Source organism: Protopterus annectens, chromosome 9.part0 (assembly GCF_019279795.1).
Source record: "Protopterus annectens isolate FY-2018-M chromosome 9.part0, PAN1.0, whole genome shotgun sequence".
NCBI lineage: Eukaryota > Metazoa > Chordata > Ceratodontiformes > Protopteridae > Protopterus > Protopterus annectens.
Window position 1 is genome coordinate 949,424,575 of NC_056743.1, and position 144,179 is coordinate 949,568,753.

Consider the following 144,179-nt stretch of genomic DNA (forward strand, 5'->3'; position numbering starts at 1 on the left):
TGGTTGTTTCCTATTTCCTCTCTGTTTCCTGAGGGGAGCAATGTGCACACCGGCTTAAACACGCTCACAGTAACTTAAACGCGTGTACACATCCCTACACGGTGTTACACGCGCACACATCCTTACACGGTGTTAGCTAGGCTGATTCATGCTAAAACGCTGCGCACACCGCCTTACACACGCACGCCAGCAAACCGTTGTAAACAGTTTGCAACACGCTCCCACATGTTGAACCTGCCTTACAGCGCAGCAGCATGCACGTATTTCAAGAAACTTAGAGTGTAGGGATAGCGTATGCCCTCAATTTCTTGACATTCCCAGTGTTCTGTTGGGACACACCTCCCTCCCTGATGTCTGTCTGTCATCTCTTACCTTACATTGCCCTCCAATCTGGTACATTTCTTTCTATCCTTCCCCCCCATGATGTCACCTACCTCTTACTCTGTTCCTCCCCCTTCTCTAACTCTTACACGACTCAGAAAGTGCTCATTACTTATGTGGCAGTGTGATTCAGTATTGTAAGCCTCATTTACATAGGATTGCCTAGTAATGCTTAGTTACATATCTTACACGGAGCTTCCCCCCCTTGTCAACCACTAAACGGAGGCCATATTGTTTTTGCTCTGCAAGTCCCTCCATTGACATTTCATGTAATACATAAATCTCACAATTGTGGGCTTATAAGCTTCGGTTTTCAGTTTTAGGTAGCGCACCCCGTTTGCGCGGGTGTGCGCTACAGTTAAACACATAAATCCCGTGGAAAAAAAAAAAGTTATATAACTTTTTTTTGCAACACTTTTTCATGCCAATGGCCACATATTTGGCCATTGGCATGCTTAATGTAACAAATGCACCCTTTATTTGGAGCTGACATAGCTCCGTTTTAATTGCAGAAATGTACTCAGTTGTCAGCTGAGTACATTTCTGCAACACGTCCGTACACGGACTGGTTTGAGCCGTGGATCGCTCACATACCTCATTTGCATATCTTGGAGCTGCAAATGAGGTATTGAGCATTTCCACGCCCACTCCGTGTAAGAGACGTGTTAGCTGTCTCTTACACGGAGATTTGGGCTGTTGCTGAATCAGGAGGCTTACACGGAGGCTTACACTACTCTTGAACTCCGTGTAAGCCTTCCTGAATCTGGCCCATTGTTTTCATTTAGATTGCAGTGAATGCATAACAACAAGCATTGTTTACATTTAGTTCATAAAAAATCAGAACCTTTTTGGTGCCTTCTTACTTTCAGATGAGGTTTTATAGGAATCCTATAATTGAGACCACTGCCTTCCTTTGCCTGTACTTTAATAATCCATTCAAATTAATTAATCTCAGTTTTAAAACTTATGTCTCCTTACCTCTTGGTGATTTTTGTTTTATTTACTACCATGAACTTAAAGCATTGTGATTCATTAATGTCTCTAACATGCTTACTAAAGCATTAGTTGGTGCTCCAATCCTAATATAAACATTTTCACATATTCTACTGCGCAGGTCTCTTTGTCTGTTTTTCCGACATAAAATTTATTGCATATTTGTCAGCATGATGCTAAAGTGTGTTTCACATCTTATGAACCAAAGCTCAAGATTTTAGTTTAAACAGCAGTAGCATGGCTCATGTTGCACAGATGTGCTTAGTCCTGTTGCACCACTATAGCAATATGGACTGATAGTATAACAGTGAGACAGTTAGTATAATGCATGAATTAGGCTGATAGATGTCTTATATACCTTGTGGGATTACACCTGTCCTTACTGTGATGAAGGCTGACAACTACATTTTTCCTTGCCTTAATCTGCTCTCAGTGTCACTTTAAATGTGTCAGTTAAACTTAGGAATTCAAGACTTCTTATGTGTTGAGCTGAGATAATCCTCCTGTCTGTGCACTTTTATTTAATACTGTCAAGGGTTCAAATCTAGTTGTATGTCATACATGTATTTTATGTTTTCACATATTATTAGTATGTACATAAGTGTGTGCTGTATATGCTGTCAAACATTATCCTCATTTTTGTCCTCATAATGTTTCCAATCTCCTAGAGCTTCTTCATCCCTATTGTTTATTGCATTTAATTACAAAGCAATACATCTGAAGTGTACAGAGTTTCAAAGGATGTATGAATGTTTGCTGTTGTCATCTCTAACCTTGAGAATTCTTTGAGAATTACTGACACCTCTAATACTTTGCCATCAGCTCTGCAAATGAGCTTGCCAGTGGTGAGTCTCAAGGAGAGAATTAAAAAAAAAAAACAACAAAGAATTATGTGAGTGGATTGTACAATTCTCTAGGTGTTAAAGGTAAGTTGTAAGCAAGGTATCCAGATTTCAGAGTGATATTGACTCAATTCAGTCTTTTAAGGTATATCTCCATTTCAAAACTTAGACTTACAACTTTGGTACAATGGTGTGTACACTTTTAACATATAAACCATCAATGTTATAAAGCAATGCAGAGTCATATTTTGGAAATGTCTGTGTGTATTGTCAATGCACATTGTCCAAGCATGAGCCATTACAACTGACAATGACAGAATAAATGGTTACTATTTGCATAAAATCATCCCAGGATGAGCAATCATGAATGCTTGCTCAACAATCAACTATTTTACAGCTGTGCTTGTCATTGAAATACCATACTGTAAAACAGGTGCATGTCACTCGCAGTAATGGAGTGTGGATGAATGGCAGTATAGAGATGTTATCAGAGTATTATGTAATTTTATAGGACAAGCACACTAATGTTAGATTAGCCTGTCCAGGCATATGCATTTCCACAAAACCTGCAATGCACACTAGTTGCCATTCAAAATACTGATATGTTAATACTTACAAATGTTCATTTTCACACCTTCAATATCAGACATCTCATGTGGTGCTTGAAATTCATACAGTAGATTGTATACTTAGGCAGGTGGTTTGAATCTGACAGTGGTGAACTTGTGCATGTGCATGTGTGTGTGTGTGTGTGTGTGTGTGTGTGTGTGTGTGTGTGTGTGTGTGTGTGTGTGTGAGTGTGTGAGCACATGCGCGCATGCACGCACACATGCCTGCATGTGTCTGTCAGATAGGAATTGCTGAGTGATGCCAAGCTCCCGACAAAAGCTGAGAGCAATAAATGAGGAAGAGAGACTGAGAAGAACGCATATTGTTACTTTTTCTGTACATCATTGTGTTGTGTTACTCTTCCGTTTGTCATTATAATTATTCAGGCAAGATCTGTATAAGACAGTGTTCACAGTAGGGAGAAAATAGATTAATACAGCAGCAGGATAGTGGTGTGTTTAGAAAAGGTGTAGCCAATGCTTACACACAAAGGGGTTATACAAAATATTCAGTAACACTGACTTCCACCTGGATTTAAACATTGACAGTATTCAAAAAAATCTACAGACCTGAGCATTATTTAATCATACCACAAACAAAATTCTTCACAAAGTTCACATCTGACAACAAAGTGAAGCAAAGGAGAATCTATGTATTGGTCTTCAAAATATGCAACAGCAAAACGTGATGATACAGTAGGGGAAGAGACAGAGAGATTGAGACAAGGATAGAGACAGTCAATGAATGTTTTATTTCTCTGGGCCATTTTTGAAACCTCTTTGTTATGTGTTACTGTTATGTTTTTTTCTGATAAGTAATCTGTCATGCAATGTACAATCAACTTTTTCCCATAGGGTGCAAGATGGAGTTGAAAAGTCAAAACATGAATAAGATATAAACAAGACAATGGTGGGGTAATATGATATGTAGACACACATAATATTGATATAAATAAAACATTAAATATGAAGTTCACATATTTCTGGATGCAAACCATTGACATTATGCCAAAAAGCATTTTACAGACATGTCAGCTATGTCAGAACATGACACAAGAAAGGTTACCTCACAACATTAATTTTACTGGTTTGAATGGACAGTCACAAAACATTGAAACAAGGGAGAATGCAGGCCTAAGGCTTTATCACAGTAATGATAATTTTCACATTCAGCAACATATTAAATAATCAAATGCAGAAAAAAGATGTGTTATATTAAGGTGTCATATGTCATGATTTTTATATTTGTCATGAAGCCAGGAATTTTTGGACAGCATGCTTCCTAACAATATTTGCAATTGGGACATCCTATATGGTGCATGTTCAATTCTGCAGCCTGATCAAGAGATGATAATAACTGTCTCCTCATATTGCTATTAGCCTGTCTGTACACAGCACAGTAAGTCTAAGCACAATAGTGCGATGGACATCAGAGTAATGTGGTTAAATACAAAAACTCACATGATTTTGCCATAAGATGTGTACTCCCATTTTGCCTAAGTTACAGGTGCTGCTCAGTGCCAGGCATCATGCATATGCTGAGGAGGCAGACTGTTAACACAGATGGAGGTAGCGGTATAAAGAAATGGGGGGGGGGCAGAGAGCAAGGAGATCATGACAGAAGCTGGAGAATGGTGGCTTAGTACAATATGCAGGCAACAGCTAGTCAGGCAACAGTCAATAAGAGTCCAGTATTGTTCTAGATTAACTCATTCACTCTACTGGACCCCAGGAAGTTTGCACTGTAACTTCCAAAGGGCAGAGCCTAAGCCTTTTGACAGAATCAAATCATGTCCTTTCATTTCAAACAAATATTCATTTCTCTAGAAACATAGGGGTTATGAAAGAAGTATAAATGGAAAACACTTCAGCACAAATTATTTTTATAGCAGTAGTATTGTTTAGGTTCTAGGTCTTAAGCTGAATTTTATAAGTCACAGTAAACACCGTAACTATTCCCTTTGTAATAATTTGTAAACAACTTATAATATCTCAGCAAACATTCAAGTTACACACATACTGTCAACAGCATTTTATTCATCTAGCTGAGAGCTTTCATATGAGGCTAAGTAGTTCTGTCTGTGTTACTTGGTTGTTGAGATATTTGGAAAAAAATTAAAATTATATCTGCATAGATTAATATAATATAAACAACAGTTATTATCTCTTTACCTGCACAAGACAGAGGTTAACTATCAATGCATTTGAGTTTTCCATTGTGTAAGCTTTAAGAGTAAATATTTAAAAACCTTGCACATAGCATGATTTTGGAATTATTGATACAAATATGAACAAGCAATATTTGATGCTTAGAGGCATTATTAGGAGTTAACTGCAGATGCACCTGGAGGTATCACTTGGATGTAATGAGTTAAAACCCTTGAAATGATGCAACAATCATTCTGTAGATATTAGTATCATATCAGCACACCACAAAGGAACTCCTGCTTCACAAAGTTAAAAATCACACATTTGAAGGGACAATAGGCATTAGGCTTCATCACAGTAATACCAATAGTAAAATCCCATAATATGAACATTACATCCATGAGACTAATTAATACGCAACAAAGAAGTGATGAGACAGAGGGGGTGAGGAGAGCGAAAGATGGAGAGAAACACAGAGGGTTTTGTTTATGGAACCTTTTGATCCAACTTCAAGATGTGTTACTCTAAGATTTTTCCTCATTATTAATCTGCCATGGTCTGCACTATAAAGTATTTGCAATAGGGAGCAAGAAGGGTAGGAAACCAGAAACAGGATTGACATAATATGCCTCCTAGTTTGGGATGGAATATTTTTGTAAAATCCTGTTTTGTGTGACTCTTCAAATGCTATAATATACTTTTCCTAGTCTTGCTAGGTTAATGAAATGTTACAACTGTAAAGAAATGCAAAAGTTTGTAATTAAACACAAGATAGGAATATAAAATGACATGAAATAATATTTTGACATATGTCTGGAAATGAACCGTTGACATTATACAAAAGCATCACTACAGACATTAATCTTCTCAACTCATCATATAGGAACTCATAGTTCATTATACCCAGCAGCTTAATAACTATTACAGTAACTATTTCAATGTAGCACCCTTACTCTGTATTCCTATGGCGCAGTGTGTTTAAGTACATTTGTATGAAGACAACTGGACTAGTGTGGGTTATGGCAAAAACTCAACAGTTTTTGCAATAGGATGTGAAACAGCGTTCGGCATCACTCAGCACTGGTTCAACATGCCAAGCTCCATGCAAATGCTGAGGAAAAAATGAAGTCTTTTAGATGGGTACTTTCTGGCCATCAGTGCTATGTGTGATTCTATTTTTGATCAGAGCAAAAATGTGAAAAAGGGGTTGGTAGGACATGCATAAGGTAGAACACAGTGGAAAGAATATAGGAATTTACGGGATGGTTTTGGGAAAGTACCATAGCTATCTACTTCTTCACAACATAAATGTAGAATTTTTCACAGAATTTCATGATGTTGGAGAGTCACCTCACCAGGGATGGGTGACAAAAGCAGAATAATGTTATATAGCCAACTGGACTAAATCAAGGGTCTCAAGATGACACAGAGGTAAAGTGGAGAACTACGTATAGGTTGAAACTTTTTTGTGAGACAGGTGCCCTTTTTTATTGTTATAAAGAGGGATGTTGGGGAAGGAGCTGATAAATGAGAGGGTCAGGAAGGTAGGATAAGATAGCTAGCAGGTGCAGACATACAGGACATAACACACAGGGGAAGTGAAGGTCACAAAAGGTTGGAGGATACAATGATTGGGGATAAATAGGGTAAATCTGAGGCACATCCATGTAGAACTTGAAGACAGTGAGAATCTAGTCCTAATCCTTGTAACTGTCATCACTGTCACCTGTGTCATTTTCATCTGTCAGGGTGGGACATGGCATTGATTGTGCAATGCAATGCAGGACCCAATACCAATACCATCAGTTCCCCTCTAGGAAAAAAAAACAATCAATAGATTTATCCCCAATTCCCAATAGTAACACCCACTCTAGTTTACTACCCAAGACTCTCTCAAACTGTCTTATTCCTATCTTCTGATAATTATCACATTACATCTCTACAATCAACCCAGTTACCCTCCTAACATTTTCTAATTCTAATTTACAGCAAAGATAAAATCCAAGCTAAATAAGATGGTCCTAACTTAGATTATTCTACTATCCCTTCTGACACTACTAGCCTTCATCACCAATTATCAAACCCAACCCTTCAAATACATAGGACCTCAACCAATCCTCACAAAGAATATCAACATTTACCCATCCCGTCTTTCTCCAGAGCACTCAATCTCTGCAAACCCCATCTGATTTATTTATTTAGAAATATCTTAAAACTAAGCATCCACATTTACAATTAAATACCAAACCAAGCCCAAAATGTAAATGGCAGCACGCATCCCTCTGTAAAATATCAGTTCAAAAAAATTAGCAGAGATACTCACCCTAACCTAGGTCTCACTGTTCATAAAAATGTCACTTTCAACCACAAAAATAAATCTAATACATCTGAACAAAAAACAGAGCTCACCTTAACAAATATGAACCAAAGAAATAAGTATAATAAAATCTATGACATACATGCCTATCTTGCCACATACACTCCTGATGCAGTCATAGCTACTGAAACCTGGTTAAAAAAAGAAATAAAGGATAATGAGACCACCCCCCCCCGGGATATAATATACTCAGGTATGACAGACAAAACAAGCATGCAGGTGGCGCAGCAATCGTCTATACAAATTCCCTAACCGTCACCTGACTCCTACAGGAAATGCCCAAAAACAGTCCTAAAAATCAACAATAGGAAAACACAGTTTACATACCACCAGGGAGTAACATTAATACTGCTGAAAACATTATGTATTGGATATCCCGACAAATTAACCATGAAACTATAATACTTGGGGACTTTAATATAGACTGGCAACTCATAAATTCCACAATCCCCACTGAATCCATAAATGTGTACAAGATCAAACCGTTAATAACCTTACCCACTAGAATTAATAAAACTTCAGGGAGACACTCAACATTAGACTGGGTCCTTACAAACAAACCAGACAAACTGACAAAAGTAGCCTGTCTCTCAGATAGCATAAGTGACCACATACCAACATATGCCATTAGAACTCAAAATAACCTAAATAAACATATTCTCTATAAACAAATATAAAACACAGAAGATTTCAGCAAAGATATTTTCAGTGAAACACTAAAACAATATAATTGGAATGTACTTAAAACAATGCCACTAGATACTACTGTAGAGCATTTTAATGGCATGTTATTATAGATCTTAAATAATCTAGCACTAGTATGTAATAAAAAAGTAATGTCCAACTGCACAACATGGCTAACAAAAGAAACAAAAAATATCATGGCAAAAGGGATAAAGCCTGGAAAAAGTAATATAAAAATAGAAATCAAAATGCCTTCTAGCAATTTAGATATCTTAGAAACCTCGCTAAACTGCATGCCAAACAGGACAAGCAAAAATACTATACCAACCTACATGACAAACATGAAAATAAAGCAAAACATTTTTGGTTATCGCTAAATGAACTACTCCATCCTGGGAAGACCACTGCTCCTTCTCCAAAAACAGACTATACAACAGACTCTATCCCCACATAGTTTAATTCCTACTTTATACAATCAATATTATCTCTCTTAGACACTAATACATCTGCCCACTTTACTCTACCCCTGTCCAATCAAAACCACTCACAGCTCTTCAATTTTAGTCCAGTACCCACTCATAATGAATTTACTCCCTAAAGTGAAAACTACCTCCATAACTGTAGAACAACTACCATCAGACTACCTAAAAATGATTGCAAAAGTCACAGTCATCCCTGTGCCCATACTAATTAATAGTTCAGTAGTAGAAAGATATGCCCCATCACTGTGGAAAAAATCCTGCATCATACCACTGCAAAGGTGGCACATCTGCAGAGTTTAATAACCACAGACTAATAGTGATTCTCTCCCCCCTCTCCAAAATATTAGAGAAATGCCTCCATATACAGCTGATGCAATACCTAACCTTAAATAACCTGCTCTGAGATAGACAATATGGCTTTAGGCACCAGCACAGCACCACTACTGCTGTACTGCATTTTACCAATATAATAAACCACCATAGAAACAATGGTCTGCTTGTCTCCACCATGTTCTTAGACTTGTCAAAGGCATTTTATACTGACTCACACTAGCAACTGCTCATTCAGCTCTGTTCAATAGCACTTTTACAGTACTCCTTGTTATGGTTACTTAGTTACCCATCTGGAAGGCAGTAAGCAGTTAAATGGTGCCAAACCTACTCATCCTTTCAACCAGTTGTCCCTTAGGACTCTATCCCGGCTCCTCTCCTACTTAATATATTTATTAATAACCAGTATATTTATTAATAACCTCCACACCTCTATTCACCATGCTAGTTTAGTTAGGTACGCAGATGAATCAGTATTAATATAAATGCCAAGACATTGCCCAAACATCTTTCTCATCTGTAAAAGCCTGACTCAAAGAATCAAACCTTCTACTCACCCCCAAGAAAACTAGGTTAATGCTTTTTACCTTAACAAGTTGCCAAAATCAAATGCAATCTTTCACCATAAAGTCAGAATAATACCGTCATTAAAACTGTAACTCACAGTAAAACTCAAAGCATTATAATAGATGACAGTCTCAAATACGACCAGCATATACTGTACACCATTACATCTACACACCAGAAACTAGCTTCCCTTTATAGAATTGATGGATTACTTATAAATACTGCAGGAAAAACTCTAGCCACCACCTTCTTACTGCCACATTTTTTATACACTGCTCCTATCCTAACAAATCTGAATACTACTCAAAGAAAGAAACTCATCTCCTGCTACAATAAAATAGCTAAATTTGCCACCAATCAGCCTCATATGAGTCATCATTGCCTTAGCTTAAAGCAAATAAATTGACTTGGACTGCATAACTACCTGACATATTCACAACTAACTACAGCACACAAACTCACTTGTCATCCAGAAAAATGCCTTGCATTAAAAATATATATATTACTGCCCTGCTGTCCAGCAAAGGACCTCCCCTCTAGTAACAAATTCTTATTACTTACAAATAAGTCAAATAATGTTGCAGGAGACTCACTCGACTCCCAATACATTGCTAAAATCTGGAATAGTATCCCCACACAAATAAAATTCTCAGACAAACTCAGTTTTAAATCACTGCGTAAACAGCATCTTAACCAGTCCTGGTCCTGCACATGCTCATCATAAGGTTAAGACTTTGTTTGCACTGTATGATACTCTCCAAATACTCTCCTTAAACAGAATACTTTCAGCCACTCACTGAAATGACAAAACAATTTTATACATAAGTGAAGGCTATACAATCCACTAAGTTGCACGTGAGCTTTCTCTTTGGCAATTTTTCCTCTGTAAAGTCTTAGACTGTATAAATGTATCTACTGTATGTGTATAAATGTAAATAGAAATGTAACTCCTCTGTGTTTCATGCTGGAGGACACAATCACCACTTCCGCTAACAGTGCTACCAGAAGGTACCAATGCACCAGCAGCCAGGGCACAGCTACCTGATGCAGATAAAGGACATAAGGCAGGAGTTGTAGAGGCAGCACTGCCAGGTTGTGACCCAGACGTGATGGGTGTCTCAGTTGCCTGTGATGATGCCACCGCAGCCACCTGTGGAGAAATGGTGGCTCAAACAGCAGTGGTCGGTCTAGCTCCCCATACTGATGGTCATTTTGGTATCAGCAGAAATGTATCCCAAACAATAAAAATAAAAAAAGAGGGAGAAAGGGTTGGGGGAGACAAAACAGAGATAATAAGATCAATGACATGTCACAACATTGTGTTATTTCAATACAGAAACAAATATGACACTTACATATGTTCACCTTTTACACATCCAGATATGATGGGAAGGCATTACTGTGTCATGAAATAAATCAATCACAATGCTATGATATGACAAATAGAAACATGAATTTGATTATATTGTATTGGATATATGCTTTCAAAGTTTATAATTGTATTTGCAGTGACTGAATTGTTAATGTCATGCAGTATTGCAGTTAATACTGTATAAATTCTATCCTGTAATAAAATCTAATGCCTGTTTCCGGGTATTGTACCCAGCTGCATATTCATTGCATAAAGCAAACTCCACAAGCTATTGGAACTTGCATGTATGCATGATATAAAAGTTTAGGTATGCCTGTTCAAGATGATACAGTGTGATGGACTGGAAATTCATTCTTATCTGGCTTGCATGCAGACCTGATGCCTAGTTACCTCGTAACATTCTGAGGCAAGCTAGTCTCTCCTGGTCTACGTCACAATTTTCTGCTATGTCTTCTGCAGTTGTGCAGTACAGAAAAGGAAAAATAAAGATATGAAAGTATAATTAATATATTTTTTGGTTGGTTAATCAATGCTATATCATAGACTTTTGATGGGATACTATACTTACACAACTGAAGGGGGCTTGCAGTCCAAAATTCATCCTTCCATAAGCACAGTAGGTCCTGTTTGCATCTTTTCATATCAGTGTAATTGTGGCAAGATTGTTCTCCAGTGCATGGAAAGGCAGTTGCACTGGAGACAGCATTGGCAAAGCTATTCCAAGCCTCAGCCTTATACTGAGACCGGGTATAATTCTCCTGCATAAGCCTATGTTGTAGTGTTTGAGAAGGATTTCCATAAAAATCCTGGACTCCTCAAAACCACACATTTGTGCTCCAAATGAAACACCATCCTCAGCTTTGCCAAGCATGTCTACAGAACTCAAGCTAGAAATATGCATTCAGCTGGTGCTGAATTCAGATCTCATGTGTAACAGCCTATGTGCAAAGATGTACAGCTTCCCCAGCTGTATTTGTGTAACTGAAAGCACAAAGATGGCTTGGCAGACACATTGGCAGGGATTACATCAAAAAGCATGGAAGGTCTGAAACATGGCACTGAGATTTGGCCATGTGTGATGCTCAACCTACTGACACATGTTGCAATGTTAAACATTGAAATGCTTTATGGGGTTTGCTATAATCATCATTGGATGTAGGAAAAATGGTATGACCTATGACATATTGGGCCAATGGGACTTACATACTAGTAAAATTGAATAGTACTACCTGGGAATTGAACCCATGAGAGAAAAAAAGGATGCAACAGTAATCTTTGCTTATTAACTGTCAGTGCCACAGAAAATCTTATTTTTTTAAACTGGTAATTACAGATATATTAATTTCAGAATGAGTGGAGATTGACTAAAGTTATGAATGTATGTGTATGAATTTCACTAATAATGGAATCATTGAACTGTATTTCTATGTAAAAGGCAGTATTTGTGGTTGTCAGTACATTTCAGATGCATGGAGTTGCATGACCTGAATAATACATGCTTGGGTATGTTACATACATAGTTAACAACACATACTGTTCTAAAAACCTATTCGTGATATGTGGTGAGTCATAATAATAACAACAAAACTATTGAACATATCATAATTATGTGTGTGCATTTAAAAATAAATACCATCATTGCCATGTTTAACATAATTTACATACCTTATATTGGACTTATGTAAGAAGCAGTAAGGATACCTTTGCTTATCAAAAGTTTGTGACAGATGTCATTCTGACCTCATAAGTTATAGCACCAGTAAATTGTATTTAAACCCTGCATGACCTGTCTTTTTTCTCTTTTCTCTTTTACTTATACCTTGTGTCACAGAGATATGTAGCTTACAGGTGCATTTCCTTCACCCAGTACTGTCCAGAGGGTTGATTGCAGTGCATGACACACTCATTTCAGCTACAGAATACAGCCCAGCTTAAATTCATTTTTTTTCCTTTGGCCATGAACCATGTTAAATGCAAATGGAAAATATAGCAATTGTAAGGAAAATGATCACAATAAAAGGATACATCTAGCAATGACCAGTGCAAGTAATGCATTACATTGACACAGCCATCCATTTCTCATCTTCTTACCTACCAGAACTTTAATTTATTTCACACATTATCAGGACTTTAGGTAATGCCAACAAGTAATGGGAAAGGGGACAAACAGCAGTTGCCATTAGATCATTTTGAACAGAGCAGATAGAGTTAATAGTAACATGATTTCAAATGAGATGTCCATCTGTCTGTCTGTCTATCAGTATTACTTCTTGGGAGACATGTTGATGTAAACCACCATATCTAATACAGAGTTCCACATGTAATGTTACTGTATATGTGTTATCACAACTGAAAAAAAAGTATATTTCATCCCATGAATATCACATGTGGTTAGTATTAATAAGAATAGTTGAGTTTCCAACAACAGCACATTCACATATCAAAATGTGTGTCAATATTTATTCTGTCCCCTCAGTAAAATGATTTGTAAATTGGATTTGAACCCTGCATCACCTGTCCTCCTTCTCTAAACTCAGAGTAATATCCATTGTGTTAATGGTCACATACTGGCACCAGGCTCATTTGCATTACAGAAGGCAGCTCAAATAATTTTTTTCATTTTTGCCCTAAGCTGTAAGCCATGTTTTGTGCACTGCCAAGTGGTGTGCAAATTAAACATGCAAAAAAATGATATTTCAAATTAACAAAATGAAATGATATATCTAACAAGGAACAGAGAACTTAAATGTATTAACATGACACATTTTCCACATCTGTTTGCCACATCACAAGTAGCATTTGTAAACAAAAATCCAGAAGAACAGTGCAAACAAAACATTAGTAAATGATCCACAAAAAGCACTGTGTAGAGGAGAAGCCAAGCACTGGACAGCTGAAGTAAAATTCCAAATTTATTAAATGAACCAAACACAAAAATGTGAAACGTTTGTCTGATGAAGTCTGATGTATTGACGAAAAACACGTTGTATTGGGCTAGCGTTTCATGTTTTTGTGTTTGGTTCATGTAATTTTACTTCAGCTGTCCAGTGCTTGGCTTCTCCTCTACACAGTGCTTTTTGTGGATTGTTTACAAGTAGCATTTGTGTTACACGTCATCAGGATTTCATGTAATAGCAATTGTTCAGAAAGAGGACACACAGATAATTACAGCAGGTAATTTCTGACACGTTATATACAAGCAGTAATAAAATAACAGTATAAAATAAAATGCATTACTGCATTGATTAATAATTGTGACTTTTATTTGTTTATATTTGTTTACCATGGTGGTGCACTGATCTCAATGGTCCATCTATAGGCACAACTCAAATGAACAGGTTCACACAAGAAATGAGCAGAAAAGATTTACCGATAGAAGGATATGCTAAAATGAAATACATACACGCACACACACACAAACACACACACACATATATATATATATATATATATATATATATATATATATATATATATATATATATATATATATATATACATATATAGATAGAGATATACACATTTAAAGATGCAACAATATGCTACATCATTTAGTTCAAGAGGCAGTGAACAATGTCAAAATGTGGATGGAAAAAATTTAATTATGCTTAGCAGACCTTTATAAGTAATATGTAGCTGTCATAACTGAGATGGCTTATGCTACAGGGATAGCAGCATATCATTATATAGAGAGGTATGACGACATTAGAAGAAGCAAGAGATAGAATAGTTGCAGGAAAGGGTACCATGTGGAGAAGACTGAGAAAAGGTGAGAAAGAGACATGCAGAAGGAAGAGGAGTAGAATGGAGAAGAAGTGTGAGAGAACTACAAATAGATGACAGAAGTAGAATGGATGAGAAGCAAGTAATTAAGGGGATGATAAGATGAGATAAGGAAAGATGAAATAGGGAGAAAGAGGTGTGTGAGTGAGCTGTAGGGTTCATGTAATGTGACCTGTGTGAGTACAGATACACTTTGGTGTTGGTGGTATTCCTTGAGCTGTTGACCACACCACAAAAGGAGGGGGTGTATCCATATTCATAAAGGATACCCACACCTCCAGGTTGGTGGCAACGCATGAAGCTTCGGAAACCATCCAGGTGCAACTAACCATAGGCAAAACTGCTCTACAAATTGTAGCATGCTACAGGCCACCCTCTCAAACTCAGGAACCCCACACAGCCTTCCTGAAGACACTGGAGGGTATAAATGTATTTCCAAACACCATCATATTGGGTGACTTCAACTACCCAAATATAGACTGGGAACATTACTCAAGTCCTAACTTTCTAGCCCAATGGTTCCTGGAGTTCATAAATTCAAATGCCATGGAATAGCTAGTCACTGTTCCCATGAGAGGAGAAAATATACTAGATCTCATTATCACAAACATGGGGACAAAATGCTCCACACCGGAAGTATATCCCTCATTGGTGAGATCTGATCATAAACTAATCTCACTGGAAATCCACATCCCGTCCCCACCCCAAACAAAAAAGACCACAGTGAAGAACTTCTCTAAAGCAAACTTCACACTACTCAAGACTGGTGTGGTATCCATCAAGGCCCATGAGCCAGTGGAAACCACAACCCAAGCTGCGGAAGCCCTTACAAATGCCTTCTATGAACACCTCCAGGACTGCATGGATCAGGCAATCCCAAATAAAACCAAGACTCTTTCCACAAAGGGCAAATGTCCAGTCTGGTGGACCCCAGCCATTAACAAACTTTACAATAAGAGGAGAAAGCTATTACATGATAGAACAAAATCCATAAAAGGGAAGTCACCCCTGATCATTATTAGTAAAAAATTACGAGCACTCATAAAATCAACTAAGGCCAATTTTGAGCGAAAAATTGCCATGGATTCAAAGGACAATCATAAGGCCTTTTTCAGCTATGTTAGGAACCTGGGTGGAAACTCCCAGATATGCTCAGAATTAGTCCAAAATTATACAAAAATCACTGAACCCACAGACATTGCCAACATACTGGCAGAAAGGTTCAGTGCAAACTTCACCCCCCTCTCCCCTCCTAAAGGAGAGATAACTATCCCAGCGGAGTGTAGCCTCCCAGACATCTCAAATGCACAGGTGAAAGCTGCTCTCTAAAGCTAAAAACACAGCATCAATGGGACTGGATGGTGTCCCCGGCTGTGTGCTATACAAGCTAAATGAGGAATTAAACCCGCACATAAGGCAGCTGTTTAATCTCAGCCTTACCACAGGATACGTGCCCAAGGAGTGGCGTATGGCAACTGTGGTCCCACTCCACAAAGGCGGTGCCTCTACGGACCCTGGTAATTACTGCCCCATAAGCTTAACAAGTCTAGTCTGCAAAGCTATGGAGAGGATCATAATGGAGCTCATAAACAAAGATATAGGGGACTTGCAAACATTGGACCCGACCCAGTTTGGCTTTGTCAAGGGCAGATCATGCCTTTTGAACTTGGTCAACTTCTTCAAAACAGTCACCAAGGCCATTGATGAGGGAAAGGCAGTCCATACAGCCTACCTTGACCTTGCAAAGGCTTTCGACACAATACCCCACTCGGGTATTGTAGAAAAACTTACCAGCTTAAATGTAAACCCATATGTCACAAGATGGGTTGCAAACTGGCTTAAGGACAGAACCCACAGGGTTAGAGTTGCTGGTGCTATGTCAGACTCCAAGCCGGTCACAAGTGGTGTCCCACAGGGCTCGGTCCTTGGCGCCCTATTGTTCGGCAGCTACTTCTCAGAAGTACAGGCCAACATGGGAGGACTTTGGCTGACAAAGTTTGCAGATGACTGCAAACTGGGCCATAGTGGAAAGTGCATCGGACACGGATATCCTTCAGAAGGGACTCACGGAAACAGATAGCTGGTGCCAGAGACATGGCCTGAAGTTAAACGCCAAAAATGTATAGTCATACCCTTCGGGAAAACAAGGTAACCCCAAGCTACCATATAGGCGGCAATCCACTAACCACAGAAGAGGTTATCAGGGACCTGGGGACCCAGGTTGACAGTGGCCTTTCTTTTGACACTCACATTGCTAAAGTGGTTAGAAAGACCTTCTACATTGCCCACCTGATCATGAAGGGATTCACATCCAGATCTAGTGAGGTCATTGTTCCCCTGTACTCTTCACTTATCAGACCAATGATCGAGTACAATGCCCCATTCGGGATGTATCTCACCCGACATCTGCAGCAATTGGAGAGACCCCAAAAGTTCCTCACCAAAAGGATAAAGGGACTCCAAAATCTGTCATATGCTGCCAGATTGAAGAAACTCCAGCTCTATTCAGTCGCATACCGTCTGCTCAGAGGTGACATGTGCCTGACATACAAGGCCATGTCCAACCCGGAATTAATGGACATGCTCCACCTCAAAAAATCCAAATCCACCAAAACCACTAGAGCAAGCGACTTAAACCTTAGCACAGATATAAATAGGATGTGCTGGAGGGATAAATAGGATGTGCTGGAGGGATAGATTTATCACTCAGAGACTCCATATGCTGTGGAATAAAATCCCGGTCCATGTGAGGCAGAGCACCTCGCTGGCTCTGTTCAAGAGAAATCTTGACCTGTGGATGGGAGATCGTAGGTTTACCCCGGGAATCATCTCTGTGTCACTGCTGGACAGAGGCACAACAAACTAATGGGCACAGTATTTTTTCATATAAGGGGTGGTGTAAGCCACAAAACTTTGGGCTAGGCTTATAAATGCCTTAGGGCAGATAGCCTAGTATAAACCTATGAACCTATGAACCTAAAGTCTGAGTACTTTTGGATGCCTTGGATTGGGAGAGGAATGGAGTCACACCGTTTAGATGTCAATGCAATAAAGTTTACTTTTTGGAGTTAGTAGGGTAGGTTGTCACTGAGAGATGCCACTGACATTATTTTAGGGGGTTGCTGAAAAGTTGATGACTGAGAGAGTATAATGCCTCAGGAGAAAGGGCTTTGTGAATTGATGATCTTAGTAAGAGATTGGCACTCAAATGTACTGTACATTTCATTTTGACAAGCGTTAGGCAGTTGTGTTCATTACTGGATGAGTTAGTAATGAACTGTTAGATTTTATTGAAGATGGTTTATAAGGTGGTGGCACTTTTCTTTGATGCTACATCTATAATGGATAGTCCATATTCCATTGAGAAAGGGTACACCTTTGCCTATGGCAGCTTTGGCTGGCTTGGACAGATTTGTAACACCAATTCACATGGACTACAAGTAATATTTTAGCTGGTATTACACAGACTTTAGCCTGTTCATTTCCTATACAACATTGTGTGTCAGTTTTTATTCTGAACCCACTATGAAAAAACACCAGTAAAGTGGATTCAACCCCTGCATTATGAGTCTTCTTCCTATAAGCTCACTTCACTTACACCTTGCACCACGGAGGTAGTTAGGTGAGAAGTGAAATGTCTTCACTCCACACTGCCCTTAGTGCTGATGGTAGCACACTGGCACCAGTCTCAATTGCCCTAATGATGCTCATTCCAAATTAAATTTGCAAGGTTTTGCCTTAGACGTTCACTGCTAGTGACTGCTGACAGTCAAACGTTTACAATGCCAATCAGTGTGCAAAGGATGAAGAAGAAGAACAGAGAATTAAAAAGGAAACCTTATGAAACAAGTATTTAAGTGTGTATTTCTGATGACTTTTTAACCTTGTTGTCTTGTAACATGAACATATGCTACTTCAACATCATTATTTTCACACAAACAACACCTTCTCTGGATTTGAACAATCAAACCAGGCCATTGCAACATGCATTTGAGATGACTTTTAGAATTTGCCACAGACACAAACATAAGCTAATATTTCCTCCCACAGTATTAACACATATTTGCAACACTGTGGCTGATTTCTTCCCTTTATTTTTTTAGCATCTTTCCCTTTTATTTGATTTTCTAATAATAATGCACTCTCATTTTCATTACTTTTGACATCTGTTTCAGTGACTAATTTCTTAGAATTGCAAGCAAAGTTTTGCTCAGAGGCAGAATAGTGTGGTCACAACCACTTCATAAAAATGTTATGAATATCTCCTTTTTGGTAAGTCTCTTCTTCCTGACACACCCTCACTAAGTGCACATCAAAGAGGAAAGGGAGTGAAACATTGATTGTTCTACCAGTCAGAATAATCAATAACACTTGTAAGTCCTTAGCAAGTAACACTTCTCAGTACTTGTCCTTGCAGTGCTAGGGCAGGTGCACTCAATAATGTGGGTTCTTACTTGATGTTTACCTGCCCTGTACTTAGTGCAGATTGTGGAATCATGAATGCTAATGAGTTCACATATGACTTGCATATTAACAGTGCTTAGAGCACTGAATCTGCACTATAAAAATCTAATCATGCTGGTAAAGAACTTGCATCATAGTAAGAGAGAGTGTTTGGATCCAGAGTGCTTGTTACTCCTATTTAACTTGCAAAACTTTTTTCTACATTAGCAACTGAATTTCTGCAAGGGTCTGTTCTGTTTTTTCTAATTGTTTTATTTTTATCTTACTGATGGATTACATTTCACAATACCCATTTGTTTACTGTCTACATTGTTTGTCCATTTCTGTTGACATAGCCATGTATATCAGTTATTTCTTTGCATTAAAAATTTTTGGAAAGTAAATGTTACCTGCCATTATGGACACTTTTTTCTGGGAATATGAACAGTTATTGCAAAATAGTGTTGTATCCCTTATTAGCAATGTCAGGGACGTCACATTTCTAGCCCATCAGATGTATTAAGATTGTGATATACATATCTGCTTGCCATCAAAATAAGTGGATCTCCAAAGACATGTCTGCTCATTTTTAATTGAAAAGTTTATATTCTTTTTGTTAATACTGGAATGTATTACAGAGTACACAACTGTTGTCATCTTTAAAGATGTACTATAGTTTGTCATGACTTCTTTGGGGGGGGTGGGGTGTCTGTATTAATTTGTATGCACACATAGGAATGGTCATTTTTTAAATTATTTTGTGCATGATGGTTGAATATATTCATTCTTATGTTATTTACTAACAATAATTTGCTGCTTAATTTTCATTGATTTTTTAATGTTTCATTTGATACAAGGCTATGGTGTCAATGACATCTGGACTCCATAAACTGCCATATACTGATGTGGAGAATTAAGTTATCATCCAGACACTATGGCGATACAGCTCATTCCTCATAGACAGAGGTAGACGTGACGGGTCCTCCCATGACCATATGTGGCAGCAAGTGGTCAATGATGTCAATATGGCAGAGGATATAGCTCTACTTATCAAAAAATCAGACATTGGAACAGTGATATGATAATGAATGCAAAACATAGAGCAGCTGCAATTGCCCATGACTGGAGTTTCTGTCCATTGTCAGAGATCCAGACAGCAGAGAAGAGGGTTCATACAGAATTGTTGATGTTGGAGCTGAAGTGAAGAACAAGTGTGTCTTCTGCTGGCCTTACAGATATGCAATATAATTTTACATTTTGTATATATATATATATATATATATATATATATATATATATATGGACACACATATATATGTGTTTTGGTAAGGTACATGTGTGGCTGATCATAATTAGAAACTATAAGGTTTCTTTCTGCAGACTGATGAGTTGCTACAATGTGGATTTTCTTATTTTTTCAAATCTTTGTTTTTACTTTTTGTTGGTACATTAAACAAATTGTAAAATACAACACACAGTAACAGATGATGATAATACATTGAAAGTAAACCATTTACAAAGTTAGATGAAGCAACTGTTCATTCTAGTAATAGACAAGTATCTTTAAATTTCGTTTTCTCAGTATGAAGAGCAACATAGATGAACAAGAGAATGAGATGAACAGACATATTTGAAATATGACAATATTAACATTGTTACAATGTGGATTTTCAACCTCTTAGAGCAAAAAAAATTGGGCAAAGCCTAAAATGATGGGAGACAAATAGGTACAGATGTTAAATATTGCTCTTATAAACTTAGAAAGTTTATAATAGGTTTTGCATTACCATGAATTTTCTGAAGGATGTAGAGTTTTAAACTCAAATGTTTGTCATTATTTAATTACTAAAATCCTCAGCTATTTGCCGGAAAAGTACAGATTTTAGGAGGAACACACCAAAAACAGGAGGCAAAAACCTGGACATTCTGCGAAAATCTGTGCAGTTGAGATGTATGGTTGTAGTGCATAATGTTGTAAGCTGTGGAACTAGGTTTGATTCCTTCAGCACTTGTTTGTTTACTTTATGACATTGAGCAAGTCACTTCATCAGGAACTGTGTATCCAGTGGACCTAACTGGGTAACAAATAGGATTATTATAATGTATGTTTAATGACTGGCTGTGTGTGTGTGTGTGTGTGTGTGTGTGTGTGTGTGTGTGTGTGTGTGTGTGTGTGTGTGTGTGTGTGCTTTAGTGAGGAGTGAATTTGTGTGCATGTGTGCATGTGTGCACATTATTGTACAGGCAAGCAAGACTGTGCAGAAAAATGAATATCTGAAAAGGTTATAGGGGTTAGTGTATATGTGCAGGTGTTCGTGGGTTAGAGTTAAAATAAGGGTTAGGCAAGGAGATAACTTTACTGTTTTGTATGTTTGGTGTGTGCATTCTGTGTCCTTTTGTCTTGTGTAGTGATATTGACAGGGAAAGGGCTTTTAGTAAATTGATATTTAGGGGCAGGTTTAGGTTAGGGTTTGAATTAGCACACATGAGTAAGGGGTGTGCCGCTTGTCTTATTTCCCATTACAGATTAACAGGCAGGGTAGTTCATTTATATGCTTTATTACACAGAAATACATCAGGATGGATAGAAACAGTACAAAATATAAATGAACTGATTAACTGACAGACTACACAGACACACACATACTTACATCTCAGCAGCTAACTACAAAATGGCAGTTAAGCTCACACATGCTCAGTATTTATACACTTGTGCAAGCCCCTAGAAAGCTTCTTAAAGGCATACATACATATTGATCTACATCCTCGCTCTTTAATGAATTGCCACAGTATAATGACATTTGAAAAGAGAAACATGCAATTGTACAGACAATAAGAAATAAACACAGCATTCATGTCTAAGTGTGCTGTGTTATCTGGAACATAGTCTGGAAATGCAAGCTGATCTAGTGATATAGCAATTAGAACTGGGATTAGCAACAAGGACAGTCACAGGTAAACAATTTGCTTCAGGAGTTTCAGGATTCTTCTCAGGAACAGGGATATTTTCTAGAATGTCCTCTGGAACTGGAATGCTGGATAACTCACTCTGAGATATAGAGTCATTCTCGCAGATATAATACTGCAATACAGGATTGGACACCAGGATCAAATGTTTTCAATTCCACCTAAATTTTGCTCCTTGTGATTTCACAATGTATGATCTCGGCTCTGGAGATACACTTTTCACGTCACCAATCCAATCAAAACCTTTGGACGTCTGCATGCTCACTATGTCCCTTTCTCGTAATGGATTTTGCAGTTTGCTGGTCTTATCATAAAAGGACTTCTGGGATAGGCACTACTTCAACAAATTGGCTTTTACTGATCTGTTGTTCTTGACACTTGGAACCAATACCCTACCCCCCTATTTCTGATACCTCCCCCTCTATCAGTACTTTCTTTCCTATACTGACCATTTCTCCCTCTATATGCTTCCCTTCTACTCCTTCTCCCTCTTTTTCCTCTCCTCCCCTGTCTATCATAATTAACTTCTAACCCTCTGTCCCACTGCATAAGCACCTATCACTCCCCTGTCTATCATAATTAACTTCTGCCCCTCTGTCCCATTGTATAAGCACCTATCCCTCCCCTGTCTATCATAATTAACTTCTACCCCTCTGTCCCACTGTATAAGCACCTATCACACCCCTGTCTATCATAATTAACTTCTACCCCTCTATCATAATTAACTTCTACCCCTATGTCCCACTGTATAAGCACCTGTCCCCTTGCTATTGCTTTTGTACTAATACTTTATATAATCCCAACAGGAATTATGAACACATTATTCCTTGATGACATTGGACCTGAATGTTTCTCTGTATGATTTATTGTAAATGTTATTGTAAATGTTATCTTATAACTGTCTGTTTTCTTTGTGAGTATGAATTCTCAACTGTTGTATATAAAATAACCCAGCAGGAATTATGAACACATTATTCCTTGATGACATTGGACCTGTGAGTTTCCCTGTTTGATTCATTCTAAATGTTGTCTTATAACTGTTGGCTAGTTGCAAGTATAAATTCTGAACTGTTATATGTAAAATTTATAAATTCACTGTGGAGCTTTTCTCCCAGGTTTCCACTGAAAACAAGCCAAATGCTCAGCTGGACTAACCTGGTCAACAAATGTAAAATAAATAATAAAATAAATAAATAAATAATGAACTACTAATTGATAGTGTGGTGCTAGTTTGTCTCAACAGAAGTCTCTGTGCATGTGAACCAAGATGCTTATCAAGAGGAACATCACACTTTGAACTGCATGTTCTACCAAACCGTTTGAGTGCAGGTACTCAAGGCTACTTGTAACATGAGTAACGTCCTACTCTTCAGCAAATCTTTGGAACTGCTGGCTTGTAAACTCTGTACCATTGTCAGAAATAACATTGTGTGGACTACCATGGACTGCAAAATGATGCTTCATCTTAGTAATGATAGTATTGGAAGCTAGATTAGGAAGTAGGTCAATCTCAAACCAATTGGAATAAGAGTCACTAACACCAAGTAATTCTGATTATTCCATTCGGAAATGTCTGTAGCTACTGTCGACCAAGGTAGATCAGGAATCTGGTTTCGCTAAAGTGGTTCTTTCTGTTGATGTGGCTTTGTACTATCACATACAGAACAAGATGAAACTACTCTCTAAATATCCTATGTGTCTGTTAAATCTGGTCGACTTATTTGAGACAGTCACCAAAGCCATGGACAAGGGGAAGATGGTGCACACCACCCACCTTGACCTGGCCAAAGACTTTGACACTATTCCCCACTTGGACATACTCTTAACTAGGAAGTAATCCATATGTTATCAGATGGGTAGCAAACTGGCTCACTGATAGAACCCACCTAATCAAAATGAGGAAGCCACCTCAAGCAGTAGACCCATAACTAGTGGCATACTCCAGGGATTAGTCTTGGGGCATCTGTTGTTCAGGATATACTTCTCTGAGGTGCAGACCAAAACCAGTGGGCTTATGGGCTATGGCTGACCAGGTTTTCAGATCACTGCAAGCTGGGTGTGGTCATAAATTCCCCAAGTGATGTGGACGTCCTCCAAGAGGGTCTCACCCAAACAAATGACTGGTGCCAGAAACATGGCCTCAAGCTGAATGCCAAAAAGCATCATCATCATCCCCTTTGGGGAGAGTGATGTCCCCACATATTATCACATTAATGACAATGTCCTAAGCACACAATCAGTCATGAGGGATTTGGGCACTTAAGTTGATACCAACCTGACTTTTGACCACCATGTTGCTTCCATTGTACGGAAAGCTTTCTACATGGCCCACCTCATAAGTAATGGTATTTCATCCAGGGACAAGTAGGTCATAATATCCCTGTATTATTCCCTTATAAGGCCAATTATTGAGCACAATGCCCACTTCGGTCTGTACCTCTCAAAGCACATGCAGCAGACAGAGAGAACACAGAGGTTCCTCACCAAGAGAATCCAGGGCCTCAAACATCTACTCTACGCAGATAGGCTAAAAGCCTTGTCCCTCTACTCAGTTTCATATAGACTTTTCAGTGGTGACCTCTGTCTGGCATACAAAGCAATCTCAGACTCCACCTTGATGTGACTACTGCATATCCGCAAGTCAAGCTACTCTCGAGTAACCCACACAGTCAATCTCAACTTGGTCTGTGACATCAGTAGGACTTGCTGGCAGGACAAATTTATGCCCCAGAGACTCCCCCATCTATGGAATTGACTCCCTCTCCACATCAAGCAGAGTACCTCATTATCTGTTTTTAAGCACAACTGGAAAACTGGATGGGAAACAGAAAATATACTCCTGGAATTCCACCTGTATACCTGCTGGACAGGGCTTTGGGTGCTGACTTGTCTAACCATGGGCTAAACTCCTGGCTAGGATTATAAGAACCTCAGGACCAATAGCCTAGTAACTTCCTATGATTCTATGATCCTGTGACATAGAAGGCCAAAATATTAGACGTCTCACCATTCTTTTGGTAGAATCAGTTACTGGGTGGCCATGAGGAAAAATAGTAATATACTTTTGTTGTAAGGATTTTGGAATAATCACTTTTGGACCTTTCATGATGATATCATTGGCAAACAAAATCTCACCTCTGTATGGAAAATATGGCTGCAGGTCTACTGGTAAGCAGTTTTGCTTTGAAGGCCATCCTCAACTGATAAAGTGGTTGAGCCTCTGAAGAACTGGATCTGAGGGTATATGACTCCTAAGCTCATTAAGATGTGTGGAAGAAAAATGTATCACTTCCATGACTTCAAAATCACGTTTCTCATTTACATGCTGTTCAATGGTATTTCTGGGAGATCTGGAGGGTCTACTTCATGTTATTGTAAGCTGACAATATCGAATATGATAATAAATGCACGACAATGTCAAAAGTTCAAAGCGTCGCACAGGTAAACGGAAATCTCTGTAAGGGGGAGATTTTCGTTTACCTCAATGTAGTGCAGTCTCGGAGTTGGTATATTTAAGTAGGGGGGGTGTGGGAGGTGCAGGGGGGCTTGCCCTCTGCCAACGCTAGTTAGTTTTTTTTTTTATTGATTTTTTTTATGTTATTCAATATTTTACTACTTCAATCAATAAAGTTCGACCTTTATTGATTCAATGTAGTAAGATTTTGATAACATGATATATACGCGATCAGAATAATGTATCAGCAAGATAAAGAAGTTTGCCTTTTGTGTAGACAAGATTGAGATTATACTTTTGCAATTTGAACATCATGCATTGCAATCTGGCAGGAGCTGTATGCACTGGCTTTCTCAAAATAGCGACTAGAGCTTGGTGATTTGTTACAGTCTGGATTGGTCTACCATAAATATAATCATGTAACTATCAACATGCAAATACAATTGCCAATATCTCTTTCTCTATATGCACATGCTGCATTTCAGTTTGGGTTAGAGTTCTGGATGCATAGGCTACTGGTCTACTCTCTTGAAGAATAATTGCACCAATACCAAACTTCGAAGCTTCATAAGAAAGAGTAAATGGTTTGTGAATAACAGTAGCTGAGAGTTGGTGGATTTGCAATTCTCTGCTTCAGGACATCAAATGCTCTTTGGTGTTGTTCTAACCATGACCAAGATACATCTTTATGTGTCAGCTCTCTGGACAGTGCTGAAAGTTGGCTCAAGTCTGGAATGTACTTGTCTGGATAGTTAACCATGCCAAGAAAATGTAGGGCTTGAACATTGTTTGGGGCTGGCATCTCAAAAATTGCAGTTTGCTTGGATGGATCTGGTTGTAAGCCTGAACTGGTAAATAAATGACCAACATAAGTAATTTCTCATAGCTTGAATTTGCACTTCTGAGGATTCAATTTAAGATTCACTTCACATGCACTTTCTAGAACCTTCTTGAGGTATCTGTCATGCTCATCTTCACCATTATCTCCTACTAGTATATCATCTATAACACACGGATACCCAGAAAAAAAATTGCTCCATTGCATGCTGGAAGACTTCACTAGCAGAATTTATGCCAAATGGCATTCTCAAAAATTTGTACCTGCCAAATGGAGTACTGAAGGTGGTTAGCAATGAAGATTTTCAGTCAAGCAAAATTTTCCAAAATTAACTCTTTGCATCTAAGACAGAAAAAACAGTGGCATTTGGCATAAGAGCAGCAACTTCTTCAACTGTACGCATTAGATGATGAGGTCTTTTCAGTGCTTTATTCAAATCTCATGGATCAATACAAATTCTGATATCATCTGAGCTTTTCTTATGAGCAAGTACCATGTAGGATACCATTCAGTTGGCTCTTCAACTGGACAAACTGCACCTTGCTGCACCATTTTATCTAGCTGGGCTTTGACTCTGTTCTGTATAGCTACTGGAATTTTCCTGGCTGGTCTGACAACTGGACTGAATTCAGGGTCTAACATCATGGAGTTTTTCTAGTTTGTCTTCAAAAAGATCAACATAGGTAGAACAAATAGACTGGTGATCTTTTAAGCTAACATGGTGCACTTCCTTGTTAAATGAAGTGGCCCCATTTTTCAAACTGCATCTATGGCCTAATAATGACTGTACATGCCTTCTGACTATGTAAAATTGCAAGTCCTACCTGTTCCCAGCAGAGTAACATGAAAGCACTACTGAACCTTCAGCTTGAATTTCTTCACCACCATAAGCAGCATGCTTCACGTACTTTACCAAATCAAACTTCTCACCAGCACATACTCTAGCAAATGTTTCTGCTGACATAACATTGCACTTTGAACCTGTGTGAACTTTGAGCTGTATGGGTCTTCCATTTATCTGAATAGTACAAAATACCTCATTCTTTGCTCATAAATCTATTGCATTGACTGGCTCAGTAAGCACTGACACACCATCACCACTGTTATATTAGGGACTTCCATTTTAAAGTAGTTATTAGACATTAGACAGGCTAAAGGGTAAAATAGAAATTGTGTTTCATTTTATGCATAAAAGACAATTAGGCAGAAAGAAAGGATAACCTTGCTGGTCAATGGATTATTAGAAAGGAAAGATAAGCATAAAGTGTGCAGACAGAATGTTCTTTTCTCAAGGGATGTATCTGCCAGCTACAGAATGTTCCTTAATGGAAAGTTAAATTAAGATCAAACCTGGAAACCAAGGGAACCAAGCCTAAGAGGGCGTGTAAAGAATCACAGGGTTTTGGTATTATTAAAATATACTTCAAATAAAGTTAGAGAAGTCAGTAAAGGTTAGTTAGTTCATTTGACCTGTTTTTACAGAGAAGATTAGAGACACCTGAGCCTGATTATAGAAGACAGGTCAAATAAAGACTATATTAGTTTACATTGTTCAGGACAAACAGAATAGTACATGCAGTAACTTTGAATACTAATTGCTTATCAGTACTGTTAATGAAGACAGTATTCAGATATTGTAAACATTTAATAAAGCCTTATTTAATGAACTACAGTGTTTGGAGAATTCATTCTGAAAAGTGCACAAGACTTGGCCCATAAAGGAGAGACCGGCACCTGTTCAGCACACGTTTGGGAAATTAACAGATGAAGACCTTTGTTCTCAGTCTCATTACAGTGTTTTCAGCTAATTATGGTACAGTACAGTCTTATCAATTCTTACAAACATAAAAAGTAGGGTCACAGCTTTCTAATTGATCAGTTTGTCTCTTTGAATTTTCTCTTTTAATAATAGAATGCTCCTTATTTGATTACAAAACCTTTTTGAAATTATTCCACTTGGTACATTTGTGGCATTGCTGACCCAAAAGCTAAGCACTTTTCTCTTTTGGGCTCATAATTTGCACCACAATTACAACAGTTGACTATGAAACTGGGTAGAGGCACATTCTTTGAGATTGCTGACTCACCCTTGTGCTTCACTGATACTGTGTGTACTCTGAAATTTGCTAGACATTTACGGGCATTCCCAGTGACTGTTGCAGAGCTTACAGTTGCTGCCATGTTCTTGGGCCTGTTTCGTTTAACCACATGCTGCATGCTTCCACCATGAGCACTAGAAGATACTGAAAGCATGCATTTCTCATTTGTAAGCATATGTGTATGCTTTTCTGTGAGCTCATATATCTGACAAATTTCAATGGCCTTATTCAAAGTTAAAATCACTGTCAAGAAGTAAAATCGTTCTCGCAGCATCTTTCTTAATGACACACACTAGTCTATCTTTTATCAACTCATCCCTTAAATCACCAAATCTGCATGTTTTAGCTTTGATTCTCAAGTCAGTTATATATGCTGCAAAAGGTTCCCTAGGCTTTTGATCTCTTGTGTAAAATAAGTGCCTTTCCATTGTAATATTCCTTTGTGGGTTACACATTTCGCTCAATTAACATTTTAAGCACTCTGAGTCTTCCCTTGACTCAGCTGGTGCCACTATATGATGGTTTTCCCCCTCTCCTGCAAATACAGGAGGTGCATTCACAAATGAATGATCTCTTTCTATGGCTTCTGAACTAGCTAAATTAAGCATAATACATGCCTTTGTATGGTCATCTTTAACAGAAAATGCAGCTTATATGAAAATATTGTACTCTTGCTCAAACACTCTTCAATTCTCTGCAATATTATATCAAAGACATGTGGACCAGGTTTTTGAAATCCATCTGCCATGCCAACAAAGTATGCTTTAACACACTGAAAAATGACCCTTGTAATTATATACAAACATGCACACACAGCCAGTATTTGTAATAACATTCAAATGCACAATAAATTCTTCAAAATATTCTACTTTGTGAAATATGCTTTGAAATGACTGTATTTTCCAAAATAACTGTACTGTAATACTGCAAAAACATGAAAACTCTCTGTATACTTTGGATATTTTGAATAGCTTTAATTAATTCAAAAAAATACATGCTGTAAGCTACTTCAAAAAATGTGGTTGTCTTCCTTATTTTATTCATTGTATGCAATTTGGACTTTATTTCAAACATTTTCCTTAGTTATTCAAATATTTTTTTTCAATATGTCATAGTTTCAGATATTTTGATTACTTAAACATTTATTTAAAGCATTCTGAATGCTTTGTTTTATATTTTGCGAATAAGAAATCTTTTAAGTAAGCTTTGATACCTGAAATATGTTTCTGACCTGTTTTTGCGAATTAAACATGCAGTGGAGATGATCCACTCCTCTATATTCCTCCACCTTTAACTGAGTGCCTTCATGGTCTAGAATCTGGATTTCTGTATCCCATTCTGACACCATGTCTTGCATCTTGTTTCCCATTAAAGATGAACAGGCAAGGTACTTCATTTATATGCTTTATTACACAGAAACACATCAGGATGGATAGCAGCAGTACAAAATATAAATGAACTGATTAACTGTCAGACTACACAGACAAACATGTTTACATTTCAACAGTAACTACAAAATGGCAGTCAGGCTAGCATGTGCTCAGTATTTATACACTTCTGCAAGGCCCTAGAAAACTTCTTAAAGGTATACATACATATTGATCTGCAGTGGTGCAAGAAGGTGAAGATAACCTTACCCTACCACTAACCCTAACCCCACACAAGTTACTAAACCTCCCTCACCTGACAGTACCAGTACAAAGACAACATTTAATCTTGGTTTTGTGTGATTCTCTCTTCTGAGCTTTTAGTCTTTCATGATAGTATATTGATAGATAGATAGATAGATAGATAGATAGATAGATAGATAGATAGACAGATAGATAGATATATATATACATATAGATATTGATATATGTGTGGGTGTATGTGTGTGTAAGATTGAAAGCTCCAAAGACAGAATCACAAATAATAAAAAATCACTACACACACACTCACATATATACCAGATTCATCAACCCTGCAGCACAAAGGCTAACCTGCTGCTTTCCTGCTTTCCCATTGATCAAGCACTAAAATGAGGTTGCTGCTGGAAGGGCTGCTGGAAGGGTGACTTGATGAATCGCAACTGCACTTGGACGTTTGATCATCTGTACTGGATATAGCTGTAGTGCTCCTAATATAGTATGTGGAACAAGGTGTAACTTGACATACCTTAGTTCAGAAAAAAAGAGAGCTAAAGGAATTCTAAGTAAATAATGTATAAGCCATATTTGCATATGAATATCGACTGATGGATTCCAACTCCAATGTTCTGCACCTGGACCATATAATTATTTTGGAAAAAAGTGTTCCATTTTCTTCAGCTTTACTTTTTCACCATGTGTAGCCAATAACACTACTGTCTAAATAAATCTTCTTTTTTCACTTCATGTGCTTTCAACAATTTTGCTGAATGCAGATCATTTGGGTTTGCAAGCATTGGTCGTTTTGAGAAAACAGAATACATTAGGATGGCTCACACAAACTTTGCTTTTCCTGACATATTTTTACTCTATATAGAAGAAAATGAGTGAGAGAGAGAGAGAGAGAGAGAGAGAGAGAGAGAGAGAGAGGAAGTTAATATTTTATATTCATATATTTATTTAATGTGTTTATTTATTCAATTTGGTAACTAGGGTAGAACATTGTTACTGTTAGACCAATTTAAGTCTCACCCCAGGGAGTAGCGAGATAGTTAGATAGCTAGATAGACAGATAGATTGATAGACAGACAGCTATGTGACATATGTACCCATTTTGATTCTTACTACTGCAGTAAGAAATTTTTTAGGTATGGAGCTGCAGAAAAATAAAGTTCTGTATTGCAGAGAGTTAATAAGGTGGTGATATATTTATAGATATGTAAGGAACTGATCAAAGCCAGGATAGTAAAGAAAAACAAAATTGATTTAGGTGGATATTATGTGATTCACCCAAGAATTCTTAAAAAAATTAAGGGAGAATTGGTAATGACTTTTAGGTTCGAATTCATAAAGGTTATAGTGAGGTTTATACCTCATGTAAATCTTGCCATATCCGTTCAGAATTCAGAGACAACCCTAACACAGTGCTCTACCACTTTGACATGTAGCACTGCAATAAGCTGACTCTGAGGCCATGCAACATGCAAATGAGGTAGCCTGGGGGATAGGTGTATGTTACTTAGCCATGGGCTCTTACCCACAGAACCACCTCCAGGAATGTATCTATGTATTCCTAGAACTGGTATGCTGTGTAGATTACCAGTGCATATTAGCATGGTCACTCCTGCTATTTCATGGTAGTTAACATGGCCAAATGGCTGTGTTCAGCCATCACAGAAGAGGTAAGTACTGGTGATTTTAGTGGAAGGTAGGCCTAGTAAGTGTGTGAGTGAGAGTATATGAAGGGCTTCATGTATGAACATGTGTGTGTTTGTGTGTATGCGTGTGGATGAATGGATGAGCGTGTGTGTGTGTGTGTGTGTGTGTGTGTGTGTGTGTGTGTGTGTGTGTGTGTGTGTGTGTGTGTGTGTGTGTGTGTGTGTGTGTGTGTGTGTGTGTGTGTGTGTGTGTGTGTGTGTGTGTGTGTGTGTGTGTGTGTGTGTGTGTGTGTGTGTGTGTGTGTGTGTGTGTGTGTGTGTGTGTGTGTGTGTGTGTGTGTGTGTGTGTGTGTGTGTGTTGTTTGTGTGTGTGTGTGTGTGTGTGTGTGTGTGTGTGTGTGTGTTTCTGTGTTTGAATGTATACTTGTGTGTGTGTGTGTGTGTGTGTGTGTGTGTGTGTGTGTGTGTGTGTGTGTGTGTTTGAATGAGTACTTGTGTGTGTGTGGGAGAGTGACTGAGGAACAGGGTGTCTATGCCAACACAATGTGCCCACCACAATTGAGATAGGAAGTGCTGATCTGCACTTTGCAATAGTCAGTTGTTGTTCATAGATAAGCAAAGTAGCTGGTAATGAGGTATTTCCTCATTGCGGCTCACATGTATATAATTTGCAAAACTGAGTTAACAGATCCTTTTTACCACAGCTCTTAATGACATGCAGTAGGGATTTCATGAATCTTGGCTAGGTTTTTAAATGTGATAAGTAAGAGAAAAAAGAAAAGAGGTGAGAAGTAGCTGTCAGTATGGAAGGTCAAGAGTCAGCTACTTGAAAATAATTTTGACAATGATTCTTGGAATTTCACATTGCTTCCCAGCACTTCCTGAGCCTCAGCTTCCCAAGTATCCACCTTCTTATCCTAAATGCATTATGTTGAACTAACCAATTACTGTTGTCAATAGGAAATCACTGCAGTTGCAATTTCTAAATGTAGGCTGGCAGTGGTCCCTTTGTTTTGGGAGATTTCCTCTTTTTAAGCTTTATGCAACCAAGGAATTGGTATATTAGAAGTTCAATAGTGTAGAGACCTTGACATGATGGAACAAAAACACTAGCTTTTGAATTTATTTACTAGTTTGGATACTCAAGCAGTTGAAATTATTAAGATGAGTCTTCATTGAGTTAAACCTCTGATATTAGTTTATATAATGGGTTCATATCAGAAGAACGAAAACCCTAAACCGCGAATGCTCACATGAGCAAAAATGCCAGGAATCGAAAGTGGGATTGCGGGGTTGTGTTACCGTGAGGAGAAGGATATTTGCCCTTTCCTCACTGTAGTGCAACCTCGGAGTTAGACTATATTGTTAGCGGGGGGTGTGGGGGGCACAGCCCCCCACAATAGCAACTTTGATCACCGGCATTTTCGCTCATGTGGGGGTTCGCAGTTCAGGGTTTTCGTTCTTCTAATATGAACCCGTTACAGCTCAGCTAGGCAAAGCTCATTTGTGTGACACTAGTGAGCTACTGTAATTGACTGATAAAGCATTTGTGCAGATACTGGTTTGGGCAGTTCTTGTTGACTGATAAAGTTAAGTATTTAGGCAGAGAGTTTGTGTGTGACTATGTGTGTGTTTTAGGGTTAGGGTAAGGGTTAGGTAAAGGGATATTTAGTGTGTGTGTGTGTGTGTCTGTGTGTGTGTGTGTGTGTGTGTGTGTGTGTGTGTGTGTGTGTGTGTGTGTGTGTGTGTGTGTGTGTGTGTGTGTGTGTGTGTGTGTGTGTGTGTGTGTGTGTGTGGTGAGTCTCTGAGCTGTCTACTGTAGTGCTAGGGTTATGAGAAGGGCTTTTTTAAGGTAAGCTGCATGTTAGGGTTACGGGCAGGATTAGGGTAAACGCATATTGCTAAGGTGGATCAGTCATAAACCCTGTCCCAACCCATATCACTAATGTGCAGCTTACCTTAAAAAAGCCCTTCTCACAATACTATTATTATTCAGACAAATTAAAGCTGAATGTGTGGTAGGGTTTTGAGTAGTACATTCAATTAGGAAATTAATTTCTGTGTTCAGTGTACTGTGTGCCATTCTTTGCTGTTGTCACTGTAATGGATGGTTAGTATATTTTGGTCAATGTTTTGTGTGCCAGTCATAAAACAGTTCAATTTTTCATCATATAATCATACACAGGTGTATTTACCATGATAAAAATATCTGAACAATGACATCAGTAATGTTGAGAATGCAAATATCGATAGTGTATTATGCATGCATGGGGAAATCCTGAATCCAAACAAAACGTAAAAAAAAAGACAAAAACATTGTTTTTGCATGGGGACTTCCCATGCCCACTGCTAATTATATATGCTAACTCTGAGTTTGAACAATCCCTGGGGAAGGGGCATGAGGAGACATAATCCACAATTCTAGAGACTGTCAGTCTTGCACACCTGTAAGTCATCCGTGTTGTCAACAAAAGTGTGTTGACCAAACAGATATCAACACTGGTGAGTTTTGACCAAAGTAACTGCTCCTATATAACTATATCTCTATATCTCTGTTTCTATCTGTAGCTCTATATATGTAGAGCTATAGATATAGATATATATATAGATATAGATATAAATATATATATATATATATATAGATATAGATATATATATAGATATAGATATAAATAGATGAGGTTATATAATGTTTGGTTGTTGTTTTATCTGGTTAACAAATAAAGCAGCAACCAAAACATGTCAATCAATCATAGAACACACCAACACACAGTACTTTGAGAAAAAAAAATCCTTTTCTGCTGCACTGTTCCAAACCCAAGTACATTCAGCTCCAATTTGTATGAAAAGTGATAGTATTATGGGAAGTTTTTTTTTTTTTTTTTTTTTTTTTGTAGTTTAAGATACAGGTTAGCATTCACCCTCCTGCTTCACCTTAGTAATACATTCTAACCCTAACCCTGCCCTTGCCCCTAATCCTAACCTGCATATTAAATTAAAAAAAAAAAAACTTCCCATTGAACTAAAACTACATAAGACAGCTCAGACACTCACACACACACACACCCACACACACACACACACACACACACACACACACACACACACACACACACACACACACACACACACACATACACTAAATTTTTCTGCTAACCTAACAGTTACTCTATCCCTAACCAATACATGCTCCCAAACACGCAGACACACACACACACACACACACACACACACACACACACACACACACACACACACACACACACACACACTTACTACCCATCTACCCATCCCACTTATCAGTTCTGACAAAACACACATCCAACAAAATGTTTGATAAATAAATCAGATGTTCAAACAAAAAACACTGCACTTCCACTAGTTGACCATCTATATATAAGTTTTTATTAGGTTTTCCAACATTAAAGGAAACATAAACAACAGAAAAATGTTAAAAAACAAAGACATGAAACAACCAGTTCACATCTCTTCCACAATGTGTACACAAATGTGAAATATAAATTGACAAAATTAAATGATACTCCAAAACTATATACATAATTTCATATGAAGATTGTTAACTGTGTGTTAACTCCATATAACTCTATCTGATGTCCAATATACCTTATAGCATCTTTATTTTGTTCAGACTCCAATAGAAACATGTCACTGATTTCAAACATTTAGATTTTGACTGCATCACATTTAGTTTATAATAATGTTGAACCATTCTAATCGATTTCAAATACTCTACATGCAAGTTTCCCATTTTAGCCATGTAGACCTTTCTCCAGTCCCTTGCTGTCACTGTTTTTGGCACAATTGCCAACAACAGTTTGGTACTCCTTTTCCCATCCTGCTGCACTTGTCTCTACCTCTAGTCTCAGTGCTTTCCATGACCAAGTGTTTTACTACATATCTCTATCCAACTTTCAGTTTCTCATCTGTATCATTCCTGTGCACTTCTGCATTCTAAAAACACATGTAGCATATCTGCATTCCTAGATCCACATTTCTATCACTTCATTTTTGTAAGCGTAAGACCTGCATTTGCTGGTTTCACACATATGGCCATTTCCTAAGGTGATGGGCATTTTCCAATATGAGATTCCATTTATATCATGTCATTTTCTTATTACTGGCTTATTTAACTTTCTACACCCTCTCTAATCTTTCTCTTCTTTTACTCTCTGGTATTGCTTGATATCCTTATAAATTAAACTACATTTTCCCCTTTTAATACTACACAATTGTTCTAGTGAGCCTCTCTTCCTGCTTGGTGTTAGAACATCCCATATAAGTCCTCATTAAGTTAAAATGGCTGATTTCCACTCTGAAAGCACCTTTGTAATTCTTGGTAAAGAAGGACTATCTTTTTTTGTCTATTGTCATATGTATCAGAGGTGCATAACTCCCTTGTCTGTTCCCAACAAAATATTACTACTTATTCCAATTTTGCCTCTTCTTGGTTGCAAGTTCGACCTCTCACTGGTCTCAAACTCTTTCATATCTAGGTGTTTTCAAAGTCATGTCTCAAACTTAAGATCTATCTCCCAATTTTTTTTGACTGTCTGCCATAGAGTTTCATTATAGAGGGTCATAGCTTCCCACCCCCAAGTTCTGTGTCTTTAGCCTCTTCATGCAGTTTGTTCTATTATGCCAAATTGAATACTATGATCTGGGAGGGAACCTGCATCCACTACCATCTCCTTCTGAAGATAATGTTAACAGCTCTTGCCTTGTAACACTGTATTGGTGTGCCTCATCAACATACTCTTTGAGTAAAGTCTGTGCCTTAACTACAACATGGTGGTTGAGCATAATTAGTATATGCCTTTTGTGGTGTATAATAAGATACAATGGAGAATTATTAATTGCATTTATTTTGCCTGCAATGGTAAATGTTCAGATAACTTCTTTTTGAAAAAGTTTACTTATCTTTTTATACAAATTTTCCAAGTTTCTTATACCTGTCCCTTCATAGGTATACCCCACCTCCAGCCTGTAGTAGGTAGGGAATTTCCTCTTCTTTATGCCATTGATTGCATCCCCTCCTGTTCCACTCACTCTGATCAATATATTTATGTTACCATTCAATTCCAACTCATTTGCATATTTTCTAAAATCTGATGTATATGTATATATATATATATATATATATATATATATATATATATATATATATATATACACACACACACATATATATATATATATATATATATATATATATATATATATATATATATATATATATATATATATATATATATATATATACCACCAGCTCCCAGCTCATCTATCACTGTCAGAAAAAGCCCTGGTGACAGATGGCATTCATGTCTGGTTCACCAAAAGATCTTTCTTTGTGTGGAGATTGCCTTATTTATTAATACAAAAAAGGTGGGAGTGTAGTGGTCTGTCTACCTCTACTAGCCAGTGTGTGCTACCCATAAAGACCAGCAGCCCAGCAGCTATGGGTCAATAAGCTACCAGCTGGATTGCATCCAGCTGCACAGTGTGGGTACCTGAGAGAGCTCTGTTTAGCAAAAGCTGGATGTAAAACCAATCAACCTGTCAAACATGAACTAAGGGTTGCTGTACTCAGTATGATTTCACTGACAGGATGCAGCTTGAAAATGGATGACATGATGGCAAGGAAGATGTTGGACATTTTGTGTATCAAAGAGAGAAGATGCAAGGGCAATGCAATAAAGCCATTTGACTTGGGATCCTGACTCTGCTACTTAGGAGGGGGACAGGCTAAAAATGATATGGGGATTTTGGTGAGGAAGAAGCTTCAGAAGACAGTGAGGGATGTTATCAAAATTAGTGATGCAGTCATGGTAATTACTCTCCATAGTATCTCCATTGTAAGGCTAGGACAGTATTCCTAATCTCAGCCTATGCCCCACAGTAGAGTTGTGATAGTAAGGAAAAGACTGTATTCAGGCAGCAGTTGCAGGACCTACTATATAAAGCAGGACAACTTCAGTTGGTGTTCTTAATGGGGGGAGCTGAATGCTCATATCAGGGCAGGCATAATAGAATATTATGGTTGCCTGGGCCCACATAGAAGTGGCAACAACAATGAAGAAGGAGAGGCTATTCTAGACTTCTATCTGGCAAATGACTTGATGGTGGTGAACACATGGTTCAGCAAGAAGGACAGTCACAAAATCATGTGCAAGCATGGCCAGGAGTTGTGTGTGTGTGTGTGTGTGTGTGTGTGTGTGTGTGTGTGTGTGTGTGTGTGTGTGTGTGTGTGTGTGTGTGTGTGTGTGTGTTTGAGAGAGAAATACCAAAGAAGCTGAAAAATTGGTTGTACATAACAGCAGTGTTACCAGTACTACTGTATGGTACAGAAACCTGGACAGTGAAGGCAGATCCATTTTGAAAGCAAAAGATGATGGAGATAAAGTGCCTGTGACAGGTAGGGTACACTCCGTGAGACAGGCAAAAAAATAAATAAAATGAGGAAAACAGTGCAGAGCCATTTTAGCTCCTACTGCAGAGAAGGTCTAAGGGAACAGATCATAGTAGTTTAGGCACATGTGCAAGAAAACAGAAAACAATCTGATGAAGAAGATTTGGTAGAAAGAAGAAGAAGGCAAGAGGAAACAAGTGTGTATAACAAAGAGATGGCTGTACTTTATGAGAGGCCTGTGACAGTCAGGCATGATGATCCAGAAAATTAGGAGGGTGACATTGAACTGAAAGCGATGGTGACAGTTGGCCTGACATCCTGATACCATGTAAAAAATGGGAATATGGGGGCTCATGATAATGAGTGTCGAAGGTGTGAATGCCATATAACATTCTCATCCATTCAGCAAGCACATCTCCAAATTTTTCTATTTAATGGCTTTTAATACATCTGTTCATGTTCCTCCAATTATTAATACTCTGCCAACCTTTTATTAAATCATTTTATTTTGTTCTGGAAGTTTTGGGTAGAATCTCATACAATCTCTTTGTTAAGATCTTTCCCAGAATTTTTTTATTTAAATTTAGAATTTAAATTAGTCTGTAGTTCTACACTTAATCAGATCCATTTTTGTCCCTCTTGCCTTTCAGTATTATAATAATTGTAGCATGCTTAATTCTCCCCGGAACTTTTGCATCCTTCATATCTACTCTTAATAGTTAAGTAATGTTGGTGTTACTTCTTTCCCTCATTTGTAAAATTCAGGGGAAAGTCATCTGAGCCTGGTGCTTTTTCTCTTTTTATATTTTGTATAGCTGTCTGGATCTCCTGTAATGGCATGGGCCGATTTAATTCCCACATTTCTCTGTTACCTTCTAACTATTGATCTACTTTATTCTGAAGCTATACTCCTACCTGTTTTACTTCATATTTTGATATATTTCTTAAGAATATTACATTTTTCCCCTATTTCAAAGGGTAAACCTAACACCTGCCCTGTCTTATCCTTTATACTATCCACCAATTGTTCTTTGTGATCTTCTTTATATGCTCATGTGATTTGTTTCATATAGTTCTCCCCTTACAGCCACAAGTAGTCACTAATGGTTAGGCCTTCAGCTTCTACTTGTGAAATTCTTAAATGGTCCAATTCTCCCTTTTGGATGTTTGTTAAGTGCATTATTGCTTGCTCTTACAATTAGGTCCTGCAATTTAAATTCCTGATCTATATTCCTGTTCCTTCACTATGTTGGTCAGTATTCACATATTTCTACTTTCCATCATCATTAAGCAAGCCCTCAGTGATATTTTCATCCCCCCACTGCATGAAATGCAGACCATTCTTTCCACTGACATTATCAGATATTACTGAATGTATTCAATTCCATAATTTTTCCAGTTGCTGTTTTGTACTCCAGTTATATTGAATGCATCTCCATGACCCTGATGAATCCTATTGTTGGCACATTGCCATTGACAAAATTGCCAGGACATAGTCTGAAATATATGTGTCTTGACATGCCCACCTTTGTCACTCTACCCTGATATTTCCTACTAATAAAAAAGTAGCCTAACTTGCAATCTTCTCCCCCTTCTTGTTCCTCCATACGGAAATCAGATCAAATTCAATCATTTTATCCCCTTCAACTGTTCTTGAAATCCAACACTGTATTCCTTTCTACTTTGTGTCCTTATTAAGTTCAGGTCTAAACATATCATTGCAGTTCCTCATTACACATATGCCCCCTACTCCTCTGTCTAGTTCCAGTTTAAAAAAAAGTTTTTAAAGAATAATGGATCATCCATATAAGGGGTGTTTAGTCACCTGTTGCAGTTTTACTAGTTTGAACTATACCTCTCCATATAATCCACCTCTCCACTGTGCTTATTATGCATGATTCAGATTTGGCATCCCTCCCTTTCATTTTCAGGCTTTGTGATCTGTCACAATACATGGACATTCCTGTTGCTATGCTTTATGTCCTTCTTTAATGTTCAATTTAGTGTCATGTAGAAGTGATTCTTGGGATTTAATTTCTGAAAAATCTGTTTGAGTTTTATAGGATAAGAAGATCTTTCTACAATCTGACATACAAAATGTGTATACTGCCTCTCTGTTGTGTTAAGTTATGCTTATGTCTTTTGACAGGCCTGCATCTTCGACCCTCTCCTCTTACTAGATTTTGATGATCTGACCCCCCCCCCCCAAGCTGGAATATACCTCCTTTGGCCATTAAGTATACCTGTGAACAGTATGGGTCAATTCACTTGACATGTTTTTCAATGGGAGCAAAAAGAGAATATTAAGAGACTTGCTTAATTTCCTCCTTCCCAGCAGCTAGTCAATATACCCATAGTTGTTCCTTCTTTGGGAAAACAATTTTTGACAGTTATGCCAGTCCACGCACTTTGCATAATCTGTACATATTTTTGTTATACATCTGTCTCTACCATTCTGTGGAACAAGTATCACAGAACATTTTAAATCATTTTACTGTGAAAAACATTTAGTATCTCACATGTTTAACTTATACATACACAAAACAGACTAACTTACATCTATCCACTGCTGTTTTGTTCATTAGATAAAGGATAATCCATTGGAGTGCATTAACAGTCAACAAACTAGTCTCCATGTTTGCACTGAGTTTTGAACATCACTCTTCTTCTGCCTCTGAGGTGTGTTGTCTTAGCTGGAAAGAGGAGATGCAGCACTGTGATCAAACTTTTGGAGCCTTCCCTGGGAGTGCCAGAAATATTCATCTTGCATCTCTGAACCTAATTGCCTTTCTTTCCCATACTGATGTTTTATGCTGCTTCACACTGAATCATTTCCCCACTTGCTCTGTACTGGAATTGCTCACTACAGTCACCATTTTATTGCTAGGAGAGGTGCCTGTCATATTCAGAGATATTTAAATTCCTGATTGCTTTATATTATTTTAATACACACATTACTTGTGACTTCTCTGGACTAATATTTCCTCGGTATGTAACTTGTGTGTCATTGGCATCTGCCATACTTGGAAATATGTGAAGCTTCTCTTGGCGACATCTCATTATGTTATCCAAAATGCTGTCCTCTTGTCTGGCATTTTTGCTCATTGACCTTGTACATGAAATACCTTCTATTCTTTTAGATGTGTTTGCCTCTCACTCCATTTTCTTGCATATTATAATGTCCCCAACCCTTCTATGAAGTTTTGCCTCCTTTTTTTTCCTTTATAAAACTGCCCTGTATCAGCAATGCCTGTGTATCAGCTTTTCTTGTACCAAGCATACATGTCAACTGTACAGATTTTTGCAGAATGTCCAGATTTTTGCCTTATATTATTTGGTCCATTTTTCATAAAATTGTGGTTCTCTGGCAAATTAGAGGCAACTCACTAAAGACTGAAGTTGAAAATAATGACAGACATTCGAGTTTCACACTTCATACACTCCAGAAAATGCATGCTAATGTAACCTGTTATTCTAACATCTTTTTAAGTTTGTAAGAGAAATATTTAAAAATTGCCCCTATTTTCGGGCCTTTGCCCCACTTTTATTTATGGCTTTGTCCAGATTTGTTGCTATAAGAGGTTGAGAGGTATGGTCCCAAGCTGTTGCCATTAGTGTGGTTGGGTAAACCATTAACTCAGAGAAACCTAGTTCAGTTAATTTTCTCTTTAGATATTTTATTTCTTTGAAATATTATTTCAACTTTAGGGGAAAGTGAGTGTGTTGTTCCTGCTATGCTAAATAATCAATTTTATTGTAGGAAAAGAGCTGAGAGCCATAAGCATATGCCTGGAATGTTCCAACTTCATTTTTCTCCTTCCAAACCTGTGAATCAATTTCTGTTCTATAAATCAAGTTTTGTGGGAGTCTCTGGCATGTTTGGCCATGTTGTTAGTAAAACCTGTAACTATCTGACCATATTTCCTAGGGAACTTGTCAGCCCTTTAGCATTTATGCTCTTTGAGACTCCAGTAGTTTGCACAGAACATCTATAACTTCAGTTTTTTCAGTCATCTTCTTTCACCTGCACCACATGCATTTTCCTGTCTAGCTCCTGTCATGTATCTGACTGTTAATGTATCTTCTTTTTCCTGTTTTTCTTTTCTTACAACAGCAGCAGCAATCTAACTTAAGTGTGTCCTGTGTATGCAGCACAGCAGAATACTATGTCTCGGTGCCATGGGCGTACACAGAACACAGCAGGTCTCAGTGCCATGGGCATACACAGAACACAGCAGGTCTCAGTGCCATGGGCATACACAGAACACAGCAGGTTTCAGTGCCATGGGCATATACAGAACACAGCAGGTCTCAGTGCCATGGGCATACAAAGAACACAGCAGGTCTCAGTGCCATGGACATACACAGATCACAGCAGGTCTCAGTGCCATGGGCAAACACAGAACACAGCAAGTCATGGTGCCATGGGCATACACACAACACAGCAGGTCTTGGTGCCATGGCATACACAGAGCACAGCAGGTCTCAGTGCCATAGGCATACACAGAACACAGCAGGTCTCAATGCCATGGACATACACAGAACACAGCAGGTCTCAGTGCCATGGGCATACACAGAACACAGCAGGTCTCAATGCCAATGGCATACACAGAACACAGCAAGTCTCAGTGCCATGGCATACACAGAACACAGCAGGTCTCAGTGCCATGGGCATACACAGGACACAGCAGGTCACAGTGCCATGGGCATACACAGAACACAGCAGGTCTCGGTGCCATGGGCATACACAGATCACAGCAGGTCTCAGTGCCATGGGCATACACAGAACACAGCAGGTCTCAGTGCCATGGGTATACACAGAACGCAGCAGGTCTCAGTGCCATGGGCATACACAGAACACAGCAGGTCTCAGTGCCATAGGCATCCACAGAACACAGCAGGTCTCAGTGCCATGGGCATGCACAGAACACAGCAGGTCTTGGTGCCATGGGCATACAGAACACAGCAGGTCTTGGTGCCATGGGCATAAACATAATACAGCATATCTCAGTGCCATGGGCATACACAGAACACAGCAGGTCTTGGTGCCATGGGCATACACAGATCACAGCAGGTCTTGGTGCCATGAGCATACACAGAACACAGCAGGTCTCGGTGCAATGGACATACACAGAACACATCAGATCTCAGTGCCATGGGCATAAACATAACACAGCTTATCTCAGTGCCATGGTCATATACAGAACACAGCAGGTCTTGGTGCCATGGGCATACACAGAACACAGCAGGTCTCGGTGCTATGGGCATACACAGAACACAGCAGGTCTCGGTGTCATGGGCATGCACAGAACACAACAGGTCTCAGTGACATGGGCATAAACATAACACAGCATATCTCAGTGTCATGGGCATACACAGAACACATCAGATCTCAGTGCCATGGGCATAAACATAACACAGCTTATCTCAGTGCCATGGTCATATACAGAACACAGCAGGTTTCAGTGCCATGGGCATATACAGAACACAGCAGGTCTCAGTGCCATGGGCATACACAGAACACAGCAGGTCTCAGTGCCATGGACATACACAGATCACAGCAGGTCTCAGTGCCATGGGCAAACACAGAACACAGCAAGTCATGGTGCCATGGGCATACACAGAATACAGCAGGTCTTGGTGCCATGGGCATACACAGAGCACAGCAGGTCTCAGTGCCATAGGCATACACAGAACACAGCAGGTCTTGATGCCATGGACATACACAGAACACAGCAGGTCTCAATGCCATGGGCATACACAGATCACAGCAAGTCTCGGTGCCATGGGCATACACAGAACACAGCAGGTCTCGGTGCCATGGGCATACACAGAACACAACAGGTGTTAGTGCCATTGGCATACACAAAACACAGGTGTTTTTGAGGTGAAAAGAGTGTTGGATAGAGTGGTGTTTATGAAGCTGGAAATTGATGGTGTAATGATGAATGTTGTTAGTGCATATGCTCCACAAGTTGGGTGTGCGATGGACGAGAAATAAAAATTTTGGAGTGAGTTGGATGAAGTGATGATGACTGTACCCATGGGTGAGAGAGTGGTGATTGGAGCAATTTTCAATGGGCATGTTGGTGAAGGGAACAGAGGGGATGAGGAAGTGATGGGTAGGTATGGTGTTAAACAAAAGAATGCAGAAGGTCAGATGATAGTGGATTTTGCGAAAAGGATGTACATGGCTGTGGTGAATACGCATTTTAACAAGAGGGAGGACCATAGGGTGACATGCAATGTGGAGGAAGATGCACACAGGTGGATTATATCTAATGTATGAGAGCCAGTTTGAAGGAGATTGGAAACTGTAAAGTGGTGACAGGGGAAAGTGTAGTTAGGCAGCATAGGATGGTGGTTTGTAAGAGGATGCTGGTGATCAAGAAGAGGAGGAGGAGTGTGAGGGCAGCACCAAGAATCAAATGGAGGAAACTGAAAAAAGGTAATTGTGAGGTGGAGCTCAGGGAAGAGTTAAGACAGGCACTGGGTTGCAGTGAAGAGTTACCAAATAGCTGGGTAACTACAGCAGAGCTAGTAAGGGAGACAGCCAGAAAGGTGCTTGGTATGACACCTGAACAGAGGAAGGGCGACAAGGAGACATGTTGGTGGAATGAGGAAGTACAGGACAGTATACAGAGAAAGAGGTTGGCAAAGAAGAAGTGGGATTGTCAGAGAGATGAAGAAAGCAGACAGGAGTATAAGGAGATGAGGTGCATGGCAAAGAGAGAGGTGGCGAAGGCTAAGGATAAGGCATATCAAGAGTTGTATGAAAGGCTGGACACCAAGGATGGAGAAAAATACCTGTATCAATTGGCTAGACAGAGGGACCGAGCTAGTAAAGATGTGCAGCAGGTAAAGGTGATAAAGGATAATGAGGGGAACATACCTACAAAAGAGGAGAGCGTGTTGAGCAGATGGAAAGAGTACTTTAAGGGGTTGATGAATGAAGAGAATGAGAGGGAGAGAAGGTTGGATGATGTGGGGATAGTGAATCATGAAGTACAATGGATTAGCAAGGAGGAAGTAAGGATAGCTATGAAGAGGATGAAGAATGGAAAGGCTGTTATTCCACATGACATACCTGTGGAAGCATGGAGGTGTTTAGGTGAAATGGCAGTTAAGTTTTTAATCAGATTGTTTAATTAAATTTTGGAAAGTGAGAGGATGCCTGAGGAATGGAGAAAAAGTGTTTTGGTACCGATTTTTAAGAATAAGGGTGATGTGCAGAGCTGTAGTAACTACAGAGGGATTAAACTGATCAGTCACAGCATGAAGTTATGGGAAAGAGTAGTGGAAGCTAGGTTAAGAAGGGACATGATGATTAGTGATCAGCAGTATGGTTTCATGCCAGGAAAGAGAATTAGAGATGCAATGTTTGCTCTGAGAGTGTTGATGGAGAAGTACAGAGAAGGTCAGAAGGAGTTGCAATGTGGTTTTGTAGACTTAGAGAAAGCATATGACAAGGTGCCTAGAGAGAAGTTGTGGTATTGTATGAGGAAGTCAGGAGTGTCAGAGAAGTATGTAAGAGTGATATAGGATATGTACGAGGGTAGTTTGACAGTGGTGAGTTCTGCAGTGGGAGTGATGGATGCGTTTAAGGTGGAGGTGGGATTACATCAAGGATCAGCTCTGATCCCTTTCTTATTTGCAATGGTGATGGACAGGTTGACAGATGAGATCAAACAGGAGTCCCCGTGGACTATGATGTTTGCAGATGACATTGTGATCTGTAGTGAGAGTAGGGAACAGGTGGAGGAGACCCTGGAGAGATGGAGATATACTCTAGAGAGAAAAGGAATGAATGTCAGCAGGACTAAGACAGAATATATGTGTGAATGAGAGGGAGGATAGAGGAATGGTGAGGATGCAAGGAGTAGAGGTGGCGAAGGTGGATTAGTTTAAATACCTGGGATAAATAGTTCAGAGTAATGGTGAGTGTGGAAGAGAGGTGAAGAAAAGAGTACAGGCAGGATGGAGTGGGTGGAGAAGAGGGTCAGGAGCGATTTGTGATAGATGAGTACCAGTAAGAGTGAAAAGGAAGGTCTACAAGAGGGTAGTGAGACCATCTATGTTATATGGGTTGGAGACAGTGGCATTGTCAAAAAGGCAGGAGTTAGAGCTGGATATGGCAGAGTTAAAGATGTAAGATTTGCACTGGGTATGACAAGTGTGGACAAGATTAGGAATAAGTATATTAGAGGATCAGCCCAGGTTGGAAGGTTTGGAGACAAAGCCAGAAAGGCAAGATTACATTGGTTTGGACATGTGCTGAGGAGGGATGGTTATATTAGAAAAAGGATGCTAAGGATGAAGCTACCAGGTAACAGGAAAAGAGGAAGGCCTAATGTAAGGTTTATGGATGTGGTGAGAGAGGACATGCAGGTGGTTGGTGTGACAGAGCAAGATGCAGAGGACAGAAAGAAATGGAAACAGATGATCCGGTGTGGCGACTCCTAAAGGGAACAGCCGAAAGAAGATGATGATGAGTATAGCCATTTGTGTAACACTTGAGGCAGCATAACCAGTTGTACAACGTGATGCAGTATAACCATTTGTGTAAAATGAGATGCAATTTAACCTCTTGTATAACATGTGAACCAACATAACCATTTATATAACAAAAGGCAGTATATGACCATTGGTATAGCACATGAGCCAGTATAAACATTTGTAAAACAAGTGAGTGCATATAACTATTTGTATAGCATGTGACACAGTGTATCCACTTGCATAGCATGTAATGTCTGTGGAATGCTTAGGTTAAGAATATCACACCTTTACTTTATGTTTAGTCCTTGAATACTTCAGGAAGGAAGTAGTGGAACAGGGTTTGGTATTCAAGAGTGACAGAGTAGGTTTTTAATCTCTTTAGTGTGTGTTCTTTTATTTTTGTAGTTTTTAATAACTAACATCCAAGCGACTGACAGCCAGACCAGTAGCAGGTACAGAGTTTCCCAGAGGAACAGGTAAATCTGTATAGATTCGGGTTAAACAAGGTCAGTAAAAGTAGAATTAATTGTGGAAGATGAACAAACCATTTAGCTGCTGGTGAGGATTCACGCTTGGGCAGGTTGCTTGAGAGTGTTTTGCGGTGTGGATTAGTGGAGTTGGACTTGGCTTTGAATATGGTGGTTTAGTTGATTTTGGCAACTAATCCTGGTTCTCCCACCCTCACACCTCCGGCTTTAAAGGTCACTTACTTGTTTCAAATGTCAGACTATATAACAAAAAAAACTTAGTGCACTGCCATTCTTCATCCTCTTCCTCCACTTAATAAGAGACAGAGGAAATGCCCTTATTTAAATAATTTATGAATAGCTAAAGCAGTGGTAGAGATGTAGCAAGCCTAGCAGTAGAAAGTATTGATATACCTTCAGGGATGTCTCTAGGATTTTCTAGTTTTCACGTAGAGTCTTCTGATCACAGTGTGTGCAGTAGAGCAGTCATTGGTGGTTTATGGCAAGCCTTATATCCTCATGTGCCAGTCCTTGTGATTAGTGAGTCCTGTGGATATGCATGGAAATGTGAGAAGACATCAGCATACGCATACCTTGGGTGGATAATATATATGTATATATATATATATATATATATATATATATATATATATATATATATATATATATATATATATACCTTGTGGCGGGGGTGATAGGTGTTTTTGTTCATAGTTGCCTTCATCAGGCTGGTTAGGTCCTTTTATTAATGGGCATGCTTAATGTTGGTATTATCTACATGTTTTGGAAGTACAGATAATTTTGTTTTAAACTTACTTTTTTATGACTGGCTAGGTTTGCTGCAACCTGAGAAACAGCAAATTCTGGCCAACAAGAATTAATTCACTGCCTAAAGGGAGAAGAGAAGGTCAGGTTAGGGAAAGATAGAAAGGGGGCAATGAGTATACCTTTCAACTGTTCCTGGTTTATAGGTTCATAGATTCATAGGTTCAATTCTTCTTGAAGAGATTCAGTGACTCTGGGTTATGAACCTGTCTCTCCAGCAAGTTCTATTTATTTCTGTGCTGAGGTTCATGCAACTGAGTAGAGCTGGAGTTTTTTAACCGAGAGCAGCATATGGCATCTGGTTGACCCCCTGATTTCTTGTTGGTGACTTACTTGGGGTCTTTTTCTTGTGTGCAGGTGTGTAAGGTACATCCCAAAGGGCATTGTAATCTAGATGTGAAACCCTTCATGATGAGGTGGGCTATGTAGAGGTCTTTTCTACCACTTTGGGTACTTAATGGGTTTCCGCCCTGTGTGGTATTTGTGGCACATTGTTTTTGCCAAAGGGTATGACTGTGAGACTTTTGAAGGATGTTTGTGTCAGCTGGAGAGTTGATTATAGGCGCCCCATTAGTCATCTGAGTGGTCCCAGGACAGAACCCTGTGGGATGCCACTTGACCGGGTTTCGAGTCTGACATGGCTCCCAGCAACTCTCACTCTGTGGGTTCTGTCTTTGAGCCATGCCCGTGGGGTATTGTGTCAAATGCCTTTGCAAGGTCAGATAGGTGTGTGTGACTACCTCTTCATCTATGGCTGCTTTGGTGACTGTTTTCAAGTCAACCAGGTTCAAAAAAAGGCAGGATCTGCCCTTGAAAGCTGAACTGGGTAGGGATCTCTAGTCTGTAGGTCCCAATGTTCTTGTTTTTGAGGATGATGATGATCCTCTCCTCAGCTCCTTGCACTAGACTAGTCAGGCTTATGCACTGAACCTGTCTGCCAGGATATTGGCGATGTCTGGTTGGTTGTGTGTTTTTTTTGTTTAGAAATCAACTCAGAAGTTTGGAGTTGCATTGCATTTCAGTTTCTTAACTGTGAAGCTGGCCTTGGAGGATTTTTATGAGGGATCGAATTGTTTTGCTAGTACTGATTGGATTTTGCTGTATCATGTAGTAGCTCTGTTCTGAATTCACTATCTAGCTAGCTGTTGGATAAAGTAGTGTATTGTTATACTCTGGCAAGAACATTTCTGTATTCTTCCATAAAAAGGTCAGTAGATTTTCCATCCAGTGGCAATGGGTAGTAGCCTGGTCTGTTTAGGTTGGGGAAACACACTGGAGATTTCTGTGTGTAGTTTTATTGGCTGATGGGCTTATTAATCAGCTTATCTTGTTTAGTGACTTTATGAATTCTATACAATTGAGTGGATCTTCACTCCCTGGAAGCTTTCCTCACCATAGAGAAAGCTGATGTCTGTACAGTTATTGAAATATGGCTCAAAGCCATGGAAAGTACTCTGGCAGTGCATAACTATAATGCCTTTCATGCATTCCAACCACCCACTCAACATGAAAGGGCTAAAGGTGGACATGTATCTATCTACATATGGATAAGCACACCACAAGGCTGGTGAAACAATATAATATGCTAGAGCTACTCCATGTCCAGCTATTGGAAAAATATATTACTATATTCTTTCTAGCTATAAATCCCCCACTATGAACCATGAAATCCATACATCATACCAGAATTTACTAGACTCATTCACATCCAGCCCAGTACCATGCTCATTGGTTATTTTTAACTAACCCGCTATTAGTTGGGAGGTATAAACAACCACTAACTTGCAGACCCAAAGATTTCTTGACTTTGTAAATTCAAATGGCCTGGAGCAGCTAGTATGCACTCTCACTAGGGGAGCAAATATCCTAGATCTGGTAATCACAAATTTGGGAGAGTGCTGCACTCCTGTTGTGTTATGTCCTCACTAGCTCACTAGTAAGATCAGATTGCAAAGTGGTCTCCCTTGAAATAAAAGTAAAACTAGTCCCCTCATCTAACCCCAAAAACTTTAAGAACTTCTGTAATGTAAGTTACCCATTATTGAGGGATGGCATAGCTAGTTCCCAAGCTCCCATAAATTCAAAAAATACAGAAACCTGTGCAGAGGCATACACAAAAGCCCTATATGACCATATAAACAACTGCATAAAAAATCAATACCAGACTGAAATAAACCCAGGTCAAACCACAGAAAACAAGCCACTCTGGTGGACCCATAGTATTACTAGGTTGTACAACAAAAGAAAAAAATCCTGTTGAGAAGGAAGAGGGAAGGTTCACAACAGAGAAATAACTCTCTCATAGTGTAAATAAGCAAATCAGGGTACTAGTTATGAAAGCAGACTTTGAGGGAAAAATAGTCTCCAAAGTTAAGGATCACCATAAGGAATTTTTCAGTTATGTGTGAAATTTTAAGGACAGCACCCAACAATGTGGAAAATGAGTTGTACATGGCATTACCTATACTCAGCTGGAAGATATAGAAAATCTGCTGGTTGACAAATTCAGCTCAAATTCCACCTCACCATCACTCTCAGTTCTCCCACCAAAAAATACCCTCCACCAGTCCACTAATTATTACCAAAAATCAGGTTGCCATTGTGCTCTCTAAAGCTAAAAGCATGCCTTCAGTGAGGACTGCAATATACCAGGTTGCCTCTTAAACAGCTTAAGTTAATTTTTTTAAGATTTATTTACTGGAACAGAGCCCATTTGCAGCAGAGGCCCAGGAAGAAACACTCCAGACACGTGTTTAGAATATGGGAGGAAACCAGAGCACCTAGAGGAAAAACATGCAAATGCAGGGAGGATATGCAAACTCCACACAGAAGGCAACCCAGCCGACAATCAAACCTGAGAACCTTTTGTGATGAGGTGATAACACTAACCATTGCACCACTGTGTTGCCCATACAGGTCCCAGGAAATCAGAACTTATCAGATCCATTAGGATCTCTATTTAACCACAGCATCAGGACAGCAACAGTCATTCCTGTGCATAAAGAGGGACCATCTACTGACTCGGGAAATTACAGACCCATAGGTTTGACTAGTCTTTTATGTAAGGCCATGGAAAGAGTAATCATGGACCTGATAAATAATGACTTAGAAGATGTCTTAACACTGGACCCAATCCAATTTGGCTTTGTCAAGGGCAGGTCATGCCTACTGAATCTGGTAGATTTCTTTCAGAAAGTCACTAAGATCATGGATGAGGGTAAAACAGTACACATCAACTACTTTCACCTAGTCAAGGCATTTGACACAAATCCTCACTTGGGTATTATAAATACATTCCCAGAACTGGGCATAAATCCCTATTTCACCAGATGGATAGCCAACTGGCTCATAGACAGGACACATGGTGAAAGTGGGTGAATCCAGAGCCAGCAAGAAGCCAGTTACTAGTGTGCGCCTCAGGACTGAGTACTAGGACCATTCCTGCTCAGAATATATTTCTCTGAATTCAAGGCAAATGTAGAAGGCATCTGGATGACAACATTTGCTGATGACTGCAAGATGGTGGCACTCACTGAATCCCAAAATGATGTAGATTTTCTTCAGGTTGGTCTAGATCAGAGAAATGATTGGTACCAGAACTGTGGCCTGAAACTAAATACAAAAAAATGCATCATCATGCCCTTTGGGAAGTCAAATATCCTTGCAAATTGCAACATCAATAGCACGCCCTTTAGAATGGACTCAGAGGTAAAATATCTAGGTACACAGATAAATAGTAGGCTGCAATTTGGCAGTCAGCTGTCCAGAGTGATGAGGAAATTGTTTTATTTGGCACAACTTATAAGTAAAGCTATACATCCAGATCCAAGGAAATTGTAGTCACTCTGTACTCAGCCCTCATTAGACAAATAGTATGAATCTATGAATCTATTAGGTTGATTTTTTAGGGTGGGAGGTTGGCGTAATGGTTAAGGTGCTTACCTTAGAAATGCAAGGTGCAGGGTTTGATTTTGACATGGGGTAATTGGCTAGGCATAAAATGGCCCATAAGGGCAGTTAGCCTAGTACTAGCCTATGAACCTATGAACCTATAAATTGAGTACAGTGCAGCATTTGGCATGTACTTGACTAGGCACTTACAGACACTAGAGTGACCTCAGAGGTTCCTCACAAAGAATGTACTAGGTGTAAACAACATGAACTATGTGGATAGACTAAAAGCCATATCATTTCACTCTGTCTCTTACTGGCTATTAAGGGGTGACCTATTCCCAACTTACAAGGCACTCACAAATCCAGCCCTGATGGAGCTGCTACATGTCCACAAGTCAAACAGCATGAGGGTCACCCAATTTAGGGATCTAAACTTAGTGATTCAAACAAAACATGCTGGGGAGACAGATGTGTCTTAGAGATTGCCCCTTCTTTGGAACATGCTTCCTTTTCACATTAAGAAGATCCCTTCCCTGGCCCTCTTCAAATGTAGTTTGGATCAATGGATAGGGAATCGCAAAATCACATTGGGGTAATATCCATGTCCCTTATGAACAGGGGCAATCTGTAAAATTCTTAATGCACAGGCACAACTCTATGCCATCCTCTTGCCCCTAGTGGCCATATATTGGTTAAAATTGGGTTATATTAGCTAGGCTTGTAAGGGCCCTTAAGCCATTAGCCTATAAACCTATAAATCAAAGTTTTACAGCTAGCCAATAATACCAGATGCTTCTTACTGTTCTGAAAATGCATTTGATGCCCAACCTTTTGTTCAATTAACTGTTTTCAGTGAATTAAAGTTATTAAAAATGTATATATATATATATATATATATATATATATATATATATATATATATATATATATATATATTTCTTATTTTATGCATTTGTCCCCCAGTATTTTGTTTGTCCAGAATTCTTGAGCAAAGGCATCGGGAGATAAGTGTATGATTGCATTTGTCAATCTCTCATCACAGGAATCAAGGGAAGAGTCAAACTATTTGGGGAATTAGAATGCAAATCAGTAGCGGAGTTCTCCATAATGCCCTTAGAAATATATTAGTAGCATAACTTAGCAGGCCTTACATTAGCTGGCAATTTGGAGGAAGAAGTAAGGATAGGTGGATGGTCTTACATTTGTCATTATTTAATGTCTTCAGTTACTTAAGCATCTTAGCAGGTTACACATGGTGGTGAGTTGGACACAGAACATCCTATTATTAATGGAAATTTCTAAAGTACACAGACAGGACCATCCTGTGGTTTATTGTTGGCGTGCAGAACAATGTAAGAAGCAACTGCAGGGAAAGTTGAGAGGTGTAGGAGTCATTAATGAGAGCTAGGTAAGCATTAACAGGACAATATCAATATATGGGTGCCTATGCAGCAATAGTAATCAGCAGATGTATTTATAGTGGGGAAACTTTGTGTTTATGTGCAATGTTGACCTACATACCAGATTAGATATACGTACAATGATAATAGAAAGAGAGGGAGCTGCAGGAATGGAATGTTGGTGATGGAGAGGGGCAGAAAAAAGAGGTGAGAGTGGGGGGGGGTTGGGACCACAGATAGGAATATTGCCTAGGAGTGATAATGGTAGTTAATTATTTTATTGTTTAAATTTTCAGGATGTCTACTCTGTCAGAATTTGAGAGAAAGTGGGAAGCAATTTCCTCACAAGCAGCGGCCCTCTTTCAAGAGGTAGTGGTCCAGCAGCCACCAGCGAATCAGGGGAACCTCCAGCTAGGATAAAGGGGAATCTGAAACAAGCAATAGAAGAGTATCACTTGATTGGCCCCTGAGGCAGCAGAGAAAGGATAGCAGGAGGCAGGAGGATGTGGAAGCACCTGTGCAACCTGCACCATAAAACACAGCAGGTCATGATTTTGTATCTCAAATCCAAGGGTATAATGACGTTGATCAGTAAGCTAATGATTTCTTGGCAGTTTGCCAGGGACTTGGCAAGGAAAGTAGGCTTAAGCTTGTAGTAGCTCTTGAGTGAAGGTAACTGGTTATAAGAATATGGGTGAGAGGGCAAAAGTGACTAAGGTTAAGGGAATTTTTTCAGGTAAGGGCAAGATTTCCCCAGGTACCATTTGAGCAGTTAGGATCAGCAGTCAAAAGTGACTTATGGGTGAATAGGGTGGATGTGAGTCAGCAAGATCTTCTCTTCCTAGAACATAGGTAGGGTATATTCATCTGTACACATTCAGGGAATAGTGAAAGTGGAAATTTGGAGATGGGAGTTTAATAATGTTTTTGAGCTTTTTGAAGTAGATAGAGTCTAGAAGACTGCTAAAGCTAAGTCCCTAGGCTCAAAGGATTTGAAGGCAGCCATGCCTGCATCTGGTAGAAAGTGACCTAGAAGGTTCAGGTTGAAGCCGTGGGACAATTTGGAATTGAGAGTGATGTATTTATGGTAGTGATACTGGAAACAAGGCTGCTCAATAACGGCTTATTTTTTAACAATAACTGAGGTCCATCAGTTAAGAGGAGGCAATGCTTAGTTGCGATATTACCAGCATTTTACAAACCTAAAGGCATTTGATAATTAATTAATAAAGGGTATAGGCAGGGATTCTCTATAAACACATCAGTTCAGGGGTGCAGGCATGTTTGTGATAAAATTAGATCAGTGAAGACTTACAAGGACAGTGTTCAGACACTGTAGATGAAGAATTGTGGGCATGTAGGGATTTAGTTTCATTGGGTTTTTCTCCTTTTCAGGAATATAGGATGTCACTGCTAGGGTTAGTTCTCCTTTTGGGGGTTATGACAGTTAATAATCACATAAACAATAAGAGGTGAAAGTGGCATGCATTGTTAGATGATGTGCTAAACGTAATCTGGACTTTCCCAGGCACATGTTTGATTATGATGGATATTCAATCAGATTCTCAATTACTACACATTAGGAAAGATGATGTGAATGTGTTTCAAGGATCATTTCTGTTTTGACAAGGCCATGCCTATGGACAGGTTGAGGGCATATGCAATCTTTTAACAGTTTAGTGTGGCCTTATAAAGTATTTGGAAGCAGGGGGTTTCAGGCCAACGGGCAGTCCATAATTTGGGTGAGTTTTTGTTGGTAGGAGATGGTAAATCAAGGTTATGTACAGAGATATATATATAGACCTGTTGGAAGAATGGTGAGTGCATTTAGCTAGTGAGAAACAACAAGGTATGGACAAAGTGTTAGTTACTAGATTTATCTGTAGACATGTCTTGGGGCCTGTTTGACTCCCTAAAGACAAATAAGACAAATTTCTGAGAAGCAAAATTGTTAACATTTTGAGTAAGTCAAGAGTGAGGATAGGAGAAGTGATGGATTTGCTTGAATTATTAAAGTTTACATGTAAAGTAGTTGGTGCAAGTCAAACATTTAATAGCTTATTGGCAAATCTTTTAAAAGGATGTAAAAATAAGCATGACAAGGTAAGGTGTTCAAAAGAATTAAGGAATATATGTTGAATTGGATTCAGTTTTTAGGATACTTTAATGGTGTTTCCACATGACAGGAGTACTGGGTCTCATCATACAGTTTACAGTTTTGTACATATGCAGTGGTAGTTTAGGCATGGGTGCTTACCATAAAGGTAAATATTTTTGTATTTTTCTGCTGCTTGTCTGATTCATGAGCAGATGTAAACAGAAAAAAAGCGATGCTCACATGATAGTGTACCATCTTATATTCAGTAAGTGGCTCTATATGGCATGTATAGCCCTGCAAACATGGTAAACATCGTGGCATGCAAATTACAGCATAAGCACCTGAACTGTATGTTAATCAACCAATCCAGGAAGGAGCAACTGTTCAACAAACTATAAAGTGATCATTTAGACTCAGTGCAGGTTTTGCCTGTGAATTCTAAAACCTATTGGAATAGAGCCATGGAAACTAGTCTACATAGAAAGAATTAGGGGCTGCTATTGCTCTTATTTATGTGTAGGTGCAACAGGCTCACTTCTATGCTGCTGCTGCTGCTGCTAATAGCCCTTGGCCAAGAAGGAGTAGGGTGTTTAGACCCGGTTTAACTATTCACAATCTGCATGAGGTGGAAACTGTAGAGTGCTACAGGGTGGATAGAGACACACTACAGGAGCTCTGCAACCCTTGTCATCCTCACCTGAGAGCAAGGGCAAACCAAGGGGAACCAATACCAATGAAGACTAAAGTATATGTTGCACTTAGACTATTAGATACAGGAACCTTCCAGTAACCAACGGGGACATGTCGGGGGTGTCACAGGCATCAACATCCAGTATTCTACATGAGTTACTGAATGCTATGATACAACATGCCAGTGACTACATATATTTTCCCTGTAAGCCTGAGGACAGAGCCCCAGCTATGGAGGAGTTCTACCCTGTAGCACACTATCCTGAAGTCTTGGGTGCCATAGACTGCACACACATTCACATTAAAGCACCATTCAGGGAACAGCGAAGGGTGTACATAAACAGAGAGGATTTCCACTCCATTAACTGACAGCTCATGAGTAATGTTAAGGAAATCATCCTGAATGTGTGTGCTGACAACCCAAGCAGTTACCACAACTCACATATCTGACACAATCTCAACTATATCAGATGTTTTCTAGGGGTGATATACCACAGGGTCATTTAGTAGGGGATGCAGGTTATGCACTGGAATGTGGCTGATGATGCCTATCAGAAAGGCACACACTCAACTGAAGAATGCTATAATGAGGCACATGCTCAACAAGAAATATCATACAGTATGTATTTGGGCTGCCAAAGTCACAGTTCTGGTCCCTAGATACATCTTGGAGAACCATGCAGTAGAATCCTAGTACACGTGCTGAAATGTTCACCGTCTGTCTCATGTTCCACAATATTATCCTGAGAAAACAGCTTCATCAGGAACACCAAGGGGAAGGGCCATACATCCAATCACCACTACCAAGGTCACCACAGCCACATGCAGGTAAGGAGTCAGATGAGGAGCCAGCAGCCACTGTGCGTGTAGGTAGATGTAGGCGTGCACAATATGCCCTCCCACTAGCCAAGATGAAATGGATAGCACACATGCTCACCATATAAGGGGCTAAAACCTTCATCCTATGCACATACATGTGGCAACATTGATGCCAGGCAATGCTCACAACCTTTACTTACCCATTCTAATGGTTGTATACTGCTAGCATCAGACAGGGTTAGCCCCAAATTAAAACTCTTGCAACTGCTGGACGTCCAAGTATTAAACCCGGAATACAAAAATAAATGTCTAAGAAAACAAATGAATGGCATATCCTTGCATATTGTAAATTGCTAATCTAAATATGTATGAGGTGGGTGATTTTTACAGCAATGACATCAATATGTGAAAACACTGACTTATGTCAATACATGTGTCCTCTATCAACTAAGAGGACTCATATAAATGTTCACACATTCATACTGCTGAAATGTAGAGATTTTCACAGAATGTCCACAGCTGTGCCTCATAGTTTTGTACTGGCAAATCATTAAAGATTGAAGTTAGAAAATAATGACTCATATTTCAGTTTCAGACTTCATATCCCTCAGAAAATTCATATGTCAATGCAAAACCTGTTATTCTATCAACTTGCTAAGTTTGTAAGACCAAAATATTTCAAAATGCTTCCTACTGTCGGGTCTTTGTCCCTCTTTTATTTATGTCTTGGTCCAGCTTTGAGGTTGAGAGGGATGTACACATTACAAAAAAAATGTAATAAAGCAGTACAATTTGTAAAACAGCATCACAAATACAGATATACTAAACACTAAGTCAGCTACATACTCTGAGCATCAGACAAAAGGCTTATGAATCCCTGAATCCAAAAGATAAAAAACGATGTGATACAGTTATCATCATTTCCATAGGGTGTTGTATGTGTCTGTGTGTGTGTGTGTGGGGGGGGGGGCAAGAAGCTTAGGCTGACACAAAAGGTAGTGAGTGCATGCGAGTAAGAAAGAAGGACAGACAGGCAGACATTTGGATAAAGTATCAAATGGCCACTGAGACAGAATAAGGTAAAAGAGAAAAAAAAGAAGAAAACATATCTACTGGATCCACTGGAGAAAGTAGTTTTATTCCAAAATGCAAGTTAAAACTTTTGCGATTTGGCTTCTTCAGGCGCATAAAATCAAATAAACTCAGAAAACAGCTAAAACATTTAAATACATTTACATACATAATTATACCTTTTATATAGGATCATAGGAAGTTACTAGGCTAATGGCCCGGGGGCCCTTACAAGCCTAATAAAATTTACCCTTGTTACCATGATCAGCACCTATTGCCCCTGTCCAAGAGGGACACAGGTAGAACCTCCAGGGTGAATATATGGCTACCCATTCAGTCTTCCAGACTGCATTTGAAGAGGGCCAGTGAGGTGCTCTGTTTGATGTTAAGTGGCAGTCTATTCCAAAGGTGTGCTAACCTCTGGGATGGAAATCTGTCTCTCCAGCTGGTTCTATTGATTTCACATACTAGGTTTAACACCTTAGAGTGAGTAACTTGTGTGCCATTTGACTTGTGGATGTGCAGCATTTCCAATAAAGCAGGGTCAGAGATCACCTTATATGCAAGGCAGAGATCGTCTCTGAGTAGTCTGTATGAAACAGAATAAAGTGACAGTGATTTCAGCTGATCCACATAGGACAGCTGCTGAAGATCATGAATTTTTCATTTGAATAACCTTTGTGGTCTCCCAACTGCTGCAGGTGCTTTGGAAGGTACATACCAAAAGGGGAGTTAAACTCAATTACTGGCCTAATGAGTGAAAAGGACAGGGAGATGATAATTTTTTCTTTTCTCAAGGCAATGTCCTTACTTATGAGATGACCCATATAGAATGTCTTTCTCACCACTGAGGAAACATTGTGTTCAAAGGCAAGATTGATGTCAACCTGAGTGCCCATATTTCTCATCACTGAGTGCATATTTAGGGTATTGCCATTGATGTGGTAATTTGCAGGAACATCACTCTTACCAAAAGGGATGATAATACATTTTTTGCATTGACTTTGAGGGCATGACTTTGGCACCAGTCATTTGTTTGTATAAGACCTTCTTGAAGGATGTTGACATAATTTGGAGATTCTATGAATGCACCCAGATTGCAGTCGTCACCAAACTTTGTCAGCCACAGCCCCTTGGTTTTAGCTTGTACTTCACTGAAATAGAATTCAAACAGTAGAGGTCCCATGACTGATCCCATTGGAACACCACTGGTTACAGGTCTGTTGTTGGAGGTGGCTTGCCCTATTTTGACTGTATGGGTTCTATCAGTGAGACAGTTTGCAACCCACCTTACAATATATGCGTTGATATCTAGCTGGGAGAGTTTGTCAATGATGCCTGAGTGAGGAATAGTGTCAAATGCCTTGGCTATGTATAGGTAGGCTGCATGCACAGATTTCCCCTCATCCAGGTCCATGGTGACTGTCTTGAAGAAGTCCACCAGGTTTATCAGGCATGTTTTCCCCTTGACAAATCCAAACTGGGTAGCATCTAGTGTTTAGAGAGTATGTATATCTTGGTTGATAAGGTCCATGATTATTCTCTCCATGGCCTTGCAGATAAGACTAGCCAGGCTAATAGGTCTATAGTTCCCAGGGTCAGTATAAACACCACCTTTGTACAAGTGGATAACGGTGGCTGTTTTCCATTCAGCTGGGATGAAGCCGGTGCTTAGACTTTGATTGAAAAGTGCATCCAATGGTGATGCTAAATCTGGTTTAAGCCCATATATGATGGAACCTGGGATGTTGTCAGGTCCCATTGATGTGTGTTTTTGGTCTTAGGGAGGGAGTTTACAACCTGCTCTTTAGAGATACAAGGTAGGTGACAGGTAGTAGGGATGTCATGAGGTATGTCAGGTGGTAAGAGTTCAACACTTCCACTGTCAGGATCACCTGTGATAATCAGCAACAAATGAAATTAATACTAACACTAAAATTTAATATCATGATAATAAACTAACACTGATGCCACTATCACAGATTGTAAGGCAATACAGATACACTCATGACACACACCTCACACATATGTATAAATGCATATTTCTGACAAATGGTCATAAATAATCAAATAAAAATGCATACCTTACCAGGCGCAGATGACTCCACACTTGGTAGGGAGGATGGTCCTGGAAAAACGTAAGCAAAAGGTTAGGACATGATCATCACAATTCCATTAACACAGACAGGCCATTTTTTTTGGCTGTATATGTCCATTAACAATACATTTAACTAAAACTTGGCTGACACGTCAACACCTAGCCCATGTGTAATTAACCAGAATGTGTTGTTAACTGTATCAATTTAAAAATAAGTCCCCTCCCAAAAAAGTTTAATTGAACCAATTTAACTTTTGCTTTCAGTATTTTACTATACAAGAAATTATTAAAAAATGACATACGTATGCTTGCCTGGAAGTTCATCCTGGGACATACTTGTCCTCACTTTAACAGCAGCAGCAACATCAATCATATGCTGTTGTGCACTTTATACTGATTTGTCTGGATCCCTGACAATGGACAGGAACTCTCCATTTGGTCTCAGTGGTGGCACTGTAGCAGTCCCCCAGTAGCCAGCTGTCCATGGACCACTGCAGCTGCTGACCTGCAGGCTGAAGGAATCATACCTGTGCCCCTATGATGCACCTGATCATAAGTCCTGCTGCAGGCCCGTTTGGTATTCACATTGGTCACTCTCTGGTTCCAAGTCTGCATTCTGAATGACATATTCCCATGTACTTTCTTAAGCAGAAATGTACCATGTCACCTAAATGCTTGACAATTGCATCATTCTCAGAGCCATTGAAGGGTGGGTTGTTGGGACTGGGATGCTTGGGTGCCATAATCCTTGGTGACATAAAACAAAAAAAGGATACTCTATATAAATAAAAGTCCTACATATATATATATATATATATATATATATATATATATATATATATATATATATATATATATTATTACCATCGGGTATTAAAATATACAAGGTTATATGATTGTAACATATCACAGTCCCCCATAAACCAGGCTTTGATCCAAAACAAAAACTAACAAGAGCAAACTTCTTTAAAAATAGTTTTTGGTTGTGTAAGCACACAAACTGAACATCCACACCCCCAAAACATTAGGCAAATTAGAGTTTGCACCAAGCAAGGAATAACACATCAGCCAATTGTTATAAGTTCTTTTCAACAAATTCTCACAAAATTTGTATACATTTAGCACAGAAAAGTTAATTTTGTATAACTGCCAGTCACCTCTATCTGTGCCAGCACTTCCCTAGAGGTGTATGGGCCATTTTAGAAGGCTAACACCTCTGTATCATTGACAATATAGGACATTTATATTTCACTGAAATAACATAGAAGAGTTTAAGAGACACAGTTGTAACAATAACACTTGTGATGAAAGTTAATAAGGTTGTGTATCTGAGAAAGTAAACTTCTAAGTGCATATATATCAAAGTTGCATTTGCTAATGAACAGATATCTATATACGCATATATATATCTATATCTATACCTATATATGTATATATATATATATATATATATATATATATATATATATACACACACACACACACACACACACACACACACACACACACACACATATATATATATATATATATATATGTATATGGGTCTATGCCAGATAATTGAGTTTTCAGATACTCGAAATTCATATGGTCGAGACTATATGATCAAGTTGTCCGAAACTCAAACATCCAGAAAAAAAAAAGACCAAAAAAACACAAAAATCTACTTTATGTTTTTGCAGGAGGTGCAAGACCACCCGCCCATGCCTCACACACCTCCTGCAAATTATATATACCAACTTTAAGATTGCACTGCAGTGATGGAAAGGGCAAATTTCCTGATCTGCACTGTACCACGATCTCCATTCAAGGGTAAATTTCCTGATCTGTTCTGTACCGCAATCTCCATTCAGAAGCTTTGAGTTTTCAAAAATTTGAACATATTGTCTCGACCATATGAATTTTGAGTTTCTGAAAACTTGATCAACTGATAGGGACCTATATATATATATATATATATATATATATATATATATATATATATATATATATATATATATATATATATATATATATGGGTCCTTGTCAGAACATTGAAAGTACAGTTAATCGAACTGCAGTTTGACGAACTGACTTTAGTGAAAGTGCATAACATTGAATATGCACTTTCGCTAAAACAAAGTAAAAAACAAAAAAGCATGCAGTTTGCATGTTTTGTTAGTTGTACATCAACATATTCTGTTGATGTACAACTAACAAATCTTCTGTGGAGATCGCGGTACAGTGGGGATAAGGGAATATTCCCTTTTCTCCACTGTAATGCGATCTCAAAGTTAGAATATTAAAGTAGGGTGGTGAGGGGATGCAGTTCCCCACATGGGGAATGCAGGGGGGCACCCCTGCATAGTAGTGTTTACATTTTTTTGTGTGTATTTCTTAATTTTGTTTTGTGTACTTTAGCGAAAGTGCATGTTCGATGTTATGCACTTTCGCTAAAATGGGTTGTGAAAGTGCAGTTTAATGAACTGCACTTTCGATGATTTAACATAGACCCATATATATATATATATATATATATATATATATATATATCTGTATATATGTATATATATATACATATATATATATATATATATATATATATATATGTATATGTGTATATATATATATATATATATATATATATATATATATATATATATATATATGTTTTTTATTTTTCCTAGTAACGTGAGCAAACGTAATATGTAATTGAAAATTCAATAATACCTTATCAAGATCACAAGTTTTCCGGGCAGATAAATCCAAATAATACCGATCTTCATCTCTGTTGTCCACATACACAACTCTCCTCACCTTCAGGTTCCCTAGGTAGATGGTTAAGTTTTTATAGTGTAGATTTAGGCCTGTTTGAAGATGCAAATGAGGTTTCAACTCATTAGAGTTGCTGAATCCCAAACTTTTGGCTCTGTGCAACAGTGTGTAAACATAGTGCAGTTACTCCCTCAGTGTTAGTTGCTAATGGATTGCAACTGTGAATGATTACTGGTAGGGAGCAATTCAGACTCCCTTATCTGCAGTGGGTATGTCAACCAGGTTATACTTACAAAGTGAAGAAGTAATTTTTATCAAGGTTTTAAATGGAAGGGAGCAGCAAACATTTCTCAGTTTCTGTTCCAAATTTCCCTGCCTTTGTTAAAAACTGTATATTGTCATAATTTAAGGTTCTCATACATTTTTCCAGGCTTGTAAGTTGTTGCTGAAGCACCTACCAAGGGGAGAAAACGCTGAGAGAAGAAAGGAGCCACTTTTGATATTTTAAGTATTTTCTTCAGATTTTTTGTTTAGAATTACTGCTTTGCCACCTACTTTTCGGCATTTTCCAGATTGCTAAAGTTTATATCTATATTAGAAACAGTATTTAGAACACATCTAGAGCCTGTTTACTGCATTTCCTGTGTTGCATTTAATTTAAAATCTTTTTTTCTCTTAAAACTGCATTTTACCTGACTTTGGCCTAGCACTCAAGTGTGGGGTCATTTTTTGCACTGTTGTGAATATTTTGTTACTAGTGTATCTCTGCTACTTTTAAACTAAAACAAAAAAAGAAAAAAAACAAAAAAAAATCTTGCTTTTTTCCCCACTTTCTGAAATTTAAGAAAGTTCAGTTACAGATTTGCTGTTCTGAACTGTGTAAGTTTCTTGAAGGCCAGTGTTTGCTTGGGCTAAAGGGAAGTATCTGTGTTCACCAGTGGCAGTGGTTAACACTGAGCAGCCTGCCTGTCCCTGTAGGAGAGGTTACTGCCTAGAAGCTGCAGTTTTATTGGCCACTTTGGGTCAATTCCAAACGCCTTGATCTCTCTCTCTTAAAACCCTGCTGCCTCGTGGTTTTGGCATCTTTCCAGGCTTGTTAGTTGTTGCTGAAGCACCTACCAAGGGGAGAAAACATTGAGAGAAGAAAGGAGCCACTTTTGAGATTTTAAGTATTTTCTTCTGATTTTTTGTTTAGAATTATTGCTTTGCCGCCTACTTTTGGCATTTTCTGGCTTGCTAAAGTTTATATCTGTATTAGAAACATTATTTAGAACACATCTAGAGCCTGTTTACTGCATTTCCTGTGTTGCACTTAATTTAAAATATTTTTTTTTCTCTTAAAATGCATTTTACCTGACTTTGGCCTACCACTCAAGTGTGGGGTCATTTATTGCACTGTTGTGAATATTTTGCTACTTGTGTATCTCTGCTACCTTTAAACTAAAACAAAAAAAAAAAAACAAAAACATCTTGCTTTTTTCCCACTTTCTGAAATTTAAGAAAGGTCAGTTACAGATTTGCTGTTCTGAACTGTTTGTAAGTTTCTTGGAGGCCAGTGCTTGCTTGGGCTAAAGGGAAGTCTCTGTGTTCACCAGTGGCAGTGGTTAACACCGAGCAGCCTGCCTGTCCCTGTAGGAGTGGTTACGGGTAGAAGCTGTAGTTCTATTGGCCATTTTGGGTCAATTCCAAACTCCTTGATCTCTCTCTCTTAAAACCCTGCTGCCTCGTGGTTTTGGTGTCTTTCCAGGCTTGTTAGTTGTTGCTGAAGCACCTACCAAGGGGAGAAAATGCTGAGAGAAGAAAGGAGCCACTTTTGAGATTTTAAGTATTTTCTTCTGATTTTTTGTTTAGAATTATTGCTTTGCTGCCTACTTTTCGGCATTTATATCTGTATTAGAAACAGTATTTAGAACACATCTAGAGCCTGTTTACTGCATTTCCTGTGTTGCACTTAATTTAAAATCATTTTTTCTCTTAAAATTGCATTTTACCTGACTTTGGCCTAGCACTCAAGCGTGGGGTCATTTATTGCACTGTTGTGAATATTTTGCTACTTGTGTATCTCTGCTACCTTTAAACTAAAACAAAAAAAGAAAAAACAAAAAAAATGTGCTTTTTTTCCCACTTTCTGAAATTTAAGAAAGGTCAGTTACAGATTTGCTGTTCAGAACTGTTTGTAAATTTCTTGGAGGCCAGTGCTTGCTTGGGCTAAAGGGAAGTGTCTGTATTCACCAGTGGCAGTGGTTAACACTGAGCAGCCTGCCTGTCCCTGTAGGAGTGGTTACTGCCTAGAAGCTGTAGTTTTATTGGCCACTTTGGGTCAATTCCAAACTCCTTGATCTCTCTCTCTTAAAACCCTCCAACTGTCTTTATGTGCGGTCTTGCGCACAGAGCAGCGTCGTGCAGCACCGTTTAACCTATTCCCGGCTCCACAAAGTCTGCTCTTCACTTTTTCCCTTAGAACTGCTCTAAATCTCTAATTAAGCACTCTATTTTCATTCTAAAACCCTGCACTTGCTCATATAAGTAATCTCATAGGTAAACACAAACTAAAGCACTACATCCTCTTATATTCCTTCTAAGCACTTGCTCCCTATTGGTTCTTTCTGATCAGTCAATAAGTAGTTCCCTATATTATTTCAGGCATGTCCAAAGGTCAGTTTTGAGTTTACTTTCCAGTCCATCTGGTGAATCTGGGAATCTTGAGGCAATGTTACATCTGCCTTATCTATACAGACCACCCTCTCCTCCTCCAAACAAGCTCAAATATATGTGAGAGATGCAACAATATAGCCAAACTGGAAGCTAAGCTCTCTCAACCCAGTACTGGCACAGCCTGTCAGGAGGAGAAGGTAACCACACACACCACAAATCCAGTCTCACATAGACCTATCGCATCAGCAAACCAAACACATAAACACACAAAAACATATTCAGAGGCTCTAAATAAAAATCTGCCTAAGCAGCAGAGACCTCCAAAGGAAGCATCCAAGCAACACCTACCACGAAACAATATCCACGTAGCACATAGCTCACAAAGTCAGTGTGCCACACAGTCACAGCCCTTAAGGCTAAACAACACACCTAATACACTTGTAATAGGTGACTCTATTGTCAGACACACTGATGTCCCACTCTCCAGGCAGAACAAGGAGAAGGTCACTGTAAGCTGCCTGTCGGGTGCCAGGATCCGCCACATAACACAAGCAATCAGGTCACTCCAAAGCAAGTACAAATATGACTCCGTCATTGTCCATGCTGGTGTGAATGACCTGAGACGTACCTCCCTGGACTACATGAAAAAAGACATACAGGAGCTCTTTGATCATGTAGCCTAGGCTGGTATGACCCTGACCTTGAGTAGCATCTTACCCTCACCAAGAATGTTGCCACAGTATAAAGACAAAATGATCAATTTTAACAATTGGCTAAAGTATTGGTGTCATTCAAAGGGGATCCAGTGTCTGTCAGCCTGGGATGACATGCTCGACAAGCCACGTTGCTTCGCTAGGTACGGCTTGCACCTGTAACCCCTGGGTTTTCGTATACTGGCAAAGGCTCTTGCCTCCCTCATAGTGCCTTTTTTAGGCAAGGCTCAAAAGACAAACCCACCCCCATAGACAACACAAAGAAAAAAAAACTAAGGGTAATGCTGCTCAATGCCAGAAATCTAAACCTCAAGATGCACGCACTCGAGACTCTCCTCAGTATGGAGAATATCGATATCTGTGGAGTAACAGAAACCTGGTTCAAGGCTCCCGAGAGCACCCCAGCACTAACAGGTTATACTTCATACCATGCTATCTGGCCCCAAAACTCGGACTGAACCACAAAAGGAGGGGAAGTATCCATATTTATCAAAGATACCCACACCTCCAGGTTAGTGGCACTGCACGAAGCATCGGAGACCATCCATGTGCAACTAACAGTGGGCAAAACTACCTTTCAGTTTGTAGCCTGCTACAGACCACCCTCCCAAACACAGGAACCTCACTCGGCTTTCCTGAGAACACTAGAGAATATGAAGGTCTCTCCAAACACTATTATATTGGGTGACTTCAACTACCCAAACATCAATTGGGAAAACTACTCAAGCCCAAACACCCTCACCCAACGGTTCCCAGAATATATAAACTCAAATGCTATGGAACAACTGGTCACCACTCCCACAAGAGAGGAAAACATATTGGATCTGGTCATCACCAACATGGGGTCTCTATGTTCCACACCAGAGGTATACCCCTCATTGGTAAGATCAGACCATAAACAAATCTCACTGGACATCCATATTCCATCCCCACCCCTAGCCAAGGAAATCATGGTGAAGAACTTCTCAAAAGCAAACTTCACACTTTTCAAAACTGAGGTGAAATCCTTTAAAGCCCCTGGGCCAGTGGAAAATACAGCCCAAAATGCAGAATCCTTTACAAAAGCATTCTATGGACACCTACAGGAATGCATGGAGCATGCTATCCCAAATAAAACAAAGACTCACTCCTCCAAAGGCAGGAGACCTGTCTGGTGGACCCCGACCATAAATAAGCTATACAACAGAAGGAGAAAGCTACTACATGACAGAGTAAAATCCCAAAAAGGGAAGGTGTCACTGATCAGTACTAGCAAGAAACTACGATCATAAAATCATCTAAGGCCAGCTTCAAAAGAAAAATTGCACAAGACACTAAAGATAATCACAAGGCCTTCTTTAGTTATGTCAGAAACCTGGGAGGCAACTCCCAGATATGCTCTGAGTTAGTGCAAAATGACACAAAATACACTGAACCTGCAGACATTGCCAACATCCTGGCAGAAAGGTTCAGTGCAAACTTCTCCCCCCCTTCCCCCCAAAAGAGCAAATGTTTATCCCAACAGAGTGTAGCCTTCCTGAGATCACAGATGCACAGGTGAAAGCTGCCCTCTCCAAAGCAAAAAACACAGCATCAATGGGACCAGATGGTGCCCCGGGCTGCTTCTTACATGAGCTCCAAGAAGAACTAAACTCTCATATAAAGTCACTGTTCAGTCTCAGCCTTACTACAGGATATGTACCCAAGGAATGGCATACAGCAACAGTGGTCCCAATCCACAAAGGGGGTGCCACAACAGACCCCGGACACTATCACCCTATAAGCCTGACTAGCCTGGTCTGCAAAGCTATGGAGCGTATCATCATGGAAATCATAAACAAAGAAATTGGGAACCTCCAGACACTGGATCCTACACAATTCGACTTTGTTAAGGGCAGATCTTGCCTCTTGAACCTGGTTGACTTCTTTGAAACAGTTACCAAAGCCATAGATGAAGGGTAGTCCACACAGCCTACCTGGATCTCGCAAAAGCCTTCAACACAATACAACACTTGGCCAGAGTGTGTTTGGCTTTTGCCACCCTTCTTAGATTAGTTGACTGTGCCTCTGTATAGTAGGTCACAGAAGATAGCCCATTTAAGGTTAGTTTACCGTGCCTCTGTCTAGCAGTGACACAGAAGAGATCCCAGGGGTAAATTTATGATCTCCCATCCAAATGTCAAGATTCTTCTTGAAGAGGGTCATTGAGGGGCTCTGTCTGACATGGATTGGGATTTTGTTCCAGAGTGAGGGGAGCCTCTGGGATATGAATCTGTCCCTCCAGCATGTTCTATTTATTTCTGTGCTGAGGTTTAAGTCACTGGAGCATGCGGTTCTGATGGATTTGGATTTCTTGAGGTGGAGCATGTCCATTAATTCTGGGTTGGACATGGCTTTATACGTCAGGCACAGATCGCCTCTGAAGAGGCAGTAAGCAACTGAGTAGAGCTGGAGTTTCTTTAGCCTAACTGCATAGGGCATCTGTTTGAGTCCCTTGATCCTCTTGGTGAGGTAATTTTGGGGTCTTTCTAGTTGTAGCAGGTGTCGAGTAAGGTATATCCCAAATGGGGCATTGTATTCAATTATGTATTCAATTATGGGCACAATGACCTCTCTTGATCTAGATGTGAACCCCTTCGTGATAAGGTGGGCTATATAGAATGTCTTTCTAACCACTTTGGCAATGTGATTGTCAAAGGAGAGATTGCAATCTACTTGGGTCCCCAAATCCCTAATTACTTCTTCCGTACTTAATGAATTACCACCTATGTGGTAATTTGTGGGCACTTTGTTTTTCCCAAAGGGGATGACTATGCACTTTTTGGCATTTAGCTTTAGGCCATGGCTCTGGCACCAGTTATCCATCTCTGTGAGACCTTTTTGGAGGATGCTTGTGTCAGCCAGCAAGTCGATTATGGCCCCCAGTTTGCAGTCATCTGCAAACTTTGTCAGCCATAGTCCTCCTGTGTTAGCCTGTACCTCAGAGAAATATATACTGAACAAGAGAGGTCCCAGGACTGAGCCTTGTGGGACGCCACTTGTAACTGGTTTAGAGTCTGACATGGCACCTGCAATTCTGACCATGTGGGTTCTATCCCTAAGCCAGTTTGCAACCCATCTTGTGACATAGGGGTTGATATTTAAGCTGGTGAGCTTATTTATGATGCCCGAGTGGGGTATTGTGTCGAAGGCTTTTGCAAGGTCAAGGTAGGCTGTGTGTACTACCTTCCCTTCGTCTATGGCCTTGGTGACTGTTTCAAAGAAATTGACCAGGTTCAAGAGGCAAGATCTGCCCTTAACAAAGCCGAATTGGGTAGGATTCAGTGTTTGGAGGTTCCCAATGTCTTTGTTTATGAGTTCCATGATGATACGCTCCATAGCTTTGCAGACCAGGCTAGTTAGGTTTATAGGGCGCTTCCAAACATCTCGCAAACATCCAATGATGATGTCATCCACTATAAATTGTCCAGTAGTCAGTGTACTTAGGGATCCTAATCTTACTGTGGTCAACTGGTGTGTGTGTGTGTGTGTGTGTGTGTGTGTGTGTGTGTGTGTGTGTGTGTGTGTGTGTGTTTTCACTTGGCTGACATTCAAGAGAGCTTTTTACACCAGCATAGGGAACTCTGCTACTACCATCTTCTTCTCACCAGAATCTACTGATGTCATCTGTTATAAAGTGTTATTCAAAATTATAAAAGCCAGACTTGTGCTTTTGAGCTTGTGTTAAGTACTATGCTCTGTAAATAGTTAGGTAGGTGTTCTGTTCTCACTGTGGTCATTTGGTATGTGTGTATTTTTTTTCACTTGATCAACATTTGAGAGACCATTTTACACCAGCTTGTGGGATATTGCTACTATCATCCTCTTCTCATCAGACACTACTGATGTCATCAGTTATAAAGTGTTGTCTGACACTACAGACTTATGGTGTGGTACTTGCCTTAAATACTGTGCACTGTAAATAGGTAGAAGGTTCTGTTCTCCCTGCAGTCAGTTGATATGTCCACACGTCAAATATGCATACACACATCATGGAGCAGAGTCCTTCCATGAGCTTCTGTAAACTGTCTCCAGACCTCTGCACATCTAATTGCTAACTCTATCATGGTGTGGTGCACATGTCCCATATGAACAGTGTCAGTCTATAATGCAATCCAACAAATATAGGCATATGCAAAATAGGTGTACTATCTTCCATAATAAAGATACAGGGATTTGTTTTTACATGGTATAATAACAGGTAGGATGTCATGTGATGTTGGTCATTAGGTTAACAATTTCCTATGACCCTATAAACAGTTGACATGTCAACGTTGCTATCACTGACGTGCTATATTGAAGTGTGGATGTACCGAATGGTTACAGGAGGGTATTACAATCTGTGATTTGAGCTAGTGTATTGATGGCCATTGCTGCCCTTGCATTTTATGCTCCTTCTATAACACCTGTAGTAATATGCCCCCTGAGAAATGTTGACATGGTATGATACACATGTATCTATATTGTTGGCATATTAGGGAATGTGTTGTTGTAGTGGAGCAGCTCAACTGCCTACACTGGTCACATTCTGCCATCACAGTGACACATGCAGTATGGCACAGGTGTGCATGTGTCTATATACAATCATTAAATGTAATGTGGCAGACATCAATATAAATGCATATTGATTACATGGTCATATAAGTCTTGTCTCATACACATGTTGTTATGCTGTGATGTACATAACTGCTGTATCACATGTTTTGATTCAATTGCAATCTTGTGGAATTCATTGTATGTGCAGTTGTGTTGCTGTACCCATGGATTATTGAGGTAGTCAGTAACACTACTGTGTGATTACTACCATTTGTGTCAGGAAATGGTCTACCTGAGCCACAGACATATGATTTCTAATATGTCCTGATATGGCATTAGGCTGCTCAAACACAGATTGCCCATGAAACACAAATAGCATATATTGTGCAATTGATGTAAGTATGTGACAATGGTACAGTTGTAGAACTGTGTACATAATGCCAGTGTATGGAATGTGATGAATGACCATGGTTGTGTTTGGAGGTCTTTTCACAAATCATTTATTCCAATAAATGTGAAATGTTAAGTGGAATACACAAATGACCACACATCTGTACATTGATGGGACCAGATATACCCAGCCAGAGGAAATGCACAGTCTGCTAGTTGACAGTTTGTCTCACAATGCACTAGCTGACAATCACGCGTCACCCACCCCCTATCGCCACTGCCCATCAGTTAAAGTATACAAGCAAACATTACTCAGTTTTTATTCTAAGGAGGTCAGCTCATCTGTGTGCTCTCTATGACTAATAAAATAGAATCTATGGGCCCTGACAACTTCTCAGGTTGCCTATAGTGTGACTCAAAACATGGACTTACCAGACACAGTTGGATCCATACTTCAACACAGCCTCCAGACAGCCTATGTTCCCATACAAGCATGTACATCAACATGCATCCTTCTGACTGGGAGGGAACATTACCTGATGCATGCATGCATAAACCAATCCTGACTCTCCTCATTTGTGAGGTAGACCATGAACCTTCTCTATAAGGACATAGGTAATATCCCAACTGTGTACCAAATCCATGTGAGATTTGTTCAGGCTATAGCATGTCTGCTACATCTGTCTGATGTCCTCAAGAAGGTCAACAAGGGCATGCATGATTACAACTCTATCATCCTGAGTAACTTGACTTGGCCAAGGCATTTCACACTAATCCATACTGAGGTATTACTGAGAAATGGTCACAAGTGACCATAAGCACCTACACCACCAAGTGGATAGATCGCCAGATCACATATGTGATACATAAATATGTTGAATTGTGTGAACTGACCTATATCTAGAGTCCATCAATCAGACCTGTATTAGGCCCTTTCATGTCCATTATTTAGGTCTCAGATGTCAAGACTGACTTAAACATCCTTTGTCCAACCAGCTATGTGGAGTACTGCAGATTGCGGACAATCATTGAATCCAAGTGTGGTATTGGTATAATACAGACAGTATCAACACACATAAAGGATAGCTGCCACAGCCATGGAAACACAGTACATGAGCAAAAATCATGGGGGAATTAGTTACATTTTAAAAGCAAATACACAAGCTAATTCTAATATATACAGCACACCCCTATGTGCTGACCAAGTGGTATGTGACCTGTGTACTCAGGTAGATGGGATGCAGATCATCCACCAGCATGTGTCCACAGTATTGACTACTCCGTTGTATGTAACACAACTCTTGATTATGTGTGGGACAACCACATCAAAGGGCATTATAGTTCCATAGTTCTCAGCCCTCATCACACCAATACCTGAGTACAATGCACCTTATTTCATGTACCTCCCAACAAATCTTCCAGGAGTGAGTTGCTCATGTGTATCACATTTGCACAGTAAGCCTCAACACATATGTCATGCTCACCTGTCAACCAGCCAGGAGCGCACATAATTCCAATACAGATGTAAGAGTGGCTTTCCTAATACCTCCAGCAGATGCTAAATTCTGAGGAAGGTATGCTTGATTCCCCTCATAGATTGCTGACAATTCATGACAGTTGTACAAGTATGTTCTTGCTGAGCCATCTGTAATCACTCACAATCACACATGCTAAGTCATAGACATGGGATTAATGGTGGAATTGTGCTGATACTGTCCATGACTGTATGTGCTTCTGTATACTGTTGCCCATGACCCTGTTGCTATGTGGCCCCGCTTGGTTGAAACCTATGCTAACATAACATTTATATTTAGGCGACTCATTTTGCAGAACTTCACAATATGCACTAACCCCTACTGTATAAAACCTCCTTGATATATGTCCTCTCCATTGTTCATGCCAGGATGCCTATATCACAAAGAATCCTCTGCACTGATATGTGACCTTGTGTGACAGTCGCATAATATACGATAACTGGGTGATGATATGACTATACATAAAAAGGAGGTATACACAGCAGTATGTACTGCATTTTGTACATTTGTGATTACTGCTCATGCTACAACTGTCTTTTCTTTGTGGTGTACATAATCGACATGCCCTCATCTGCTGTACATTATCATGTTTCACCTGTACATTTTCCCATTGTTCATTTCTACAATTCATCTGTTTCCCTTTTTAATAGACATACTTCCCTAGAATAATTATATATAATTCAGTCTATGTACCCATCTTAATCACCACTAAAACATGTATTCTGTATGCCTAAAACATGTTTGCACAGCACTCTGCACTGACCAAACATTATTATATGTTATAACTTTATTAGTTGCCTTATGCTAAGCCCTGGTAATCATTGAGGCTGTATGTGCAATCAGACAGACCAAGTCTGCCCGTAGGCAAACATCTCTGCCTATCTGCAGGTGTTCATGCTGCTTCACATGAAGTTCTGGACTGCAATACTGTTGCTAGCGATGAAACCATGCTTGTATTTGTGTAAGCGAGATGTGCGGTATACATATGCAATTATCACTGCTGCTCATCACACAAACATGTAAACTCCATGTAGACTAAGCCTACATAGAGTTTATTGAATCCCAGGATTACCTTTTTAGAACTGATGCCCATTTGTGTACCATTGTTTGTGTGGCAAGTGTAATTGTGTAATAAGGGTGTAGTTTTTCTTTCTGAGAATGAAAGTGTAGCACAAGTATTATTAAAAAAGTCAGCAAAAGATGAGGCAGTTCAATTGTTGTTGTTAAATAAGTTGGTATTGCATCCCCTTAATAGGAATGTTTCATGTTTTATAAAATATGTTTCCAGGAGAATGAATATGATTACCGATAGCTTGTTGTGTTTTCTGTTTTACTGGTTTCAGGCACTGGCCCAGAGGCAAAAGAGTTAGCAGTTACAGTTCTAGAAGAGGTTTGGGAGATAGGACAGGTATAGCCCTGTGATTAGTTCAGCAACTAAAGCTTGCCCAAGCCCAAAAAATCTAATGCACCGCTACACTCATGGCAGAAAAACGCACTCCTCTGAAAAGTTCGTCCTTTCCATTACAAAATCCAGTAACAGGTCAGGGAACTCAGAATACTCAAGCTATATAACGGAAATATGGAACAAACTCCCTTTCACCTTGTGACAAATCTGGACGGCGTCTTACTGTGAGGCAACAACGCTACCATAGCACCACCACCGTGCTAGCCTGACATTGTTACATTTCAGAAATTTTGTGAATGCCTTGTCTTTGCACAACAGGATGTAGTCAGTTTGAAATCAAAGTATGTTGTGGATAGATAAGAACACGGCGATTTATTAAGAACAATAAGGGTACATTTAGTAGCGCTGAGTGCAGCCACAAGGTATGCAAGTATTTTAGACATAAATATTAGTTAACTGGAAGGCTGTTGAGGGGCACATCAGCAGACGATAGGATGCTTATTGGTAACCATTTGCTGAAGGTAGACTTAATGCATGCAGTTTTGACTACTTTGGAATTATATGTATTGCAGACAACTGTGTTGGTATGATTATATCGGGTTGCTTTTCAATCATTGAACTTGCGAGTGTAAGACGGGTAGAAATGTGTTTTATGGATGAATCAGTGTTTGTCTGCCTTTCAAAATCTGAAACAGATCAAAGTGGTAAACAGCAGCATTGATATTGGAGAGGGAAGTTGAACCAATTTTATGTCTGGAACATTGGTTTCATTCACAGTGGAAGGTAACTGGGACACTGACTTCTTTTTTATTTTGTAAATGGTAGTCCAGCCTTGGAGGTGAAAAGAGATTTGATTAGTTGGCATATTATAGGAGAGAAATATTCTATTCCTCTTGTCAGATAAGTAGAGGGTCAGATTTAGCCTGGGAAGGCAATCCTATTGAGTTTATCATGGGGAAAGAGATGGGCTTTACAGGCATATATGTTTTATATAAGGTAGTTTTGGTGTTGTTTGGTTAACAGTTTGTCATGTTTTCATTCATCATTCTTTAATAAATGAGTGATAGTATTAATTATAAATTATTATTTCATAATTTGGGCTGTCAATTGAGGTATAATAAGAATGGGGAAAGGTATTTAGGCCTCAATACATCAGCACAGGAAGTGATTTGGAACGGAACATGAGGTGTGTTGTGAAGGGTACTCGTTATCTATGTTATAGGAATTCAGTGGCACAGCCTCTAATTTTAAGGCTATTCCGATTCATTTGGGGGAGCTATCTGGCTGTAATAAATAAAAGGATTTGATTATTAGGGATTGGCTTATTGTACAGCAGAAATTTCCAGGGTCTTTGGCTATTTGGTTAGGTTTTGCTGGAAAGGAGCTGTCATTGTTTCAACTTCAGAAGTGGTTCGCCATTTTATTAATCACAGAGTGCCAAGAGCAGCTTCCCCTTTCGTTTGTTGGTGGTAGAACACTGGGATTGTGTAGATATGGGTCAAGTTTGGCTTAGGCAAGCTGGTGTTCATTTAATTAATAAAGTCCTTGATTCTTTTGGCATCCACATTTCTTTGTTTATTATGGAGGTGCTTGCTGGGTTCAGTAATGGAAAGTACTCTATTCAGGGAGGTTTCCGGTTGAGAAGTGAAAGAAAAGGAGGTTGCCAGCCTACTGGGTATTTTATGGTCATATAGAAATTCTCATTTTTTCTGAGTTCAGTAAGAAGATATACTGTAAGTTAAGAGTGTGCAGTGATGAGCACACTTCTGGGAATTCTTACTGTTTTCTGTTATGAGAGGTAGTGGTATGCAATGCAACTCCCATGTGAGAGCAGTCTGTTGAATGCTGCAAGGTTTCTCATGTGAATGTTATATCGCATTTCTCACATTTAGTAATTTTATTAAATTTACTTTGAACTGCGTACTTACATTGTTTGTGGTCTGGTGATAAACATATTGGTCACGTCATTTTGGTGTGGTTATTTCTCTCGGGGGGGGGGGGGTTCATGACAATAAAAGTTTACTAGGCAGATATATGTGTTCATGAACATCTGCCTGTTAAAGCTAAATGTTAGGGTCAGACTGTTTGGTAGCTGTATGAGAAAAGTTGTAAGGAGGAAAGGAAAGGAAATTATGTAAGTGTGAATTGTTTTGGATAGAGGAGGGAGGCTTTAGTATTTAAAGGTGGGAGTGCTGGTTTTCAATCTGTTTTGTATGGGTGTTTTGTATGCACTCTCCCACCCACCATATGTTTTGGAATTGCACATACTGTGTTGTTGGGGGGCAGTTTTATGGACATAAAGATCACTATTTTTGGCTTTGTCCAGATTTTTTATTCTAAGAAGTTGAGAATTATGACCTGCCTCACTGCTTTTTTATTCAAATATAGATTCTCACAGTGTTACCAAGGCAGCAGTAAAATAACTAAACTTATAAAATCTGAAATTGTGTTTTTTCTAGAAACTAAGTACTTTGTTTTCATAACAGGAATCCAGAGATTATATCAGAATGGAATATGACTCTTAATAAATAATATGTCTTCCGACATTATTATTTGTACATCTGTTTTCAGAATTCTTAGCTGCATTCACTGCACAGGTTGCTTTGATGTATGTGCTGTTGTGTTTTATCTATACAAGGAGTGCATTTTCAAAGCTAATGTTAAATTGGGGAACATTTTCTCAATTATCATCTGAATGTTGATATCCCACAATTCCATTGGAGTAGGTGGGGTTATATTAGTTTGTATGCAGATTTTTGATGTCTCCAGGTTGAGGTATGTCATTCCCCACTTTTCTTGAGATCATTAATAGGATATAAGTTAAAAGTATGCAGAGGTGGAAGTGCTTCTGGGAATTCCTGCTGTGATCTAGCATGAGGAAGAGAAGTAACATGATCTTCTTAGGTGAATGGTCTGTCAAACACTGCCAGTTTTCCCATGTGAATCTTATTTTGTTCATTATTTGACGTGGGTTCAGTAAACTGAGTTCTTATATGGTCTGTAGCTCAGCAATAAATAAGTTGATCTCGAGTCAATTTAGTGTTATTATTTCTGTTGGGGAGAAAGTTAATGATAAAAATGCTGTCCAGATTTTCTGTTAACCCCATACTTAAGGATATGAGGGTTCTTGACCTATGCAGAAAATGTTCTTGTTTCAGGCAGCATAAAGCAATGCCATTGTTTTAAATATATATTATTGTGTGCTACTCACATGGACATTTAAACTCAAGAATGTTTTTGGCTCCCTACTAAAATGTTGGGAAAATGTCCCCAAAAATCCAAAAACCTAGAGAAGAGCAAATCTCAGAAATCACTCTTCTCCTTTAATATTATTTTTGCATGGGGGCTTGCCCCCACAAATCACACCCCAAATGTATACATACTAACTGAGAGCAAAAGGGGATAGTCAGAGACATGGCATCTTGGACTTACTATATTTAAGTGCAATTTTTTGGCCATTCAGTGTATGCATTTTGGGACTCACTCAGTTGGGGTCCCAACATTTCAAATTGTTACAGATGCTTTCTCCACACTTTTTTTAATAATGTTAACCAGTCTGCCATTTGCTAATAATGCTGCATTGCTGCAGCATACACCTCTAGAATCAAGACACCCAGATCATGCACAAATGTGGTCTTGTACAGGGTAAGGAGACAGACACTAACAGCCATGCCAATATTAGCTTACTTGGCTGTCTCTCCCAGTTACCATAAAACACTGCTGAAACCTGCCAGTCAGTCAGTGTGCATACTACATTCTTCTTTACTTTAAAATTCTCATAGAAATTTGGACTTTTAAAACTTTAATTTGAAATTTCATGGAAAAAATGACAGCCATTTTTGAAACAAAACAAAGTACTCTCACCTAGAAAACATATTTATCATGAGAAACTGGCTCAAATGATGATGATTTCCTTTTCTATGAAACTCACATTCAGTAAAAATGCATCAACACCCCATTAAACTACAAGAGATTTACTTTGATTCATCCTCAAATAGCATATAGTGAAATACTAATTTGAGTCCACTTGAATGGTGCAGGAATTCAAAAGACAAACGTGTAACACATTTATTAACTGCCAGGAACAGCCCACAGGACAAAAGTGTCCCTTTTCAGGAGCAGCTCTGGATTGCTGTCTAGTGAATTACCTTGGCAGAGTCACATAGAAGACCAAGGAAGGCACAGAGAATCAAACCATGTACAACAAGAAATCTTATAGCCTTACTCATCTGCACTAAGTGCTAGACAAACTTTTGTTGCCCAAACACACTGTATTTTATAACTGTGTGCTTACAAAACAAGCTAAATAAAATGTATTCATAGCTAAAATATTAATATTAAACTGCTAGACTTCATGCTGTCAAATACATTAACAGCTAAATAATCAACACTATCAACATTCAAAAGAACAAAGGAGCAACAAATCACATCCAAATAACATGCCTCCAAGGATGATGATTTCCTTTTACACCACAAATACTCCGGCTCATTGGTAGTTACTATGATTGCAGTTCAGGTTACCATTCAGGAGTCTGGCCCAAATTTCCAGCCTGGTTAAGTGACTTGCTCATGCACAGTGCAGGATATAAATAAGAGGCAAAATCACAGAAGCTCTAGAGCAGATTACACAAAACCACTAAAATGTTGAGAGAATAACATGTTTTTACATCAGCATTTATTTTATGAGCCAATAACTATGAAACTCTATGACTGACATTGACAGACTGTAATCCTCAGTGATTTACCGCATAAACAAATAAAAAAAAAGTTGAAGAACATCTAGCAGCAGCTGGTGTGGAGGAGTAAGACTCTTACCTCTCATAGCTAAGGCACAGGGTTTGATTCTGTCCTAAGCAAGTCTCTTAACAAAACAGCACCCCTAATTTAGGCATTTTCCACATATACAGTATGCAAACCAGGGATAGCTAGATTTCTAAATTGCTGAGCAGGAAATAAAAGGTCAAAACCAGAATGCTGCTATTGGACTTTTAAATTATATGTGTGACTGCACTTCACATATGCTGAGCAAGAAAATCAAAATGGACTGTTAACTTACATGGAGATTTTTAAACATGTATGGCCAGACCCCCCCCCAGCCAGCATGAGACCCTAGGCATCTGCCGTAGGTTGCCATGTGTCAGATTTGGCCCTTCTTCCACCAAAATACTGACAGTGTGTGTGTGTGTGTGTGTGTGTGTGTGTGTGTGTGTGTGTGTGTGTGTGTGTGTGTGTGTGTGTCTGCTATCTTACATAATATTATACTTAGAAAAGAGTTGCTGCAGAGTGCCCCCGGACAGGGACCACAGTTCCCACCACCACAGGCGGTGGCAGCTGACACAGATGAGGGATCAGAATGAGGAACCACCAACAGTGGATGATCATGGGTGACAGAGGCAAGCACAATATGCCATGGCACTTGCTAAGAAGCAGTCAACTGTGCATGCACTCATCACATCATTAAATTAACTAATTAAGAGCTAAGTTAAATCTAACAGTAACACTGATGCATACAAACAAACCAGACTTTGCCTACCCAACACACTGTGCGACTACTGTAAGCAACAGACATAGGTAATCCCAGTCTAGGACATGCTATGGAGCAGTAGCAAAGGTGAGCTATGAAACTGTAATGAAGAGATTCTGAAGGGCACAAATGTAAGCAGTAATTAAAAATCAGTGATATCTACACAGGAATATCATACCAACAACTGATATATCCAGAAAACAGAGACATCAGTGATGATGGGTTCAAAGATTATAAACTATTTTTTATTTCCTATGCATTTCCTTGTCACCCTGTACAACAAGGAAAATCAGCCTGTGTCAAACAACTCCACATGGAGTATGGCAATGTAATTTGTGGATGCTCTTGACCACATGCATTACCACTGCCAAGATTTGTACTGCTGGTTCCATGACTCTGGCTTGACGTTGGAGAGCTACCTGATCATGAGTGATGTCTGCTGAGTGAACTGTCATCACAACTGCATCCACAACCATGGCCTCATGGATGACCTGATGTAGCAGTGGAAGTAGCACCACTGTGGGACCAGGATTCCGCATGTCCACAGCCAGGCTGGCTAACATCTGATGATGAACCAACAGTCTAGCCTCATAGATACTGCCCTTCCCCCATCAGACTATTCAGAGCAGTCAATACACAGTCAAGTTATTCATTTTGTGCAAAAAGTCAGAAACATAGTTCAAGCAGTCTTGTATGTCAAAGTGCATGATATGCAGTTGTCTGACTATTTCTTCAGATGCCTGGTGGATCTTGCCTGTGCCTTCATGGCAGCCCTGCACACATGTTGGTTGGCAACTACTAAATCACCAACATAAGGGTAGGGCAGTAAGAATACCTTCTCTGAGCATTTCTGCTGACATTGCTCTGTGACAATTCATCCTTGTGAAGGCTAAAAGGAGATTCCATCATCTCTTCAATTGAGTAACCACACTACCCTGATCAGCCATGTCCCAATCATCTTGTCCACTTAAAAAAGAGTCTGTGTCATGGGAATGTATAGATATAATGACTATGTCCATATTGTGAGGAGGGGATTTGGAAGCCAGGATCCTCATTTCAGACATACCCCCTACAATCCCATGCTGTGCTTGTTCATCATCAACAACATTGCCAGATGGAGGGAGGTTCCAGTGTGCTTGTGCTAAACAATGCTCCAACTAGAAATATATCAAGAAACGCAGAACAATAAAAGAAATCGAACCATACATAGCATAATACTTAGGCCAAAAGAACTCAACCACATAAGTAAATGCTATAATCTCAGACAGTACTACATATAACCAATACAAAAAAGTATGCTGATATCATGTGCAGGTGAATATTGCACCTCAGTGCCAGATGTACCTAGACACAATTCTGGGGTTATTATAAGCATACGACTTAACAGAAATTGGTGGATATAACAGTGGGAATCCTCTAGTTCTCCTCTGCCCCTAAATCCAGCACCATATTGTGAAACTCTTCTGAGCTGTGTACATACCTTACAGTTATGTATTTATTTATTTATTTGCTTGATTGTTTGTTTGTTTTTGTTGACTGGGACAGTCCAACTGGGCAAAGCCCATTTTCAAGGGTGACCTAGGGAGAAAAGCTCCATATAATTACAGTCAACATATTATATATACAAGTGCACTTTACAATGGCATAATAGTTTACCAGAACTTCATTTCAGTGAGTACTGGTTCAGTAGAAGGCCTATCCACAGTAGCCCTTCACTCCAGTGCCAGAGCATTTGCTCTGTCAGAAGCCTTTCATATCATGTCAGTGGCCCTACTTCAGACCATATGTTAGTCCTGGCTCTAGCCACCAAGAGCACTGACATAATCAACCACCTGCCATCAGACATGGTCACTGAAGGATTTGTCTGTGGAACTTTTATATATGAGCTCTCCATGGAGATAGAGAGGCTATACTATATGGCCCCATTTCAGCATGTGAGAAAATAGGTCTATGTTTGGATTTTCCTGCTATTTTCCTGTTGAGACAGAAAAAAGGTACCATTTATGTTAGACAAGAAACAAAATACACCAGGGGGTAGTACAGACTGCTATACACATGGAGATATATATATATATATATATATATATATATATATATATATATATATATATATATATATATATATATATATATATATATATATATATATATATATATATATATAAATCAGTATGCAGTCAACAACAATCATCACCATCGAAAACAGTACAAGCTGTGCAAGCACTCTGATATATCATCTGCACTAACCCTAACAAAGGATAAAAGTTATAAACTACAAAAGACAAAAAAACTATAGTACATGCAGAAATCTGTACAACTACTAAACACAGAAAACATCATAAGCAGAGTAATAGTGGTTAAAGTAACAAAAACCTACAAAACTTATTCAAGTTAGACTCATTTCATGACTTTTTGGGATGCTACAATAATTTTCAAGAAATCTTAAGGCAGGAATGTTTGTGTGTTGCCTGAACCTCATGAAATGCAATTATGGTAACTGGAATAGAAGGTATTTCAAAATCAAATGCCAGATACACAACACACATTGCAAATAATGTATTAGCATATACTATGAAGTAATAGCTAAATGGAAAAATGCATACCTTGAAAGATTTTAGACAGAATCAGAAATGGCCCATAAAGAAAAAAATCTCTATTTCTGTACTTAAATTTTGCATGACACTTGTCATCCAGCTGCATTAGCATCTATAATTCTGTAACAGTAACTATGGCTTCATCTTTTATGGTGAAAACTGAACAGATTTATTTCTTCAGAAGCATTCATACAGTGTTCCTAGAGCTACTATGCTTAAATCAACTGCACAACAGAAAGCAATATTGATGTCAGTATGTGGTGACAATCCTTATTATATGTATAACAGGCTTGAGGGTTTAATGTACTCCTGATGGGATGTTTCAATTATCTCTACTCTTATGAAGTCTGATCGACACCTTGACACTTCCTCTGTACATTTCTCATTATCCCTTCATCTGTGTGATTTCTGCTAGCTGGGATGTGGCTTCTTCTGGGGTGTGCCCAGCTAGTGTACAGTCCAACAGAATGTTGAGTGAGACTGGCAGGCATTTGAATCCAGCACTGTGTGCAACATTTTATTTATTTTTTAATATATAATCTTACCTTATGCAGAAGTGGATGGTAATGTTTATTCTACCACCGCCATCTTGCTTATTCTTTAATTACTCAACCGGTGTCCTACCCTCTGCTTGCTTCTTATTTTCAGCAGTTTCCTGAATAACCCAATTTCACACTCTTCATCTTGTCAAAAAATAGTCACATGCTTGGCAGGAAACTGTATGAAAAGTAAGCTGCCTCTGTTAGTCGTATTTGCTTTATTGGCTTATTGTGTCTCAGATATGAAGAGTTCATTATAATGCACTTAGTATATTTCAGCATAATAATGAGTGTGGCAGTGTCTCTCATTTCCTTTTTAAGTATGTTCCATCAAATTGGTACAATTACAAACATATCCGCAGACAGTTATTAATGAGTGCAATGTGTATATTTTGCATGCATGCTTTTTAATTACATTGCACGCTATATATACATCTAAGAAAAGACTTGACACTGATGGTCACAAAAACGCAAGACTTACCTGTAGTGATCTTGAGCTTAACAGCCAAGCCTGCTTGGGTGACACTACAGTGTGTGACATCTGTCACTATCATCCCACACTGGTTCATTATACCTTAGTGTTAGACGCAAGTATATCATTCCCTACCACAAGAATTAATGTGAAGTATATGGTATATGACTTCTTGCCACAGTATCTTGTAGGTTGTGAACAACACATTGCCCGTTCCACTAAATATATGTCATGTACCTTACGTGTGCTGTCTAACAAGCATAATAAGACTTCTGCTCTGGTGTCAGCAGTTCATACACATTTCTAGAGAATGTGGCCTTAGATCGGGAGGTGCTTGAATCCACAAATGTGTAATTATTGGGTCCATATCTCATCATCGAACCCTCTAAATGTTGAACTCCTCTTCACTGAAGCTTATTTGTCAAATCTTCATCCACTGAACAATCATTTCAGTGAAACATTTTCCCATGGTAAGTAACCAGTGGGTCAACCTACTGACCCCGACAGAAACAGCATTTTTAAAACTCACCCTGGTGGGGGGGTTGTGCCCACCACACCCTCCAATGTGGGGGGGGTTGCAACCCCAACACCCCATAACTAAATATAGCAACTCTGAGATCACACTACAGTGGGGAAAAGGGCATATTCTGGATAATGGCTCACTGGTTACTTACTGTGGGAAAAAGTTTGCTGAAAGGATCGTTCAGTGGATGAAGACTTTGACAAATAGGGTTCGATGAAGAGGTGTTTAACAATTAGTGAGTCTGATTAAGTGAAGAAGACCCACAATTAATATGAGTGCGTCAATAAATAGCAACATGAAGACCAAATGGTAAAACGGTCAAACAGGCGAATCATTCAGTAAAAATTGCACAAAAAACCCAACAAAGCTTGACTTTTCACTGTGTGACACTTTTAACATCCTGTAATGGAGGCCCATAGGATGTATGCAATTGGCCCTTAAGGATATTAACTGTTTCAGCGATATGGTTTCTGAATGCCCATTACTTTTTAAGTCTTTATGGAAGCATTCAGATCAAGAAGTTTAAACTTCACTAGCTGTGTTCATGCATGTTTTGACCTTCTTAGTGACCTCATTAGATTAGCATAAGCGGATTGTTTGGCTGTACTGTAGAAACTCAAGACTTTAAACCCATCTGATGCCCATAAACATTAAGGTGTCTGCAAAATATCTTAATTAACATCCAAACCAAAGGCTGAAAAGGTCACAGACAAACCATACCTCAATTGTTGTACCTTTCTTGGAAAAGCCATATGGACTTCAACACAATGCTCAAACTGACACATTGACTGTGTGCTTGCTGACATCTATGCTATGGCTAATTCTGTTGCATCATCTGTTAGTGTACACATGTAAAGTGTGGGAGTTACTCAAACAACTGCTCACATCCAAGAATGCGTATCTTCTTAGGTTATGTAAACAAACAAACAAATGAAAAAAAGACACAGCTGTTAAATAGGCAGGACTAGCGACTTAACAGAAGTAACTGTTTACAATTTTACTTAGGTGTGACACTTATGTAGGGAGAAGATATTAGTCACTCAGGAGTTTGTTTTCACTTTAGACATTCCACCACACTGGTCAGGTTTGATGAAGTGTGTGCTTTCTGACAATTGTGATATGATTTCTTGTATGGCATCATCAGTTAATGCAGAGGTGTTGAGAATGTTGATGTGGATAGCAGATGTTTGAATCTAGTAATGTGTAACTTGCATTACTGTGTTCAAAATTCACGCAAGAATGGCCAAATCAACAATAGTTAATGTGCAAAATGCTACATAGCGGTAACTCTGTCACAAGTCTTTGTTTGTTACCCCTGGTGATATTTTTTATTTTAAAGCAACGCATATAAGTTCAGACACACTGCTCATGTTATCCTTTCAACTGTGTTCCTCCTTACAACTGTGTTATGGCTTCCTCTGTGGCATCAGCAGCAAAATCACAGGTCTACAGACTGATGTAAATGGTTGTTTGTGATATCCAGCATTGTCAACTTTGTATGAATCTGTGACAACAACAATATAAAATAAATAAGAACATTGGTGAAATGCTGGAATTTCTTACTCAACAAGTGATATTTTATGTTTTTTTGATGGGGCGTGGTTTTCATCCCCTAATTGCTGTACTGGCTAGTGTACATGCCCAGTTTAATGATGTATGCATGGCATTTTCCATTGCATGACTGTTGGTAAAAAGTATCATACATAATCGATGGTGTGGACTAGTTATTTTCATTTCTCTTTTGTGGCAAAAATTACTGACAATTCGCCTTCAGCAGCATGGCTCCGCTGACTGTTGCTCTATGGAGGTTGTAAATGATAAGCAGCGGCCACCTACAGTGTATAGGCCTATTTAAAAATGCTGTATGTTAACGCTATAACACTTTTTACAGTTCACTGACCACCTGATGTGGTGTTGCAACTCTCTATGAGGTATAATGAGTATTGTGGTCCAGGTATTACTGTTTGTTGCTCAATGCTCAATTCAGTAGTCATTTTCCAAAATGTTGTCACAATCCCTTGAGATTTGTACTTTTTCATTTGTGTGTGAACTATTTGTTTTGTGACAGCACAAGCTGATACACTCATACTGCAATTATTACATTGAAAGTACTTCCAACATAAGCAAATCAAAATCAGGAAAATGTAAAGGTTTTACTGCTCAATGCTGGGAGTCTAAACAAAAAACTCCACTCCCTATAAGCTCTCCTCACTCTAGAGAATGCTGATGTCTGTGCAGTCACCAAGACATGGATTAAAGCTACAGACAGCATACTTTGTGATGTTGACAAGAATTAATGTGAAGTATATGGTATATGACTTCTTGCCACAGTATCTTGTAGGTTGTGAACAACACATTGCCCGTTCCACTAAATATATGTCATGTACCTTACGTGTGCTGTCTAACAAGCATAATAAGACTTCTGCTCTGGTGTCAGCAGTTCATACACATTTCTAGAGAATGTGGCCTTAGATCGGGAGGTGCTTGAATCCACAAATGTGTAATTATTGGGTCCATATCTCATCATCGAACCCTCTAAATGTTGAACTCCTCTTCACTGAAGCTTATTTGTCAAATCTTCATCCACTGAACAATCATTTCAGTGAAGCATTTTCCCATGGTAAGTAACCAGTGGGTCAACCTACTGACCCCGACAGAAACAGCATTTTTAAAACTCACCCTGGTGGGGGGGTTATGCCCACCACACCCTCCAATGTGGGGGGGGGTTGCAACCCCAACACCCCATAACTAAATATAGCAACTCTGAGATCACACTACAGTGGGGAAAAGGGCATATTCTGGATAATGGCTCACTGGTTACTTACTGTGGGAAAAAGTTTGCTGAAAGGATCGTTCAGTGGATGAAGACTTTGACAAATAGGGTTCGATGAAGAGGTGTTTAACAATTAGTGAGTCTGATTAAGTGAAGAAGACCCACAATTAATATGAGTGCGTCAATAAATAGCAACATGCAGACCAAATGGTAAAACGGTCAAACAGGCGAATCATTCAGTAAAAATTGCACAAAAAACCCAACAAAGCTTGACTTTTCACTGTGTGACACTTTTAACCTCCTGTAATGGAGGCCCATAGGATGTATGCAATTGGCCCTTAAGGATATTAACTGTTTCAGTGATATGGTTTCTGAATGCCCATTACTTTTTAAGTCTTTATGGAAGCATTCAGATCAAGAAGTTTAAACTTCACTAGCTGTGTTCATGCATGTTTTGACCTTTTTAGTGACCTCATTAGATTAGCATAAGTGGATTGTTTGGCTGTACTGTAGAAACTCAAGACTTTAAACCCATCTGATGCCCATAAACATTAAGGTGTCTGCAAAATATCTTAATTAACATCCAAACCAAAGGCTGAAAAGGTCACAGACAAACCATACCTCAATTGTTGTACCTTTCTTGGAAAAGCCATATGGACTTCAACACAATGCTCAAACTGACACATTGACTCTGCGCTTGCTGACATCTATGCTATGGCTAATTCTGTTGCATCATCTGTTAGTGTACACATGTAAAGTGTGGGAGTTACACAAACAACTGCTCACATCCAAGAATGCGTATCTTCTTAGGGTATGTAAACAAACAAACAAATGAAAAAAAGACACAGCTGTTAAAAAGGCAGGACTAGCGACTTAACAGAAGTAACTGTTTACAATTTTACTTAGGTGTGACACTTATGTAGGGAGAAGATATTAGTCACTCAGGAGTTTGTTTTCACTTTAGACATTCCACCACACTGGTCAGGTTTGATGAAGTGTGTGCTTTCTGACAATTGTGATATGATTTCTTGTATGGCATCATCAGTTAATGCAGAGGTGTTGAGAATGTTGATGTGGATAGCAGATGTTTGAATCTAGTAATGTGTAACTTGCATTACTGTGTTCAAAATTCACGCAAGAATGGCCAAATCAACAATAGTTAATGTGCAAAATGCTACATAGTGGTAACTCTGTCACAAGTCTTTGTTTGTTACCCCTGGTGATATTTTTTGTTTTAAAGCAGTGCATATAAGTTCAGACACACTGCTCATGTTATCCTTTCAACTGTGTTCCTCCTTACAACTGTGTTATGGCTTCCTCTGTGGCATCAGCAGCAAAATCACAGGTCTACAGACTGATGTAAATGGTTGTTTGTGATATCCTGCATTGTCAACTTTGTATGAATCTGTGACAACAACAATATAAAATAAATAAGAACATTGGTGAAATGCTGGAATTTCTAACTCAACAAGTGATATTTTATGTTTTTTGATGGGGCGTGGTTTTCATCCCCTAATTGCTGTACTGGCTAGTGTACATGCCCAGTTTAATGATGTATGCATGGCATTTTCCATTGCATGAGTGTTGGTAAAAAGTATCATACATAATCGATGGTGTGGACTAGTTATTTTCATTTCTCTTTTGTGGCAAAAATTACTGACAATTCGCCTTCAGCAGCATGGCTCCGCTGACTGTTGCTCTAGGGAGGTTGTAAATGATAAGCAGCGGCCACCTACAGTGTATAGGCCTATTTAAAAATGCTGTATGTTAACACTATAACACTTTTTACAGTTCACTGACCACCTGATGTGGTGTTGCAACTCTCTATGAGGTATAATGAGTATTGTGGTCCAGGTATTACTGTTTGTTGCTCAATGCTCAATTCAGTAGTCATTTTCCAAAATGTTGTCACAATCCCTTGAGATTTGTACTTTTTCATTTGTGTGTGAACTATTTGTTTTGTGACAGCACAAGCTGATACACTCATACTGCAATTATTACATTGAAAGTACTTCCAACATAAGCAAATCAAAATCAGGAAAATGTAAAGGTTTTACTGCTCAATGCTGGGAGTCTAAATAAGAAACTCCACTCCCTATAAGCTCTCCTCACACTAGAGAATGCTGATGTCTGTGCAGTCACAAAGACATGGTTTAAAGACACAGACAGCATACTGGTAGTGGAAGGCTATAATGCTTTCCACACATTTAGATCAGCTACTACACAGACAAGGACTAAAGGGGGAGGGTGTCTTGATTTACTTTAAAAATAAGTATAGCTCAAAACGGTCAAACAGATAGATGCACTTCAGTTTCTCCATGTTCATATCATCATAGACAAAGTCCTGTATCACTTCCTTGCAAGCTATAGCCCCGCTCTATAACTCAGGAAACATATAACACAAATTTAAGCTTACTGGAAAAACTCACTATCCAGACCGATGCCATATTCATGGATGACTTTAATTACCCACTATTAACTGGGAATCATAAACAATATAGATGTGCAGGCACAGACATTCCTGGATTTTGTAAATTCTAACTCCCTGAGCCAGACTGTCAATATGCCAACCAGGGTTGCAAACATACCGGATCTGGTCCTCACTAATATGCGAGAGCATTGCACTCCTCCTAGTGTAACATCCTATATGGTAAAGTCAGATCTCAAAACAAACTCCAATGAAGCAAAAATAAAGTCAAGAACCCCCAGCTAACCCTGGAATGTTCAAGAACTAAAATAAAAAAACACTGAACAACTGGAGAAATGACACCATCCACTTTTACTGTGTTCCTAGTACTTCGGCATCAAGCCTTCCAGGGAATAATCATACACAAGAATTGTGTACTTTATATACATTTCACTACATTCATCATTCGATTCAATTATACAATAATTGATCAATTAATCAGTGAGTCAAGAAAATTAAAATCTAAAGTGCATCCTGAGCAGTAAAGTGCTTCAGAAACATTCAAAGTGCATCAAAACATATAAAGTGCAACCCCTTACAGTCCTATAGCATTTAAAATTATACTTTAAGAAGTTAATACAAAAACTCTTATGCATCTCTAGATTAACAAATACTAAAACATTTTCCCCTACAATAGTTGGTCAATTAGTCAGTGAGTCAAGAAAATTTAAATCTAAAGTGCAGCCTGAGCAATTAAAATGCTTCAGAAACATTTAAAGTGCATCAAAAAAACTTTTAAAATGCAGGTTCATACAAAAGCAGTTATACAACTCTAGATTTACAAATACTAAAACATTTTGCCCTAAAATAGTTGGTCAATTAGTCAGCGAGTCAAGAAAATTTAAATCTAAAGTGCATCCTGAGCAATTAAAATGCTTCAGAAACATTTAATGTTCAGGAACTACTCTAAGGCTAACTTTCTTCTGCTAAGTGATAATCTGTCAAAATTTCAAGCCTCCATAAACCTTGAGAACACTGCTCCCTATGTAGAACTATTCCCAGAAACCCTATATAAGCACATTAATAGCTGCGGTGGCAGCCACACCCATCAGAGGAATAAGTACAGAACTAACTCAAACAACAAGCTACCCAGATGGAATCACAACATCAATAGGTTGCATAACAGAAGGAAGAAAATCATTACAAAGTTATGAGGTGTAGCACTAAGCAGGATAAAAGCACTCCCATCAAACTAAACAAACAATTCAGATGACAAATAAAGTCTACTAAAGGAAAATGTGAGATACATTTGGCCTCCCAAGCCCTCCAGACCACAAGCCATTATTTACGCAATAACCCACCCCTGGGTGTGGGTAATGCTGGATTTACCCATGGTTGGTGTGGTTTGGTCATGAGGGCGAAGCCCGAGTGGCCAAACAAAGAGTTTAACATAGCGAGACAGCTTTAAAAAAAAGTGACGGAGAAAGGAAGATCTCCGTTGCTTTTTTTTAAGCTATCTCGCTATGTTAAACTTGCTTAACATAGCAATATAACAGCAATGGAGCCCTTCCGTTCTACGTTGCTGTCCAAAAAAAAAAAAAAAAAAAAGACATACTAATGGAAAAAGTCCGGGCGACCGGACCTTTTTCCATTAGTATAAGTCTGATTTACAGCATGCATGCTGACCGATCAGTGTGCACGTTTTGGAATATTAATGGGGGGTCATTGTATAATTAGCTATGTCTGCACCCTCAAAGGCAATGCACAGTTGTATGCAGATCTTATTGTTAATGGAGCCGCTTAGAGTGAGCCAAAAGATATAGCAAACCTACTGGCAGAAAAATTTAGTTCTAACTTTACTCCTACCTACCCCTCCACCTCCCCACTGGAAATACAATCAAATATAACTTCCCCTGCTATCAGTAGGGAACAGGTCCTTAGTGCTCTCTCTAAGGCTAAGAACACTGCATAGATATATCTTGACAATATCTCAGGATGCCTTCTAAATAGCATGAAACATGATCTATCAGGTCCTCTGAAATTACTATATAGCTGTAGTCTCCAAACAGACTTTGTGCCTCAGAAATGGAGAACAGCAACAGCCATCCTTCTACACAAAGTTGAACCATCTACAGATCCTGGAAACTACAGACCCATAAGTCTCACTAGTCTCATATGCAAAGCCATGGAAAGAATTGTCTGATACGATTGATATATTTATTATGGAAATAATCAATAAAGACATAGGAAACCTCCAGACAGTAGACCCAACCCAATTTGGTTTTATCAAGAGCAGGTCATGCCTACTTAACCTGGTGGACTTCTTTGAGAAGATCACCAAAGTAATGATTGAGGAAAAAATGGTTCACACTGCCTACATTGACCTGGCCAATGCATTTGACAAAATACCTTACTCCGGCATTGTTGATAAACTCAAAGGATTAAGTATAAATCCTTATGTCACCAGCTAACTCACAGACAGAACCCATGAATTTATAATTGGGTTGTCCACCTCTACAAATGGCCAGTCACTAGCGACATCCCTAAGGGATTGGTCCTGGCATTCTGTGAAGTCAAGGCCAATGTCAAAAGCCTCTGGCTGACAAAATTTGCAAATGATAGCAAATTACGAGCAGTCATAGAATCACTGACTGACACTAATATTCTCCAGGAAGGGCTGACAAAGACAAATAACTTGTGTCAGAGCCATGGACTAAACCTAAATGCCAAGAAATGTATAGGAGTATCCTTCAGGAAGTCATTAACCCTTGGTATCACAAGCCTAAGAGTTGAGCCAGTAGTCATGGACTTGGGAACGCACATAGACATTAATCTAATCTTTAATCACCATGCGTCTACAGTAGTGGTGATCTCATTCTATGTCATACAACTTAGACAGTTATGGAATCTAGGTCCAGGAAGGTCATTGTTCCACTATATTCAGCATTCATTAGATCTATCATTGAGTACAATGTCTCCTTCAGGATGTACTTAACCAGGCACATCCATGAATTGGAATATCCACAGAAGTCCCTCACTAAAAGAATACAGGGCATAAGTAACATGTCCTGTGCAGACCACCCCAAACCCCTTATACCCATATTCTCTGTCCTAAATGCTGTTGAGCGGAGATCTATGCTTGGCATACAAGGCATTGTTGGACTCAGCCATGATGGACCGCCTACATATCTGTGAAACAAACAGCACCAGAATTACCTGTTCTAAAGATTTAAACCTTGCCTGTGATATAAATAGGACCTGCTGAAGAGACAGGTATGTATTCCAGAGATTACCTATTCTCTGGAATGGGTTCCCCATCCATGTGAAGCAGAGATCCTCCCTAAACCAGTTCAAGTGTAACTTGGACAATTTAATGGGGAACAGGAAATTCATCCCTGGTTTGGGACTTATGTCTCTAATGGACACAGGCAACCTGTAAATGGTTCATCTCCCAGGCCCCTGCCTGTAAATGTTTCATCTCCCAAGCTCCTGCTTATGGTTATCAAAGGTACCAAAGCTTCTCTGAGATTTGGGATGCATGGCTAGAACTAAAAATACCCTAGTTTTGTTGTGTCCAATCTGAATAGCATAAGTTGCACAAAGACAACTAAGAACACTATACGTAGGAGTGAAGCTTCTTGATGCCTGAACTGACAATACAAGACCTAGAGGAAACAGAGGGACCAAAAGAATGAGCCAAACAGTTAAAAAGAGTTACTTTTGTTACCAATGGCAGTAAGGTTGTTGTTACCAATGGCAGCAAGGTTGTTGTCACCAGTGGCAGTAAGGTTGTTGTCACCAATGGTAGTAAGGTAGTTGTTGCCAATGGCAGCAAGAGTGTTACCAATGGCAGTAAGGCTGTTGTCACCAGTGGCAGTAAGGTTGTTATCACCAATGGCAGTAAAGCTGTCCAACCTCTTTGTTTTATTACAGTTAATATTTCTGTCTGTATGGGGGACTACATGTACGTAGCAACATCAGCCTGAAGACTACATACTTTACCTACATGATATGTCTAGGGATCAGCTACCCGAAATATATGTTTTACATGATGTTTCTAAATATTTTCAGATGTATGTTCACATTTATGCATGTTATATTGCTGTACATTGTATCAATACTTACTGATTTGCTTGATCTTATTTCTTCTAAAATGTTATCATTGAATTGCATGGTTTAGTATTGCCAATTCTATAAAGGCTGTGATGCATGCTGAGAAGGCTTTTCATCACCCCCCCCCCCACACGACATAATGCAGACTTGTTATTTTTGGCTAATTTATTGCCACTCTTGCGTTTTTTTCAGAGTTTCTTCTTCACTGTGTCTCAATTTCTTCCTTGACTCATAATTTGCTTACTGTAAATTGACCAACCAACAATTCATAATATTGCTGTGTCATCTCTTTGTTTTATATCCATATGCTCACTTTAACTGTGTTCACACAGCTTAATGACTGTAAATTATGTTATACTATTGACATGTTTAATTTTTTTTCTTAATTATTTTTGTTTTAAAATAAAAAAAAAATCTTGTTGTAATTGAATAGTTCAGCTAGATGATCATATAAAATAAAGAATGATATGGAAAACAACAGTATAGGACAACTATAGTCTGCGGGATAACGACAAGATCTGGGCATGGTGCATCATGCTACATTTCGTAGCATGACACTCCATGTTCAATTTCATAAACAAGGTAAGAGGGACACAGCAATGAAGGCAGTGCAAGGTGGGAAGCCTGAATGCCTGCAGCTCAAAATCCCATATACAGCAGAGCTGTACCAATTCTGTTGGGTGGTTATTGGGGGAGCAGCTGAGGAATGCAAGCATGCATGGTTATATGGTATACAATTCATCCCCATGTTTTAGTGGGGACAGTTCATATAGTTCAATTTTTTAAATGTTAAGACTATGTCATGGTAGGGAAATCTGCTCACATTCCCACACAGTTCTATTGATGGTGTGAGCGTGTGTGCATGACAGTCACGGAACATGTGATGCACACATTCTTATGTCCGTTATACAGCTGGTGCTGTCATGCAGCACTGACTATAGAATGTACAGCTCCACCTATAGGACAATAATGGTGGCATGCAGACAGGCTCAATTTTTGCAGTGCCATTGCTGCCACAAAAGTGGAGCACTGATACCAGACCGGTTTAGATAGACTGGTCAGGTCTGCAAATGCCTCAGCAGAGCTCATACTATGACAGGAATGGTTTAGGAGATTCATACCAGCAATGTTCTGGAATCTCTTTGCATAAACCTGTTGAAACAGGTCTCCATAACATTATGTACTTTGGCAGCTCTCAAATGTTTTGTAACAGTTGAAAAGATGCTTATACCAATAAGTTATAAAATGAGTCAATGAGAAGGATAATACAATTTTATCAAGACAAAAAATAAAATTACCAACTACTAATTTGTCTTATCTAAGTACTGATAAGCTATGTACACAATAGCAACTGTCTTTATTATATTCTGCTGCATCGAGATTAAAGGTTTCCACTCCTGAGCAGTAGGAGCTTAAAACCTGTTGTTAACTATTTCATTCCTGAACAGCAGCAGCTTTTGTTTACCACGCTCTTCTAAGTGATGTGACCACTTGCACGCTTGCTGATAGCATTTCTCCAAAATCCTCTGTTGAAAACACACCTCATATGATTCAGAATACCTCACAAATTAGGTAAACATTTAAAATCTCTGTGTTGCAGAGCCCTGAAATGTGGAAAATGGATGGCATAAAAACAGGACTTGCATACAATAAGTGATCTTTGGAGTTGTTATGTAAAAGTTTGAGAGATGTGGAGGCATTGCAACCCACATCACATTGTTTGCAGGGAGGCTTGCCCCATGCAAAATAAACACGTTTATAGGAGATGAGTGATCTATATATTGCTCATCTCCTGTATTTTCCCTTTTTTTTTGGTCTTTTGGGATTTGGAAAAGTGACACTCAAGATGTTAGTACAGAGTCCATAAATTATGCAAATTTCATGAAATGTAAAAATGCTAATTCTCATTAGAGCCTAGGTTATACATTGATGCTGACATCAACAGTCTACCAGATGATACTAATTTTTCAGTGCAGATTTATGAAAAGAAAATGGCATTGTATTTGTCAAATATTACTATTGTTGCTGTTAAAGGATCATTTCTCATGATTGTTTATATTAGGACTCACCAGCACGTGCAGTAGCAAAGCCTTCACACTTCCCCAAAAGGACTGCAGGACACCTAAAACTGTGTATAGGAGGGTGAAGTGTGTATAGCAGGGGGTGCAGGGGGTGGAAGTCCTCTTGCTGGATGTGCTTCACTGTCTTTTACTATCTTTATGTTTATAATACGCAACATTAGAGTTTGATTTTTTTATTCTTTACCTTTAAACTGTTTAATTTTGAAAAAAAAGTACAGAATTAGAATAATGATTTAGAAACATGCAAAACACTTAACTGACAACAGCACTGGAATATCAAACAAGTAGGTTCCACCCACACTTGAGTGAAGTAGAATGGTATATCCTAATATAAACAATCACCCACATCTCTATAATCATGCAAGATAGACTCAACTTATTAATGGGAAAATTGTTTATCTGCTCAAGAGCTTTCCAATAATGTATGACAAGGTGGGTAGCATACTGCTGCTTTGTGACTTTTCTCATTTTATGAAAATTATCTATATATTTTTTGGGTCTATATTAGATCAGCGAACGTTTAAAAAAGTGAACCCTGATTGATCGAACTTATGTAAGTGAAAGCTTACAATCTCAAACTGTCAGAACAGTGATTTTTTTTCCTAGGGAAAAAATTTGCTGTTCCAAAACACGTACACACAACATAAGCACACCAAACAAACAGCAATCTACACACATACACCTAAAATCTGACACCTAACCCTACACTAAACTATACACACACCACTAACTATCCAATTACCTTAACCCAAACCCAAACCCTAAGGTCCGTCACTATCGCACACTCACCTCACCCGCTCCCTAACCCTAACTCACCTAACCCACTCTAACCCTCACGTCCACACAATCGCACACTTACCTGAACCCGACCCGTAACTTTCCACCACAGCACTGAAAATACCGAAGCAACAGAAACGGACAACCAAATTATTTCCCTAGGAAAAAATTTGGGTTTCTGTTGCTTTGATATTTTAAACTTTTGCTTACATAAGTTCGATCAATCAGCATTCACTTTTTTAAGCATTCGCTGATCTAATATAGACCCATATTTTTCAATATTTCAAAACAATAATATTAATCTGCAAAACAGTGCATGATAGATGACAAGTATTAGTGGTAAGGTGAGTGCCTTAACAGTGCGCAAAAGATGGTGTAATTTGTTTAACTTTGTATTTCTTCGCTACCCAGCTGTTGTCCCAATAACACAGATATGAAAATATTGCTAATGTTCATAACTGCAATACCATATGAACATTTATGTCTCAACATATCTTCATATTTTTTATTATTTTATTTTACGTCTGTTGACCGGGATTGTCCAACTTAGCTGAAGAGCCCTTTTTCGGCAGAGACCCTGGGAGAAAAGCCTCCAGCATATTATACAATTTTCATTATAAATTAGCATTAAACAGCAATGTTACTGGATTATTACAAGGCATTAAGTAGCAATACAATGTTATACAGTGTCAATAAAAGATGTATGAAAAGAAATATGTTATTAAGATTAATATAGTTTTTGGGGTAAGTGGTTACAAAAACCCAGTTTTAACATGATGTAGTCGCATGAAGGCAAGACAATTACAACAGAATGCTTCTCTGAGGTGATTTGCTTAATAGATTAATAGAAAGAGCAGCCAAGTAAGACTAGAGAGAGCTAGTGAGAAGAGGGAGTTAAGGGAGAAAGTAGATTAAGGTATGAGAAGTAGGGGATGTTAAGGAGGGAGAGTGCAGTGGCAGGGCCAGGGACTTTTCAAGTGCTCTTTGGTGGCTGTCTTAAATTGTTTAGGATGTGTATGGGTCCTGATTTATAGTGGGAACCTATTCCAGGCAGTAGTGGGGTGATAGCTTTACATGTTGTGTCCAAATTTAGACTTGGGTTCGTAGATTTGTAGTAGGTCTTGGTTAGAGCTTCGGAGAGGTCTGGAGGGAGAATAATGGGAGATGAGAGGGGATAGTGCTGGGCAGTAGGAAGGCTGGTACAGCATAGAATGGATGCTCTGGAGCTGAGCGAGAAGAAGCTGGTGGGGTAATTCAAGCCAGTTTAGGTGTTTTAGAGAGAGAGAGAGACAGTGATGGGATTTGTAGGTTTGTTGGGCAGCAAATCTAGCTACCTTGTTGTAGGTAGATTTGAGTTTGGTCAGGAGTGTTGAGTTAAGATTTGGAAGAATTTGAGAGTTGTACATTAGACTGGGTAGAAGGTAGGTAAGAGAGAGAGTAATCTTGGCTTCAGAGGTAACGAATTTCTTGTTATGGTAAAGGAGCCCTAGTTTTGAATGAGTCTTTTTGATACAGTTATTAACATGCAAGTCAAATTTAAGCTGATCGTCGATGGTTACGCCTAGGAGCTTAGTGCTGGATTCCACCTGATTGGGAGTGTTATTAATGGACTGTATTGAGAAGGAGGGTTTAATACTGTTGAACTTTTTAATTAGGAAGAATAACAGCTTTGCTTTTTAGGGTTAAGAATGAGCTGGTTGTTGGAGAGCCATGTTTCAACTAAGTTAAAAGATGCCTGAGTAGCTGAGAAGAACTTAGAGAGAGAGTTGGCTGTGGTGATGACTGTATAGTGATCTATATATTGCACTAAAAATGACTGAGGACAGGAGGTATAGAGCTGATTAGTAAATATATTAAAAAGTAAAGGGCCTAGGATAGACCCTTGAGGTACACCCATTTTGACTGGGAGAGGAGGTGAGAGTGCAGAGTGCATCTCACTGACTTGAGATCTGTCAGTGAGGTAGCTGGAGAACCATGCAACAGTATCAGAGGAAAAGTTGAGGTTATGCAGTTTGTGCAGCAGGAGAGAGTGTGAGACAGTGTCAAAAGCTTTTGAGAGGTCCAAGAATAGGCAAGAAATAAGTTTATTGTCATCCATGGCTATAGAGATAGTGTTGAGGAAGGATAATAGAGCTGCAGTGGTGCTATGTTTGGGTCTGAAGCCATGTTGAGTGGGTGTAAGCAGATTTTCCTGTATTAGATACTGCATAACTTGTTTATGAATACATTTTTCTAGTACTTTAGAGAGAGGAGAGAGAACAGCGAGAGGTCTAAAGTTAGAGATATCAGAGGAGTTACCTACTTTGTGTAGAGGCAGAGTGAAGCATTGTTTCCAGATGGAAGGGACTTTAGATTCAGAGATAGAGTGATTAATTAGGATAGATACAGGGAGAGCAAGAGTCAGTTGCTAGTAGAAGAAAAATGGAAGGAATATTGTCGGCTGATGCTGAGCATGGTTTTAATTTATAGAGTAGAGTTTTGATGTAGCTAGCAGGTACAGGTTTGAGGGAGAAGGTATTTGAGGAGATAGTATTAGGAGTAGGTTCAGAAAAGGTGGAGATGTTAGTAGTAGAGGAGTTTGGGTTAGGGTTCAGTAGCTTAGATATTGAATCGATAAAAGGGGTATTGAAGATAGTGGCAGTTTCTTCAGATGTCTTGTCTGGGCATGGATTGGGGGAGCTAAGATTACCGAGATGTAATATTTGGTTAATAAGGTTCCAGAATTTTTTAGGATTAGATTTTAGGGCTGTAGGAGGTTTGTTATCGAAGTCCTTTTTATCTTTGTTTATTTGTTTTTTTTTTGTCAGATTTCTGAGTTCTTTATATTTTTGTAAGTCTGCAGAGAGCTTAGTTTGTGACCATTTTTTCCATAGCTTGTCTCTAATTAACATAAGGGAATGAGTGGCTTTTGAAAGCCATGGAGATATGGTGGACTTAATTTGGAATTTGCGAGGGGGAGCAAGTGAGTCTAAGATGCTAAGGAAGGTGGAGTTGAAAGCTAGGACTGCTTCTTCTAGTGGGAGTTGGGTAAGGAATTTCCAGTTTACTTTAGAGAGGAGGGCATTAAAGGTTTGTGGATGGAATTTAGAGAGTTCACGACAAGTGATAAATTTAGGAAGTTTTGAGAAGTGGGGAGTGAACTTAAGCACTTTTAAAGGGGAGTGATTACTCAGGGTGTTTGGTAGGGTTTCAGGGTTATGATATTTGGAAGGATTAGATACAAGTACCCAGTCAATAAGAGTACTAGATGTGTGAAAGTTGTTTGTATGGGTAGGTTGGAAGACTAGCTGTGTAAAGCCATATAAATTAATATGAGTATTAGAGTTTGCATTACTGAGAGTTAACCAGTTAATGTTGACATCCCCAAGAAGGATAGTTTCATTGGGGATGTGTTGAGAAAAGTATGAAAGAATATTTTCGAGCAGAGGAATGTTGTCTCCTGGAGGAATATAGATGGCTGCTACTGTGATAGTGGTGTGGTCATTTATCTTAAGGTTAGCTGCAAGTAGTTCAGCAGGAGAAAAGGATGGGATAGGCTTCATAATACTTGTAATGGTGAGGTGGTTGGCATAGAGGATGGCAACGCCACCCCCTTTTTTGTTTTGGCAATCTGTGTGGAGTATATTATAACCAGGGTGGAGAATGTCTTTATCAGAGGTTTGGGGGTTTAGCCAAGTCTCTGTAAGGGTGATGACATTAGGGGTGTGGAAGGCTGTCCAGGCATGGATTTCACTAACTTTGTTTAGAATACTACGGGCATTCATAGAGTAAAAGGAAATATGTTTGTTTGGAGAGGATGAGTTTATTAAGTTGGGAGAGGTAGAGTTATGCATGGTGGGGTGATGGATGGGCCCAGGATTTGGATGTATGTCTCCTGATAGAAGCAGGGCTACATGAAGTTGATAAAGTCTGAAATTAAATGGGTTGTAAGTCAAGTACTTATTCTTAGTTTTAGATGCTAGAGAGTGAGGGGGAAGAAGTTTGATTTTAGGCAAAGGGATGTTCTTGGAAAAGATAGAGGAGGAGATTGTAATAGAGTACTGCAGAGATGAGAAACAGTTAGTATGGGGATTAGTGAGATCTCTATGGACAGGTGGTAATGGAGTAGTACAAGATGTAAGAATGAGACGGAGAAGTATTGGAGGGAATAAGAAAATGGAGAGGGTTGCAAAAGCCATGGCCTAAGGTAGGGAAGTAGGATTGGGATGGAGTGAGGAGTGGATAAGGGTTCTAGGAAAAGTAAGTTGTTGGACCTAGAGTTGAAGTAAAATTTAAGTGAAACAACCTGTAGGAGGAGTAGGAGATATGTAGAAGGAAGGAGGATTTGCAGCAGACTAAACTATGAAGTGATAAGTAGTAGGGGAGGGTAAGGTGTTTAGAATGTTATAGCAGACAGGAAGGGGTGGAGTTAGGGGAGGAAGGGATTAGGTGGTTAGGTAAAAAGGAAATAATATGGGGTGGGTGAAGAGCGAAGTGTGCCCGAGCGTAGTGAGGGAGAACAGACCGGGATTGACCAGGAAGAGTCACCACAAGAAACAATCAGCAGGGCAGGATGGAAAGAGTAAGGAGCACACAGTGAGAGTCAGCAGGTAAGTAGGAGCACACAGTGAGAGTCAGCAGGTAAGTAGAAGAGGTGGGGAGGTTTAGACAGAGAAGGAAGTGATGTAATAGTGAGGTATACACAGGTATTTGCAGTAAGATAAAAGCAGTTAAAAGGAAACTACAAACAGAAAAACAAAAAGAGTATAGCTAACTAAGAGAGAGTTGACAGTAGGGTAGTGACTAACTTATAGATGGCAGAGAGAGACAGAGGCAAGGTTTCTAAACAGGTGAGTATGGGGAGGTCTCAGTGGTATGCAGGTAAACTGTACAGTAGACAAAGTAAGACTACTTTGTGAAATGAGCTTAGAACATACTTTTAGTGTAAACTGGCTATACAGTAGAGCACAGGTGTAATTCCAGTTGTTGGAGCAGTATCAGTAAAGGTAGGCACAGTCTTGAGGGAAGACACTTTGCTTTAAAACCTAGGGAAAAAAGAGGGGAGAGAGTGTGTTGAATATAAAAGCTAGGAAAAAACAAAAACAACAGAGGTACTATACACGCAACTACTGATAACAGCTAGAGAGGAGTTAGTTGAGATAAAATATGAAAAATACAGAAATAAATAAAATAAGGTACATATGACATTAACTTTACAGATTAGAGCAGTAACAATGTGAGACAAAAGTTCAGTAACTTAGTTCTGCTATAACACTTTCATATACACAATGGTAAAACTATTAACCATGATGTCTTAGTGTAAAACAACTGAAAATAAAAATGTCTTCTGTAGTTCATGTAGCAAAATGTGCCATTTTGTAGTTGAAATAATCAGACTAACTGAGATATGAGAATATAGCTAAACAGAAGTTATATACTTTAATTCTTGAATTCTACAAGCCAGGTTAAGGAGATAAAACAACTGGCAGTTTTACGGCAACAGAATTTAGAACTAAACAAAGTGAGCTATACTTCACATCCATAAGACTGCTACTAAACGTATTTGACATAGAGGTCATGCCATAGTCACTGTACAAGTTAAATGCCCAATAATGCAATACCTAGATTCTACAAACCAACTGTCACCAGTTAACACTGCTAAAGAAATTCAAACTGCAATCTACAGATATATGGTAGAAGTGTACAAAAGAGCAATTGCTACATAAGTAGAAATATATCCAAAACCACCTAAAAAATAACCTATATCAACCCGCTATGCTTTAATGATTTGTGTTTACTAATACCCATTGCTTGCATGCTCAGTCACCAACATGATGGTATGACACTTTATTTTTCTATATGGAAAATATATAGCAATCTTGATGCATTTTTGCAAAACATCGCTTAACCATTTCAGCATTATACAGCTTGTCCTGGATGTTTTACTGAACTTAGGAAATCATGTTCTCTTATTAATACCACTGTGCTGCCTTAGCTTTATGTATATATCTGTACTACGTTTTCCAAAATTAGACTTTGAATACATTAATAAGACACCTGACTCAGGAGTATGGAAAGTCACCTGATAAGACAAGTATACTCTTACAGAATACATAGGAACTCTTGCTTTCTTTATGACTATGCTCTTCAAGTAAGTAATGAGTTAATGACACTACAGAGATTATGTACTCAAAAACATGACCACATATAATATATCAATGTTATTTCAGCCATTGCCACCACATAAAACAAGAATCTGAAAAGTAAGTAACCATTCTCATAGCCATATAATATATATAATTAATAGTTATGTATGGTGTATAAACAGTATAGTGAAAAGAGTACACATTATTGAATATTTCCATATTTTTCCAGTCATTACAATTTTTTAAAGTCATTATTGTATTTGAGACAAATTCTTGAAAGGTGTACTTGTGAACTGAAGTTAAGACAATCTGCACTTCTTTGAAGAGCTACAGCTCTTTGAAGAGCTAGGTACTGCAAGATTGTACTTTTTTTCACTTAGTTTCACAAGATGTGTCTAGACCTGCATTTTCAGATACTTTTGCATTTTATTTCAGATGAATAACTAATCTGTTTAGCCACATTCTGTGAAACTACGTTAAAAAAAATCTTCCACTGCTTAATTCTTTGCTGAAGTGCTAACATTTTCTTAGTACCACTATTAGTCTTAGCAATGAAACCTAAATTGTTTGAATCAAGTTTTGTAAGTAAAAGTGCCTGATTTACCAAATGAAAGTGAAATAATTTCATTGTCTCTTTCTTTAATTTCTTCAAATCTTTTGGGTTTCTAATATCATGACAGGAATGGACCGCATTCTTAAAATAAAGTATGATTAAAGTTCATGAAATTAGTATTGTTTCAATCTTTGATGTCAGTCAGAAGTAGTCTTCCCAGCACCTGCAATGTGCTCTATAATGACTCCTCCTGCACTTTGTATGGAGTTACATGTATTGGTAACATATCGAAATACGATTGTAGATTCTTTTTATAATACCCTTGCTCCTACTACTACTATTGGAACTGTCTGTGTATCTTTCTTCCACATTGCTGTCTTTTCTGCCTGCAAATCCTGATATTTTATGACTTTGGTTACATGTATTGATAACATATTTAAATACGATTGCAGATTCTTTTTTATAAGACCCATTGCTCCTCCTACTTTTGGAACTGTCTGTGTGTCTTTCTTCCACATTGCTGTCATTTCTGCCTGCAAATCCTGATATTTTATGACTTTGTGTCTCTCTGTATGCAAGACACTGTAGTTACTGGGTGTAGCGAGTTTGATGATCAGTGCTACTTTTGTCTTCTTTTCATGGACTACTATATCCGGTTTCCTCACATCTATCTTTTGAACTGTTGGTAAGGGCTGATACCATGTGATATAAACTTCATCATTTTCTATGATGCTTTCTGGCTCATGTTGCCAGTGTTTCTTGAGCTACTTCAATATTATCCCCAGTGCAACAGTCTTGCCACATTATTATGCCTGTCAGTATACAGTCCTTCAGCCATTAGTATGTCATAACCTGCAACAAGATGTGCAACTGTTTCCAATTTTGTTTTACAAAACCTACATTTGTCTATTTCTCCCACATGTTCAATGGACTTTGTCAACCAACGTGTACATAGCCCACTATATTGTGCCATCAATATTAACCTTCCATCTCTTGGTTTGAATTCACCTCTCCTTAACCATTCCTGCATTCATTCCTGATCAACATGAGGTTCTTCCAGAAGTTTTCTGTACTTGCAACTATATTTATGTAATTTCCACATTTCTTGCATTCTCATCTGATCCTCCATCTTATATTCTTTCTTTTTTTGGCACATTCAGTTGCTGCCTGATTTTTATCTAATTCTGGTTTGATTTCCATTCCCGCTTGAGGCCGATATGCTTCTGCTAGACTAAGAAGGGAAGTCATCTTAGATTTATTCTCCTCATGTTTCAAAACATTCACTATATTTGAGTCTTATGAGATCAGCAGACATGTATGCAGATCCACAATTTCAGTTCTATGCATTTAATCACTTTCAAGTAGGTCCATACCTCCTTTGAAATGGGGAATATATATATTTTATAAATCTTCTGATGAGCATGAAGCATCCTTCTTGTTTTCCTGTCTAATCTATCCAACACCTTTTGGGGCCAGTCAATCCCTCCAAAACTGTAAGTTTGGACAGAAAGAACAAATCGGTTTATAGCCTGAATTTTGTTCAAAGATGTGAACACTGTTTTCAGGATTAATTTAAATCTTCTAAAATATTCATTACTAAGTTTTATTCACATTTGTTCATGTTTTATTGTTGATCCTTCATCAATTCCCAAATATTTATACACTCCCTCTTGCTCAAGTTCTTTCATATCACATTCTTAGTGCTGCAGTTTCCTACTTTAAAGGTTGCTTTTGCACATTTATCAAGACCAAATGACATTCTTATATCATCTGAAAAAGTTTTGACAACTTGCAGTTGTACTTCCAGTTCCTCATCTGATGAGCTATACAGTTTTAAATCATCAACAAAGAGAAGATGAGAAGTCTTTACACTGTGTTGCTTTCTGAGATTCAAATTATAACCATGACCTAATCTGTTAATCAGACAGCTTAATGGGTTGAGGGCAAGGCAAAAGAGCAACTGTGACAGAGAGTCACCCTAGAATATCCCCCTTTGGATTTTTATCCCTGGAATAATAATTTGTCCTTTATCATGGCTTAACTGTGAAGTGGTTTGCCACTGTTTCGTAGCCACTGTGATGTAATTTATGAGTATAGGATGTATCTTATACATTTTTAAGCAGTCTTTTATCCATGAATGTGAGATTCTGTCAAATGCTTTTTTGTAGTCAATCCATGCTATCTTCCCCTTTTTACAGTTCTCCACTATGACTTTATTTAACAACAAATGATCCTCTGTTCCATATGACTTTCTTTTATTGCCCTTTTTTTTCTATTGCCATAATTGAGTTTTCTTCTAAATGACTATAAACTCTGTCAGCATCAATTCCAGTGTATAACTGTATATGTTGTCGGAAGGCAAGTCAATGGCCTATAACATTTAGGGTAGCTTGCAGGTTCACTCTTAAGTAGGAGCATTGTTTTCCCTATTGTTAGCCAGGTTGATGTTTGATCATGGTGTGCATATAAATAGTTCTTATTCATGGCTAAATCTTCATGCAAAGATGTTAATATTTTTAACCAGAAGTTAGGTACTGCATCTGGGCCTGGGTTTTTCCAGTCAGAGGCTTTTCTTAACTTTGCTTCAATCTCTCTGGCCATTACTTCATCTGTTTCATAGCCTGTATCTTTGATCTCCTTATTCTTTCTTTTTCTTTTTTTATCCATTTAGCATCTTTATGTTCCACAGGATCTTCATAGATACCTTTTCAAAGTGTATCTATTTCTTCTTTTTCTGGAGGTCTACCTTTTTTCCCAGTTCTCTATAAATCTTTTTTGGGTCATCAATAAATTGCTTATTTTGTACTTTTCCTTTATATTTATCTGTGTATTTTCTAACTTTTTCTGCCTGAGCTGATGTTTTTAGTTTATTATTTGTAATAGCGCATGATAAATTTTGATCTGTTATAATACTGCGGTTGCTTTTATCATGTCTTTCTGAGTATTTTAGTTGATCTGGTCCCTCTTCTTTTCTCTTCTAACAGTGACACTTCTTAATTGCTTTATAGTTTTCTCTATTTGATACTTCCATGATGATGTTCAATTTCTCCCCTTCCTTTCCCTTATACTATGTATTCTTATGGCAGAATTGTATCTGTTATTAATTTAACTGCACAGTAATATATCCTGTTTACTTCTGTTATTTCTCATGGATCTCTATGGACAGTCCTAATTACTGTGTTCATTTGTTTCATCAAACTTCTAACTTTTGGGGGTTTTATTCACCTTCTGCAGTCTATTTCTTTCATTGATCTTAACATGTCTATCGATCTCTATTAAATCAAGCAACTCTTAGCTCATTTTCTTCTAAACTGAGGACACATTTTTTGTTCTCCGTTTTCTGCAGGCATTCTATAGAAAGTTCTATAACATCTTCATGTGGCAAATTCTCTTCAATTTCATCCTGCGCCATCCGTTTCTCTGTTATATAGGAACTCCATGGCCTATCACTCCTCAATATTGACTGCATCAGAGTTGCCACAGTTTCCTATTCCTTCCCTTGCTGCCTAACTTCATGTGAATGTTTATACTACTACTATACTTCATATGCCAACTGACCAGTTGCTTCCCATTCCACTGATTTCTCCTTAATGTGGATGTCTACTGCTCTATCCTGCTGTGGTGCTTTCTGAGTTAGATTTCCTATACTGAATCCTTCACTTTGCAGGTACTACATAACCAGAGTTTCCACACCTCTGACCCTCTTATTGCAAGAAATCTAACAAAGCCATAAATGAATGGGGTACAAAGGCCCCAAAAATATTTTCTAACTTCAATATATAATGACTTCCCACTAATTTGCCAAAAAACACAATTTTATGAAAAACAGATAAAAAATATGAGGCAAAATCTGGACATTCTCAGAAAATCTGTACAGTTGAGAGGTTTCTATTTCTTTAACTTCTCTATTACTACTTTTCTTTTCTACATTTCCTCTTTGTTTTCTTATTTTTTTGTATTGTATTTTTGTATTGTAAAGTTTTCCTTGTCCGGATTCCTTTGCCTGTATTTCTCTTCAAAAATCCTTGGTGTTGCTCTTTTTGTATTGATTAATTTTGCTTTTTCCTTTGCATAAATATTACACCATATTAAATCTCTTTTTCTTTCCCATGTCCATATTTCTTCTTGCGATTCCTCCTGATCTTCCTGTTTCTCCTTACTTTGGGGGCTCTTTCCATCATGCTGTGATATAACCTGTGTTAGATCTTCTACACAAAATCCTTCACTTCGTAGGCACTCCATAACTTCAACCTCTATTTTTTTAACTTCTACTTTATTAATCTTCTTTTTTACATTCCATCTTTGTGAAATTATTTTTTATTGTGAAATTTTCCATATCTGGATGCCTTTGCCTATATTTCTCATGGAATATCTTTCGGGCTGCCTTTTTTTGTATTAATTAATTTGTCTTTCAATTTTGCATAAATATTGCACTATAACAAATCTCTCTTCCTTTCCCATGTCCATATTTCTTTCTAAGCTTTTCAAAAATCTCTAGGTTTTGTTATTTATATTTTCTCACTTCCTCAGATGCTTCTCTATCCAAACTGATCAAAGTTTCTTTGTCTGTATAATGTTTTTCACAAATCTGTTGTATTAATAAAGACAAATTTTTATTTTAAGTTTTTGACAGTTTTTCTTGTGGAAGTATTTTTCTTTCCTCTAATTTCTCTCTTAATCTTTTTGTAAATCTTGTGCCTAGAAATTTTGGGATGTTTGCATAATAGTGACAATATAAGATTTCTTTCTTATCTTCAGTAGTCCACTCCATCATCTTTATGGCTCTTCTTTGGCCTATCAGTATTTGTGATTTTTGTGGACTTCTACTTCCTTCTACAATTGGGGGGGCATCCTCCCCCTGGGCCTGCCTGGCTCCATTGTAGAAATGATTCTGTATCTTGAGGGTTATACACTGTTATTTTTTCCAGTCCTGGCACCATGCCTACCAGGACTGGGCACTTTTTATCCTGGGTCTTGTGCACCCAGCTATCTTTTTTTAATTTTTGACCTACAGTACTTCTGTCCATGATATATGTTATATAAAATACAGTCTATTTATCAGTGTCATCTTGGTGAGATTTTGTGTAAAACAGGGTCCACCTCGAGAAGGTACTCACCAAGACTTGAGGATGAATTGAGCTTCAGCAATACTACTCTCTTTTGCTTGCTGACTTATCATCTCTACATTCGGACCCCTCTGTTCTCTTCTATGTAGAGTGAACATTTAGATGTGAGAGCAATCTATATAATACTATCTGGGTTATATACCCTGTTGATACTTGTTTTGCAAAATAATATTCCTTGCAAATAAAGTCACATACCGAGATGTCAGTAAGAATATGAAAGCAACTTGCATGTATTGTCCAATTCCTCATCTTTATATTTAGATAAATAATAGTTCACTGATAAAGAAGTAAACATTTTTCTAAGTTTAATGTTTTAACTAGCTTCTTGAAAATGACTGATAAGTGTAATAAAGAATATCTACATTTTCAAGTTGCACAACATCTTACGAGCTAAAAGTGTAAAAAAAGCACACCCACCTGATTTCTACAGAAGTGGAAATGAACAGTCTTTTATTTGCAATACTCATTACTAATATAGAGTTCGACAGTTGCTACTTTTTTGTATTTTATCTCCCTTCCACTAGGTAACTGTTATTTTTGTTTCCCTTCTTGATGATAGTTGGTTCCCTAGTGATGGGGGGGGGGGTGATCTTAATCTGCAAGTCTCCTTTTCCCACACATTTTAAGGTACGATCTATAACATACCTGTAGGGCAGACACTCATTTGTAGTGCACCACAATTACATATGCAACTGCAATGCTAGTTTTTGTGAGGTACTCAAGCTATTGCAATATTAGATTTAACAAATTAATTGGGTCACTGACACTGAACCAAAAATTAAAAAGAAAAAAATCCACCGAAACTGTATAGCCGATAACGGTTTAATGCTCCAAGGTACACATATAAAACACTGTTACACCGAACAACTAAGCGCTTTCGCCGAGGTTAACAAACCATTGGCATCTTCAGAGTTGTTCATATGATTTACTCCCATCATATTTATCTAAGACATAATTGATACCAATTAAACAATTAAACTTTATAAACAGCCAATACTTCTTTCTTTCATATTGTTCCCCAGTGACTATGCTTCACTAAAACATTACATAAGAAACATTAACAACGTTAAAAAACACTCAATAATTTCTCAAAACACAAAATATGATTTTAAATAAAATGCATATATTTACACACTTAATATAAATATATTGAGACAACATATCATACGTTTCTAATATTTAAAAAAAACTATTAATGATTGATAAATATGTTAATAACTGGCTGAAATTACCCAATTTTATTATGTTTAATTTTTAAGAAGGGCTTTATTGAAATATGTTCGTTTAATCCTGGGGGGCTGGTAGCATTAGTGTGTATTTGCCACATTGATTCTCTTGCTTCCAAAATGGATTCCCAATCACCCCCCCATCCATTATCAAATACCTTGTCAATAATAAAAAATAAAAATTTTTTGAAATTCAAACACTGTCCTGAATGTAAAAATAAGGCATTGTTAAAATCCCTATTTTTTATAGCTCTTATATGTTCACTAATCCTATCTTTGAGTCTACGGGAAGTCTTCCCTACATAAAAGGATGTACAGGACAAACAGGTGGCTATAAAGTTTAATTGTTTAATTGGTATCAATTATGTCTTAGATAAATATGATGGGAGTAAATCATACGAACAACTCTGATGATGCCAATGGTTTGTTAACCTCGGTGAAAGCGCTTAGCTGTCCGGTGTAACAGTGTTTTATATGTGTACCTTGGAGCATTAAACCGTTATCGGCTATACAGTTTCGGTGGATTTTTTTCTTTTTTTTTTTTTCTTTTTAATATTAGATTTAAACCTCCCATTTTGAATATAGACTGATAATTGTGTGGCCATGATCTTGCAACTTTTTATGCCTGTGATTAGTCTTTGTTGTTTTTTTTTTTTCTTTTTCCACCTCTTTATCCCCATTTGCCTTCACATCATAGACTGTCCTCAAGGCTAAACAACATACATATCTTCACAATATTGCAATGACCTCAGTGAATGTCGCTGGCACCATGGAACTTTCAGGGCTTATGTTCAGTCCTGAAACTGAGGTGTATCATGATGAATGTAAGTAAAATAAGTTTAAAGTTGGTATTTATGCAAGAAGAAAATACAAAGAATAGTGACAACCAAAAATGTTTAAACAATGAAAAAGGTGAATTTTCACTAATTAGGGAGTAGCCATATTAAATTTAGCTCCTGTCTACCCTAGAACAGATGAATCAGGGAGACAGGTGATTGCAAAGTCAAACTCTTGTAGAATGTTCATAGGCAACATTATACTCCAACATTTACTGGTCTATATTAGATGAGGATAAGTCCTTTACATTCATGTACAATACCCTTCAACTCCCAATAATAATACTGTCGGATATCAGTGTAGTACCCAACGCTGTTATGAATAGCATATCAGTAGATAGAATGCATTCCTACAGGTAACTACATACCTTTAAAGGATTATTCATGGCCTTTCATTACAGGATACATGAAGAATTTTACATCCAGAGCAATATGATTAAGAGTCAAGAGGACATAGTCATTAGTAAGTATAGCTACTTGTCAACTGATACAGAATTAATGCTAAATGTTAACTAGGGTGAACTGATCCCAAATTCCTCTTCAGGCAATAGTATAGCAACATTAGTAGTGAAAAATCTTTTTTTTCTTGGTCCCCTTCCTCACCTAGACAGCCATCCCAGTGCCCCACTTCTATTGCTGGGTCTACCAGCTACACAAATTCACTCTCAGAATATTATCAGTTTATGAAGGGACCAACTTGGATCTTGTGGATGTCCTGCAGTAGTTGTGCTGTCATTCAAATAGCCCTGATGTTATTTTTCATATGATCTAACTATGCTCCACACCCTCTCAACACCTGTCATTCATCTGAAGGGCAGCAGTACAATGGAGACATTGCAACATGTTGTGCCACCTCTGTAGCAGCTCAGCCATGTTCACACCCCGTTGGACCTCACCTTCTATGATAAGATGAGCCCAGCCTCTACCAATTATCATTATTGGAGATCTCTATTCACCTCCTTCCCATCTGGAATGGTAAAGCACATCCTTCCCTGCTGCTTCATCAGTCAACAGAACCCCTAATTGAACCTGGGTTGCCTGGGCCACAGTCAGGGCTTTATCCTTCTCTGCCAACAGAGTGTCTCTAATACTGAAAGATTTTGGTTCCAAACCACTTCAGGCTCCTTGGTACATTTATTTTTTTTTGTTCTTTCTTCTCTTAACTCCAGTTGCCCATCAAGCATGTCTCCTGTCTTTGCCAACTCATTTCATTTGTCCCCCTGGGGGTTACAGCACTAAACGAATGAATGTATGCATGTATGTATGTAAACTGGGTTAACACAGCTGGGTATGGCTCATTTTCTAGAGGAGACCTGAAGATGAAACATTCCAAAGAAATACAAACATGTACATTTTACGTTTAACATATCAGTTTTAAAATAGTTAAGTACAGCACTGAAAACAAAGAATTTTGGTTAACACAAATAAGTAGCAAGTACATAAAGCATTATGACACATCCATCTACCACAAGTTACTATTAATTATCCACAAAGCAAGTAAAGTTAATGTTTATACTACTAGTAGCATTATGAAGCATCTGCATAAAAGTTAAGTAGGAATGTTTAAGGTAAGTAGCAAGGAAGTCACATTAAATCATTTGAAAAGACCACATACATAAACAGAGTGACAAACAATTTAAGCAAATGGATAATGCCGTTGTATTAGGCAGTAAGAAAAGTAGTCATGCAGCATTTAAATACTATCTGAGCTTCAACTGGACTGCTTTTGGAATTTATTTCTTATGGAGTGAGGGGGATTGTCAGAGAGTGATGCTATTATCCAGTTTTGGAGTTATCTCTCACTTTCTTTGGCTTATTTCCTTGTTGTTCCCATTATGCATGCATATGACAGTCCCAAAAACTGGCATACATCATAGTTTTCTGGCCATTTCCAAAGTGTCTGTTATATCCCGAGTGCATCTTCACCATACACATAGGACTGTAGAGTTCCACAGGGTTCAATCTTACTTTCACTTGTCACAACTTATATGCTTTCTTTCAAAGACCTTATTGGGGAAGGGCTTGGCATACCATCGTTATGGACATGACACCCAAATATATCTCTACTTTCCTCAGGCTGAAATGGCAAGTGTGTATTTCTTAGATGATCATTCTAAAACTATGTATTTGCAGCTGCTTTGTAATTGGCTGATACTGAACACCTGAAAGACTATGGCAATTCACACTACTTAAAGGAATTCCTTTTGTCCCTTCACTCCCAAATCTTATTTTCTATGAAAATATTCTGCTCTGTGAGTTAATTGCCAGTTTATTTTCATTTGCGTGTATGGTTTGTGAAGTTCATTTGTGACCTTTGTTGAATGGTTTTCATGCTGCTGTCTGACTCATTGAAGAGTATGTCTCCTGCAATAATTATGCAGTTAAGAGGGAGAGAACATTATGTCTGAAATTGTTGATGAACAGGGAGAAGAGAAGAGGCCCAGTAATAATCCTTGTTGGACCCTGCAAAAGAAAGATCCTTCCTTTTTTCGGTTATTGCTTCTGTATCTCACATGGTACACAACACACACATAGACTAATGTATGCTGAGGCACTCAAAAACAATCTTCCTAAACAACAAAGATTGCCTAGATCATTTGTTGTCAAAGCTATGCCTCAGCAAACTCAAAGGCACTCAGAAAAAAACAACACCTAACTCCCCACATACTGTCACTCTCTGTGGAGACCAAAACCCTAAATCCTTATGGCAAACAAACATATTTCCCAGGATTCATGCCACGGGGTGCCATTGTAAAATATACTTATTGTCCCTGTAACCAGGCTTAACAAGGAGAAGATAACTGTTGCTTATCTAGAGCAAGAATCTGCCAAATCATGCAGGCACTGAAATACCCCACAGGTAAGATTCCATCAGAGTCCATGTGAGTGTAAATGAGATGCACCTCCCAGGACTATACGAAGAGAGACATGGGACTTTCAGACTGTGTGTCTCAGGCTGGTATGAGCCTAGCACTTAGTAGCATATTACCATCACCAAGGAAGAAGCCACAATATGAGCAAAAAAATGACTGATTTCCACAACTGGTGGTCTTTCTGGTGTCATTCTAAGGGTATCCAATATTTGTCAGCTTGGGAGTACATGATTAACAGACTGCATTGCTTTGCCATGGATTCCCTGCACCTTTCCACTCTAGGCTTTTAATCAATCTCATAGTATCTTTTTTAGGCAATGCCAAATTGATGAACTTATCAGCTCAATTGAACTTTGAGGTGTTACTGTTCAGTGCTAGGAGCCTTAACAAAAAACTGCACTCCTTCCAAGCCCTCTTCACTCTCGAGAATATAGACATTTGTGCTGTTACTGAGACATGGTTTAAAGTGGCAGATAGTACCCCACAGTGCAAGGTTTCAGTACCTTCCATACTTTTAGACCTGTAGTTGCACAGACAAGGGATAAAGGAGGAGGTGTCTTAATATACATCGATAATAAGCACACGTCTAGGGTGGTCAGACAGGATGACACACTGTGCTGAGGTTCCTCCATGTGTGGATCACTCACCATAGACAAAATCCTGTATCATAACCTAGCGAGCTATAAGTCAACCTCCATCTCCCAGGAAGGTTCCAGTGCATACTTGGACCTACTGAAGACAGTTAACATCCAACCTAACACCCTATACATGGGAGACTTTAATTACACCTCTATACACTGAAAATCCTACAAAGCTTCAAATCTACAGGCACAGAGATTCCTGGACTCTGTAAATATGAACATCCTTGACCAAACAGTGAATATGCCTACTAGAGGCCCCAACAAACAGGACCTTATGCTTACAAGTATGGGACAATGCTGCAAAATGTTCCAGCCACCCTGGTAAGGACCAATCATAAAGCTGTCTCCTTCAAATTCAAAATCAACTCCATAATGTCATAAAAACAAGTAACAGGGACTATTCAAATGCAAATTAGCTTTCATTAAGTGATGGATTGTCAAAATTTAATGATCCTTCAAACACAGAGATCACAGCAGCGTACACTGAATTATTCTCAGAAACTCTGTACAACAATGTCAATGGGTGCATACAGGGTGCTGTCCCTACAAGAAGTAAGCCCAGATTTATCCCTAGAAACAATCCACCCTGGTAGCATCCCAAATGAAATGGGATATACACCAAAAGGGAAAAGGATATGGCAAAAATCAAAAAGGGTAATTCTCATAAAGGCAGAAACTCTGTCATCAAAGTAAATAGGAGACTGAGAGGGCCAATTAGATCAGGCAAAGCCAACTTTGAGGTTAGGATAGCTACCCAGGAGAAAGATAATCATAGGGCCTTCTAGAGCTATGTTGGAAATGTCAAGGGAAATGCATAGCAATGTACTGAACTGGTGGCTAATGGTGCCACATTCACTGAGCCTGACAATATAAGAAACCTGTTCACTGCCAAATTAATTTCCAACTTTACCCTCCCCATCCCAATATCCTCTCAAAAATACTAGCAAACAGAATTTCTCCAGCTATAACTGGGGAGCATGTACTGGCTGCAATCACTAAAGCCAAGAAATTATTCTCAATGGGCCCCAGTAACATCCCAGGATGCCTTCTGAATAGTTTAAAATATGACTTATCAGGACCGATGGAATAATTTTTTTAACTATACTCTTAAAACAGGTTTTGTGCCACATGAATGTAGGACTGTGACAGTCATCCCCCTTTATAAGGGAGGACCCTCAACTTATCTTGGAAACCTCAGATGCATTAGTCCGAGTAGTCTTATTAGCAAATGAAAAGAATTATCATGGAAATTATCAATAGGGACACATGAGACCTCCAGACACTGGATCCATCCCAGTTTGGCTTCTGTCAAAGGAAGGTTGCTTACTGAATCTGGTAGACTTCTTTGAAAAGGTCACTAGGGCAATGGTTGAGGGGAAAACAGTGTACACTGCCTACTTACATCTGGCTAAAGCATGTGATACAACATCTCAAATGGGCATGGTCAACAAACTTATAGAATTAGGTATAAACCCCTTTATAACATGCTGGATAGATAGCTGGCTCAATGATAGCACTCAGGAGTTTAGAATCAGTGAGGCCACCTCCACAAAGAGGCCGGTTACCAGTGGAGTCCCCGTGAGCTCTGTGCTGGGCCTTCTCCTCTTTAGCATCTACTTCTTGGATGGCAAAACCAATTTCAAGGGCCTTTGGCTGAGCAAGTCTGGAGATGATTACAAACTGGGTATAGTCACTGAATCCTCCCAAGATAAGAACACCTTTCAGGAAAGTCCAATACAGACAAAAGCTTTGTGCCAAAGCCATTGCTTAAAACACAATACCAAGGCATGCATTATAGTATGTTTTGGGAAGGCTACCACCCCAGGTAACTACATCATCAATGAAACACCCTTAAAAGTTGATTCACTCATCAGGGGTCTGGGAACTCGTGTAGATAGTAACCTAGCCTTTGACCAACATGTGTCCAAGACAGTAAGAAAATCCTTCTATGTTGCTCAATTTATAAGCAAGGGCATGGCATCTAAGTCCAGAGAGGTAATCATGTCACTGTACTTGGCTCTCATCAGACCCATCTTAGACTATAATGCCCCCTTCAGGATGTACCTGACCAGACGTGTAGCAACTGGAACATCCAAAAAGGTTCCTTAAAAAAAGAAAACAGGGAATAAACAATGATGTCCTATGCTGATTGCCTCAAATCTTTGTCTTTTTACTTGGTATTATACAGACATCTGAGATGTGATCTTTGCCTGGTATACAGGGCATCCCTGGACCTTGCTTTGATGAACTTTTTGCACATCCATAAAACAAACAGCTTTAGAACTACTAAATTAACAGAGACAAATTGTGCTTGCAATATAAAAAGGACATGTTGGAGAGACAGATATTTTTCTCAGAGAATTCCCATTCTCCAGAACAGGCTCCTCATCCATGTGAAGCAGAATTCCTCCCTATCCCTGTTTAAGTGCAACTTAGACCAATGGATGGGTAATTAGAAATTCACTCTTGGTCTGACTCCTATGCCTCTGATGGACAAAGGCAGTCAGTAAATCACGACCTATATAAATTAAATTTGTAGGTCACATTTGTGTTGCACAGCTAGGCTTATAAAAACCATAGTGGTTGTTTGCCTACTATACATCTATGGACCTATGAACCTATGCACTTAGAATGTTATGTTGTCAAGGTAATTTGCAAGCTATTGTAGAGAAATTTCAGAATAATTAAGTGTTTTAAATTTTAGAAGAAATTTGTGATGTACTGTTTCAAAGGCCTCCTGTTATCCAACCAACAGTCATATAATTTTAGAGCTTGTTACTTTATGTAGTGCTGTGATGGTCATAGCTCTGTTTGTGAACTCATGCTGTTGATGGCATAGTTAGCCATAGTTATTAATGTAACCGTACAAAAAGGCACATAAATCTCAACAAAGTTTAATAACAGTAATAGTCAAAGAAGACTTTGTTACTGAAAAAGAAAGGCCTGCCACTGTTGAGAAATAATACATTTATTATGAAGTAAGTGATTTTGTTTCTGACTCAATACACAAAAATGGTTGAAGAAGTAACAAGAATTATTTAGAGGGACTGACAAGTATTAAAGTATTGCAAAACAGGGGGAATTCCACAGAACAAGAAGAGGAGCAACTGCAGAATGTTAAACAGAAAATATGGGATTACCTCAATAATATCCATGAGTTTAGAAAGACTGCTGTTAAGCAACTGTTTTTGATAATAACTCCAGAGCACAGAAACTTTTAGCACAACGACTTAGGCCACAGAAAGCAGAAAGGGCTGTCACCAAACTTATGGAGTCTATAACAAGGAAGATAACAAGAGATCATGTAGAAGTATTAGAAATATTTTGGAAATTCTATGAAAGTCTGCATAAAGCAGAGAAATATGGAAATCAAGAAAAGGTACAAATGGTAATGTTTATGGAAGAATTAAATGTGCCAAGGTTAGAGGAAGATGATGCTCAATTACTAACAGTTAGGATTGGAGGAGATCAGATAAAAATGGTGAGGTATAAGGAATCTGCATGAAAGTCCCCATGAATTTATCTTATTCCTGTGGGAGTTTGGAAGCTAGGAGGGAACAACCTGATCAAGATCTGGAAGGTTTTATTTAACTATTTTAAGAGGAGGAGTAGTACCAACATCCTGGAAGAAAGCAGTGGTAGCTGTAATACCTAAAGTGGGTAAAAATCCAGCAGATCCAGTTTCATACAGTCCCATTTCAATACTAAACCATGATTGTAAAAAGTGTTCATGTGTATAATAGTTAAAATAATAGCAAAAATAATGCCAAAATTGATAGATATGTGGTTTTGTGAAGGGGAGGCAAACATTTGACAACATTAACAGAACACTGATGATCCAGATGGAAGCAGAATGTAAGAAAATACCACTGTTGTTGGTGGGTCTTGACACAGAGAAAGCATTTGACAAAGTAAGCTGGGACTTTATGAGCAGGGCAATGGAAGCATATGAATTCCCTAATAAAATTATAAGGTTGATTTGGAGGATATATGAGGGATCAGAGGTGAAAATTAAAGTGGGTGGGGTCCTTTCTGATAATTTCTACTTGGGCAGAGGAACCAGATGGGGTGTCCTCTCTCGCCTTTATTGTTTGCATTAAATTTAGAACCATTGGCAAAAAAATAAGGGACTCAGAAATTCAGGGATATAATTGGTATGGTAGTCAACAAAAGCTGGCTCTGTTTGCAGATGATATTATTTTATACCTCACAAAACAAGAAAGCGACATTACAGTGTTGTGGAACATTGTAAGACAGTTTCAGTTCTTTTTGGGATACAAAATTAATGCAGATAAAACAAAGGCAATAGCTGTAAATAATGTATCCACACATGATTTGGTTCAGCAATATCCATATTTATGGGGATATGATAAAATGAAATATTTAGGAGTATGGATTAAAAATTAATCTGGTGTGGCAGTTAAGGATATGTGAGAAGAGACTAAACAAAAGGTAATACAAAAACTGAGAAAATGGAAGCTCTATTATATGGCTATCAATAGTAAGCTACAAGCAGTTAAAATGTTTTTATTCCCTTTAGTCTTATACACAGGTCAGGCATATTTTTATCAACTAGAGAAGTTGTGCATAGCAATTAATAAATAACTGAAGGATTTTATCTGTGAGTGGAAGATGGCAAGAGTCAAGTGAGATAAACTGATTTTTCCAACAGAACAAGGCAAATTTGATTTATCTGATTTGAAGGGATATTTCAGAGCAACAGAGTTTAGGCTCATATACCTATCATAAGCAGAAAACTATAATTCAAAGTGGAAAGATATGATGATGAAATGGGGGGAAGCTCAAGAAACAAGGAAAGACAGAGATTTTGGATGTAGACCTTTTAGGACAATAACAATAATCATACAGAATATTATATTCATAAAGTAGCAGAACTTATTCAAAGAACTGAGCCAACAAAGAAATAGATAAAGGAGATTCTGCCAATAGGGATGACTCAAATAGGGATACATACAAAAGGCAAGAGGGAGCTAGAATTTATTTGAGAAAAGTGGCAAACAAACCAAAGTATTGGAAGCAAATAGCTAGAGAGGGAAAGATAATGGAATGGGAAGACACCAAACATTTATTTGGACTATAGGTTAGAGATAACCATCCCTATCTAGGACTGATATCATAGTGCAGGCAAAAAGAAATAAATGGGGGGAGGGGGGTCCTAAGTTAAAGACCGGCACTGGTAGACTTTTTAGTAGAATCTAGAACAGAAGCTGCCTTTATAAAAAGGAATAATTAGTAGAGCATACAAAATATTGCAGGATAACTATAAGAATCAACCAGAGGAGATTAGAAAGGACTAGGGAGTGAGTTTGGATAAGCAATTCATAAAGAAATATTGGGGGGATATATGTATGTCTCACAAATATGCAACAAAGTCTAGAAGTTTTAGGATCTTTGCTTGGAGGTATTTACGTGGATATTTTTATATTCCAAGTAGACTCCAAAGATTTTTTTCCTCAGGTAGATAGCAAATGTTGGAGGTTTGATGAGGAAGAAAGCGATAACTGGAAACATATTTTCTGGGAGTGTAATGAGTTGGCAGACTTTAGCGATTCCCTGCAGATTTCTCTGTCAGAGATACTGAGAGGTCACTTTGGTATAAGTAAGGAAATTATTTTTTTGAGCTATGAAATGGCATCGGACTTGCCTAGAAATAGTAAGGCCTTGCTAAGTCATTATGGTGGCTGCCAGAAAAGCAATTAGTAGAAAATGGAAAGCAAAGCCTAAAGCAATTTTATTAGAAGTAGCGAATATAGTACCAGAGATAAAATAACTGAAATTAGGATCTTTAGAAAAGGGTAGGAGAAAGGAAAATGGGAATTGTGAGAAGAATATATGCAGAGGAGGAACAAGTTTTAAAAGAAGGCAGGACTAGAATGGACCATGTGATGTTTGACTGATGATGACTAGGATTATAAGTGACATATAATGTTTACAACTGTAATTGTGTCAATGTTGTATTGTATAATGCTTGCAACTGGAGCTGTGTCGGTATGGTTTGTTTTCATTTATGCAAATGTAATATTGCCTATGTCATATATGATAATTTAATAAAGATGCTTCTTGTTTAAAAAAATGTACACAAAAATGGTGACAGACTTCATTAGACTCGAGACAGATTGTAAATGAAAGTTGTTTGTTTATGTGTACTTTGGCCATTTCTAACTTTTTTAAACTCAAGCAACTGAAAAATGCTTACAAAACCTTATATAATCATAACAAATGTCCATCTCTGCAAAATAGGATCCCAAAGTTGGAACAGATCTGATAAAGCCCCTTTTGAATTTGGGATGAAAGTGCTCAGGTTTGACTGTTTTTTACAATAAATGAAGTATTTTACCTTTTGGATATTACATTATTTGGCAACGTTGCTGGTGTGGATTATTGTGAGCTTTGGAACTGTTCCTACTTTGGGTTCTTATTTTGCGGTGTGAATTTGTGCAGCTTTTTTACTGAAATTTCCATCTCTATCAACTATCATGTCCTGGTGTTTCTCCCCCAAATGCCCTATGGTCTTTAGATAAATTTCTACCTAGTACTACCTTTCCCATTAACGGTCATGGTGATGCTCTTCTCTCTTCTTGGCTAGACAAACCTGGAATTTCATATCATGTTCAATTTGAAAAACTCTAAATTTCTGCCAAATTAAAATTCTTCTAAAATCATACCTCCAATCCAATTGGACATCACTGCATAGTCTCAACCAGTTAATCTTTCCCCTTCCTGTTCCCATAACAACCCTATTTTGTCCTTATCTCATTTACATCATTCTATGTACACTTGCTGACCTTATCTTACTTCACCTCATCTTTTCTATTACTTTGATCCCTTTACTAACATCTCCCCATATCCATCCCCTTCCCTACTCTTAACTCCCCCCCCACTTTTAACATTTCATTATCCCCTGCAATCTCTTTCCACTGTATATCCCCTCCTCTCTTACTCGACCCTAAATCTTTTTAGATGCACTTATTACCCCCATCTCTCTGAACCATAGCCTCATTATTTCACTCTTATCCACACATCCCACTCAAACATCATTTCCTTCAACATTCTACTTTTAAATCTCCAAATCTTTGGATCACCCTGCTACAACCTACCTAAATGTAGTGCTCTTATGAGTTATAACAACTTAATGGAAACTCACTTTCCTCTGATAAACCTTGTTTCTGTCATTCATCTCTAGTATATATATTTAACCTTCACAGGATGTTCTTAGTATTGTCTGTAAATATGCAGCATAATTAATATTTTACCTCTAGATGTTATTTGTATTTAAACATGTCAATTTCTACTATTATTTCTTTATTAAGCATTTTCTATTACATTCACAACTGATTTTGCTACAAATCTTGGAGCTTTCCTCCCAGGTCCTCTGCTGAATAGGGACCTTTTCTCATTAGAACTTTCATTGTGGTAAAAAAATACAAACAAATAAATAAATACGCAGCTTCTGTATTCAGGTTTGCTTAATAGCTTCCTTGTTTCACTAGCTCTCAATAATTTCATTTTTCTTGTTAGCATAAGTACCACTTGTGGATACAAATATGGGCTGTCACTTTTACTTTCCACTGTCTGCTTTGCCATGTTTTGAATTATCGTGTTTTTTGGCATAAACGTGATGATGGTGTCTGCCAATGCAACTGGAAGGAGTTTGATGAAAAGAAAAGATAAGAGAGACTGAAACTTAGAATTGGAGACTTCATTGGATAAAAAAAAGAAAAGAAAAGAAGATGAAGATGAAGGATAAGAAGTAAAAGGAGTATCAATTTTAATAAAAATTATTGCATTTCATGGAAAGATGGAGAGCTAGTTTAATACCGCAAACCTAAATTTAGCAATGAGTTAAGTGTATTGAAGAATTTACTCTTTACAAGATTAAAGGCTTTAGAGAGGCTGACAAATATGTCCCCTTTGAATAGGTTTTTATTTAAACTTTGCAGGATATCATGTGAAAGGCAAGATTGCAGCTATGGTGGTTCTACCAGTTTGGTTATTATCATCATCATCATCATCATCATGCTTTTTCCCATTTTCTACATGGCGTCAGGGTATTGTGTTAACTGTCACCATTGCTCTCAGTTCAATGCCACACTCCTGCCTTCTTCAACATTCATGCCCGACTGTCATAGACTTTCCCTCACACAATCCATCCACCTCTTTGCTCGATGCCTTTGTTTCCTCTTACCTGCTTCCTGACCATCTCAGATCTTCTTCAACAAATTGCCTTATGCTTTTCTGACATGTGCCTGAACCATCATAATCTGTTCTGTTTGCTCCTTTCTGCAATGGGAACAACTTCTCCTCTTTTGTCCTCATTTCTTCATTTGTCCCACAGTGTACATCCTACCTCCCTTCACAGACACATTATCTCCATCACCTCCAGCTTCCTCATCTGCTTTGCCTTTTCTTCTCACTTTTTTGTACCATGCAGTAGTATTGGTCACATCACTGTTTTGTGCACCTTACTTTTCAGCTTCCTTGGCATTCTTATGTCATACACTACAAATAACACCCTGTGCCAGTTGGCTTAAGCCCCTCTGGTTATAGCTTTGCCATCTTCATTCAGACTTCCCTTCTCCTCAGCCACCCCTCCCAGATACTTAAGCTAGTAACCTGATTCACTATCTTCCCTTCTATCTCACTTTTCAGCTTCTTCTGCTTTCCCCAATTTGCTGCCATTACCACTGGCTTATCTGTACTTAATTTCATTCCATGTGCCTTCAGTTTTGCATACCATTCCCTTATCCTTTACTGAAGTTCTTGTAATGCCATATCACCTGCATACAACAAATTGGCTGATATGTTCCCTTCAACCTATTAGCTAATGTAGTCCATCACCATACAGCAATGGGCTCAGAGCTGAACTCTGGTGCACACCCAGTCCTGCTGGGAACCTCTCTGTGAGAATGAACACTGCTCATACTTGAGTCATTGGTTCCTTATATACAGCATGCACCAATTCTACAAATGTTTCTGGGACTTGGAACCCACTGCATGACTGTACAAATCAGCTTTCTTGGGACCTTGTCATATGCTTTCTCAACATCTAGGAATGCCCAATTGGACTCTTTCCTCATCTACAGCTTCTTCTCAACTACCTGACTCACTGTAAACATCAGGTCAGTTATGCTGCATCCTGATGCAAATCCAAACTGCTCATCTCCCATGTTGCTTTCTCCTACTCTGGGTGTCTGTTTATCAATCACCCTTTCCAGAACTTTCATGCAATGTGACAAGGGTTTGATACTTCTGCACTGCTCACAGATGTGGATGTTCCCTTTGTTCTTGTGCACTTGCATGAGAATGCTTATTCTCTAGTCATCTGGGATATGCGTTTCTCTCCACATTCCTATGAGTAACCTCAGGAACCATTTTCCCCCTATCTCAAAGTGTCTTTATCATATCTGCTGTGACCTCATCTGAGCTGCTGATTTTCCTGACTTCATTTTCCTTAGTGCTATTCTTACTTCTTCTACCGTCCACTTCTCTTCTTCTCTCATCATAGGCTGTATTGGTTAGTACAGCTTCTCTGGAGTTTTCTTCATTCAGAAGCTGCTGGAAGTATACCTTGTATCTGCCATTGATGTCCTGTGGATTGGGGAGAAGGTTGTTGCTGGCATCCCTTGTGAAGCGTATCTGACTATCTTCTTTATCTTACTGTCTTTGCCTTGCAACCTTATATAGTTTATTTGGGCCACCTACTGAGTCACTTTCCATAAACTGGTAGAGTGCCTCTGATACTTTGTTCTTTTCAATTGCAACTCTATTTTAGCTTCTTTGTTAGTCAACCAGTATTCATTCCTAGCCTGGTCCTTCTTTTCTAGCTCCTATTTTTTTTTCAATCCTGCTTTCTTTTGATGACTTCCTGGACTTTACATTCCACCACCAGCTTTCCTTATGTACCTTATTTCCATACCTGGCTTGGCCACATATCTGTTATGTAGGCTTTCTCCTCACAAATGTTGTTTTGAGATGCTGACATTCTTCTTCAACAACAGCTAATTCCTCCTCTTCATCGTGCTAGAAACCAGAGAAATTCCTTGAGTTGTGCTTTCTCCCCAGTTAACTTCCAGGTCTTCAGCCTGGTTTCTGCTGACCTTGCAGCCTTTTATGACCACTGCTTATGGTTGATTGTAGCAACCAGTGGTTTATGTTGTGGGCTGACTGATTGCGGATGACTTTGCAATCACTGATTCTACCCAAGTGCTCTTTTCATACTAGGAGGAAGTCTACATGAGTTGGATGTTGGCCACTCTTGTATGTCATCTTGTGTCTGTCTTTCTTTCTGAACCATGTGTTGGCTCCTTTAGAGCCATTTACCAGGGCGATGTCTAGAAAAGCCTCTCCTTCTTTATCTCATACATCCTGTAACAGTAGTATGAATGCACTCTTTTCCTTACTATCACAACCCTGCTGTGAGGTATAGACTGAGATTATGAGTACTGCCTTATCATTAACTGGAGTCTGATTGCTATGTGTCTGTCCCCAATTCTGATGACATTCTTCTTTGTCTTCTGAAGCCTCTCTCTTACCACAATTCCCATATCATTTCCAGCCTCTACTCCTCCTGAGTAGTAGACTCTGGATCCCAAGCCAAGTGTCTTTGATGCACTGCCCTTTCATTGTTTCTTGGATACATAGGATGTTCAACCTCCTCCACACCATCATGTCTTCCACTTCCAAGCTCCATCCTGTCAGTGAACCTACATTAAGTGTAGCAAATCTTAGTTTGGTATCTATCATGAATTTTGGAGAACACCGTGCATGTATTCATACAGTCACAGGGCTAAGTGTGAATGTGTTTTTTAAGAGCATTTTTGTAGGGCTGTTGTTTCATAAAAACAAAGTTTAATTGTGAGTCTGCAGCTAAATGAGGAAAGATAGTTGGTGTTTCTCCAACTGTGTTATAATTTTGGGTAGGGGACAGATAGTAAATCTGTAAGAGTGCTTTTAAATAAAATTATTGTCTTATTATTAGTCAGTTTGACAGATCATAAAATCCTGAAAACTGTAATGGGGTTTCTAGAATATGAATGTGTCAGTTTCTTTGAACTATACTTTTAACGGTAAAGAAGCTAAGCATATAACTATCAGAGTGCCTTGAAAGTTTGGGGTTTGTGGATGTTTGAAGATATTTTATAGAATGTGCTCTGGAGCAGCTGGTTGTCTTTAACTGAGATAGAAAGAGATATTTGGGAAGGAGTATTTAGCAGCCTATATATGACTCATCGCGCCTTTTACCAGAAGGATCTGAGTTTTTTTTTTTGTGTTTGTTTTTTCAAAAGGGAATATTTTTGTTTTGGAAATAGATTTATCAGTTATGTTATTTCAAAAGGTTGAAGAAGTTGATAGTGATGTGATTTTCAGAGATGCTATGCAATGTATGATGGTGAAGTAGAAGTAACTGCACACATGTCCTGTTAGTGCTTAACTGGAAATGTTTAATAAAAATGAATATAAAATGAAGTGTCCATATTTATTTTTTATTTATAATGAAGTGTAAGACATTTCAAATAGTGTGATCCACCACTAGGTAGGAAGTCTGTCTTTGTGGAGGGGAAACGATTTATAAAGTGTTTTGCCATTTAAAATGCTCACCTGGAAGAATTGTTAATATTAATGGATTAAGTAAAAAACAGTAGGAGAGCAGTAAATCGATTTATGTCCTTGAATGAAAATCAGTGGTAGAGGAATATTTTACTTGGATAAATCATGTTATTTGCTTATTTATTTATATTTGCTATCTTGGTCAAGTCAACATTATTTCATCTAGAGTTTCACGAGCTGTATACAGTGAAAGAGTTAGACTCTGTTAATATGCAAAAGAAGAACCTTACATTGTCTGCATATGAAATTCAACAATGTAAGTGAGTTTGTGCTGCACAGCTATGTTCTTTGTTGCTTCTGTTATGCACCCTATAGTATGAACTACTGACAGCAGTCTTTCCACTTTATATAAGTTTGTGTGATATATACTTTTCAGTTTGCTGTTCAGATTGTCATTATCTTTTCTACAACTTCAACTGTGTTTCTCACAGAATTCCTATTCCCTGGAACAGGCTCCCCATCCATGTGAGGCAGACAAGTTTTAGGTAGGGGGTGAAAGGGATGAAGGGAATGCTGTAAAGGAGATTAAAAGGAGGAATTGAATGAGATGGGTGAGTAAAGAGGCTATGCTGCTAGTCTACATTTATTTATTGCATTTGTTTACCAGGATAACCCATCTGGGCAGAAAGCTATCCCTTTTCAGAAGAGGTCCAAGGAGAAAAACTCCGGAAAAATTCCAAAACTATATAAGAAATATAGTAAACTGAGGTATACAAGTAATCAACAAATATACAAAATTTAAACAGAGTATCCTTAGTTAATGACATCATGTAATGAGCTATGAAACTTTTTCCATGGATTAAAACACTGGAAAGAGCATTACATAAAGAGCATAGTAAACAAAGGTCTACAACTAATTAACAGCTATACATAACTAATGAACACATATACAAGATTTAAATAGAGTATAACTATTTCATAGCAATGGCATCTAAGGAGCTATGAAACATATTTGGAAATGAACGTGATAGAAAGAAAAGGAGGAAAATGGAGGATTAGAACCAAGGGAGTGTAAGACTCATTGGAACTCATACATGTGCAGCTCACTATAAACAGAGTCTCGTGCCATATTCTTGCAAACTATAGGTCCCTCCATTATACCAAGAAACCTGCACTACTTATCTGAATGTACTACACTCTCTCACAATTCAACCCAATATGATCTTCACGGGGGATCTCAACTACCCAATAAAGATTGCAAATCTTAAAACCACTTCTAATGCACAAGCCCAGTAACTCCCAGTTTTCGCTAATACCAACATCCTGGAACAGTTGTCCCATTCCTCTTTGAGGGGCAGAGCTGGATCATGGTCAAATGAGTCCCTAGGCAGGGTAATAGACTGGGGCCTCCCAAAGCAGCCCCTCTTGCAGCAAACCCCCACACACAGCAATACCCTCCCCAGTCATTCCAGTGTTCCGTTAATTGGCTATTTTTCACCAGTTACCATAAACACTGTTCAAACCTACCAGTGAGCATACTGTTTTCTTATTTACTTCTACAATGATTACAGATATTGAAAGAAAATAGCACAAACACTGATAGCCATTTGCTAAACAGACAATAAAATTTCACAATAAAAACAGACTTAGCATGAGTAGTAACCTTCTCTGCCATTCAAACTCACATTCATTGAAACAACATTAAAACCCTCATTAGAATAAAATGCATCTGGCCAGTGGAGTATTAAGTTTACCTTTGGTCTGTTTTCAAACCACATGCCTTCATCTGTGGCTGTTAACAAGAATTACTGCATCTAAGCCATTTGGAAATCCAAAGCTGATATAAGTATATAAAACTGATTTATATATATATATATATATATATTTTTTTTGCTATAACTGTTTCAGCGATATTTAACAATCATGTGCTGCTCTTAGGTTACAGTTCTTAACAGCAATCTGCTGTGTTTTGTGAACATATCTTAGGGTTTAGTTTCAAGGTTTCCTTACTTATTTTTTTTTATTTATTTTATTTTACATTTGTTGACCGGGATTGTCCAACTGGATACATGTCCCATTTTTTCAGAGGCCGGGGAGAAAAAAAACAGGTCAATAGTTATAATTCTAGACAAAAAAACACATGAAAAACAATACACAAGATAATCTACTACTTACTACATTATAATAAATAATAAATAACAACATAGTGACATATACAAATGCACTGTGATTACAATCAGAAAAAAGAGAAAAAAACAAGAGTTAAATTGATTTCATGAGAGGCAGTTAGGAACAGCCAGACACAGAGGGGTAGAATAGGTGATCTTTGGTTTTGGAGTTAGGCAGAGGCTGTAGGAGCCTAGGTGCGGCTGGGACAATAAGTATTAGTCTGGACTGGGTAGGGGGGCATAACCATTTGGATTGGAGGGTGCTCCTAAGGTGTAATTTAAATTGGTGCTTTTGGTAGGGCATTTCTCTTAGGTTTTTGGGGTTGCGTTTGGGGACAACCAATGGGTTATTGATTGGTATATCACCACGGTATTGTTGGATTTGGAAGTCCTTAGGAGTTGTTTGTACAGTACTTATCTTTTACTTCTGTTCTGATTTAGTATCCATTTTTATTTAGTTGTGAAACTTTTTATTTAGTTGTGAAACTTTTGTCAGTAGCTCTTTGTTTCTATCTGATTACCCTGAAGGTTTAACTTTAGATAGGACTTTCATCCTGGTGGTATAAAAGAATTAGTTCTGTAAGTTTCTGCTGTTTTGTGCCTTTACCTGTGGCTGGCTATAAGAATTATTGCATCTAAGCCATTTGGAAATCCAAAGGTGATACAAGTGTATAAAGCTGATTTAAGTATATATTTTTGCTCTGACTGTTTCAGTGATATTTAACAACCCTGTGCTATTCTTAGATTGTAGCTTTTAACAGTATTCTGCTGAGTTTTATGAACATATCTCAGGGTTTACTTTCAATGTTTTCTTATTTCTGTTATGATTCAGTCTCCATGTTTTTGTAAAGTTGATTTAACTATATATTTGCTCTGGTTCAGTGATATTTAACAATCCTGTGCTGCTCTACACTGTAGTTTTTAACAGTATTCTGTTGTGTTTTGTGAACATATCTCAGGGTTTGGTTCCAATGTTTCTTTACTTCTGTTCTGATTCAGTTTTTATTTTTGTTTAGGTGTGGAATCTTGTTCAATAGCTCTTTGTGCTTCTGTCTGATATCCCTGACATTTTAATTTTAGAAAAGCCTTTCATCCTTGTGGCATAAAGGAATTAATTATGTAAGTTTTTGCTGTTTTGTACCTTCACCTGTGGCTGGCTACAAGAATTACTGCATCTAAGCCATTTGGAAATCCAAAGCTGATTTAAGTATATATTTTTTGCTGTGACTGCTTCAGTGATATTTGACAATCCTGTGCTGCTCTTAGGTTGTATTTTTAACAGTATTCTGCTGTGCTTTGTGACTATATCTCTGGGTTTAGTTACAATGTTTCTTTACTTCTGTTCTGATTCAGTCTCCATTTTTTTAAAAAGATGATTTAAGTATATCTTTATTTTTGTTTAGGTGTGAACTCTTGGTCAATAGATTTGTGTTTCTATCTGATAGCCCTGAGGGTTTAACTTTATAAAAGCCTTTCATCCTTGTGGTATAAAGGAATTAATTCTGTAAAATTATGTAAGCTTTTCTGTGTTGTACCTTCACTTGTTGCTGGCTACAAGAATTACTGCATCTAAACCATTTGGAAATGCAAAGCTGATATTAAGTATATAAAGCTGATTTAAGTATATATTTCTTGCTCTGTTTCAGTGATATTTAACAATCCTGTGCTGCTCTTAGGTTGCAGTTTTAACACTATTCTGCTGTGTTTTGTAACTATATCTCAGGGTTTAGTTACAATGTTTATTTACTTCTGTTCTGATTCAGTCTCCATTTTTTTAAAAAAGCTGATTTAAGTATATAGTTTTTGCTCTAACTGTTTCAGTGATGTTTAACAATCATGTGCTGCTGTTAGGGTGTAGTTTTTAATGCTATTCTGCTGTGTTTTGTTAATATATCTCAGGGATTAGTTCTAAGGTTTCATTGCTTCTGTTCTGATTCAGTCTCCATTTTTATTTAGGTGCGAAATCTTGGTCAATAGCTCTTTCTGTTTGTATTTGATTGCTCTGAAAGTTTAACATTAGAAAAGCCTTTCATTCTGGTGGTATAAAGGGATTAATTCTGTACATTTTTGCTGTTTTGTGCCTTCACCTGTGGCTGGCTACAAGAATTACTGCATCCAAGCCATTTGGAAATCCAAAGCTGACATAAGTATATAAAGCTGATTTAAGTATATATTTTTTGCTCTGTTTTAGTGATATTTCACAACCTTTAGTATAAATTTGAAATTGGACACTCCTCCCAGTTCCATCACATCAGCTCATTCTATACTGTACAGTGAGATCATTTGGAAAGGCCCACACCCTTAATTTCTTAGGTTTGAATTATCTTCTGTTTCCTCCCTTCCTACTTAACTAAAAAAAAAAAAAACTTTTATTAAACTGTTTTATGTTTTTTCTGTCTTTTCCTATTTTATTACTTTATCTTGTTTTTACTGTTTGTTCTTAAAGTGTTCAATTGCATTTATTCTGCTGTACTGATTGTTAGTAGCTTGATTAAATTGTAATTATTCCTCTAGGTATCTTACTTTTGGTTAAAGGACTTGGGTGTCAGACCAGTTATTTTGCATTAACAAGGTTTGTGATCTGCACTCTTGTGAGAGGAGAGGGTAACCTCTGTCCTTATGAGCTGGGAATTGTTGGGTGACAGCCTATTCTGCTATTTGTTCTAAGTGTCTTTATTCCGGTATAAGCACTTGGGTTCCAAACCAGTTATTTTACATTAGGAAGATTTGTGGTCTAGATTCTTGTGGCAGGAAAGTATAGCCAACACCCTTATAAGCTGGGAATTGCTGGTTGAAGGCTCATTGTGTCTGTTATTCTGAAAGTGTCTTAGTTATGGTTTAAGCACTTGATCTCCAAACCAGAGACTTTACATTCAGAAGGTTGTGGTCTGGACTCTTGTGGCAGGAGAGTGTGGCCTACAACATTCTAAGCTGGGAATTGCTGGTGAAGGCTTATTGTGCCTGTTATTCTATGTGTCATTATTCTGGTGTAAGCAACTGGGTTCCAAACCAGTTACTTTATATCGGGAGGAGTTTTGGTCTAAATTCTTGTGGCAACAGAGGATAGCCTACACCATTCTGGCTGGAAATTGCTGTTTGAAGGCCTATTGTGTTTGTTACTCTGAAGTTTATTAGCTCTGGCTTAAGCACTTGTGGACCAATAACAGTTGTTTCACATTAGGAGGGTTTGTGATCTAGACTGTTTTGGAGGGACAGTGTATCCTACACTCTTCTGTGCTGGGAATTGCTGGTGAATTTCTGCATTATTTAAACTGCTTTCTGCTGTTGTGAGTGTGATTTTATGCACTTTTAATTTCTAATACTTCTGCATTTTATAGCATAGATTAAAGTCAGACTCACTACATCTAGACTGTTTGGTATCACTTGAGCAGTAAAACCAGTTCTTCACTGAGATTCTGAAATATCTGAGGCATCCATTGCTTCCAACTAGCTATAAGTGTGTGTTTTTGCTGTAATATTGCACTTTTAATTTGTATTTGCATTCCACTGTCTCAGGTGTAGCACTGCCCAGATCCAAGTTTGCTACTTCTGGGTCTGTTTTGAAACTTCTGAGTATCAACTTTAAGCCACCTTTGTTGGTGAAGGCCTTTCTGCACCATTGTGTGAGGAAAGTGATGTTTGGGTCCCATCTAATCAGGGGCGATTGGAGTAGAGCTCAGAGAGAGCATTCTTATTGGTTAGTTTGAGCTAAAAAAATTTTTTTTCTTGTTTTACTTAAGCCCCACATTTGAACTTGTTTGTGTATATTGCTCCGTTGCATACTACCATGTAGCAGTGATTATCATTGGTAGTTATAGATGCAAATGTTTTGTTTGTTAAATCTTTCCTTAGCACTTTGCTTGTGGTCCTCCAGACGTTTCTCATGGCCCTGCTTTACTGTCAAGTGGAACACTAAGCCTAGCCTCAGAGGTACAAACACACCTCTCACCTACTTGCCACTACTAAGTGTGACCTCTTTTCCTGAACTTATAAATTTTCCTATCATTTATGGACGGACAATTTCCCATATTTTCTCCAGTCAGCCTGGTTGACATGGGTATTCTGAGGCAGTGAACAACTGCCTTATGTTCATCGACAACCCTTTACTCCTAGTCCATACAAACACAACATGTGAGAGATGCAACTATATTAAGAACCATGAATGCATGCTGTCTCACACACCAGCCAGTACATATGACAATCAGCTTTTGCCAGCATGCACATCTCACCTCCTACTCTACCCAAACCTACAACACACATACCTACATATGCAGAGGTGTTCACCAGAAACATACCTAAACACCAGAGACCTCCCAAACACAAGCATGCTACATATAACACTTCCTGTTCAGAACTCATTAGACATAATAGCCCATGCACCAGTCTTTCACCTGTCAAACCTTTAAGGCAAAACACAAAATCAAACATATTAGTAATAGGTGATTCCATCATGAGACACACTGATGTCCCTCTCACCAGCCTGGATAAGGAAAAGGCCATAGTCAGCTGTCTGTCAGGTACCATGATACACCATATCACACATGTACTCATGTCTCTCAACAACAGGTACTGTTATGACTCTGTCATAGTCCATGTTGGTGTGAATGATTTGAGGTGTACCTCTCTGAACTATATGAAGAGAGACGTGACTGAGCTCTTGGACTATGTGGCTCAGGCAGGTATGTCCTTAGCCTTAAGCAGCATTTTACCTTCATCTAGAATGATGCCTCAATACAAGCAGAAAATGATTGACTTCAATAATTGGCTTATCTCCTATTCTAAGAAGAACCACTATCTGTCAGCCTGGGATGACATAATCGCAGACCTCGATGCTTTGCCAGAGATGGTCTTCATCTGTCACCCTTTGGGATTTTGGCTACTGGCTAAGTCTCTTGCCACCCCTATTGTGTATTTTTAGGCAGTGTACTCATGGACAAAATTCACAATGTAAAAACTCCATCAAAAAACAACCTCAAGGTTATGCTGCTAAAAGCTAGGAGTCTCAAGGCACAGACATTTGTGTATTCACGGAAAGCTGGATCAAGGATGTAGAGAGCACTGCAACCATGCTGGGTTACACCTCCTTCCACACATATTCAGACCTCAAACTGAAGGTGTGAAAACTAAAGGAGGAGGCGTAAAAATATTTATTAAAGATAAATACACCTCCAGATTGGTTACACATTATGATTCCCTGGAGACACTTCAGGTGGAATTAACTGTTGGTAGGACACTTATTCAAGTCATTGCCAGCTACAGGATCCCCTTCATGAATTAGGACACCCACGCTGCCCATTTGGATCTACTTGAGTCTATCAAGATACATCCAAACACCGTGGTTTTGTGTGACTTTAACTACCCATCCATTAACTGGGTAAATTACTTATGCTCAAACTCACTTGCTCAAAGGTCCCTCAACTTTGTTAACTCCAGTGCCATGGACCAGCTGGTTGACACCCCCACAAGGGGTGCCAACATCCTGGATCTGGTGCTAACCAATATGGCGGACCACTGTAGCATCCCCACTGTGAGGTCCTCCCTGGTGAGATCTGACCACAAATCAGTCTCATTTGAAATAGCTATCACAGCTGACCCACTCCCCCCTTAGCAGCAACTAAACTCAAACACTTCTCCAAAGCAGATTATAAAAACTACAACTTTTTACAGGATGGAATAAATAGCTTCAATGCACCTCCTTCCTCAGATGGAACTGACAACTATGCCAAGCTCTACACCAGTGATTTATATGAATACCTCCATTGACTTGGCCATACCTGATAGGACCAAAATAAGCTCCTCAAGGAACAGCAAACCTGCCTGGCGGACAATTGCCATTAACAGGCTTTACAACAAGAGGAAGAAATTGCTGTGAGCACTCCTCAACCGGAAACACTTCCTCCTCAGCTTAAACAAGCAAATAAAACTTCTTGTGAAGTCCTCCAAAACAAACTATGAGTCCAAATTATCTTTCTCAACAAAGGACAACCACAAGGTATTCTATAGTTACATCCGCAACTTAAAAGGAAAGGCCCAGATTTGTGCCGAACTGGTAGTTAATGATACCACATATACTGAGCCTGTGGACATAGCTAGCCTGGTGGCTGACAGGATCTGTGAAAACTTCACTCCCCTGTCCCTGACACATGTACCCCATGACATTCCTACCACCTGTCCCCTATCTTGTATCCCTAAACACCCTCTCTATGCCTGAAAACACAGCATCTATGGGACCTGATAACATCTTAGGCTAGGCTGCATGTTACATGGGCTCCAACATGAATTAGCAACACCATTGGGTTCTCTTTTCAATCATAGTCTAAGCACCGGCTTTGTACCAGCTGAATAGAAAACAGCCACCATTATTCCCTTGCATAAAGGTGGTGCAAGGTGGTGCTTCCACTGACCCCATGAATTATAGACCTATTAGCCTGATTAGCCTTATTTCCAAGGCCATGGAGCAAATCATCATGGACCTTATCAAAAAAGATATAGGTAATCTCCAAACACTTGACCCTACTCAGTTTGGATTTGTCAAAGGGAGATCATGCCTGTTAATTCTAGTGGAATTGCGTGAGATAGTCACCAAGGTCCTGGACAAAGGGAAATCTGTGCTTATAGCCTATCTGGACTTAGCCAAGGCATTTGACACTAACACCCACTTAGGCATCATTGAGAAACTCACCCAACTAGGCATCAACCTCATATCATTAGACAGGTCTCTAACTGGCTCATTGATAGAATTCATATAGACAAAATAGGGGAATCCCCCTCCAACAGCTGACCTGTAACACAATGTGTTCCACAGGTATCAGTCCTGGAACCTGTACTATTTTGAATCTATTTCTCCAGGGTCCAAGCAAAAACTAAAGGTCTGTGGCTGACAAAGTTTGCTGATGACTGCAAACTGGGAGTGGTCATAGTATCTCCAAATTATGTCAACATCCTACATGAGGGTCTTACACAAACAAATGATTGGTGCCAAAGTCATGGCCTTAAACTCAATGCAAAATATGTATTACCATTCATTTCAGTAAAAGCAATGTTTCTACTAACTACCACATCAATAGCAACACCTTAAGTATGCACGCAGTAGTGGCAGACCTGGGCACTCAGGTTGACAGCAATCTTACCTTTGACCACCATGTCTCCACAGTGGTAAAAAGGGCATTCTATATTGCTCATTTCATAAATAAGGGCATTGCCAGCAGAAAAAAAGAAGTTATAACCTCCCTGTACTCTTCGCTCATCAGGCTGATAATTGAGTACAATGCCCCTTTTGGTATGTATCTTTCAAAGCACTTACAGCAACTGGAGAAACCATAAAGGTTCCTCACAAGGAAAATTCATTGTCGTCACCATCTGTCTTATGGGTATCATCTGAAATTACTGTAACTTTATTCTGTTCCCTACAGACTACTTAGAGGTGATCTCTGCCTTGCATACAAAGCAAGGGTCTATATTACATATTCAAACGCTTAAAAGTTGGAATCGCTAAAGGTTGACCTTCAGTGAGCGAACATTTAAATGTTCCAATATAAATAAAAATTAAAAAGAAAAAAAAAAACTAAAGGGTGTAAGAAGGGGGGCAAGCACCCCTGCACCCCCACACCCCCCCGCTACTTAAATATACCAACTTCAAGATCTAGCTGCAGTGTAGGGAATGTTTGATCACTAAAGGCTGACCTTTAGTGATTCGAACATTTAAGTGTTTAAATATGTAATATAGACCCCAAAGCAATCTCTGACCCTGCTTTATTGGAAATGCTGCATATCTGTAAGTCAAATGGTACATGGGTTACTCACTCTAAAGACCTTAACCTGGTATAGGACAATAATAAAACCTGCTGGGGGGACAGATTTGTCTCCCAGAGGTTACTACACCTTTGGGACAGACTTCCCCTTCATGTCAAGCAAAGTACCTCTTTGGTTCTCTTCAAAAGCAATCTGGACAATTGGATGGGTGACTGCAAATTCAGCCTGGGAGTTCCATCTGTGTACCTCTTGGATAGGGACAATAGGTGTTGATCTGGTCTTGTAGGAGTTCTATGGCTATTAGCCTAGTAACTTCCTATGATCCTATGATCCTTGCACATATTTTTAAGGCCATGCATGCATGTATGTGTTCTATGATTCACCTTCCTGATTGTATAAAGTATAATCCTTGTATAATACAGCACTACTTATTAGAGTTTGTTTTAAATTTATAGTTTTGAACTTTTTTCTAGTAAGCAAAGAAACAAAGTGTATGACCCAGTAATGACAAAGCTGCCCACTACAGGGGGGGGGGGTAGAGCCTAGATGGCCACCTGAGAGCAGAGAATTTTAAGAGCTCCAAAAACTAGTATAATAATATTGGAAAATTTTATTATTTTCAAGTTTAAAACATCAGAAATCTATAGATAAAATACTAAACTACATAAATATCAATTTTGGTGGAGATATACAACAATTTTCCTGTCAAGTAACTTGGAGATATATTGAGTCACTGAATATGAGCAACTCAAGGAATTATCATCCAGATGATGCTTTGAAAAAAGAACTGCAATTGATGACATCTTCCGTATACAAACTATCTTTGAAGATGGACAGCTTTAAAAATTACTTAGAATACCTCAAATTAAATTCTCAAAAATAGACTGATACTCTTAGGAAACTATTACAGCAACACCATACAAAAATAACAAATATAGAGACTTATCTAAATGACATTGAAGGGAGACACAAAGAGAAAGAATTCCAAAAAGAATTTCTGCTTAAACAGAATACATGACTGCTTAACAAAATAGATGACTTAGAAAACAGGGAAAGGAGAAACGACATAAGGATCTTTGGTCTGCCTGAAAACACTGAAGGAGAAGACATTATTTCATTCTTAACAACCTGGATTCCTGAATTTTTAGACTTGAAAGAGGGACTTTGTTTGGAATTGCACTGAGGAAACCTGCTTCTAATTCAAGAAATACTCTACCTAGATCCATAGTTATAAAATTTCTTTCATTTCTGGACAAGGAACTAATATTAAAATCTGCTTGGAGAAAATCACCCTTAAAATAGACAATCGAAGTCTGACACAGTTTGGCAATGATTATTCTTTCAGAATACTAGAACAAAGGAAAAAAGTCTGGTGAATAATAAAACTGTTGAAACAAAACAACATTAAAGCACAGCTGGCCTTTCCAGCCAAGATAAAAATACTTTTTGCCAATGAGATGAGAATATTTAATGACTTAGAAGAAGCTACTATATTCATCAAAAACAACAACATATTATATATCACAGAAGAAATAGAATGGATGGCCCCTATTTTTAAAAGAATAAAAGAAACAAATCCTTGGACTGATGCTAGAAAGAAGAAACAAAAAACTGATTCCAGAATAGCTGTCCCAAAAAATAACTCTTACAACTACATCTCTCAAAGTATCAACTGATTGGCACATCACTTGTCATCTGGTTTTATTTAAAAAAAGAAGGGTTTCTTTAAACAACTGAGAAACAGTAATGATTTATTCAGAATGTTCAAAGACTCCAGTAATTCTTCACAAACAAAGGTAGGTCAAGATGGGTTACTATTTACAAAGCAACAGATAATATAAACATAGAAGTTTCTATTCCCCTACTTCACCTCAGTGAATACTTATCTTGTTCATTTTTCATTGTTTTTACTTATAATAATTTAAGTAATTTATTAACTAATTCAACAAGGTAGCATTCATCAGAGTTCAGACTCAAATGTAACAAATTAACATCATATATAATAGCAGTAACAGTAGAATGTTTTGAAAAAAAAATGCTGTCATGGAGACTAATGCCTTCTTCAGTTAAAGTATGATTTAGAAATGTCATGTATATCCTGGTTAAATAATAGTCGCAAGCTCTTAATACAAATGTCATAATTATGCTGTCTAAATATAGTTAATATCAATTATGGCAGGTATCACAACTACGAGTGCTGTTTGATCAATCCTGATATGGTGTATGTGGATGCAGCTGTGTCTGGCAGCTAGTACAAATGTCATTATTATTCTGTCTAAACATAGTTAATATCAATTATGGCAGGTGTCATAGCTTTGAGTGCTGTTTGCTCAATCCTGATATGGTGTGCGTGGATGCAGCCATGTCTGGCAGCTAGTACAAATGTCATTATTATTCTGTCCAAACACAATTAATATCAATTATGGTAGGTATAACAGCTTTGAGTGCTGTTTGATTAAGCATGACATGGTGTGTGTGGATGCAGCTTTGTCTGGCAGCTGTTGTATGTTGCCATTTTTGTCTCCGGGAAGCTGTGTGTTGCGGCTTGTGATAGAGGTTTACTGATGCTTGTGTATATTGAAGAGACATTCGGTGTTTTAGCCTGGATCCTGGGGAAGGGGGTGGATAAAACTGTGATTTGAGATATTTCGGCATAGAATAGTTTGTTTATACATCTGTTGAGTGAGAGGTGGGAAGGCTGGAAGAATGTGTTATCTCTTGTTGTGGTGGCTTGTTGGGAGTTTTTTTTTTTTTTTATCTGTTTGCTCTCCATTCTTATTCTGGCTGCTGCCTCACTGGAAGGGAAGGAATTTAGGCTTGAAGTTGCAGTGAAGTGAAGCTTTGCTTCAGGTGCATCGCAAGCCTCTGGTATACAGTACACAGACATACTGACAGAAACAGATGCTCCCAGGTTGCTATGGTAAAGGAGACAGAGTGACGATAATGCTTAATGGCTCTGAGGAGCCTCCGAGATGATTCTTGGTGGCAATATTTTTGGTTTAAAAAAAAAAAAAAGATATATTTATATATATATATATATATAGAGAGAGAGAGAGATAACAGGGCTGTTTTAAGCCACATGTACACATATTGATGGCCTCCTAATACTTCGTTTAGCTCATTAAGTTGATTCTTGTTAAAAAAATAAATAAATAATAAGCGCAGTTTTATATCTTAAATGTATTTTGGTCCAAACACATTAAAGATTTACATAAGAGTGGAAGTCTAAGTTATTGTGAAAGACTAAGAGCACTTGGTCTTGTGCAGTACCCTTTCCAGTGGTCTGGGGGGTGAGCTTGCTCAGATATGTTGTGCATATGGGGATAGCTGATTCTAGGGGTGTTTGGGGTTGTCGGGAAGTGCTAGAGAGTCATCAGATTTCCTTCATGGAAATATCTGTGGGAATGGAAGGTGTGTTGAGTGGTTCACTGGCAGAGTGGCCACTGCATGGAACAGGCTGGTAAAATGGAACAGGACAAATATTGGTTTGGATAATTTAAGAACAGCCTGGAAACACACCACATGAACTAGTGAACGGTATTCTGGCAAAACGGGATGGGTATTGTTGCCTGTGCTTGAAGTACTGATATGTGTGTATGTAAGGATGGAAATATACTTATAACAGATAAGAAACTACAAGGGTCTCATAATTTAATGTCTATGGACTGTATAAACATGCTTGGAAGGAGCTAATAATAAGAATAAGCATTACAGCTTGTGGTCTCTCAAATAACTAAGCAACAGCCAAAAAAAAAAAAAAAACATACACAATAGTTATGTAATGTATGATTTTAGTAAATCTGGACATAAAATATATAATCTTTATATAAGATGAAGCAGTCTGCTGAATTTAGATATTAAAGACAGGATTTAATAACATGGGCTTGTGTATAATAACACTACTGTCATACACTACATTGAACATCAAGGGGAAGCATGATGATTTTCTTATATAAGTAAATATGCATAACAAGTCATGTAATTCCTTTAACTTGAATTGTAGTTTTTGTAACCCATCTTGACCACACATAATACTTAAGTGGTTACCAAGGTAACTGATGTTTATACATGACATCAGACTGACAAAGATTTTCAAGAGAAACATTAGAAGCCTGAACTTGAAATGTCATTGAATGTAACAATTATATTCTGAACAAATAGTATTAAATTGACAATAGACACTCAGTTTAATAACATGGGCTTGTGTATAATAACATTGTTCCCTATTACACCATCGCAGATGCAGGTTGTCAAGTGTGTCTTTGTCGAACATTAAAGCGCGAAAAGGTAAAATAGCAAAGTGGCTTTTCAGCGAATTTTTTGCCTGGGAAATTATTTATTTGGCCGCTTTCACTACTTTGCATTTTCAGCACTCTAGTGCAATCTTGGAGTTTGTATATTTAATTAGGAGGGTGTGGGAGGCATAGCCCCCCACGTCGGGGGGTGTGGGGGGTAAGTAATGTTTTACTGTTTTTTTTTTTTTTCAGAACATTGGAAAATAATCACTGTTCTAAAGTTTCAACGTTGTAAGCTTTCGCTTACATGGGGTCAATTATCTGTCATTCGCTCTTCTGAGCATGCGATATGATAATATAGACCTTAATAACACAACTGTTTTAACTTGCCATAAATGACATACACTATATTGAACATCAAGGGGAAGCATGATGATATTCTCATATAAGTAAATGTGCATAACAAGTCATACAATTTCTTTAACTTGAGTTGTGGTTTTGTAACCCATCTTGACCATACATAATACTTAAGCTGTTACCAAGGTAACTAATGTTTTATACATGACATCAAACTGACAAAGTTGTTCAAGGGAAACAATAGAAGCCTGAACTAGGAATGTCACAGAATGGAACAATCACATTCTGAACAAACAGTATTAAATTGACAATAATCACTCAGTTTAACCTTTGCTGATTATACAAAATAGAATGTTGCCATTTAAATCTAAAAACTTTCAGTATATGTCATAAAATGCCAATTTATGAATATGGAAAGGGAACTTGTAATCATTAATCACAATAAATGAATTTGTTGTTTTTAACCTATAGTTTCACTCATTTTATAATAAGAAATGACAGATATGAAAATCCTTATGTGTATGAAATGACGGGAAGATAGATGCACTGATAATTTAAATGCACTAACTTTCATCAATGTTCACATAAAAAAACTTGATGCTTTAAGTAAGTTAGCAACAAACAAAGTGATTACTTAAATGATGGCAAACAATGAAATATAACTTCTGATATATCCAGTAAAATACATTGTATTATAAACAGGTATAAATATTATTACCATCTATTTATATTAAGTAATAAGTTTTGAAAGACTTCATCAATAAGGGTGAATACGTTAAATAACTGTGTGCTATAATGTTTTACTGAGGTTTTATATATGATACATCCTGCTTTACTATGATTGAAATGATTGTCATCTATCTTTCATGTAAATATTAATTGCTTATACAATAAGAAAACATTATATTGTATTAGAATTCTGTCTAGTCTGCAATAGTACTATATCTGTTCAAAATAATATAAATATTGCGTATTCCTATTACAAATATTCTCCATATGATAATTCAATGTATGGAGCTCAAATGTTCTGGATTGTAGAAGCATGAGTGATAATCTGATGGACTTAGGTTTATCCATCAGATTAGAAATGATTTTCATTCAATGGCTAGTGTGCATCTTAGTTTTGTTAACATTTATTAATTTAAATGTGTTATTTCACAAAAACATTTTTAGTATGCCTGACCAAAACGTTGCTTTATTGGTAAATACTCAAAGTATAAAACCAATAATTTCCTTTAAAAGCTCAAACATATACTTTATAATTATCAGAGGAAAATGTTTAATAGTCACAAAAAACAAAAAATACATAGTCTAAATAACCTAAGATGGATTTAACTTTATTATCTTTAAATACCAATGTCTTAAACTATCCTAGCAAGAGATCAAATCTACTGAAATATTTAAAATTGAACAAAGCACAAACTGTCTTCCTTCAAGAAACACATTCCAAAACAAATGACAATTACAATTCCACCACTTTGGAATCACAGATAAACTTACTAAGGTTGGCATTAATCCGTACGTCACTCGATGGATTGCCAACTGGCTTACTGAAAGAACCCACACTGTAAAAGTAGCTGACTCCAAATCCAGCTCCAGACAAGTGACAAGTAGAGTACCTCAGGGTTCAGTCCTGGGACCACTCTTGTTTGGCATCTACTTCTCTGACGTACAGGCCAACACTAAGGGATTCTGGCTAACAAAGTTCGCAGATGACTGAAAACTGGGAGCCATTACTGAATCCCCAAATGATGTGGATACTCTATAAAATGGCCTTACAGAAACAGATGCTTGTTGCCTGAGCCATTGGTTCAAGCTCAATGCCAAGAAATGTATAGTTATCCCCTTTGGAAAAAAAACATACACCCGTGAATTACCACATAAGTGGCAGTACACTAAACACTGAAAGTGTGATAAGAGACTTAGGGACACAGGTGGACAATGGTCTCACCTTCATTAACCACATCACCACAACAGTCAGGAAATCCTTCTATGTGGCACACCTCATCACTAAGGGCTTTTCATCCAGAAAAAAGTAGGTCATTGTCCCACTGTACTCATCCCTTATTAGACCAGTTATAGAATACAATGCCTCATTTGGTATGTACCTCTCAAGACATCTGCAACAACTGGAAAGGCCACAGAAATACCTCACTAAAAGGATCACAGGCCTAAAGCAGATGCCCTATGCTGACCACCTTAAAAAACTCCAGCTATACTTTGTTGCATATTCCCTACTCAGAGGAGATCTCTGCATAATGTATAAGGTCATGCCAAACCCAGAGCTGTTGGACATGCTACACTTAAATAAATGTCAATCCCTCAGAGCCACATGATCCAGGGATCTAAACCTTGTCATCATAATAAACATAACATGCTGGAAGGATAGGTTCCTGACCCAGAGACTCCCCGGACTCTGGAATAGACTGCCCATACATGTCAAGCAGAGCACCTCTTTGGCCCTCTTCAAAAGGAACCTTGATGATTGGGTGGGAGAAAGGAAATTCTGTTGGACATGCTACACTTAAAGAAATGCTAATCTATCAGAGCCACACACTCCAAGGATCTAAACTTTGTCATCACAATAAACAAAACATGCTGGAGGGATAGGTTCCTGACCCAGAGACTGCCAGACTCTGGAATAGACTGCCCATACATGTCAAGCAGAGCGCCTCTTTGACCCTCTTCAAAAGGAACCTTGACGATTGGATGGGAGAAAGGAAATTCACCCTGTAGATCATGTCAGTCACCCTGTAGACAGGGGTCCAGGGAAGTAAATGGTGTGGGAAGAAATAGCCAGGGAATTGTTATGTATAGGCCCTAGGGCTGATAGCCCAGTACCAACCTGTGAACCTATGAACAAATGGAATCCAAAGGAATATATGATATTGGTGCAATCCACTTATAAGACAAAGACAAAATGGGAAACAATTTTTTGGAAAACAAATGTGATTAACCCAGACATGATTTAGAAGTATGAAGATAAAGAACGCCTTATGGCATTAGTAATAGTTAAATATAATAACAGAATATGGACCCTAGCCAATCTATACTGGTTACCAGGCATTGGAACAGGAACTGTTAAAAAACACTTGGATTTCATTTCCAATAATTATAAAGGCAACTTAATATTAGGAAGAGATTTTAACTGTATATTTCATATTTCTGAAACTACAAATAAAAGACTGCTGCGTACATCTGCTGTATCAAAAGCTTTAAACAAGTGGGTAGACTCATTTCATCTTGTAGATACTTTCAAATTTTAAGAAGATAAATCTTTGTTGTTTTCCCATCAAGATCACAGATTTGGTACCCAAACTAGAATAGATAAAATATTTGCTTCCCATGACGTACACTCTAAAATCATTAATTTTTCAATCACTCCCTGCCCCTTTTCAGACCACAATTTATTGATACTAAAACTTCAAAATAGGTACAAACCTTTAATCTTTAACTCCAAAATTCTAGTATATGTAACTAAAATTAAAGAGTTCAAACCCTGGTTATTATCTGAATTGCAGTTCTTCTTAAATATTAATTACACCACAGAGATAAATAAAATAATAATATGGGACTCATTAAAAGCTTACATATATGGTAAAACCCTAACTTGGTATAAAAAATCAGAAAATGGGATTTTGAATTATTAATCTACAATCCAAACTTTTGTCAGTAAAACCTGAAAAAAATCAAAATCATTTGGAGATGAAAAAGAAAGTAGACGTATTAAACAATAAATACACCGAACTTCTAACACATAAAACTAGTTTAGCATTAGAAAAATTAAAAATTAATACATTGGCCACTTCTCCCAACTATCTACATAATTTATCCACAAGAATCAAAATACAATCAAAAGCTAATAACATTATAAATATCTTCCATGAAAAGAAAGGGAAAAATGTCTCGGCTATAGGTAACATTATTGATGCCTATAGAAATCACTATATGGAACATTTCCAAAAAGAAAATATACATATTGATCAATTAAATCTAGATGAAAAATGTTATAATATAAAAAAATACCAGAAAATTAAAACTAGATCTGCAAGTACCCATATCCTACAAGAAATTACAGATACAATAAAACAGGGTTAAAATAATAAAGCTCCAGGTATAGATGGCATAATTATGGAAATATATAAAGATTTAACTTCAAATATACTATTCCTATTCCATAAAACTCTATTAGAAATTCAGTCACAAGCTTTAATAACACTATCTTGGAGATATTCCTTAAGCACACCAATCCTATAGGAAAACAAATCCCCAAACCTCCGTACCTCATATAGACCTATATCATTATTAAATAATGACTATAATATATTTATGACAATATTAACTAACAGAATGAAAATACCACTATCCAAAACAATAAATAATGATCAAACTGCATTTATATATCATAGACACACACATGACAATATTAAACAGATAATTTCTCTTGCAGATTATCGCCGGGATTCAAGAAGCTCGATGTAAGGATGGTTTTAGCCTTGCACTGAGCGTCCTCACAACAGATGGTGCAGCAGCGCCATATGAATATGTATGAGGGCATGCCACCGCACCCTTGACATGCACAGGAATTGTGTGCAGGTCCAGGGGGCATGTACAAGTGCTCTACGGAGGCGTAAACATGCCCCAACACTTGCAAAACCTACTATGCCTACTAGTAGAGCCCGCCCCTAATAGTAAGTCAGTAATTCAGTGTCCGTGGATAGTGAAATGTATACTAAGCATACAAGAGTGTCCACGAACAGTGAAATAAAATCAAAGTAGTAAACACACAAGCATGTAGTGGAATGTAGAGCCTTGTCTCTAGAAGTTTCCCAATTAGATTCCCTGTCCTTGTGTCCCTATTATACATTCGAATCGCTGCAATATTGAAGGTGTAAGCAAAGCACAGCTTGTCTGCACGTTGCTGCCCTTCGCTGAGTGTAGCTTACACATCATATTCATTCAAATAGAGAAAAA